The sequence below is a fragment of the Anguilla rostrata genome, chromosome 11 (assembly GCF_018555375.3).
Source record: "Anguilla rostrata isolate EN2019 chromosome 11, ASM1855537v3, whole genome shotgun sequence".
In the NCBI taxonomy this organism is placed as follows: Eukaryota; Metazoa; Chordata; class Actinopteri; order Anguilliformes; family Anguillidae; genus Anguilla; species Anguilla rostrata.
The window spans coordinates 19,527,606-19,669,016 of NC_057943.1; the positions used below are offsets into that span (position 1 = coordinate 19,527,606).

Sequence of the window (141,411 nt, forward strand, 5' to 3'; positions counted from 1 at the left end):
AACAAATGCTTAAGAGATAAACAATTTGTCCACTGGTTTAATAGCTAGTGGTCTTTCTATATTGGTTTCCCAATCTAGACTGGTTTCCCTCTGGAGCAGTGGTTCCCAAACATACTGGTTTTCATTCGGATTATTGATAACTCGAACTGTAACAAGCTGCTAATTGTTCCAAATGAAACACTTCAAATGTCCATTGAGGGATGATTACCCTCAAAAACCCATGCTATATGAGAAATGCCCATGCACATCATGAACAAAAATGTTCCCTATTCATATTCTTTAATATTTCAGTCAGATTAACTAATACCTTCATTTTCTGTCATTTTCAGATAAATTCTGAGAAATGATTCCATTAGAAAGATGTTGGCCATTCCTTTTACTGGAATCTATTACAGACCAACCATGTGAAATAATTTGAGTCCAAAGGGAGACAGACTCTCTTTAAACAATTTCAGGGTTCAAAGACAAAGCAAATGGCAACATAACAGACCTGCATTATGTTAAAATAAGAAAGGGGGGGAATATAGTACAACTTAAACACGTTTTTAAAAACCTTAATTCTTAACTGGTCAATAAATTGGTTGTAAGAAAAACCTGAATACACAATGAACTCACAGGACCAACTTCGAGAGCCACTGGCACTGCTCTAGCGTTTGAAATTTCGTTTTGTCTGTTTGGGGGTGTTTTACAAGAACCATAGTTCCGCCCCCGAGTGCGAGATCGACGTGCTCACTGTAGGAACTGAAACAGCAACGGAGGAACGTGCGGTGGAAGATTCTACAGTTGTAGCACATTTAAACAGAAATTGTTCATTTTCGAGGATTTTCTTTCGTGAAGACGTGTTTGTAAATCAGCGGTGAGTGAGACCAGGTTTCAGCTTTATGCTCACACATTTCTCATACAGATGTGTAAAGAAGGTTAAGACTGTGCGATGACGTTATATTCGCAATACTGCACAGCTAGCGTTCGCTACCTATTGTTGTAATGGCTAGCTAGCTAGCAATATATCCAAACTGCTAGCAGTGTTCTATCAGGTTTATGTATAGCGTTAATATATTTATAACATTTTTTGACCCGTTTTTTCTCGCGGTTCATTCGTTTGGCGTTTAACTGAATGCCTCTACTTTTATATGTGTTCATAAAGACTGTCACGTGTTTTTTTGTTTATTTAAAGGGGTTTAAATCTGACAAATTGTTATATTGCCATGTTGATGAGGCAAATGTTTGTAAGTTGGCGAACGTTACACTCGTTAGTATATTCAATACCGACCCAATTGAACATGCTCTGTGTCATTTTAACTGTAGTGGCGCTAGCAAGAGTTTGTAGCGTGAGCTATTATGTTTAAATGATGAGTGAGTCTTTATTGTGAACCTTCTTAGCTAATGTTATCTAAATTTGCGAAATAGTTTTGTCTTTCGTTTTAAAACATCCAAGTTCAAGAAATCGTAAATTCCTCTCGTGGGTGCATAGCTAGTCTAGCTAACTTGCTGCGCGGTCTCTTGCTGCAACAGAGGCCAAAGCAATTCTTCTATCTAGACTAACGATAACTTGCTGGTTTTATGGTGCGGTTGAACAGATAGTGGACATCTGATGCCAAGCCGAGTTTATTACGTACGTTAGAGCTAGCTAACGTTACTACATTGGCTGGATAGCTAAATTGTAGATAGTTCAAAGTTTTTCTAGTGTCACTTTACTCACATTCAGTTTCATCGATGCTATTTACGTCATCTGGTTAGTCTAGCGATCTGTTTTAAAATAATACAGTGCGTGTTGCCGATTGAACCTGCAGGAAATACTCATGGTGATGTAAAACAAACCCCAATTTTTCTATCCAGCGTTATAGCATAGCGTAACGTTAACTTCAGATAACAACTGTAGCTCGCTTGCTATGCAGCACATTTAACATTTAGCTGGCTGCAGTTCAGGATGTCAAAGCGTGTTTGTAAATTGATGTAACGCTAGCTAGCGTGCTCAGTCACTAATTTTCTTATATAAAAATAGCTAAATATATCAAGTATTGGTATTGTTCAAACTGCACAGTCTCTCATAAATGCAATTCTTTTCTTTGTTCATGCCTGTCGTTTTAGTAGTACGTTAATGTAACAACACGGTGGCTGGGTATTTTATGACATTTCACATGCAGTTGCGAACTTGCGATGGCCTTGGTTCCAACAAGTAACTTGTTGCTATTTCGGCAAGTGCTAGTCGTTGATATGTTGACTACATTTAACTGCGATGAGTGAAGTGTTTCAAAATTATATCATGAACTGATTTACGAACAACATTACGGGATTATTATTCCAAACTAGATTTATGTAACGAACAATCCCATGCTGCTTTCTTGTGTCTTGCTCAAACAACCATGTTTGAAATTGTATTCTTTCATTTTAGCATTCTTTAACAATAAGTGAGAAGGTTCTCATTTATAATAACGACCGGGATACGGATTTTTACATGGGGCATCTCAATTCTAAATAAAAGATAGTACCCGGGACGTGGCAAACTGGGAGCGTATGATTGTGCAGATTCTAACCATCCCGTCGGTAAACGGTGCCTAAAACACTTGACATCCAAGCCCTTTACAGAATTGATTGCAGCCAGTTTGCACTCTTGTGGTTTCTCCTAATGGCTACTTTTCAAGAAAGGGTTTACTTGCAATGATTATGATGTGTTCTTGTGGTACTTACCTTAATTGAATGTGACTACTTCATGTTGTTCTGGTTAAGATTGTGGGCTTTGAAGTTATCATTTTTTGATTCACAATTTTTATGAATGAACACCCCAAAGTAGTATGATTAATGGCAGTGGTTTTGAAGACCTGAAGGTTCCAAGTACCATTATAGCCTTATTTTGGGCTTTTGCCACAGCAGATGTATAACTTGTGCTCAAGCCTACTTTGTGTTTGTGTGCGTGTGTGTGTGGACGCACAGGATTACCTCATGTCTGGCTGGCAGGACTGGACTTGTATTGTCTCATGTCTTAGTGTCAGTTTTTTGTATTACGGAGCCCAGCTGCCCACAGTGCCAGACAAGGAGGCTCGGCCTAATAGCTCTCAGGGCCTTGTCTTTTCTGGGGGTGCTCTCAATTTTGTAAGTATTCTGATATTAGATCCTCAAAGAGTGGCTTAGCAACCAGAGAAGTGTATCATGGTTGATACCAGTCACCAAGCTCATCAGTAACGTGTTGGGGCATTGGTCAGAAAAAGAGCTCGTTTTATGTGCATCTCAATGCCCAATTACTCAGCGCAGTGGTTATCCGTTAGCAGACAGCCTCAGGGCAGAGGTCAGGTTGACCTCCACACAATGATTCTCATTCATCCTCTTTGGACGTCGCCTGCTTCGTATGCTCTAGTCTGCAGCTGCTGGAAGCTGGTAGCACTGGTAGCACTGGAGTCTGGTAAGATGAGTTTATCTCTTGTTTACTTTCCAGTATGTGCTGGAAGCATAGGCTTCAGATTAAAGGGCCAATGAGGCACACATTCAAGACTTCGGGTGGCCTGGAGCTGTCCTCCATGGCTGCATTCTGGGGGCTTTGCAAGGGCACCAGGCAGAGCCAAAGACTAGTCAGCCTGGGGCAAAGTAAAAGAGAACAAGAGACCACTAATAATACCTCATCTTATTATTCATTTGCTGTTTTTATTTTTTTAAACTCTGGATAATGAAAAGGAAAGGAGGAGCGAGAAGAAATAGACAATCAAAGGTGGATGTGGATTGGATCTGAATCTGTCTGTTGCCTCAATGAATGTGTGAACAGCTGTATATGAGTGGCATCACTATGAATTTCTGATAATGCATTCTTGCTGAGTGGACCTGTGCTTCATGCACAAATAGAGCTGGTTGTTACTTAGATTTTAACGATTCCAGTTACTGTTCCGATTCTGCTTATGGAATCCGACTCTTACGAATCCTGGTTCAGGTTCTTGACATTGAGCACAAAAAGAAACCAAAATGTGTTGTATGCAAAACGACCTTTTATTTGCAGCAGATTTAGGCTGCCATAAAATGTAATTGTCATTTTTGTAAACTAAAGTAAAATGGAGACCGTGCATAACCTGTAATGCAAAGGCCACGCCCACGATGGGGCAACACAATATGTTATGCTCCATAGAGTTATTAGCAGGTGGTAGATTATCAATATTATAAAAATGCCTAAATGCCGTTGTGTGGTGGGCTGTACAAAAAACAAAAACAAGAACAAGAAACCAGATTTGAAGTTTTCTGCGCGCTCCTGCAAAAAGCTGCTTTTAACTAACATTATGATAGCTGCTATTAACTAACGTTAACGTAAGTTTGTTTCTTTAGGATGTGATGTGATTTGTGACATTGTTGGCAATGCATGTCACATCACATCCTAAAAAAACAACTTAGAAACACATGCAAATTACCGTTTCTGACATAACTTTCATTAGCTGTAGCTAAGAGGCTGTAAGTACTTACTGGAGACAAAATGGCTAATTTATTACAAATATAGATGTGGCTTGATTCAGGATCCCAGTGTTTCTGGCTTTCCCCGGACATCTAATGGCCTGCTTCTACTCTTCTCCTTATTGGCTCAGTCTTTTTGCACGAGAGGACATAAAACTTAAAATAGGGGTTCTTTGCTTTATTCGTACAGCCCACCAAATGACAATATTTTGGTGTTTTTATAGCCTTGATAATTCACTGACTGCTAATACTGACTAAATAGAGTGCAACTGATTGTTTCCCCCATTGTGGGGCGTGGCCTATTGCAGGCGCGTTGATGCCCACATTACGTAATCAGTGATATAGAAGTAAGCGCAACAGGTCTTGGCAGTTGATTTAAAATTCATTTAATTTCACTCATTGCAAATTCCAATTGAAAATAAATTTTCAGGATTTGATAAGCAGAATCGAAATGCACTTTTAAGGAATTCCGTCTTCTTTCAATTCAGAACCGGCTCTTGGTACCCATCCACAGGCAGAACTGCATTGGGATTGGTGTCGGAGGCTTAGAGTTGCATTAGCCCTCAGTGACAAGGCGCAGTTTTGGGTAAACAAGGTCACCCTGGAGCTTTCATCATTCAAACCACATTCATGAAAGTCAGTCTGTTTACTGGCTAATGATTTTGTAAAATGTTAGATATAAATGCATGGAAGTTTTTTCAATGGCTCCGACGTGGGATTGAGCAGAGAAGCCATCTGGCAAAATCCAAGTGTCTGAACTCATGCATCATTAAATATACATAAACATATGTGTGTCAATGTGCATCTGTGTGATGGAGACGGTGAGAGAGAGCGAGGGATATACATACAAATTTAACTCCCCTGGCTTAGTTCTCCAAGCTCTTTCCATCTCTATGCCAACACTTACCGGGCAACAGCTGTTGTGTATTTACTCCTCCTCCTATTGGTTGTGGGCCTTCCATCCCCGGTTCTATTTCTGTACAGCTTCCCCTCGGGACGGCTGTGCTGTACTGTGCTGTCCGCCGTGCTCGCTGCTGAAACTACGCTGCAGAAGCCAGGGCATGGAGCAGGTCCCTGCCTGCTAGGCCCCTGGCTTTATCCAGGCAGAAAAGCAGAGCAGATTTCAGCAAGCATTTCTGTTGCATCTTGGCAAAAGAATCTGCTGTTTTTCTTGGTAATTATTAATGCACATTTTCCACTGAGCTATGGTGTTGCCTCGTTTGGCAGAAATTTAGCATTGGTGCGGTTCTGTTATTGGAAAAACTTGATGGGTAGTTACGTGGTATCTAGTAGTCCAGTAGTATCACTGTTCATTCAGCACAGATCTCTTGCGTGCATGGATATTGAATTAGCTAACTGTTCACATGCTCTGAAAACGACCCATTCAGCATGCTTCCCGGTCTCCCCTCTCTGGGGCCCATGTCACATCAGATTTGCATCAGAGCACCTTGGATCTGACCTCTTCTGCATGTATTTCTTCTATTTGTGAATTAATGACCTTTCCTGAGTGTCAAGAGAACACTATGATTGATAGTCACATTTTTGAAACTTGAAACTGTATTAATGCTGGTCTACATGTTATGTCTTCTCAGAATGCCTTGGTACCTTTGGTTTTCATGTACGCATTTTTAAACGATGTAGTGTTACATCTGCTTGTAAACAGTGGGCGCCACTAGCTAAGCACTTGAAATATGCATTAAGTGGTGTATGTTTTGGTAAACAACTACTTATTTTTGAAAGAGAAGCCTTTTAAAGGCAGTGGCCTTTCTTAGCAGAAGGGAGTAGCTGTAAAGGGCCCCCTGATTAGTGGTACTTCAGTGCCAGTGAGTAAAAACTTGTTTTTGCTGTGCATACGTGAGTAGACTCTTCAAATGGTGGTTCAGAAGATATCAGTCTCTCCAGTAAGAGACAGTTTCCAGTCTGTAAGTACTGTTAATCAGTAAAGCGAAACAAAGTGAGCGGTAAGCATCAGACGCTCATTGCAGGGCAGCTCTATGAATATTCCGCCTGTGTTTGCGCACAGCTTATTTTCAGTCCCCCTGAGGCCCACATGCTCCAGCACCTCCCCTCTACCCATGATGGAGTGAGGCGGACCTGCTCATTCTTCAGCTCCGCCTGCCATTCCCTTTGTGTCCCATTCTACTGGTTTTAGCCTGGCAGCCTTCTAATTTACTGTCATGCTGAGCGCCTAGCTTGACACCAAGAATAATGGTGACGTTTTAAATGGGAAGATGAAGACTCGTATTGTATACTCTTGCAACACCTTCCTTATGTAGGATCCTCACACGGCTGCTTGTGTGAATAATAACTAGCCTACGTGACGGAGTAGGGGAAGAAGTTCATTTACTTTCCAGAACTCTGTAACCTGTTGGGGGCTTGGATCCCACTAGCACTGTTTCACCACAGTGAGTTGCCTTGGTGTGTTTGACAAGTGTTAGGGCAGCATTTGGTGGATCCAGCCTGGAAATGACAGGCTGTCTCTTCTCTTTGTTGCAGTAATAGCTGCCTGAACATGTCAAGCTGCCAGCTGAAAGAGCCCTGAATACCAATCCAGAATCCGCCTATCCAGCCTGAATCACGAGACCAACCATTGTTCAGAAATGCCGACTGATCTACCATCAGTGCTTAAGACCTGTCCATCGTAGATACCCCCATTTCCTCCAAAGCCTGTGGACCTAGGCTCCAGTTGTGGCTAGTTAGGGGCCACCAAATTTGACACAGTAGAGGGGTGGAGGAAGGAAAGAGGATGGAAATTGTACCCTCCTCTTCCTATACTCCAGATGGCCCTGTTACTGTCATGTAAAGCATAGGCTATGGAGTGAAAAGGGAGCCCATTTGTTGCATCCTCTTTCTGTCTTAGCAGGGCGATCATTTTGGCCCCACTCGCCCTCCTGTGGTCTCCCTGGGGCGGGGGGGTGAGAGGGAGCAGACGTGGCAGCTTGTATAATTCCACCAGCATCAGCCCGTTGAAGGCAGCGGTGCGCTGAGAGGTCTCCAGTGATGGCTCCTTATCGCGTTTCTCCTGTGCAGCATCCATCCCCAGACCTTTTTCATCCATCTTTAATACGCCGTGCCCCGTACGGACTATCTGATGGCATGTCCCCGAGAGTCAATTCTCTTTAGTGGCTTTTGCCGACAGAATGCTAACGTGACCTGAGGTGCAGTGCTGCTTGCAGTCTGCTCATAGCCTGCTCGGGGTGAATAACAGCGCTCTCTCTGGAGCACATTGCATCATGTCTTTTATTATTTGTGTCATGTGATTGGGTGCTTTTCACTGTGCTGTAGAACAATTGCCAATTTAAAGGCCCACTTGTCAAGGCAAAAACAAATCCTCAATGAACAGGCAAAAGTTTATTTTTCTCTGAGAACATAAACAGTTACAGATTATAGGTTACTACTGCGACGTGCAGATGGGATCCGGTATAACCAAGTAAGGAAATGCAAGTCTGTTACAACACCTCGGATGTTGTGAAAGGGCATACTGCTGAAGTACCGATGCCAGCTAATATAATTTTTTCTTAAGAAGCTGAGTGTTTTTGGTGACAGTATGGGTAGAGGCCCTTGAATGCATGGGGGAGGTGGTGCAGCAGTTTGAAAGGTGAACTGTTGAAGTGTGGTTAAACGAGTGAGAGCAACACTGCCGTTAGTGCTTCACAAGCACATTAACGGAGACCCTGTAAAATTCTTGTCAGACACACATGTGCATTGATCATTGGTGTGAGGGCCTATGAGCAGGGCATGGTGATGCTCTGGGGGTTGGTGTGAGGGCTCATCAGCAGGGGATGATGATGCTCTGGGGGTTGGTGTGAGGGCTCCTCAGCAGGGGATGATGATGCTCTGGGGGTTGGTGTGAGGGCTCATCAGCAGGGGATGATGATGCTCTGGGGGTTGGTGTGAGGGCTCCTCAGCAGGGGATGATGATGCTCTAGGAGTTGGTGTGAGGGCTCCTCAGCAGGGGATGATGATGCTCTAGGAGTTGGTGTGAGGGCTCCTCAGCAGGGGATGATGATGCTCTCGGAGTTGGTGTGAGGGCTCCTCAGCAGGGGATAGTGATGCTCTGGGGGTTAGTGTGAGGGCTCCTCAGCAGGGGATGATCATGCTCTAGGAGTTGGTGTGATGGCTCCTCAGCAGGGGATGATGATGCTCTAGGAGTTGGTGTGAGGGCTCCTCAGCAGGGCATGGTGATGCTCTGGGTGTTGAGGTTGAGGGAGTGTATGTTGGTGATGGGTTTCTGAGCTGCGAGGGGTTTAGCAGCTCCAGCTTCTGGTTTCCTCCCTCACCCAGGTGTAATGGCAGGGGGCCCTGTTGCGATGTCTCAGGCTGAGCCTGTCTAAGGTCATGTATGTCATTCCCCTGTCCCCTCCACGCCCTCTTCTACCAGCATCGGTATAAACCCGTGAGAGGTGGGAATGCTATTGTACGTGTGGAGAGTGTCCCTGTGCACATTCTTAATTTTTTAATAAAGGGTATTTTTATTCACTATTGTTTCCCTGTTCAGAAATTAGTTTTGGCCTCTTGCCATCACTCTGATACAAGTCAGTCTTGGTCTCATCTGTCCAGAACTCTGCAGGCTCTTATCGGTACTTCTCGGCAAACCGTAGCCTGGCCATCCTGTTTTTTCTGTAGGCTAGTGGATTGCATATTGTTGTGTAGCCTCTGTAGTTCTGTTTGTGAAGTCTCGTGGAGATTAATCACTAACACATCCACGCCTGCTTCCTGTAGATTGTTTCTTATCTGGCTTTTCTTCACTGTGGTGAGAATTCTTTGGTCGTCAACTGTAGAGATCTTTCTTGGCTTACCAGGCCATTTTCAATTATTGAGCTCACAAGAGCTCTTTTAAAAAATAGCTTTTAGATGATGTTCCAAACAGTTGATTTTGGTAAGCCTAAGGTTTGGCCTATGTCTGCCCCCCCCCCCCACATTTCTCAGCCTCATAATGGCTTTCTTGAATTTCATTTGCACAACTCTGGTCTTCATGTTGACAAATATGTTCACAAATGCCAATAACGGCCTCCAAAGGCATCTAAAGCCTAGAATCAAGACTAGATACTGAAAGCTCTCTTGCACTAAGGAGACAAGTGAACACACCTGACTAAGTGGAAATGTCTGTGAAGCCATTTGTCCCAAACATTATGGTATTCTGAAAAGGAGGGACGGGGGTGTTGTATAAAACAAGCTGTAATTTCTACATGGTGAGATCAAAGTGTACTAAAGCTGAGTATGCACTTAAGCCACGTTTCATTGCAAATATCAAAAGTGTGGAGTAGAGCCAAGTCAAGGGGGGAAGAAAGAAGAAGAAGAAGAAGAAAAAAAAAGGCTTTGTCCCAAACATTATGGACCTCACAGTATGTGCACTCTGCCCTGTGATTTGTCTTAAGCCTAATTAGTGAGGCTTGGGAAGTGTGCCGCACGCTCTTACAAAAAAAGGTCAAGAGGATTTGCAAGCGTGCTTTTCTGTGTGTGTGGGACCTGTGGAGTTCTCTGGCTTGCTCTCTGTTGTAGGCCAGTTAATGCCAAACCCTTGACTCTGGCACATGGGATTATTGTTCCGTGTGTAAGTTCTAGTGCTGCATAGTCTTTGTGAAAAAACCTGAAGGGTTGCACGTTCACCAAGCGGACCTGCAGGCTGGTTGTGTGTGATGTGTGATCCCATCTGTCCAAGTGACCTGAATGTCCAGCTGTAGCAGTTCAAACATCAGGGTTAAACGCCATGACCCATCAACACCATCTTCACCTCCATCCGCACATGAATCAAATTACTCATTCTCCTTGCCTCTGGGCCTAGAGTTCTGAGACAGTCCTTTCAATAATAAAATGTAACAGAACTTCCCTTTTTGATTTTGTAATTGTCTGGAATTTAATTGTACCAATAATTGGACCTTGAATTTCTAACAGCCCCCAGTGTCCCATCATGCATATTTAGTCATTTCTCTAAATAGGCCTATCTTATATGTGATTGCTGTACCATGCACCACAGAATAATTCCCATAGTCTTTCCTTGAGTAAACCAGTGTATGTGTAATGGGTTGCAATGATCTGAAAGTGAGCCGGTCACAGGTCTCCTAAAGGTAATTGCACTCTTCAACAGGTTAAAAATAGGCGAATCATTATAATTATAGCCGGTGGGCTCCACTGAAGGCAGAACATCACTGTTTCCACTGGAAAGGTTTGTGTTAGGCTGCACAGCTGAAATTAATATTCTTTGTGATACGAGTCAAAACTGCTTTTGTGTTTTTTGTTCCTGGCAGCGGAATAGATATTCATGTGAGCTCAGAGGCGGTATTGCACGTTCCTCCTATTTCTCCCCTCCAGCTGCTAACCTGAGAATCGGCGAGCGCGTAATTTGGGATGTCAGTATGCAACCAGGTGAAAGTTGGAAGGGAGAAAGGGGGCTGAAAACTGCTGCTCAGAGTACCGTTTGAGGATGCAGGGGACGACAGGAACGGGCGGGAGACTAACGAGAGTGGCTGGCTGGTAGAACGTGGTGACATTTGTTAAAGGCGAGTGGTGGGTTACGATGACCGAATGGGTAGGTTGTTAAGAGCACTTCAGATGGGCAGTCCAGTGTTTCTTAAGATTTTTCAAAAGGTTGAGATGCATTTAGAGGTAGAATTTAAGACCACAATTCCATAAATTCAGTCTTGCTTAGTGTTGGGCAGTCAAAGTTCCTTTGTTTCCCTTAAGTAGGAAGGCAGTTCGCACCCTTGCATTATCCTCTCCCCGAATAGCCCTGTGCAAAGGGATTTGTAGCTTTGGAATACAAGGGTTTACTGATACTGGCGTGCTTTTCCAAAGTGCTTTCAATCCGTCAACTTCAGCAGACTGGGAGGATATGTGTTGTTGTGTCAAAGGTCACTGGTTTGAATCCAGGCTGGTTGTAGTCACTTTTGATATAAACCATGAGGTTAGAATTCTTAAACCTGTTTCATGGGATTATAATCTGTAATCACTCTCCCAAATCGCCCACTATGGACTGCAGATTCAGGCAACACTTACTGTTCTTGAGTGAATGCTTCAATTTCTGGGCATTTTGATCATGGAATCAAATGCTTTTTTTTTGGTCACTGAAAGTATTTAATCCCAGGAAGTATAGCCTAATGATTGTAGTTTACATACAACACTTCATTTGTTTGCACCTATGATATGGGGGGAGGGGTGGATGGAATGCATATTGATTGCACAGCCTATATGCAGAAATCATGAGTGAAATGACTAACTCCCATAGGATGTGCCTGTGATTGATATGAACTGCATTTGCACAGATGCAATTACTGTGTCTTATGTTGTCTTTGTTAAATGTATGAATTTAATTTTCCAAATGGGTGAGAGCTTGACCATGTTGAGAAGTAGCAGCTGGTTCATCATGAGCTATGATGCCTCATCTTCTAAAAGGGTTTTTAGTGTGCAGTGGAACTGGTCAATGAGAGAGGGGGTGGGGCCAGGGGCTGCAGGAGAGCAGCAGCCTGTAGGGTGGAGTTTGTAGTCACGGTAACACACAATTTAAAATTACATGTCCATTCCAAACCTGGGTCAAATGCTTTTTTTATATACATATACTGTAGCTCTAGACGCTGGTAAAATTTAAAATGCCCCTGGGTATTATCAGTGATATTTATCGCCAAGTAAAATTGTATAAAATAATTTTGTTTCTTTCTTAATATTTTCAGTAATTTGCAGGAATTGCTCTGGTGTCTAAAGCCTTAAAGTGTTTCAGATAGGCTACTTATTTGACCCAGGCCAGGTTTGGTGTTGTTTTCTCAAGGTCGGTTTCCTGGAAATGGAATGATGAAAATGACCCGTTTGTACTGCCTGCCCTCTGTGGTACACAATCATCGCATACTCTGGTTTCCTTCTGCTGTCCAGTTAATCACCTCTAGTGGCCTCCTCCTCTTCAAACCGCCCAGTGTTATTTATATTTAAAAATGAGCTGTCTTTGTGCGTGGCATATGGAGTCAGGTGCTCGTGCGGAGAGCAGTAATGCACTGTGATGGTAGAGCAGCGGGATGAGTGTGGACTGTGTGCGCACCCCATTAACCTGGCGCCGCTCCACCCAGCTCTCGATCCGTACCACTGCGCGGCTGACCTGCACCGCCCCACAGTTACTACCCAACTGGATTTCTGCTCCATTCAGATGCTGATGCCACCCGCTGCTGTTTCTCTATTTTCCTCCCTCACTGTTTTCATTCTCATTTCACTCTTACCTGGACTCTTTTCTCTCTCCTTGTTTTCGGTTTCCTTCCGTTTCACACTCTGAGATCCACTGATTTGATTGGCCACACGTTTAAGGTTGATTTGTTTATATTTTATTAAGCAATCGCAGTCATTTATTATTCCAGCCATTAGAATAATGTTGTGCTTCCTTTCCTTCAGTCCCTCTCTTTGTGGTTTCATATTTTTCCCCAGATTGACAGAATATCGCATGTCATCACTGTTTATCACGCAGTTTATTGATCTCTGTGGAAACTGTAGAACACCCCAGGGAGTGTGTTTGAACAGGCGCTGTGGCTGGCACTAGGATGACATGGAATTAAGTTAGGGATCTAAATTATATGTCCCCCATGAAAACCAATGGATTGCTTTCTCTTTCATTACATGAAGTGATTCATTGCAGTTTTATGTATGTACTCTATTCTTCAGGCCCCTGGAAAGGTCAGTAGTTTGGGGTTGTGCCTTTAGGGCCAGACTGCGACTCCCTCTCATGAACTGTAATTAATACCTGTTGATCTTTGTTCTGTCCTCCCTTGTTTCAGGTTTGTCTGCTGTGTGAAGTTGAGAAGTCAGATTTCTCTCTTCCTACTTTGGCAACAGTGTAGCGTAACGAGGCTTGTGGCTCAGAGCTCGCAGATTCGATTGCCTGGTAGAGCTCTGCTGTTTTGCTCTTGAGCAAGGTACTTAACCCGAACAGCTTCTGTATAGATGGGTACTATGTAATCTGTGCCAGTCACTTTGGATAGGATCGTAATGACAATTGACCAATCAGCAGCGTTGTTAGATACTTGCTGAGAGTGCCCTAAGCAAAGGCTAAGCCTTAAGAGGCAGTGCGCTAACTTGCCACCTGTGTTCCGCTGGCTAGATCTGCATTGGCTGACCCTCCCCTCTCTGCGGGGCCTCGGGGATCACAAGCGAGGCCGCGGACTTCCTGCTGCGTTTGCCCCGGATGCTGTGACACCGAAGGAAGTGTTGGATTGAAGCTCTCTGTAAATCTGTGGAAGCACGCAGAATATTTGTTTTTCTTTTTTTCTCTACTTTGCATGGCTGATCCGGTCTTAAACAAGATCGTAAGCAGATTTCCGGCACCCCCCCCCGCTTACTGAGTACTTCCTCAACACGGTGGCCGCAGTTTTTCGAGTGGCGTGTAATTTGTTTGCGTTTGTGTTTTGGTTAGCACAGCTGCTCTACAGACCTGCTGCTGTTCAGGGCGACAGAGGGAACAACCTGTTTGTCAGTCTGCAGTTACCATCACTGACAGTAAAATTCCCCCCCTCTGCTCAGCAGGCTCTCATGCGTTTCGGGCGATTTTGAAGCAGGGGGGTGTTCAGGGTCGCTTCCACCGCTCGGTCTGTGGGAAACGTACCTGCGGCGGCTGCGAAGCTGCCTTTATTAGTCCAGTCACATCTTTTCCGTTACAGGCATGTGGAACATGGCCGTTTTTCTGCTGAGGCCACAAGGTTAAACTGCGGCTCTTCGACTGCATTATGAGAGCTACGTGTTTTTTGAGGAGCTGCATGGAGGACCAGCACGCCCTCCAAACAGACTGTTGGTTTTCGCTAGCTTGGGTAGGAAAGAGAACTGGGAATAATTCTATTACTTTCAATTTGTGTTTCACGTTTTGGAAACTGTTTACGGTGCTTTTTGTACAGTTTCTACATGTAATGAAAGGTATTCCCTTCAAGCCTTTACTGCTTAAATATCGCCATGTATAATTGCTTGGAACTGCAACCATAATGAGCTTCAGATGAGTAATTTCACACTATCTGATGACTTCTTTCTGTATGAAGAGCTGCTATGAGAGACCTCCAAGCGCTGTTCTTCCGTACACACAACCTCTGTTTAGACCTCATCTTTGGAGGAGGGGTGCTGCACCTGCATGTGGTAATTATGTCAGAAGGACAAATGAGTGTCTGGAGAGTGGTGGTTTGGGGGGCACTAATACGGGCGGATTTGCATACATCTTGCTCTGCTAACGCCGAGGATAAACCGGCAGGCAGTGTGACCTTTCAGAAAGGATGGTTAGAGAAATACCGCCTAATCTACATTCATTATGTGCGACCGACAGCACCCTGTTGCCTCACATCATCGTAAACTCCTGGAAGGGTGCTTCGGAAGGTCGCGGGCCCGGTTCAGCACATTCATTATTCCATTCTGCGCCGCTTGTTAGCATGCGTATCCCATCCCTGCATCTGCAGGAGCGGGCGCTTGGCTCTGAGACGATGCCTGGAGGCTCTTCTATGATTCGGTCCTGTTGCGTCTCTCACTCGCTCTCTCGCTCTGTCCCCCACCCAGGTGAGACTGACAGCCCACAGATCCCATGATGGATGAGCTTCAGGATGTCCAGCTGACCGAGATCAAGCCCCTGCTGACCGACAAGGTGAGGAACGCCCCCCATCCTGTGCGCTAGCGAGCACCTTAGCAGCGCCGCACTGCTCGCATCGCTCAGATTCACCGTCAGAGGAAAAGGGGCTCGGCAGGATGAGCCCGCTTTTCTGTCCCTTCCTCTCCCGCCTGTGATTTATTTCTCCCTTTATTTGCATGCATCCGACCTGAGGTTCCCTGTGCTGTCATTACTTTTCTGGTTACCCTTGGAAACCAATCTGCGGCATTACGCGGCCTGCGCAATAGGAGCTTGAGAAATGGCAGAGGAGATGAGATGTGAAATGTTAAGTGTGACAAACAGCCCAGCCCAGCCAATCAAATTTAGACTCATTTAGACCCTGATCTGGTGTTGTCAGCCTTTTCACTGGAGGTACTGTGCCTATTCCTTGTAAAATGTAACATGTAGAATCATTCTGAAAAGCCGTTTGTGGCAGATTGTCTCTTTTTTGCTTTCAAAGAGCCACATTGGCTCTTTGAAAATGAGAACAATCCCATTTCTTGCAAACACTGATCAATCAATGACCTGTTACATAACTTCACCAGTATGTAACTGAGTAATGTATCATTTGACAATAAGTAGTGAAGTCACACAACCAATTACAGTCACACGAGTGTGTTTGAAGAGAGCAGTCATATCGAGCGTGGGTGCTGTAGAATATTGCTTTCATTTCCCAGTATGCACTAATGTACTTCTAATGTAATGAGAGCTATCGGGCAATACAGTTGACGAAGTAGCCTCCATTTTGTTTACTTTTGTGTAGCTATTACAATTAAATTACCTGAGAGTGCTCATGATTTTATGTCATTCTCTTCCCTATTAGTCTTTTGGAAAATCTTCATTATTCGGTAGTGCAACTGTTATGTTTTCAGATACAAAAAAAAATGATTTGCAGGACAATGAAACTGAAAGGAGTCCATGAAGTGTTGTCAAGGGAACTGGGAGTCTGTCTGGATAAGTGCTGCACCCTCATCAGCTCGCATTAGAGGGCCTGTGACTGCTATTGAAATGCTGGGTTTGCAAAACAGGTCTAATAACCTGAATTCTCTTAAAGTGGCTGAAAGCTCATGACAGAGATGAGATTTTATATGAGAAATCATTACTGATCCTATGTAACAATTTTAACTTCTTGAGAGCATTTACTGTTGATCTAGACCAGAAATAAGGATTATTTTGTCAGTTATTGAGAATCACTACTAATCAAAAATGATAACGTTAATTAAGGAATTAAAATGATGTAGTAGCTGGGTTTTGTTGACTGATGGCTGGCCAGGTGTGTTTGGTTAGCGAATCAGTACACTGCAGTTTAATCAGATTCAATATGTTTAAATAATCCCCCCCCTCCACTCACTTGGCTGGGAGTTGTTCCAATTTTTACTGCAACAGATTTGAAAATTTATTGTCACCTTCTGCCAAAGTTCTTTTTTACATGCAGGACAGTACTTGTTCCAACATTACACTGAACAGTTTGTCCTTTGTTTTTGTTCTTTTCCTTACCCAAGTAAAGATTTAAGATGAAGAGCTGATACGTTCTTCTAGTACTTTTCTTTGCAGCAACATTTATGCTTATTTTGATTACAAATCTCCATAGTGATGTATATAATCTGGTTACTGCTTCATTAATATGGGGATGGAAGATGGTTTTCACCCAGCTGACCAGGTAATGGAGCTCTGTAACAGATAGAAAGGTATGGAGAGTGTTATGTCACAACAAATAAGCTACAAATAAAATGCATCAAGCGCACAGTACTGTGCTGTTTCCAAATGAGTAAATCCAATAATATATTATTGATGCAAACAAATATTATAAAACCCCAGCGTAAATTACTGGTGTGATTGAGAGCATGCATACAGCCCGAGACTGCGTAGAGCGGGAAAGATGAAGGACTGGTCCACTTACGCCACAAATCAAGTGTGAGTCCCAGCCTCAATTAGTTTTATGATGACGGCAGTTTTGAATGGTCTGTATCTGGACTGGTCCAGTCATTTGTCTTGGCTTGGACAGATTCCTTCAACCCTGCTGGGCTATATATGTGCAGTGATGTAGCTCAAGGTACCTCTAGTCAAACAGGGCATTTACATTTCTGATGTAATGGGAAACTCATAGCACATTTTAATTTTGAATGGTTTTAGATGGTTTAAGTGGCCAGAAAGGTAATAAGGTAATTTTATGAATGGCCCAGTACCTTACATGGTTGAACACTGGCTTCCACAAATACCTCAAGGGTCATGACATCGTCCCTTCTGCTCAGAGAATGAGGACACAGACTTCCAGTGGAGCGTGTCTAAAGTCTCCATTGCAATTGAATGGCTCGAGCCATAGCCATGATGCCTGGGACCATATTTTTACATGTGGATTATTATAATTCTTTATGAAGTTATGGATTTGAATGTATTAATTAATGAAGGAATGTGTGAATGAAGTAATGACTGAATGAACGGTACCTTGCTCTCAGTGCCTCAGCTGTTACCTGTGAGTAGAAACATGGTCTTCGCCTAGAAGCATAAAATAGTGATGGTGGCACTGCAGCCATGATATTGGCCTTGTATTCACGAATTGGAGCTCATTTTGTGAGGGGTCGTAAATGCATGCTTTCCATTTGTAATTCAGGTCTTAGTACTGCTGGAGCTTTGGTTGGCTCTTTACTCCACCTAGTGGCTGTTTCATTAAGTGCTGCCAGCAGGGATGTGCTGGTGACTGCAGGAAGGACCACTGAGAAGCAGGGGTGAGGTAGTTTAGGGCTCAGTGCTGAAGCTGGAAGTCCTGCAGTTATTTATTCCCCCCATCTTTGTGCATGGATTTCTCTTTCCCATTTGCTCACTACCTCCCCCTGCTGGAGGTGGTACTGCTGAACCTCAAGAGACTGCTCGTCTGTGTGTGTGCATGTGTGCGTGTGCGCACGCGTGCGTGTGCATGCGTGTGCGTGTCTCTCTCTCTCTCTCTCTCTCTCTCTCTCTCAAAGCTCTTGAGACATTGCATCACCCGTTCTCTATCTCCGGAGAGCTTTCCATTTAATCTGTCCTTAAAGTCTGACTGAGGAATATGTATCCCCCACACATAAGGCAGTGTCCCCTAGTCTTTAAGAAAACTGGTTCAATTTGTCTTATTTTGCTTTTCAGAATGCCCGGAATTTCCAGGACTTCGACTGCCAGGTAAGACCTGCCCCCCCGTTAAGATGGATGCCCTGCATGTTGTAATGGAGAACATAAAGGAGGCGGACTGAAAACCGTGGGATTACTGACCGGAATAAAGAGAGGATGTGCAGGGACCCCTCCCTTTCTCTTCTCAGCTGGAGTGTAATGGCTGCCGCTGGTCCATTTGTCCATCATGCCTGAAACCGGCCCCTGCTCCACCCGTGCATTAGATACACACTACAGAAGTAGCAGTGCTGCTTCTCTTTCAGCTTTGTGCTGTAGAGATTATGCCTGAGCCCCTGTAAGCGGGTATTAGCGTCTGGGCCTGTTTGTTTGTTTATTTGCATGCACCACAATAATGGGAAAAACAACATTGTAAGGCCGTGCTAACGCGCATTAGCCGGAAGTCCTTAACGCCCTCCTTGTTAGCGCCACCTTGCAGAAAATTGGTGGCTTGTAAGCCGTGGAGGATCATTCTGGCTGCTGGAATAAATGACTTTGCTTCTCTCTCAGCAGATGTAGGTTACATTTATGACCTTTCATTTGTTGATCTCCTGACGGAGAATGGATCGATGCTCTGACAATAGTGGATGGAGAAAGTGCGTGCGCAGCTACATTTGCACCAGTGCAAGTGCCTGACTATCTGTTCCCATAAATGTATATCAGTATTCTTGACATGTAGCGAGAATGGTTTTTGGTTTTTGTCTTTTATTGCTTTTGGGTGGGAGGTGAATTTGACTAAGTGAGTAAATCCTCCAGCCAGTGGTTCCATATTCCATTAACAGCCTTACTGAGCTGCGCATTAAAATCAAAAGTGGATCGTTTTAATTTACCAGCAGACACAATTACAGATGCTGTGGAAGCCTGATTAAATCCCAATTCATAGTGGAGCACTTGTTCAGTTGCGTTGATTTTTCTGCAAAACCTACAGTAAAAAAAAACTGTTTGTTTTGTGAGCGGTGGCGTTTTCACCAGGCAAGGGTTAAAAAGCTCTTTCATTTCTGCCAGTCATGTGAATTGCCTGTCTAAGTCTGCAGCTATAAATAGCCGTCGCGATGGCGGCAGCGGACAGGTACCTGCGTCATCGTTGCTGTGCGCGGTCCGGGTCTCTGGGGGCCGGGGGCTCAGGCGGCTTCAGCGCATAGCGGGATGCGTGTTAAGGGATGGGTGCCATAGCATGGATGCAGATTGCCCCGCCCTCCTCACATCTTCCACAGCGGTGATGTCATAAGGGTTACTCTGGTTCAGATTCTCGTTGTGTTTGGCTGTTATTGAAAAGCAGTATCGTATCGGATAACCTGGTGCAAACTGTTTCAAGATCAGTGAGTCTGCACAGCATTGATCATAAAAATAAGAGGATGGAGAAGCGAGGCCAGTATCTCGGGCACTGAGAATAAAAGGTCACATCAGAATGAACGCATTGATGAGAGAGGGAGTGCTGGCAGCAGCCACTTCAGGGCCCCTGGGAACAGTGCAACAGTGACTGAAGAGCTGGGCAGTTAGAGGCGCATTACAGAGCTCCGGTCCTGCTGCCATGGGGACCATGCATGTTTAAATTGGTAATGTAACTGAGGCATTGGATGGTTGCTATGGCAACACAAGTGGATTCTGTTCAACTTTTTACTTGTTTTTAAAAGGAGGTGCTAATTGTTAATTTTTCAAGAACAGAAAAGAACAAAGAATAAATTGCTTTAATATGATTTCATCATTCTAGCACCCACACTCGCATAGGTAGGAATACAGTCACACACAAGCGCCTTATTAATAGTTTCTAAAACGATTCCAAATGTAGAGTATATACAAAGATGTGGCCAAAGTTGTGTTGTGCAGTCCATGAATCCAGTTTTTTTTTTCTATTTAATATATTGGTCAGGTTTTTTATTATTATACAGCCGAGGCCAGATATCCGTCAGCCAGTATTGTTCTAAGGGCAATTTGTCAAAATTTTAGTCTTGGGTGTTCTGGTTCATGTTATTTTCTGGAACGGTTTATTTTGACTGCAGAACTGCTCAACGTTTAGGTTAACCCACTATGCATTTACTAATGTATCAGCGACATTTAAATTTTGATTATACTGATTTTTTTTTTAAACGTGTGGGTTATCTTGGTAGCAAGATCATGTACTTCTGCAAAAAAAAAAAAAAATCCTTCAAGATTGACATAGTTTTGCCTAAATGATAAAAAACAGGTTTTTTTTTGGTTGGAAAGACTGTGTATGATTTGTGTTTCTGTAGAGAGATTCAGACTAGACCATTTTACTCCAAGAGAGGGCATTGTAAGCACACGTGAGTCTTGCAGAGTTTCATAACCAGATGAAGGAACAAAGGGGCCAAATATACCTCCATCCGGTCTCAAATATACCACCACCTATACAGTGTGGAAACGGCACAGTGTGAAAAGAAATGAACTATTGTCACGTGCCTTTTCAGGAACTCAGCTAAATTTAAATATACTACTGTGGTTAAATTACATGTCTTGAGAAAAGCTATTTTGCCTGTAGTTCTGAAGTCTTTTCAGTCAGTAGATCATTCTCATGGACCTATAATTTACTGTGGAGGGGGTGCAGTGACCTGCCATGCTTATGGCTGGGGTTTCGCTGCTGCTTCGTCCCTTCTTCAACCCCCTTTCTCCCTTCCTGCCTCCTCATGTCTGCTGTTTTGCCCCACATATGAGAGCTGATGGATGGGATCGGGCTGACAGATGATCTGCACACACAGCAGGGATGGATTGATTTAACCTGGGGGTGTAATTATCAGCACAGCCCATCATCAGACCGAGCTGAAGGAAAAGGGGCTAACTGTCAGTCCCCTGTGGCATGGGTGCTCAGAGCTAACGCGCCTGACATGAGCTCCATACTGTGGATTTAGGGATTTCATTTGGACCGTTGTGTATAGATGAAACTGACTGTGATAGGTACAGAACAGATCAAATATGTGGAAAATATTGTTGATTCTGTAATCAAGGCCACTGGTAACTTAATTTATGGGAAATTTTATTTATTTGAAATTAACAATTACAAATGTTTACAGGTATTGACATGGGCAAAACTTGAATGTAGAAAGGCACCTATACTCCACGTGTGTTTGCCTGATTTCTTTTTGAATGCCCAGTCTCAGTTGTAAGCTTCCTAATTGCAGTGCCAGTGTCCTTCTTCAGTTTACAGTGTTGCGGACCATTTCATTCTGCCCTGAACCACATGCAGACGGCCGCCGCTTATTGGTCTGCTGCTACCATGCAGGCGAACTGCGTAAATGCTGTAGCTACAGTGAGTGCGTTACAGGCCGGGTACCTGATCGCGATCAGCAGTGAAACGGGTACTGCCCTGCTGAATGAGGCGGGTACTGCCCTGTCTCCCTGGGTGATGCTGTGGCAAATTATTTGTCATCTCGTGGCACGCTCGGCTAATGTCTGCACTGGCACAGTCGTGATTGTGCTGGATGTGTGCCGCCTGGCCTTACTACACTGAAAATATGCATGGCGATGCACTGAATAATGTACCTCCTTGGACCCCTAGGAGTGATTATTTATAAAGGAACATGTCTGTACTCTGTGGAAATGGCTGTGTGCCAGTCGCAGACTTTCTGGCCACATTTAGCTTCGTGGACGCCTCGCTGTTCGCAGTATGCCAGTCTTCACCCTGCAGTATGCTGTCCATCTAAATATTAAACGTCCAGGTTGCTCTCAAGGAATTGTGCATTTGCTGGCCATTAATACAGGTTGTTAAACATAATTTACTATGCACTCACTAGTAAAATTATTTTGAGTAGCAGGGTTAAACAACGTGGAATAAGAGCACATATTTCCGCTGGTCTCACCCAGCCAACCTATTAGCATAGTGTGAGGCTGGCTAGCATGACTGTTGACTGAGGTCAAGTTGGAGTGGAAACGCCTCCAGCTTACCTCCTGGGAAATTTAACTAACTGCTGAGACGGGTCAGTGGAAACGCCTCGTCCATGGCCTGTTACTGCTCTCGCTTTGTCTGCCCGCCTGTTGTTTTCCTAGGAAATGCAAAAGTAATGTGATCCTTAATCATCCAAAGCAATAACTGTCTGTGCCAGCTGAATAAGTGGAACATTTCCAAGGGCAAATGTGTGCCTTGCACCACACATTGGCAAAGTCTGTCTCTCTCTTGTCTGTTTTTCTGTCTCTCACTGTCTCTTTCTCCTCTCTCTCTGTCTGTCTCTCTCTGACTGTGTCTGTGGAGTATGCACATTTGTGTTGCACAGCACCCTTAGTGGTTGTCATGATGAATTGTAGTTTGATACCTACAGTTTAATATTGACATTGTTTCCACCTGCAGTGAAATTTGTACAGCTTTAAAAGAAAGTGTCAGTTGGTAGTCTTTGCATTGTGTAGCTTTGAGCATCTTTGCCCCTGATGGCACTGGATCTCAGAGGTTGTGTGCTCTGGATACTGAAGTGAGGTGTGAATCTGTGGGCAGGGAGGGTTCAGGATGCACCTGGGCCCTGCTGGGTCACTCAGAACCGTGCTCAGAGGAGCAGCGCTTCGTCAGGGCTGCCCTGCTCACACGGCGCGGGCGAGAGGGTTCCCCCGTCCCCGTAACGTCACCCTCAGCCAGGTGCGTCCTGGTTGGGGGTGCTGCCAGCTCGTGGCCTTTTAGGAGCAGAAATGTCACCCTTGCCGTTGGGACGGTGGCACAGTCTTGCCCCGCCAGCTGGGCTCCTCACTCCTCACTCCGCTCCAAGGAGGAGGTGGTCTTCTTACTGTACTCGACCCCCCCCCCCCCTCCACTCCAAAAAAAAAAGTGCATTGTTTGTACAAATGTGCAAATGTTTGTACATTTTTGTTCATTTCCTTGTGCTTAAAGCTCAGATCTAACAGGGAGTTCTGGGTCATGGGTGTGCTTATCTCTGTTGCTGCCTCCTGTTGTTCAGACTGTTGAAGATTACCACAGAATTGCATTAAAGTGAATGGCACATGTACCGTCTTTGCCACTTCCCTCTGCCCCTGTTGGGGATTAGTTCAGGGATGTGTCACAATCAAAGCAAAGCTTTTACAGTTTGTCATTCCTGCTGCTACATCCCATTGTCTAGATTTGAGAAGATTTGTCTGGGATTGATTTATGGATTGAGAGTGCATTATCTTTTGTTGTCACCTCCTATTGTTCAGATTTGGGAGGATTATTCTGGGCATGTGTTTTGGATCGCAGCCGTAACCATTATTCCTTCTGTCAGTGTACCAAACTGACCCGTTTCTTCAGGGAGCGACTTCCAGTTTGTCACAGTGGTGCGTTATCTTGCCACCTAGGTTTGTGTTTGGATGCCCCAGTGTGATTTACTGCAGGGACCTTGACCCATCGAGGGGATTGGGCTTCTTCTGGGCTGAATCAGTAATATGACAGAGCTGAAGCTGACATGTGGAAGTCTGTTTGATTTCGGGGAGTTACCATTTCTGCGTTAATCCACTTTCCAAGTAAAATGCGTTCCATATGGCTGTAGCTGCCAGATCATGGGTTATGGGCGGGGTTGAGATGGGCCATGAGATGACTCATAGGAAGAACAAAAAAAACTGTTATCATAGAAATCCATGGCTGAATGTCTGTCAGGCTGCATTTTAACAAGGAGAGGGTCGCTGAGATGAATTCTCTCCTCATGGGTTACGTCCAGGGGAGCCTCTTCTTCATGGATCAGTGCGATGATTGTGGTTTTTACGTTTTTTCAGCCAAATGTCTTCCTTGTACGCTTCCCCAGAGGGGGCAGGCTGAACCTCGTAGTGATGCCCAGTGCAACAGATAATTGCATATGAAATTCCTAATTACAGCTTGTGCATTTGTGATGGGCTTAACGAGCTGCAGGTGGTTGGAATTGTTTCTGGAGGCTTTATTTAAAACGCTTGTAAGAAAAGCAGGTTGTTATAGCAACCGAACAAAATTATGAGGCAACTCGCCTCAAAATGCGATCACAAGATTGTCTTTCTTGGGTGGAATTCTGATGTCAATCATGTAATACATAATGCATTTATGAGAAGTCCTCAAAGGGTGTATCATTACCGTGGCCCACTAGGCAATTTAGATGACAACTATCAGCATTTAATTTTTTATATATAAATGTCAAACGCAGGTTTTCAGCATCGGATATAATTGGGTGAGCATTATTACTTGGATGTAGCACTGCAGTTGTTTCTTTGTGTGTCTGAATTCTGTTCTCTTTAAAGCATTGTCTGTATGCATACCATGGTGAATATGAAGATATTTTATCACTGCAAGGCAACTTTATTAACATGGATTAACCAGGTTTTGGCTTGTTACAAATGTTGGAATTTCTAGTGTGGGATGGTGAGAACTCCGGTCAGCACAGGGCGGTTCCTCAGCAAACCAGTGTGAACCCTTCTCAAACTACACGGCACCTCTGATCCATGCCGAGCCGTGCGGGTTGGGCTGTTTGTATCTCCTCACGCCTGCTGTCCGTTGGGGGCTGGAATCTGGCAGTACATCTGCGATTGTCTTCTGTTAGCAAGGGGCTAGGCTGGCCAGGCATGAACCAGGGCCGCGTTTGCCACTTGGTTTCAGTGTGGCTGTGGGGGCCTCTTGTGGAGGCAGCGGGATACTATCTAGAACCACCTTAATGAGGATTCATGATCATGGCGATTCATGATGAAAAACAAAATGATTCATTGAAATGGCTCCCAGTGAATTAGTCCGTATTTAAAAGATGTGACACATTTGCTGTGTAACAGCGTTGTACTCTCATTGGAGGTGATAGGTTACAATTAATATAAACTCATCGTTGTCAGTTGCTGGCCTGTCAGTCTTCATTGCTGACCTGGATGTTCACTTAAAATGGAGGAGCGGACAACCTGAATTGCATTGTGAAGACACACAAGCCAAGGATGAGACAAACCACAAAACTTTTAGCCAAACAAGAGTGAATGTCCAAGAGCACTCCAAGCTTTTGTATTCTTAATGTGTTTACACTTTTCTTTTTTCCAAAAATAACAAACCAAACACAGCCCTTATAAAATGAAGCCTGTGTGAATAGGCATCAGGCATTTCTGGAGGTAACCATAACACTCAATCCTAGAGCAGCACAATGAACCACCCCTGGGGTGGATGGGGGAAATGCAGACTGTCGTGCTATGAATCGGATAGGTCCACATGAGGGAACAAGAGAACAAGGAATTTAACTTCTATTTGGCCTTTTGAGGAGTTTTGTCAGACTGACCTGGAGTAAAGATGAATTGCATAACTGCATGTTCGATGTATATTTATTATTCCGTTTTGTTAAAATATTTTAAAGGCTTGTACTTGTATATAATATTTTGCACTTTTGCTTAATGGTTTGAAGTATATAACTGGGGTTTCATTAATCTTTTTCTTTTTTTGGTTGGACTTTTGCAAAAGTCATCAGAAATTTTAAAACTGTTGTTTCTCTAATTAAGTCTATATGCATTTGTTAAGAACAGTTTATGTGAGTCATAGGGATTCAGAATGTCTTAATTCTTCCCTGTAAGTATGCAGGTCATTGTGAGGCTAATGAGCATCTGCTCCTCTGGGCATTAGCACAGTTTCTGTAAAGACCACTCAGAGGCAGCTTGTTGATCTCAATTTGAGCTTGCATTGAAAAGATGTGTATTTTTCAGCTCAGTTTATATCCAGTGGGTGCCACCACCCTTGTCTCCGTCTTCAGGCTTGTCCCGCCCCTTCTCCTCCCAACCCCCCGGACCACCTGACCTCCTTAAATCCAATTATGCGTGGTTACATGTAGCCCAGACAGCCTTGGACGCATTGTGCTTACCAAGCGGGAACTGCACTCGCTCCAGCTCTCCGCACCCCCTCAGTCTCTTTCTCTCTCGCTCTCTCGCACACGCCCAGCTCTCTCTCTCCTCCCCTTCCTCTGTTGGGACCAGCTGCTGCCTACAAAACGCTTCATTCGTTCCCTTTGGCTCGTCGCGTCGCTCGCTCTTCTCGCCACCCCCCTCGCCCCTCCTCAGAAAAGAAAACAAGCGACGCTCCTCTCTCGGCGTGAGAACATGACGGCCGTTATAGACCTTAACCAGATCGCCTGTGCCGTAGTGGGAGTGGTGAGTGTTCTCCGGCCGTTATTTTAACATTCCCGTCACCCTGTCGTGCCTGTCGTCTCCCCGGGTAGCCTGTGATCACGCGTAGGTTTCCAGCGCTCCGGCGATGGGGAGCGCTCGTAATGTCGCGCGCGAGTGACTGAGTGAGCGTGTGCATCTCGCCGTCTTGCCTGTGTGGATGTGAGCTGGTCCGCAGATGGCCAGTGATTTACTCAGGTGTGGGGGGAGTATCGCTCAGCTCCTGCCCTCTTGCTCTCTCCCCCTCCGATGCCTGTTGAGTGAGGCAGCAGGAGGAGAGGGGGCTGTTCATTAGTTTGGGATGGCTGATGTGCTGACAAGAGTGTGTTATCCTATAGACCCCTGAGTATTAGAGGCTCAGTGAGACCGAGAGGGAAGAGCCAGCGTTCTGCTGAAAGGCTGTCGTTTCAGGGGCAGGACCATTCCCTCGCTTGCGGCGATCTGTGCGGAAGTATGGCAGCTGCAACGGTGCCATGCTGTCGGGCTTGTTCATTGCCCCTGCAGCTGGCACAGGTGGAGAACCTGGGGAGATGTGGCGGGGCCCGCTGGGCAGGGTTTGTGCGACAGTAGAAACCAAGTCCTCATCGAGCCGGTGCGACCCTGGACGCTGCCACCAGAGTCCTCACAGAGGGAAGGACATGTCACGTGCACAGTGTTTTCCCTCTGGTTTGTTTATTATACACCGCCTCCCCCAAACACTGTACTATTAGCAGAGATTCCTGAAAAATGGCATGAGAGTAGCTGGTGTGTTTTTTAAGAATGCATCTTCCAGTAAGGTTTCCCAGCCATGCCATTATTTCCTCTCTAGGCCACACCTGTCCTGCCTTCTGACGTGTACCTGTCACGCTGTCGTGTAGACGGGAGAGAGCAGTCTCCTGAGTGCAGTCTGTATGGAAGCACATCCAGAGCTGCGAGTTCCACATCCCCCCCCCCCTCTCTCTCTCTTTCTCTCCTACTCCGGGCCGTCGCTGTCACCCTCCCTGGAATCTGTGCTGTGGAATCTTGTTTGTGCCGTGCCTTTGCACTCTTATCATATGTTGCCAATACCTCTCGTGTCCTTGAACTTGGAGACAAACGTTTCCTTGCACCCGCCACCTCAACAGAGTGAAAGGAACTGAGTGGTGCCAAACAGTTGACAAACTTGGACTGTAGTGACTAATCTATTTTTTTAAAGAATTGCAATATTAATGCAGTTAATCAAACATCATTTTCCACCAACGATACTAAAACTAGTGGTGATAATGCTGATATTGATAAAAACATTTTTCCTAAAGCTGATAACCACTTCACAGACTCTTTTTAGTGAAGTGCAAGGTAGCATATTGTGAATTGCTGTGTTTAACATGAATTAATGCAGGACAGTCTTTTACAGTGATGTGAAAGAGATCATACTACTTCGGTTTCCATTTGAATTCCAATGCATTATCATCCTACTTTCAGACTTGTCCAAGACCACAGTGGGTCTTCAGTGCAACTTCCAAGGTCCCTCAGGTCACTGAGACATATTCAAGGAAAGCATATTTTTACCACAACCACTGTGTGCCAGAACAGAGTGATTTAGCATGATCTACAATCAACACAAGCCTGGAATTGGCTTGTCAAAGCAACACTATACTTCAACCAAACTGTATTCATTGAAAACTATAAAACATGCAGTTGGAAGAGAATGAAACCAAGTCCTAAATAGCTGGATATTTAAGGTGGTTTAATTATTTTTCATCCAAATTATTACATTGCATGATAACCTTTTTAAAATGAACCCTTATTGCAGTTTAACATAGTTTTGATTTAATATGAATCAAATGTGCAAACGCTATTCTGACAAAGCACCTTTGCTCTTGGTTAAAACAGATGTGTACTATCTGGGTTATTTCAGTTTCCTTTGTTTGTATGTTTGTTTGACAATATATCAACCCTTTGTCAAATCACAGATTCACTATTTGGTGTTATAAACGCTGGTGACTTTGGCTTGAATTCACCAATTTGAGAAAATATTCAGGCGCAGTCTGAGGGAGAATAAATCCAGAAATGGAGCACCAGGAGCAGAGAGGCTTGCATTTGTTTTCTGTAATCCTCTTCAAAAGAGTGGTGAAAAACTGAATTCTGTCCAGTACTCAAGGCAGCGTAATAGGTGTTGGGCAATGATACAACTGCTCTTGAAGGAATGCCATAGATCTGTAAAGGGAAGCAGATAAGGACCACACAAGTAAATTCATTCTCAAGCACAATAGCCAGGACTGCAAAGACTACTGGGAGTGCAGTCTCACTGTTCTTGTCCCTTGGGATACCTTGATACACAAACTTGCTCATTAACAGCCTAATAACCCTTTATATGCAGTAGGGTACTTTCTAAATGTTCAGCATATAAGGACTGTGTACATCCTTTCTGAATTTTTTTTTGCGACCATTCACAATCTCCATCCTAAATTCAGTCAAGGATTCGATTGGTAACGTAACTGTTGAAAATCAAACCAATGCAAAGCAGGCAATATTCCAGAAGGCCTCCTTGCATGCGTCATCCAGTCTCATTAATGATGCCGAAGACCTTTTTTCATGCCTTTCTTCCTTGTTTTCATTCCCCACACCCCAGAAACAGGCTGTCATATTCTCAACATTCTAGCTTAAACACAAGCCCAATCATAGCTTTTGTTTCTGTAACATACACTCTGGCGAGAATACAGATGTATTGTTGATGAGCATTCACAAACTGCTGTTTAAATGAGAAGTTTGGAAAGGTTTCACACCTCCTTGTGAGAATGACATAATTTCCTGTTTGAGCTCACCTTGTTTATCAGGGAGTTCGCAGTTCTGTTTATTACTATGCTGCCTTCTTAGGCTTTGTCTAATCTGATCAGTTTTCTTTGTCATTTGAATATGCTTAATTTGGGTTCATTGTCTTCTGTTCCTTGCAGCACCACTGTGGTGCTGTAAAGTTGAAAGCTACCTATTTGCAGCCGGTATGGTGCAGAGGTAATGAAGGGTAGTTCCCAGCCTCTCTTGATCTAGACCATGTGTTGGCGTAGGAATTCAGAATTTGAATGACATTTCACTAAACCCCAGTGGTTGTGTTTAAACAGGGTTACAAGGTCTTCCCTAGCTGGGGAGCCCCACCTGTGGGCGTCTCACCTCAGCATCCCTCTCCCAACTGCCTGCTGCCACACGTTGGTGTTCTATTTTTAGTCCTTGGTGCATTGCCGCCTAAATGCTAACCATGCAGGTGTCAGCTGCTGCAGGCCTCGCTCTGAGACAGTAACATCTCAAACCATAAAATGGGATTCACGTTTAAAATGGCTCTGAGGCCTATTTAGTGTTGGTGTTTATTGCGACGAGAACCAAAATGATCTTGATGCTACTTGGCATTGTGTGCCTGCTCTCCGGGGGTCATTGTTATGGGCATAACACAATAATCAGAAGGGGAATTTTTTAAGTGTACCTTTGAGGTGAACCATTAATTTAAAGTGGGGATCAACCGCCTCTGTTTAACACAACTCGGTACATGCAGTTAAAAAGGAGATGGGACCAGTTAAATTAAAATGTGATAGGAAATGCAACACCTCGCAGTCTAGTGTTAATTGAATATGAGGTGCGTTTTGCAGGTTCATTCAGTGGGGATGGAATCTGCGATCGCAGTTCTCGCTCCGCTCTCCCCCACTGAGCTGCTCTTCTGGTATGCATTTGGGGTGCGAGTGGAGACGCTCACGGGCCCGTGGGGAGAGCACGCTGCTCTGTTTGAACACAGTTAGCCCAGGGTGCCCAAGTAGCACTTGTTGTGCTCGTCGGGCTTGTGGGCTTTGCCTTTGTGTGCGCTTGTGTTTTTGCCTGAGGAGCACTTTTGTCTGCCAGTCGGCATCTGGTCTGATCTGGTTGTGTGCTGTGATGTCCCCCTGTCAGGGGGCGGGGGCCGCTCTGACGCATGCAGGCCTCTTCGCTGTGGTTTGGGTGTCTAAGAGCAGCAGCAGAGAAGAGAAGCTGGGCTGAGCTGAATTACGCACGTCTTGTGGCCAGGCCCAAGGCAGTTTTGATCTCCGTTGTCCAGGAGACGCGCTGGATATAGAAACAGCTCGATTATTTATACACGTGTCTGCAAATAGTCACAATTCGCGTCATACGTGAGGGTTTCTGCTCTTTGTTGACACTGGCATTGCGGAGCTGGACACGATTGTTCAACATGCGAAGAGCATTTATTTGTAATCGGATGTCGATGATGGATATTTCCATCTGCAGGTAAAATGTCTGTGAATCTAGTAAAAGGGCATCTGTGCTAGAGGACCTATAGCTCACCTCTGAGGTAACTGAGTGGACATTGTGTAGGCACAAGGGTCATCAACACAAATAGACTGCCACTTCTAAGAGTGATTAGATCATATGGAATCCTTTCTCAGCCATATGCTCTTGTGAGGAAAACTCCCTTTTGCCAACTGAAGCAAATGCACAGTCGCATCAGTGGATCTGTGCATCATTGGCGGTGGTTGGAAGAGCAAGGAGAGTTGGCAGTGGCTTCGTTAGTATGGTTTTGGGAAGTACGGTGAATGCAGACCCTCGTCCCTTTGATTCAAACTCGACCTCGCGAGGTTAAGCAACATTCCAGGCTCGGGTGCATGCTGAAAGACGAGACTGGGTGAAATGACATATGGGAGAAGACTCATTTAACTTCCACAAAATTCGTAACTACTTCAGTATTTTGTCATTTTCAATGGTACACGGTGTGCTTTGGAGGGAACATTTATTGCTTTGTTTCACTTAAAGTAAATTATATATATCCAGCTTCAGTAAATGGTGACCTATTAAGTCAGCAGTAATTCCCAGCATTTGTGAATCGGTGTGGAGCCTCATTTCTATTTCAGTGATCAATACCTTGACTTTGCAGTATTGCCCCTTTTTGTGTCCTGACCCATGTGATCTTCTCTCTGATTGGTCCCAGGAGCATGACATTGAGACTCCCCATGGTGTCCTCCACGTGACCATGAGGGGGACCCCTAAGGGCAACAGACCCGTTATTCTCACCTACCATGACATCGGCCTCAACCGTAAGTACAGCTCAGCCTCACAACAGGTTGTCCAGACGACGGCAGGCTGACCCCTGTGAGAAGTGAAACTTCGGGACTCACAATAAACACAGAACTTCATAATAACGGGCGTAATCGCCCTTCTGCGGAGAATGGACCGCCTGCTTGCTGAAATCTGATCTCGCCTGATACTGCACTTTTGTGTTTGTCAGTATAGCTTCTTGGCCATTTTGGCTGATGCACTTTCATGCATTATATTTAAATGCTTTTAGATGTTAACAGTGTTAACATGGCTGCTTTCTTGGGGATGAATGAAAATCTTGATGCAGCATGGCTTACACTGAAGGTCTGGTCAGGAGTCTAGCCTATATATAGGTGGACAATCCAGACCAAAGACAAATGAGATCAGAAGTTCATAAACATGATTGTATTAATATATCCATCTCTGGGATGAATGCCTGCGATGAGCACTTGTGCGGTCAAAGTGAGATTAGTAGAGTTCCTGTAAGAAGTGACACAAGAAGTGGCAGAAAATCTCTGCAGGAACAACAATGGACTAGGCTCATCTGTTCTTTTTTTTTTTTGACTGGCTCTGCATCACTGGTGGTCTTTGTGGCTGTTTGTATAATGATACACAGTGAGTCTTTAATTGTGTTGACTCGTGAATCTATTTGAAGTGCTGATCTGGTTGACGTGACTCTGAAGGTTCCCCCATAACTCAGGACTATGTCCTTTCCTTGTGACTTCTGCAGACAAGTCCTGCTTCAACACCCTGTTCAACTTTGAGGACATGCAGGAGATCACGCAGCATTTCGCTGTGGTGCATGTGGACGCCCCAGGCCAGCAGGAGGGGGCCCCCCCATTCCCTGCAGGGTAAGAGACCAGGTGGCGCTCGCCTCCTTTACCATCCTCATAATCGTGATTGACAGGTTGTTGGACTGCCAGGCCAAGTTCATTTAAAAGCAGTCTAATCAGACAGTGGTGCCCAAGGGACTTTTGGTTAGATGTTTTCAGTTGAGAGTTAAATCGTGCACTTCATGTGTGAATGAAACCACTGAGAAATGCAGTGCAGCTTGTCCCCATTTCTGCATATGAATTCTTCATTAAAAGCCATCAAATTGCATATAAAGAAAACAGAACTTTGTATTCCTGTAGATCTCCGCATTTCATTTTGACCCCTGCAGTCACAGAAGGGGTATTTGAGGCAGTATATGCCTGCCACCTGCGTTTTTGTGGAGTGGAACGCTGGTTACGAGCCTGCCTACATGGTGCAGAGGGCTAAATGAGCGTCTTTCAATAAAGAGAGAAGCCCTTTTCATGGCGGGAGATCAGCACAGGCCACCCCGTATAAAGGGCCAGTTGTGCTCTTTGTTCATTCAGTGGAAGGCGTACTCTGCCTTGGGCTCATTCATAAAACAGGCCGGAAAAACCCAGGGACCAGTAACAGAAAAACCACCCTGAGACACCCCCTCCCAATCCCTGGACCTGAAAATGAAGTGCATATCCGGACGGAGCAGTCCCTTGCCCAGAGCGGCCGCCTGTGTTGTGACTGATTTTGTCTGTTGGGATTCTTGGTTTTGGTCTCTTGTAATAGCATTGTAAAGAAATGGCCTCCAGCGCTTCAGCTTGTGCCAACCCGGTGTCACACACTCGTCTCCCTGCAGGTACCAGTACCCCACCATGGACAACCTGGCTGAGATGTTGCCCTCTGTGATGACCCACTTGAAGTAAGTGAAGCCTTGGCTGGCATGCGTGCCTTCGCCCGGTGTAGATACTGCCCCCTGCTGAACAACACGCTGATCTCCCCGTCTGTTTGAGCCAATGGAACAGCCTCGGACATGGCAGCAGTGTGCTCATTTTGGCTGAGTGAGATCTTGGGCCCAGCAGTCTATGGGCATTGGCTCCTGTGCAGGGCCGGTCTATGGGCATTGGCTCCTGTGCAGGGCCGGTCTATGGGCATTGGCTCCTGTGCAGGGCCGGTCTATGGGCATTGGCTCCTGTGCAGGGCCGGTCTATGGGCATTGGCTCCTGTGCAGGGCCGGTCTATGGGCCTTGGCTCCTGTGCAGGGACAGTCCAAGCAGTGGCCGCTGCAGTATGTAATTTGTCTTTATTTCCTGTTGATACAGAGTGAACAGTGTAATTGGGATCGGAGTGGGAGCTGGCGCCTACATCTTGTGCAAACTTGCCGTAAGTCCTTTGAGCCTCCACACAGAGCCCTTTTTAATTATCATAGCAAATCTCAAGACTCGTTCACAAGTGTCTTTTCCTGTAGGCGGTATATTTGTTTAAAATGTAGCTCAGTCTGAACATCTCAGCCTGCAATGAATTGAAATACAACCCAGCTATCTGTTCTGTCTTCAGTCTTCAATAAACAAGGTATCTTCCCCTCCCCCCACCCCAGCTCAGCTAGATAATCTTAGTGCAGGTGTACTGACAGGTCTCGCCAGCTTGCCGCTTCATATTTCCAGTTTCCTTTAATCTGCCTCTGAAAAGATGAGGAGTCTCGCTGCTGGTCTTTAAAAGCTCAAGTGTCCCATCTCTGTCTACAGTTGAACCAGCCCAGTCTTGTGGAGGGACTGGTTCTGATCAACGTGGACCCGTGTGCAAAGGGCTGGATGGACTGGGCCGCTTCTAAGGTGAGTTCTGAAACTGGGCCTCCCTGGACTTCTATTTGTGCACAGTCTCCATGGGAACATCAGACTCTGGTCTCATTTGTTAGCATGTTGCTTGAAGGGATAGTCCAACTTTTTGGGTAATTCACTTTTTGGCTCAACTTTTTACCCATAGTTAGACAATAAGACTGATACCAATTTCATCCCTGTACATCCAGTGCAAAAGGGAAATGTCTACAGGCTGTGTGCTAAGTGTGCTATTTCTATGAATGGCTGCAGGCAGAAGTGACGTTAGCTCTGCTAATTAATGATGGAAACACACCTTCCAGTATCTGTGAAAGAGTTATTTACACTTGCATCTTGCACCTTTATCATGAGTGTAAAATAAAAACCGAAATCGTGATCTGTATTGTTTTAGAGGCAGCTAAATTCAGAACTATAATTGAAAAATGGCCATGCATCCATGCACTGGCCGCAGTAATTATTAGCTGTGCAGTGTTGCTTGAAGCGTGACTTTGGGATTGCCAGGTATGCAATACTGTTGGCTGCAGTGGGAGTGGCACTGAGAGGGCAAGTTTTCAGTCACACACGAACACGACCCCCAACTCGCTTGTTTCCGTCCCTTCACTTAGCTTTGCTAACGTTGCTTCCATCTGCAACCATTCATCAAAGTAGCTCACTTAGCACGCAGCCCTTAGATGGCATCTAATATTTTTATACTGGCCACACAGGGATGATATTGGTATCAATATTATCGTTGAACTATGGGTAAAGATAGCCAAAAAGCAACTTTCCTAAAAAGGTGGACTATTCCTGTGTGCAGTCATGGCTCTGTGTGTGTTCATGTGCATAACATGACCCTGTGTTTGGTCTGAATGCAAATTTCTGGTTGCGTTTTAGTCCTGTAGTATCTTAATATTTTATTTTCCTAACTTCTTGTTTTTTTAATCACTGCTTGCTCTTCAATCACATTTTGTTGAGAATAACTACTGTTTTTCCAGCTCACTGGATGGACCAGCAACCTGGTGGATATAGTGATGGGTCATCACTTCAGCACTGTGAGTGCAAGCCGTCAGTAGTCATGGGATTACTCTTGTGGGCTGATCCCTGTGCCCCAGCCCTACTAATCTCTTCTGATGATGTACCTCTGGTGTTCTTGGAAAAGTTCTTAACATCCCTTTCTGTCAGAACGAGACCCCTGCCCCCTACAGTCTGAATATCTAATGCCCAAAAAGAGGCTTCCTGTCATGTGAATGTTTAGTGCTCTGCACACTGCCCCCTGTAGTACCAACTGTGTTGATCTTGACTCTGAAAATCACCTGAGGAATCCAAAGGATCACACCATTCACAAAGAACTTAATGCAGTTATTTCCCCTGCTGACCAGGGCGCAGAGCACATAATTCTGAAATGATAGGTGAGGTGTCACGTCAAGGTGTCGTGTCATGTGTCAAGTTTATTTATTTTTTACTCTTTTTCTTCTTCCCTCCCCCACTGTGGTCTCCAGGATGAGCTAACCGAGAATCAGGAGATTATCCAGACATACCGACTGCACATTGCCCAGGATATCAACCAGGAAAACCTGGCCCTGTTCTGCACCTCCTACAACAGGTATGCCTGCATGGGCACCGCTCAGTTGTGCTGGCACTAGGGGGGATGAAGGAAAGGTGTAATTATGAAAGACTTCCCAGTAATTATGATTGTGTGACTATTGCTAAGAGTTAGATTATGTTTAATGCTACTTCAATGCTTGCTTCCTATAAAACATGCCCTTGATGGTCCCGTCAGTCATTCTGAATGGGAATGTCTGCTTATTCGTTGTATACTAATGTATTGATGTAATAATTGATGAGCTGATCAATGCGTTGGTTGGTTTTGTTTGGCAGCCGTCATGACCTGGAGATTGAGAGGCCCATCCCAGGTCTGAATGAGGAGACCGTGAAAACGCTGAAGTGAGCAGACCTGTGTGTGTGTGTGTGTTTGTGTGGTTTTGCGCACAAGTGTGTATGTACAAGTGCATGTTCATGTTTGTGGTGCATTTTTGTGCACACGGGTTCACGTGATTGGGTGTTTATTAACACTGCATGTTTGACCCTCCTCTCACCCCCTCCAGGTGCCCTGCTCTGCTGGTGGTTGGAGACACGTCCCCAGCTGTGGAGGCGGTGGTGGGTTTCATATTTCTCTTGTTTTTGTAACTGCTGAAATTCAGATGGGACAGGCATCAGAGTAATGCTGATATCTCCACGTGAAAGCTATCTGTAGGAAAACATAGGCCTAACCTCAGTACAAAGCACAGTCGCCAGAACAACTTGTTTTTTCTTCAGGGAGCATGAGATTGCATTGCCTGTTGTAGGATGAAGAAATCAAGCAGAACCCTGATCCTCTGCAGTATTAAAAAAGCTCAGTGCAATTAGCATGACTATCAGAATGAGTTGTACATGTTTGTGTAATGTCCTCTGCAGGTTGAATGCAACTCCAGGTTAAACCCAACAAAAACCACTTTGCTGAAGGTGAGTACTTAGACGTTATTCCCAAAAGGGGAAAAAACACCCGTAAACTTTAAAATGTTACTTTTGTCTTGTGTTCTCTGCTACGTGATGGAAGTTTTTAAGGGATTCACGAAAAAAAGACGTTCCATTGGACACAACCTTCCTTCCTATAGAAAACTTGCATAACTTTCAAGGCCGCTAACACAATGCAAGCGCAAATCTTTCATTAATCTCAGTGTGAGCGTGGACTCTGGGTCAGGTCTTGGTCAGAAGTGGGAGGGTTATTCTCCAGTTTCTCGCACTGCTCTTCGCCCTTAACTCTTCACTCCATGTTTCTCTGCAGATGGCCGACTGCGGTGGGCTGCCCCAAGTTGTCCAAGTGAGTGATGCAGCTTAGTTGTAATGGAGGAGATGGAGCTACTGTGGGGAAATATTACATGGGTGATGAAGAGGCTTGCATTAGGTGATTGGGCATTTGGAGTTGCCTGGATCAGTCTTTAGTGGCATAGGTGTGTGTGATTGGTGAAAGAAGAATGTGTTTGTGCTGCACGCATTGCAAAAGTAAAAGCCTGCATATAGTTGGTTACCTATGAGATGGTTTAAAAATGACCCCTCTGGTTGCTGGGTTGCTCACTCTGTAAAAGTGCTGTGAATGAGTGAGCACCACGGACTCTGATTAAATCCAGCCCATGCCAGTACTGACTGTGGCCGGCAGCCCTGCTGGGGTGGTGCACAATTGGCTTTGCTTTCCCCAGGGGGGGCAGGGATAGCAATGTTCATTGCTCAAGCTACCTTCCAGGCCCCCGTGGCTTGCTCTTTGTATAGGCACATGATTAGGTATCCTCCACCCCTGCTCAACGCGTGTGTGGTTTGTGGCTGCAGTGTGAAAAGAAACATCTGACTGGCACTGCGTGATTCAGAGGAGAACTGTGAGTTATCTTCACTGTCCCAAGCCTGGGGCATGGGGCATATACAGTATGAGTATGCTTGTACATAGTTCATGAACTGGGAGAAAACGGCATCTCTGAGAGGACTCATAAGTTTAGTTTCAAAGTCAAATGTGAAATATAATGCCCATCATAAAAGGTGTCCCCCAGGGCTTGGTCTTTGGCCCTTCTATTTACTATTTACATAAATGATGTTGGAAGATATTTATTCAGTGCTGGTTTTTTGTTTTGTTTATCATTGTACTGTGCACTGTGTGTAGTTGGCTTTCAGCATTGTACAGTCCCAGTTCTATCAGTTAAAACTTGCGCTGGATGCAAATAAAGCTTAACTGATAGTATTCCGTAGTAGTCCCAAGAAATTTACATCTTTAACTTTCATTGCAACAGCAAGGCAAAATGTCATGTTTTAAATACAGGAGTCTTCATTCTCTGACAATTCTCATGCTTTTCCACTCAATATTGAATTGCTAGTCGAAAAGCAAAGGCTGAAGTAGGGATTCTATTTCAGAAATGTATCTTGTTTTTTTTATGAAACTAGAAAGAGACTTGTTTCCTGCCTGTATCAGATAGTGGAGACATGTCACGTATGATTTCTTTCACCTCTTCACTGCAGCTAATTGCCGCTGTCTATCATGGAGTGCTAAAGTTTATTTCAAACTCTAAAATTTAATCATGAATGTTTGTGTCTTCGTTGCAGCCGGGGAAACTTGCTGAAGCCTTCAAATACTTTGTCCAAGGCATGGGATACAGTGAGTACAGCTTCTCGGCTTTTAATCCTTTCAGTTTTTTTTCAGTCTCTCCTTCGGTCACTTTTTCCAGAGTCTTTTTAAATGTCAGACATACTGTTGCGTCAGTTTTTTCTTGGTTGAATTGCTTTTATTCTCTGTCTATGTAACGAGTGCAACTGTTCGTTTCTCAAAGTGTCTCATCTTCAGAGGTCTTGTGTCTTCAGTAACCTGTCCCACATGCAAAATAAGTATGTATATATAGAAGTAATTCTCAGGCTATACCCCTACCTTAATCCCTTTTTCAGCCTCCCTCCCATCCTTACACATAGGCAAATTCAAAGTGTCCTTCCCAATAACGCTGCTCTCCTGCAAAGCTTTTTTCTTGCTTTTGTTTTTATTGGGAAAGTTCTTTATGAAAATACCTTTTTAGCATCTAATCTCCTTTTGTTTTTTCCACGCACAAAGCAGATACTGTTACTGAAAGTCTCCAAGCCTAACCAGGAAGTGGCGTAGTGTTATTTCATTAAACAGGCACATTTCAGTGCATGAAAGGAGTGGTTTTAGTGATAATGTATGGATTACAGTCTTACCCTTTCAGCCTCTCACCTCTCTGCATGATGTATGAAGTCTGAGGTGTCTGTGACTAACTGATTCTCAAGGTGGGCGAAATAACCGATGCAGAGCAGGTACTGAAAGCCGTGTTGTTCCCGGCAGTGTTTGGCAGCCTCGCACCACTGCTGCGGTAAATCGGCGTCTTTGTCATGCTGATCATGGGAGAGAGGGGCATCCAGCACCCAGACTAACTATTTACTGTGTCTCGTTTGCAGTGTTGCATAACCACGATTGTAAGTAGTAGTTTGGCATTCAGCGAATGACGTGTGGCATGACCTGCACTGATGAGTTTCTGCGTGGGAAATGTCTGTTTTTCCCTCAGATTTTCAGTTTAAAATGCAGTGCCCCCAATAGCCAGTCTGCATATTTGAGCATGTTGCCCTCCCTCTACAGTGGTACCACTCCTGTTTTCACACATCCAGCTCATTCCACCTTAGTTAAAATGTGCGCGTGTGTACAATACGGGGCACTGTATTCCTAAACTGTGTCAAATACATTACTTTGGCCTATCTGAGAATATTTCTCACTTACAAATGTTTATATGTATGAATATAAACATTTAAGAAAATATTAAGGGGCAAACAAAATGGGTTTACAAATCTATATACGTACTGTAAATTTTCTTCCTTTTGCAATCACATGAAATATTAGGTGGAATCAGGGTTGCTAATATCTATATGGAATATTGGTGGCAGTGTAGTATGAGGAGCTGGTCTTGCAACCTACAGGTTTGTAGGTTCGATTCCCAGGTTCGATCGCCATGGTACCCTTGAGAAAGGAACTTAACGTGCATTGCTTCAGTATATAAATGAATGCAATGTAATTGCTATGCTATGTAAGTCACTGGATAAAATCGTCTGCTAAATGCCTGTAGTGCCTATAGCTGCGTATTTTGATCTGTGCTTTAATGGCTCTTGTAGCCCATTATTCAGACGTCTTGGATGCTAATGGGAAGTTTGGCTCCGTGAAATCCAGGAGAGCAGCTCCCTGAATGGAATTGGGATCCCCTTAACACTATAAAACTTTGATTTACACATTTTATCAAGGGAATCGGGATTTGATGACCCTTTTACACAGACAGTGTTCCCCAAATCACCTGTCCCTCACTCTTTAAGAGAATGGGTGTGAGCGCAGTCCTTGAGGCTGAGGGTCCCACACAGTCTCCCACCATCTTCCCACCACTTTTTCCCTCTTCCCTGGGTTCCCCCATGGTTTTTACACACCCCATGCCTGTGCTTCAGTGCGCTGGTGGAAAACAACCCCCCCCCCCACTAAGCTGGCTCGCTGCCCCCCCTCAGATCAGCACAGTGCTGCTGCAGGTATTTTAATCCCAGGGCACGATTAGTGTTGATTAAAGGCTTTTCCCTCGGCAGCTCAAGAAAAGGCCACAGCAGGGCATTGGGATAAAGCTCTTTAGATGGTGTTGGAATGTGCTTCTGGCCAGCTACAGAGCCTAGATGTTTTTATGGGACTGAGGTACGAAACTGGGTTCATGAGTAATGTGTGATCTGGAGAGGAAGGTGCTTTTCTGTTTGTCATATGGCCCCAGAACTTTTCATCAGCTGAATAAGACTACAGATTTGTTTTGTATGTCTGTACCTTAAAAACAGTTAAATGCAGGCTTCCCATGTTTTGTCATAATTACTGATAATGCTTCAATTTAGTAAAATTAAGAAAGGACTTAAAATTGTATTGTAAAAGTATTCTCTCACAGTGGTGGAATTCTTTGCTGAGGAAAAAGCCTGATTATTATCTTGAAAAGCTTCACTTGCACTACGTACATTTTGTCCTTAGAAATGAAGCCTGGATGAGAATCTACATTTTCCCTTAGGTGGTTGCAGCTTGCACTTTTAGTTGACAGTTGATCTTGGGTTTTTGTCCATTTTCAGGAATATTGATTGGTCGCTCAAATAAGTTGTGATGCCAGTGATACATCCCTAATGTTAAGGTATTGGAGAGGAGAATGGGATCTCGAAAGGACTTGAATTTGTGGCATTACTTGTGTAAATGTCCCGTACATGGTTTCTTTACTCTGTCTGCATTGGCTCGTTTGGATAGAGCACTGTGATAATTTCATTTGATACTTTTCTCCTCTTCGTCTGTTCCTCTTTGAAGCAGTGAGTAACGGATGAACTCAGGCCTTCCACTTTGTTTGGTTCTTTTGATGAAAGGCAGCTCTTGCTCAGCAGGCGATTGGGTCGGGGGTGGAGGTGGGAGGTGAAGGGGCCCCTCTTGCGTCATTTCCCTGGCACCGCCTCAAACGAGCGACTCGCCCAACAGGAAGCCCACCCACCACAGAAAAAATGAGCTTTCTCATGCGCATGCCTCGGTCACGCCGATTTGGGGGATGGAAGAGAATGTTATGATTGAAGTATTTGTTGAATGTATCCAGTTGGTTTATTTTGGCTTGCCCTCTTGTAAATAAGCCTGGATATATTTTTTTTAATGTGAGGACGTACTTCGCAGCATGCACAGCTGATCAGGTTCTTATGCAGGATGTGTTTTTGAAAGCGAAAGTGGACTCAAAAGGACACAGAAAATTAAACATCCAAATACCAGTATCCTTGAATAAGGATTTTTTTTTAATTGAATAAACAGAATTTTATCATTGCTGTTAACAGATTTTTAAAAGTGTCAAGTTATAGGTTATCAGAGCAAAGTAAAATTCAGTTATTTCATGCACAATCGATCTCAACCATAATTGTATGGGAAAGCAACAACGTTGTCAGCACTGGTGTACTTCACCATCTCATTTACCATTAAGAAATGGAAGATAGGTTTAGCTGGCTAGATGATTAAAGCTGAAGCTAGACATTGCGGTCATTTAGTAGGCCTAAGGTTTGTAGCTTTTTTTTTTAGCCAACAAATATATGGGTGGAGCAGCTTGTTTCCTGGTTGATCATATGAGTTGACTTGCCAGGAGGGCAAATGGCACAGACTGAAGGAAAGTGGACCCTCCTGAATACAGATTCAGGATCTTTGCTTAATATGGAATAGCACCAGGCAAAAAGGAGTTTCAGGATGTGGGCTTTTTCTTTATTTATTTTTTTGGGGCTAGCCTTTTTTTCTTAAGACAAACCAATAACTTGAACATATTTCCATGTCCCCCCTTATTTTTCTTCCTTTCCTCTTTCCTGCCCCATCGTCAATGCTAACAGTCCCTTATGTTCAGCTCAGCCACCTGAACAGCGAATCAGGTACCAGGACTTTTTACCCAGCAGCCTCGGCTGTGCCGGCCTGTCATCTCTGCCCAAAGCGCTCTGTCCTCTTCACCTGTTCTTCACCTGTATGCCCATTGCTGGTTGCTGCCCTGTAAATGATCTATTTCAATTTGTGTCATGAATTTCAAAGCATGATTTGTGGTCACACTTATGTTTTGTTTTTAATTTATAAATGTGTATTGTGTGTGTGAGAGAGAGAGAGAGGATGATTGTGCACACCTTGTATTTTTCATTTCCAGATGCTCCAGTTATGTTCACTGTGTTTTTGTTTGAATAAAAAATGACTGACTCAGTCGTGCATGCTACATCCCAGCACTGTTTATTCATTTTTCCTCAAACAGCAAAAATGAATTGAAACTTGACTTGATCCAGTGTTTTCTTTTGGGAGAATAATGACCAAATCTATAGTGCTACAAACATTTGGGTGGCAGTAATGCTGCAATAGTGAATAGAATGGTAGTTTTAACATCTTCTTAAGATTAAGACTTTGTTTGGTTTAGCTATGCCACAAATAAAAGCATTCTGAGAAAGCTCTAAGATGTCATTAATCCTTAAGGATAGCATGCACTTAGTGTTGTTTTTTTGCTGGTGGTGTTGATTAAAGGAGGAGTGTACGACTAGGAGACATCATTATTCTCCCTGGGCTGCAGGCCAACACATTTCGATGGTTAGCGGTCATGTCCTCACTCACCCGACTCCCCTCCCGCACCTCCACACCCCATTCCTCTCCCTGACCTGTGATCCCGCTGGACATGCCTCATTCGCTCTCTCTCCCTCCGCAGTGCCCACTGCCAGCATGACACGGCTGGTCCGCTCCCGCACCCACTCCTCCTCCAGCATGGGCTCCGGTGAGGGCAGCCGCAGCCGCACGCACACCAACAACCAGCTGGAGGGCGCCACCAATGCCGCCGCCGCCGCCGCCGCCCACGACAACCAGGCCAGGCCCCAGACCATGGAGGTTTCCTGCTAAACATGCCCAAGTCTGTCCTCCCGTATGCCAGCTAGGGATTCCTCCCAGCCCTCCTCTTTCCTTGTGTGTACCAAACTTTATTCAAGGCCAGAGGGCCCTATAAGGAACCATGAGGGGACAACATTTTTAATAAATGTAAGCCTTACATTAGAAAACTCAATAGCTTATTTTCTTTACATTCACCCAGTTGTGTGCATGCCTGTCATGGCACGACAGTTAAGGTAAATTTAGTTACAAGTACATTAGTTGATCTTGTTTTGGTTTGGACCTTCATTTGTGAAGGAAGTTTTTCAGTCATATGTTTGGTTTCTTTTATGGTACTAGTCTTGCTCCTAATGAACTTAAGTTACTGGAGGAATGATGAAAACATCTCACTGTGTGAAGATGAACAATATTCCCCTCTCCAAGGTCTTCCTCATCTATTTACCGGCCTGGCCAATTACCAACTCCTTCTCTTACCTCTTCTCCCCTTTTGTTCCCTCCTTTCAATCTTCCATTCCTAGACTGAACACTTAAACAAATGCACTTGCATAAATGCATCTATTCACTAATCTTCTTTATTGGTATTTTTTAAATTGTTTTTGTGATTTGTGAAGATACTCTGCTTACATTAATTGCAAAATAGTATGACATACTTGTTCTCGTTCTGTACATTTATACCTTATTTACAGCATGACTCTGTTGTACATGAAAATAAATAGAAGTGTATTTAAAAGAAAAGGCTTGCTTGTCTAGATGTATCTAGAGCTAGAGCTGCAATTTTTAGTGTTTGTGTTTGTTTTTTTTTTTTTGTTCGTTTTTTTTGTCTTTCTCTTTTCTAAAATCAAGGATCCGGTCCTGGTGGTTGGCTCATTTTCGGTAAAAACGACTAGGATATAAAATGGCGGACAACTGAAATGAACCATGAAGCCTTTGTTGACTTGCATACAAAAACCTGACAGAGTTTATGTGCATACATGCTAGTGTATGTACTTGATATACCGTCTTCCCTTTTAACCTTAAGCTTGAGGGAAAAACACACTCCTAGTCACATCAACAAACAAAAAAATCATTTTTTCCCCTATTTCAAGGTAGCCATGATAAAATGCATACAACTTCACTCAGGCCACTACCTTCTTTTTCTATCCATTTGAACATAAATATCAGGTAAAAGTCATGTTTGTGCAAGAGGACATGGTTTCCAGGTGTACCGGTGCATGGGATGACACCAGTTCTACACAGATGAGTACAGTGTCTAGACTGTACTCAGCAGATGCCAGCAGTAGCAGAATGACGTGAACAGAGAGCCTGGGAGAGCTCCACCACACCACAACTTTATGGTGCTCACTAAACCAGTAAAGACCACAGGCCGAAACTGATCCTGCCATTTTTGCATTGCACACCGTAACACTGGAAACCTGAAACCTTGCATTGTACTGGCCCTGGTCAATGAAATAAAATGGTGTACTGATCCGTTCCACATGGTATAAAATGCATTGTTAGGAGAGCTAGATTAACAGCAACAGTAGAAGTATCAAGAATGATGATTTGTTTTGACTTCTGTCCTCAATGTAAAATGCAGATTTTTTTTTCTTCTTTCCTTCTTTCCTTCAGATGACCCATTTCATTTATTTAGGCCAGTGGTGGGCAAACGTATTGGGACACAGAAGTGGTCTTCGGCTCCCAGTCATGCGATTTCCAGGAAATGTAGCTAATATGTCAGCTGGTGTAAATGTTTGGGCTAATTAAGTAATTAAGATCAGAAGTTGGCATGAAACCCTGAAACCGATTTAGCCCTCGTTGCCCACCTCTGATTTATGGTATTTGACGTTGGTTTGTTTTTGCCTATTATTATCATTAATGTTTCTTTATTATTAATGTTTCTTTATTGGTGGATATTGTCTGCTGCTCCTGATTGGATAACCATGACTGAACTTGTTTTGATGCTGAAATGTTCTTACTCCCTGACAGGGAACACATTCTCACTGTCTGCTGATTATATGGATTTGTACTGATTGTTAAATAAAGTTAGAAGCTGTATATTGCCCCTGGCTCTGTTCTGTTTTGTTGCGCATTCATGGTCTTGACGTGTTTTTTGCGTGCCAAAAGAGGATGTTGGTCATGTTGCACCAGGTTTTTTGTCAGTTCCAGAATATCAGGAGAATTCTTGTCAATGGTTGTTAACTGAAAAGGCTTTGATAACTGATTGCTAATTGGTTGCATATACCTACAGTTATTGAAAGATTGTTTCTTTGCGTTCATTCTTCATACACATTTAATTTGAAGATGTTTTCTTTCTGAAATTGGCTTTTCTTATACAACTGGTGGATAATATTTGATGGTCAATTCATGAAATTCATTGTGCTTCTAAAATGATTTAGTCAGTCACTCCTACATTCCTAGTTAAAAGTCCAAAATTCTGTGCCAGTTGATGTTGTGAAAACAACTAGATTATGAAAATAACATTGCTGTCAGTAAAGGACTTCAATGGCTTTAATCATAGATTTTTTTAGTTTCAGTGTATTTTTTGCACGAGTGAAGAGGTTTTGTAGATGAGCGGTCTGAAAATAGCAGAGAATCACATTTTAGCTGTACAGAATCCTATTGAGATCTGTGGTGCGAGAGCTTTTTTGCAGCAGAATGAATTCTGAAGTGAGTGTACAGAAGTATCTTTTTAAGTTCAACCAAATGCCTCTAAACTTATTGCACGGTGTTTCATCACACAGCAAGACAATGATCCCAGACATACTCCAAAGAAAAACAACATACAACGAAGGAGTTTTTCAAAGTCAAAAACTGGACATTTTTTGATTGGCTAAGTCATTCACCAGATTTGAATTCAACTGAACAAGTGTTGCATATGCCTAAGAGAAAAAATAAGGCAACTAGCCCCTGGAAGGAGCAGAAGCGCAGAGCATCACCAAGAAGATGCTGAGTACCTGGTGATGTCTATTGGCCACAGACTTCATGCAGTCATTGCATGCAAAAGATATAGCACAAAGTACTAAACATGATTACTTTTGTTTACATAATATTAATATGTCCCAAACATTATGGTGCCCAGAAATTAGGCATACTGTGTATAAAAACAGCTGTCATTTCTGCATGGTGAAACCAAAACCATGGTGTATAAAAATACCCTTAAATAAAAGCTGATAATGTTCACTTTAACCACTTCTGAATGTTTGATTACAAATCTAAAATAGTGGAGTACAGAGCCAAATACATTTTTTAATGGCTTCCTTGTCTTGTCTAGCATAACTGGAATTGTCTTTATGCTGACAAATACCAATAACAGACTCCAATGGCAATCAAAAGCTTAGAATCAAAACTAGATACTGAAAGGTGTCTTATACCTGCTCTAAAGAAGCAACTGAACACACCTGACTAATCAGAAACATCTGTGAAACCATTTGTCCTAAAAATTATGTCTCTGAAATGGGGGGGGGGGTCTGTATAAAAAAGGGCTATAACTTTCTACGGTGAAACCAAAATGTATTATATCCTTTCATAAAAGCTGAGAACCTGCACTTTAACCTTTAACCACTTTAACATATTATACACAGCCAATATGTGTGTGTGTATATACTGTATATTATACACAGTATGGTTTGACTCTGATGGTTCGGTTTCCATGGCAGTCATTGTCACGGAAATCCTTTCATTAATAACTTCATAGCTCTAATTGGAATCTTCTGAAAAACAAATGCTTAAAATCTGACCTTTCACTTGAAATACGTAAGTAGCATTGCTGTGTTTACCCTCAAGACAAAACCACAGTTAGGAAGTAAATAATTGCTTCATTGCATATCTCTCTCTCTCTCTCTCTCTCTGAAAAAGAGGCTGTTCATCAGGCGTTACAGGCCTTAACGTCACAGGAAACCGCCTGAACGTAAGGCACATAAAAGTCCCTCTTTACCTGCTGTCTGTCTTATTGCATCTCACACGCCACCTGCTTAGGTCCCTCATCAAAGCACAACACGGAGGTGGAGTGCCTCACTTTCTCTACCAGACGTTGTGGAATAACCCGCGTGTACTCACGTATGCGTATGCTCATGCACTCCTAACTCACTGGAGAAACATAGATATACTGCTGTTCCACAGCATACAGCACAGCAGTGTGTCACCTCTTTCTCACCAGCTATCAGCTCCAGAAGAACAGGGCTACTGAGGACAAATTGTTGAAACACAATGCAGTAAGTATGATTCCTGTTTTATTACCTCTAATGAGATACCAGCTATTCATATTCCTCATGCATCGCACACACAACATCATCTCCTTCCAGGTGATTAAATGTACCATGGAATGCGAATTGATTAGAGGATAATGTTGACTTCTTCTCTGCTTGTGTGCTGTCTGTTGTCGGATTGGGAATAATATTGTATTACATTTTATTGAATAAGGGTCAGGAGAAGGTGTGTAAATGATCTTCACAATAAATAAATGTATAATTTGGGGATATATCATGAGATAACAGAATGAAATGAAATGGAACAGTAAGACAGCTCACTAGTAATACAGTAATAAATGGTAAATCACACTAGAAAAATGAATAGGGGAGCACTTTCACACTTAATGATTTAAAAATGGCAGGCTTTATGTTATATTGGATTCAAACTGGATTCAGTTCAAATCCAGGCTCTGCCCCAACACTTTTATGGAGTTCTGTTGTAGCAGTAAAGTATAATAAATCAATTGGTAGGTTCAGACTAATAGTCATCTCCAGTAGGATTAAACAAGATATTTAAAAACATTTCCAGAAATCAGTGATTGGATAGATCATCTTCAAAACAAATAACAAAGAGACCCAGGAATCACATGGAACATACATTGCATAATTTATCATACATCTTTTTTTAAATGATAAAGTGCAAATGTGCTTAATCTGAAAGGGATGAAGTATTACTGTGCAATGCTACAAAGCATGTGCGGAAAGCCGCTTCTCACAAAAGGATTTTATGCAAATACATAGTTTAATTGAACAAAAAAGAATGTTTTGGCTGTGAGATTTCTGAACGCATTAGATGCATTACCTTGGGGCCTTTGTTTATTTTCTTTAAACGCAGGTGTTCAGCATTGTGCATGCCCTTGTGGTTTCTTTGCTGTGGGGCTTCTGGAGCTATGAAAAAGTGCATATCAGATAAACAAAGCAATTTATGAGATGCCACAGCTTCAACTGTAAAGTGCAGAATGTGATGAAACATTGAGACTGAACACAGTCTGTTGTGCTGTATGATGCCATGCAACACAATCACTGGTCACTCTTTCTATTCTGGCTATGATGATCAATTAAGACTGAAATCACAGAGACATTATTAGTATGATCTTCTTTTCATTTTTTTTAAAGAAATGAAAAGAAAACAAATAGACACTACAGTAACAATAACATGACCCTGAAATTCAAACCACTTGCTTGATCAACCTAATTTGCATTAGAGAAATCTTGGATGAAAAGAGGGTTTTTAACTTTTTGTCACTTCCATCCATGTCAAATGTAATTGCGATTGTTTGTGATTTTAATCGTGTTTAGACTGAGGGTGTCACCAGGTTTCCTGTAAATGCAGCTGAAATGAACAGCTGGGAATTATATCAGTCCTAAATCTAAACACGGATACCATGGAGAGGGGGCTGTCAACACATCCTGCTCCCCTTTTCCATGGCTGTGTCGATGTTAAGCACATGGCATGCTCAGCTTGTATGTTAATGCCTATGCATTTTCTGCTGAGTCCTTTGAGGTGGATATTAATCAGTGTCACTGGAGGCTATATTTTTTTGTGCTATTCAAAGGGTGAGAGTTATTTTTGTCTTTGACATGAGGTGACCAAATATTTGTAATGCTGATCCAGATACCCTTGTGAGTACCATCTGTGTGGCACAGGTGGCCATTTTCTCATTAATGGTAGAGGAAGAAAATTATATTGAGGGGAAAAATACACAAATGTTATAACATTTGTTTTCTTCTTTTCAATGACAAGTATGTCCTAGGCTATTTGCGATTTTATCTAATTATAAGAATACTTAAATCAGAATTTGCGTTTGAATGAGAACACGTTGCAGTTTGCAAATAAAATTATCTGATTGTTGTTCCTCATTACTAAATTATTATTATTATCAATCAGTGTACTGAAATGTACAAATGTATGCATATCACATGTTAGTAGTGATGCATATAAATAATGTATTGCAATGTAATCAAAATATGAAATACTTGGCGTGCATTAATGTCACACATGCAGTCAGCAGTAACCTTAACCTACAGTATCTGCAGATTCTTAATGTTTGGGCATGCAAAAATCACTTAGTGAATGGTAACAAAACTGCCACAGAATATCAAGTCCTGTTGAAAATTTCCACTGGCAGAACCAAGATACTGAAAGTAGGGGAAGGAGACCAATTAGAAATGAGAAAGTTAATTTTTTTTTAACTAGAGGACTCTGGTTACTGTTTACAAAAGTGTCCAGTGGCTTTGTATTGATGATGTTTGTCTTCTTTGCCCCACACCTCCACCCGGATGTTAACAAACGGCCACATTTCAAGAGAAACGTGTGGTCGGAAAATTTTGGTTTTTCTATGTTCTCTTCTAGAGCTCTTTATGAGTAAGAAGAGGGTGGGGGGCAGTTATTTAACCAGGTATTTTATATCAGATTTTGCAGGATTGCCTTACTGTTAAAACATTTGTGCTTAACATATAGGCATTGCATCTCATCAGGTTAATTACATAATTATAATGTGAGTGTGTGTGTGTGTGTGTGTGTGTGTGTGTGTAAGTGTGAGTGTCAGGGGTTTTTATAAACAAGGAAATGAAGGTGCATCATTCTCATATGTCAATGTCTAAGAAAAATTACACAGTAAGCAATTACATCAGCAAGGAGAATTAGTTTTTCATATTGGTAATCCATTTTATATTGTACTTTTATTTCAGATTAATCATTTTAAATGAAGATTTTTTTAAAAGTGTTCTCGAAGATACATTTAAGTTAAACAACAACATCAGTAAGCGTGGCAGAATGCCCACTGGTTCATAGATGAGAATAGGCTTGTGGATGAATTTACACAGTCCTTTTCTTCAGCCCACAGAGCCTCCCCATCGCAGGAGTGTAAGAGCCCCGATCCAACATGGGGAGTCGTTCCAGCAAAGATCGCCGGAGCTCCAACTCGCAGGCTTCTCTTCTGAGCCAGGAAGTGAATGCTGAGCCCGCCGCAGTGGGTACGTTGTGTCTGCTCCAGCCCCAGCCCAGGCCTCTGTGGGCTCTGCCAATGCCAGGACAGATTTCTAACATTACACCCTCAGAGGGTTCCTGAAGACACACTTTCATCCTGAGACAGGCACAGACTAACAAGTTCTCATACTTTCAAATATTCTAAGAGAAACTTTTGTTTAGCAGGATGACTTGCACCATGGAAAACAGATAATTTCATTTGAAAATGTATTTCATTCAGTCAGCTTTTCAGAATTATGGATGTGATGTATGGATACAAATACATAGATATAGAGATACAGAGGACTGCAGTTTTCCTTACTTCCATCCTTGCTTGACATGCCCTGATACGTCCTCTATTGTGGTGATGGTTGTGTCTGTGACATCCCCACCCTATCTTTACATGCATAAACCTACACACAAACGCATCCACACAAACACAAACACATCCTGCGATGCAGTGGCACTGGAGGAGCTTTTAAAGGGAACTGAGCATCTTACAAACTCAAATCATCTCTGCCAGTTGAGGCCACTCCCCCCTGATGGGCAGACAGCCCTTCAGGGGATGAATTCCAGTCCACTCCATATCTATGTATTCTGAGCTTCACACCAATACCCCGCCTGGACTCTGGCTCCTAATTGGCCAAGGTTCCAGCTCCCACTGACATGGCCTTCAGTTGATCTACTGGGATAGAACCCAGTGCTCTGTAGCCTACCGGGAACCATAAACTTTGTTAAGAGCCAACTTTCATAAGCCACATTTACATGACATGCATTGTGACGGAAGGCCTCTGATGCTGAGCACCTAAGATGCATCATTAATGCTGGTCTAGTGGAAAAAAAGAGAAAGAGAAATGAAGCAGTGTGAAGTCAGGCAGCAGTGATGGGCTATTTTTAGACACGGTGTGATCAGGGTCAGGTTATGAATTTAACCTTCCTTTGAGCTCTCGCTCAAGGTGTTGATTTGTGTTCTTATTTCAAATAACTAATTTAGTGTCACTTGATGGCCCTGTTCCTGAAATTGTCCTGCTGAAAAGATATTATTTTTTGAGGAAATAGGTGTATGCTTGTTTAATAAATTAAATTTCCTCTACTTTTCAGAGCAGAATCGTTCTAACAGTTTCAATCTAATCTATTCTCAGATGATAACAGACATGTCGTGGTGTCTCTGTACAACTATCCCTCTGAAGAACTAACGGACTGCCTCATTCGTGTGGGAGAGAAGCTCAACATCCTATCAGAGTAAGAGTGAACCAATACTAACTAAAGGGAAATAGCAACGAGGTGAATGAGCTCAATGAAATGGTCTGGCAAGTTACTTTTCTCTGCATGCAGTGTACAGGCTGCCCTATGCATTGCCAAACAAATAACAGATGGTGTTGTTTCATGCATGAGCAGAAAAGAATCCCTACCTCATTGGTATTCAGCCCATGTTAATTCTCAAGTTTCCTGAAGTTTACTATGCACCATGAAAACCCAATGGAAGGTGTGCTTGAAACACTATGTCACAGTCTGAATGGTATTCACTGACCAAAGTGTCTGTCTGTGCGTCTGTCTTGCAGAGAAGGTGATTGGTGGCGGGTGAGTTCCTCAGCAACAGGCAAGGAAAGCTACATCCCTAGCAACTATACTGCCAAAGTGTTCCACAGGTGAGTCTTACAATGGACTGCTATCATATTATTGTCACAGTAGCTGTGTCCAGGCCCCTGATCATGTTAACCCAGATGCAGTCAGTGTGCACTGTGCGCAGGCAGTACCAGAGAAAAGGAATCACGCAGGCAGGGATGTGGGTGTGGGCTACTTTCTGTTTTTATGAGACCTCAGCTGAGCCCTGTTTTACCAGTGATGTCACCCCGCCTCCAGTAGGAGAGTTAGGGGCTGGAAGGTGTATTAGTTTCCTATTGTGGGATAGTCTCTAACATGTTACTTCAGAAAGAGAGAAGGTGACGGCAGGGGGTTCGAGCTGTGGAAATTGTGCTGCTATTTCCATCTGTTGGAGGCTTGGAGGTTAATGGGACATTACTTGCTGTCTCTGTCATCTGTATAGAGGCTATATCTTCTCTCTGATCTCTGTACAGTCTCTGTAGATCACATGTCTCCTCTGTGGCTGTGCAGGTGGCAATTTAAGGGCATCAGTAGAGAGAAGGCAGAGGAGCTGCTGCTGCTCCCTTACAACCAGGCTGGGTCCTTCTTGATCCGGGAGAGCCAGACCTGCATTGGTGAGTTTTCACACACACACACACACTCATCCCTGCCATCCCTCTGCCCCATAATTTTGTGCTCTGACATTTTTCTGCTTATACCTTCACCCCATTCCATACCTAACTATCACCAAAACTGGTGTATATTTAATAGCAAATGTTTTACGTTGCTTATGTGGTCTATATGAAAAAACAACAGGAAGACCTTTTAAACGCATACTATTGAATACCAAGAAAACCGCAAAGCAGTCATGTGATCTGTAACGTTGCGTATACCTGAAAAGTAATTATGAGCCTCAGAAAAGCAATCAACAGGTTTTGGCAGAAAACATACAATTATACAAATGCAGTAGGGAGAAAAAAGCACAAAATAAATTTTCACACAGATTCCAAAACCAGTCAAGGTGATGTTTTGAATTAGGCCACCACTGTCTTCTGATATAATATTTAACCCCAGTGTAAAAGTGGTTTGGGAACTTGTTCTTTTCAGACAGAGAGCTGAGCAGTGTCTCCTGCTGTGTTACAGGTACCCACTCCCTGTCTATAAAAAGGAGCATAGGCTCTGGCAGAGCCTCTGTGAAACATTATCGCATACACCAGCTGCAAAACGGCTGGTACTACATCTCGCCCAGGCTCACTTTCTCCTCTCTGACCCAGCTGGTGGACCACTACTCTGGTGAGTGTAGAATGCATGCGAGAACACACACAAGAGAATGCTTGTGAATTATTTGATAAAACCTAGTTCTATAGTTTCAACTGGCAATGCAACTGCCAGACAATAAAATACAAAGCTCATTAAAGACATCATTTATGTACTTTTTTTCAAACCTGCCTAGTTACCATGCAAATTTAGAGAAACTCACATATTTCATGCCACTTTTGCAAAAGCTGCATTAAGCATCCATGACTGCACTTACTCTGCAGAGGTGGCTGATGGACTCTGCTGTTTGCTGGGAGAACCATGCTTCATCTTTGGATCTAACAATGTCCCCGTGACCACCAGCGCACCACCAATGGCCGTAAGGAAGGCCACCCTCAACTGGAAGGATGTGGACAGGTGAGGCCCTTCCCACTGCTGGAATATGTTTCATGAGGGTGAATATGAGGAACACTTCTTCTGCCTATTTGTGTGGCTGGCTCAGATTTACCTAATGTCTGCCTGTCTGTCTGCAGCTCCATGATTTTCAGCAAGGACAAAGTGGACACAGAAGAATCCCTGGTCAGTGAGGGGCTAAGGGAAGCCATCAACTCATATTTGTTCATGACAAATGAAGGGAACTGTGAGGACTGTGAGCTCAGCTGGAATACCTGAAAATGAAGACCAGTTTCACTCCTCAAGGAGAGTTCACTAGTGACAACAAAGATAATGGCAGGAGCAGGCTTGTGCACAGAGACCAAGCTACAAGACCTTCTGCCTGTTTACAAGAGGGCATACAGACGCTCCCTTTTTCAGTAGACAACATGTTTCTGAAGGTAGACTTTTTCAATTCCAAGACCCAGCCTCTACAAGGCTCTAAAATGGAGGCTACTTTTGCATAATTGCCATTTTGAATGGGTTTTAACAAAGGGGAAAAGTACTACAGAACAAAAGAGCATACCGGAGCTGCTGTATGCATCATCCAACACTCTGAAGAGGTGAATGGAAGATCGGTTTCTACTACATTATCTTTTTGGTCAAACGGAGGACTGATCATAGAGCTAAATAACTGTACACCTCAGATTGCACCAATGATTTGAATGGACACTAGACCCAAAGTGACAGTACAAGACATTTTGTGTAAATGAAGAGAGCACATTGTATAGTGAGTAAAATGGTGTGAATGGTCTGTTTGGGGAACATCAGATGCGTGACAATTCCACTTTGAACATTCTGGAACATTATCAGCTGGGTGGAGTACCTCAATCACTTCCTGGAAAGAGCACTCTGCTGATGCAGGTTTATCTCAATGCTTTTCATCATGTTAACATTACTGGCCAGCTGGATTGCTGCCTATCACTCAAACTGACTGTCAAAGAAGAATGTGGTCATGATTCCATGCTTATTCAATTCATGGTAATCACACTGCACCTGTGGTGATTTTTTTTTTCTCATAAATGTTTATTTTTTATCATCAAACCTAATTTTTCCATTCAATAACCAATGTCTGATTACCGCTGATACAATGTTCCAGTGAGCTAGGTTCTCAGATGATTAGATTAAACCTAAAAGTGCTTTCACATTTTCAGTTGAAGCTGATACTTTTTCAGATTGAGTCTGTAGAGCTGTGCAAGATAACTGAAATAAATTAATTGATAGAACAAAGAAAACAATGCATCTGTTGGCAGGTCTTATTTGTGCAGACACAAACTAAATAACAATGTTGCTTCTTGGCAACAGATAACAGGTTTGGTCTTGACACCTTTACAATTTTTTTTTTTCTCTCTCAAAGACGAACCGCAGCTCAGCATCGGCACAGGAAATGGTCAAGGCTGCGTGTATTGCAACCTTGGAGTGGAAAATATAGCCACAGAAGAATGTGCCAGTTATATATTTTGTCATAGTTACTGCAATCACCAAAAGTAAAAATACATTTTTAACATTTCAAACATTCATTATATGTTGAATGTAATCCAGCAGCTGGCTTAAAATCAAGAATTATTTTTGTTTCAAAGATCAGCCATGCTGTATATCTCAGAATTGTCTCCACAAATAATCGGAGGGCAACTCATGTGGCTGCAATATCTAGTGCAAATAAACGTGACATTTTGTCATGAATTAAAAGTGAGGATAAATGTGATATGAAGTGAGCCAAAAAAAGTATGTTTATGCAATAAAATACAATAAGACAGCACAATCATATTAGACTTAATGCACATTATCTGGATGTTATATTTAATCCTATTTTATTAAAACATTAAAATAAATAAATAAAATAAAAATGTTTATGTCAATACTGTTTGTGTCAATATAAAATATAATCACACAAATTTGGAGTTTCCTCTTGAAATAATGAAACTCAATGTTAGATTAAAATTTAATTTTTTTGTTGTACTTTGCACAAATATCTCCACCCCTATAAAGACTATAGGAAAACCATGAATGTCTTTGTAGTTTGTATGTATGTATAGACATTTTAAGTCAGTTCATTTGTGAATGGTATTCTGCAAAAATAGGAATGTAACAATTCAAGCCCACAACTTACAAAAATGTTGCACAATTTATGAAAAGAAACCCACATGCTACAGTATTCAACAATTTCTGCAACATATCTGTAAACTGTAATCCTTTTGCTATGCACTTACTCTGCTTGCTATTAAGCAAGAGGTAATATTCCTCTGGATGTCCTGCACTGAGAGTATGAACTAAATGTAATGAACTAATTTGACACCAGATGCAAGGCATGCTGTTGAAGATAATCCAACGCTCTAGTATTTTCACACTTCAGTTCACACACCTGCCTAAAGTTTCCATGGTAATGCAAAACTTCCATTTCCTCAGTCTGACAGCCTCCATTTTCATTCACAGGCAACATGCCACAAGCAAGCTACACAAAATTTGACTGATACACTGTAACAACATAACATTTAAAAAAGAAATATTCAAAAAAGGAAGAAACAATTTTTTTCAAAAATGTTGCCTACATATAAGAGTATGTCACATTGCAATGCTGCTTGAACAAATTTCTTGAAATATTATATTTTCAAAACATTTCAAACACATTTTAAATACAATCCTGAAAACTCATACTTCACATCTGTCTTATGTGGCAAAACAGTTCACCATTTATGATGTTGACTGTCTTTTTTAACAGGTCCTCCTTGTAAAATAGATTTTGATCTCAATAAGGTCTCATTTTACTGCTACAAACCTTAGTTTACATTAATGACTAAGCATAAAACAAGGAGTAATCAGTATCCCTTTAGCACATTTTTTATACTGGCTATCCACATCTCCTTTTTCATGGCCCACTGTCTTTGACCTATTTTGCAAAGTGTTTGATTCTAATCAGACCCTTTTCTTTATATGTAACACATTTTCCTACTTTATATTGTTCAGAATAGTTTTGGTTGCATAACCACCAGTCAGTCTAGAACCCTTCGGTTCAGATCTTTCAGTTTCTACGGAACTTCAAAATTATTTTATTTAAAGTTGTTTAACGTAACACTACTGTTTAGATTAAAACCACCAGCATGCTGGGTAATGATGGACACTTGTTGATTTTGCTGACTGATTTCCTGTTAGACTTTTCCAATTTCCTTTTGAAATCTAGCTTGCATAGAGACATTGTGCAGGTGTTACTCATAAGAACCATAACACTGTCTCAAGGTCTCTGGGATATAGAGACTTGGGATATAAATTTGTTGTGGTTTTATCCAACAAAAATCGCACAACAGTGACTAAGAGGCTGCCACAAAAATTTAAGACAGGACAACCACCCTGAATGCTAAGAATGTAGACACAATGTTGGCTTTGATGCCAATTGTACAGCAAATAAACCAGCTTTATACAGTTTGTAGCAACAAGCTTTCTAGTTTTTACAAAACGATAAGCTTGCTATTTACTCAATGCATAAAATCATGGTATCGTGGCTCAGTTATTCCACTTATTAAATGAAAAGAAAACTGTTAACACCAATCTTAGCTTTATTCTCGAACAGTTTAGCTAGCAAAACCAGAAACACCAGGGGTAACATTTTGTAAGACAGTTGTTTCAAAAATATTACACAACAGTCATTCACGAAAAAGACTTTATTGTGCACGAGATACATAATTCAGGAGCCACAACGAATCCCGCGAATTCTTCTCCGCAGTGTAAAGATGTTCATACCGGGCAAAAGGTGGATAAAGAACGTGTGTGGGAATTGATCATCACTAATTCTACCCCAGATCTGCTACAGCATTTTAACCCGGCTCGGCAGTGTAAAGACAGTTTAAGTTAGCCTAATGTTAGACAATGAATGAGTATGTACATAACATTACTTTTATAACAACCATTTTTAATTCAGTAAATAACTGTTATAGTTGGCGTGGCCCAGGTGCCAGCTGACTGACGTCACACAGGCGACAATGGTTGGATCGGGTTGGATCTATGGGAAGTGAGGTCCATAAACGCACCTGCAATTACCGCTTCTCGCCATTGGCACCGCCATAGAGAACGAAACTGAAATCTTCGAGATTGTAACTTTAATGATAATAGATAAGAGCACTCTGTGGAATATTTCAAATTAATTTGATCGATCTATGAGCACTTGAAGCACAACCGTTTTTGCAATTTCCTTCTTCAGAATATCCATCCTGCGTAATTAGGTATGGAGGACCGAAACGTAGTATGTCCTTGCGTCTCAGACAAGCGTCAGCATACGAGTTTGCGCATGCGTGGTGAATTCACTTCCTCATTCGAGTAGACTTGAGTTTGTTTTGATGTTGCCTAAATAAAATTAGCTGTTTGCAAGTCTCTCGCCTCTTCATGCTCGCTTATCTCATTACGACGATCTTATGCGTTATTCACGTCTCGCCAGTCATCAATCATGCCAAAGGAGAAGAGGGTACAGATCAAGAACTGGCTCACTACAGGTAGGAACCTAATGGACACTTTACAAACAAACCATAGCCTACTTTCACTACAGATTTCGAGGAGAACACGTTGCATTTGTATTCATCCTTATAGTTAGAAATAGTCTGCACAACAAGGCACGGTAGTACTATTTAATCACAGTAGCTAGGTAATGAAGACGTTTGCAGGTTAGACATGAATGTCTGATTCACTCTCAGATTCACTGCTTTACCTACGTATTCGTACTGCTTGCTGTAACTTTGACTTTCTCTCTCCGTTCAACTGCTCTGTATTGTCGTAATAATGCGCACAACTACAGAACATATAGCCCACACCAGTGTCACAGGCTACAGTGAGTGCAGAAAACAGCTGCGATGTTAATTCTCCTAACTAACCACGTATTGTTGCTTTTCGCTACAGAGAAAGGATAAAATCGATGTTTTATCACGCATATAACAGTTATTTGGAGAATGCTTTTCCATATGATGAGCTGCGACCCTTGACTTGTGATGGGCAGGACACATGGGGCAGGTAATGTCCCCTCAATCCCCTAATCTAAACCCAGTTTTTTTGTTTTTGTTTTTTTTTTTTGCGTGAAAATAACATCTTTCTCTTTGTTTATTGCAGCTTTTCCCTGACTTTAATAGATGCACTGGATACTCTGTTGGTATGCTCATCCTCATTTAAATTTTTACAATTTTATTGTATTGATTTGATGTGTATGTAATAAAAGTGAGTAGATTATAGTGATTGTGATAACGACTTGCATTTTCATAGATCAATCGGTCTAGCTTTACAGCGCTCGTCAGATATGTATAATTTGACAGGTCATGTTTATTTATTTGTGTAACATTTTCCCTGGACTGTGCTCTAATTCAGATTTTAGGAAATCATACCGAATTTCAGCGTGTAGCATCTTTGCTGCAGGACACTGTGGACTTTGACATTGATGTGAATGCCTCTGTCTTTGAAACAAACATTCGGGGTGAGTCTTGAAGCAATATGAGCATTTGGTCTGATGGAAAAAGAAAGCTTAAGGTAGACTGTTGTATTCTTAGGACAGACTTGATTATAGCTTCAGGGACTTTATATATGACTTGAGTAAAGTTATTAATCTAAAGCTCTTGCACCGCAATAGGTCTTTAAAAAAAAAAAAAAACAATAACAATAAAAAAGTAAAAATCTCACCAAATGTGGGTATAGGTTTTATAGCTATGGCCTGGTTTGGAGATGCACTGTGATTGAGTTGTCTGAGCACAGGAGAAGACCAACTGAACTCTTGTTGTTTGTATCCTCAGTGGTGGGGGGGTTACTCTCAGCTCACTTGCTCTCAAAACGGGCAGGGATGGAGGTAGAGGTGGGGTGGCCCTGTTCTGGACCTCTTCTCCGCATGGCAGAGGAAGCTGCTCGTAAGCTCCTTCCAGGTGAGTAAAATGTAGCACCGACAGTCGGACATGACTTAAACTGGTAATTTGTTCACAGTTCTTTTTTTTGCAACCAGTTTTTATTTGAGAGAATGGTACATAAAATATAACCCATTTGTGCGCACAATAACCCTGACATTATTTTCTCTTCAGTTTTCTTTTCCAAAGCAACGTCATAACCCCTCTCCATCAACACAGTGACATGCCAACCCACTCACTCCCTCCCATCCAACCACCCCCCAAACATCTCCTGATCTGCCTCAAGATGTGAATTTCATTATGAATTATTACATTGCCCTTCTAATAGACTACTGGTTCTGAACATAAGAACATAAGAATGTACACAGTTACAGCCCGATGATAACACTTGAAGTCAGAGAGGGTTAATCTCCCTTTACTTTTGGCTTGCAGGGGTGTTTTTGTTGATCCTGTGGAACTTGGAGCATCAGAGAAATTGATTCACAAAGGAATCTAAATACTAAAACAGGAGATGGGTAAAAACATGGGGACAGTCTGAAACAGATAAATATTTGAAGTAGAAGTTCATTTTAATTGCATTTATCCTCCCACTCAGTGACAGAGGAAGCATCTGCCAATATCAAATGTTTGCTTTCAGTCTTGTTGGGAGAGGGAGGCAATTTGCTGCAAATGGTTGTTTATGGTTCCTTGTGATTTTAATACCAAGATATGTAAAGTGATTGTTAGTTACTCTGAATGGGTGTTTATGTAACTGAAGACTACTACACATTCTAATTGGCATTAATTCACTTTTATTCCTATTTATTTTGTATCCTGAAAAACTGCCAAATAAGTTAATCGAGTCTAAAAGTGCTGGCAGACTGGGTTTGGTGAAGTACAACAAAACATCATCTGCATACAAGGATATTTTCTTGTGGATGTATTCGTGATATGAACTCTGTCTAATCAGGGTGAATGAGTTTTTCAATCAATTTATTCAGGTGCTTTGCAAGTATTTTGCCAAAATCTTTGCGTCTATGTTTAGGAGTGCTGTAGGACAAAAAGATGCCACCTCCTCTGGCTCCTTTCCTTTTTAATATATAACTATAATGACTGCCTCTGAAGGGTATACTCGCCCTCGATTGAGTGGTTGTACTTAACTAATAGGTACTGGGAAATAGTGTCACTGAACTTTCTATAATACTGAGATGACAAGCTATCTGGTCCCTCCACAGTGTTCTTTAATGAGGCTTTCAGTATGAAAGTTTGACATGGGAAATCGCTGAGCTTACGGAAAGGAAGCAGTAGATTTTATCTGTACAGTTTGTTCATATAGTACTACCTCTGTATTCCATTTGTCATTGCAAAAAATATTTCCCACATTTAACTTAGCTGTCTCAGCAATTTGTTTTGTAGTTTGTAGCAGACTACTTCAAAGTATTGATAATAATATATTAGAACCTCCTTTCTAGAATTAAATAAGTAAATCAGTCTGTAATGCATATGATGACACTTGGAAAGGGTCATTTTGGCAGAAAATACTTTCCTATTTTAGCCACATCTTCCTCTTCATCCCTCAAAGAATAGTATCCATGTATGTATTGATCTCCTCCCATGAGGAGTTTGTATTGCAAGGTTTTTTTTAAAAACATAATCCAAATTACTTAGGGTTTTCTTAAGACAAACAATGATGATGAATCTGTTAGTTCATCCAAGTGATTTACACATAAATTCCTGCATTCCTAACTACATTCATTTGATACATTTTGTTGCTATTTTTGCACATGGTGTGAATGTGATCTGCCACTGAATTTTCTTTAAAAAAAGTGAGAATAGCAATGAGTTGACTGTATTTTTAGGTTTATCAGACATTACCTCTGGCTGCAGAAGAATCCTGACCTACTATGGTCCTACTGTCATCTCTTGCTCCTTCAGCATTCCAGACTCCCACGGGCATGCCATATGGCACAGTGAACCTGCTGATGGGGGTGAACCCCACGGAGACCCCCGTCACCTGCACGGCCGGGGTTGGCACCTTCATTCTGGAGTTTGCCACCTTGAGCCGGCTCACAGGTGACCCGGTCTTCGAAGATGTGGCTCGCAAGGCACTGAGGTCATTGTGGAAAACACGGTCTGACATTGGACTGGTGAGTGAGACACGTGCTGCCAGCAGGCATGTCAAGAATCAATCTCCTGTTTAGACAGATATGGGGAATTTGATTAGAAAGAGACTGCTGTGGTCAACAAGCCGGCAAATTCTGCAGCACTGATCGCTGACCTGTCTATCTATGTCCCTCAGGTGGGAAACCACATCGATGTCATCACCTCCAAATGGGTAGCTCAGGATGCTGGGATAGGAGCTGGAGTGGACTCCTACTTTGAGTACCTGGTAAAGGGCGCCATCATGCTACAAGATGAGGAATTGCTTTCTATGTTCTCAGGTAAGTAAATAAGTTCTTACTTGATTTTCCTGGTGCCTCTTGAATTGAATTTAAGGACTGTCACTTGTATCTTGGCATTTTGTGTGCCTAGTTACTGGCTGCTAGTAGTGATGCTCTTGATAACTTTGAAAATGAGATAAAGGTACAGGTGGGGAAAGTTACCAAGAGCCAGAATGCCATTCCAGTCATTTAGAATGGGCTGCCACCTTTTTCAGAGTATATGCAGTACATTACCAGTGGAAGAACAGAAACACACTTGCACAGTGCTTATAATGATATATATGATTGAGAGACCAAGAATATCTTGGTCTCTCAAGGTCTGGCCATCTGGGTTTCGAAACTATGATAGAATAAACACTTCATTCTGAGTTTCTGTGGTATCTTGGAAGGTAAAGCTGAAGGCATGGTTCATGATGTAACTATGCTTTTTTATTTTTACTATATTTAATGGGAGAGGGAACAACTGTTTATTTTGAGGTATCAGTCACCTACCTAGCCTCATTTAATGAGAGAGGACAATGCCTTCTTAAATGTTTGTGTATTGCTATGTGTCTGCAGAGTATGACAAGTCGATTAAGAACTACACAAAGTTTGATGACTGGTACCTCTGGGTGCAGATGCACAAAGGAACTGTTTCCATGCCAGTCTTTCAGTCCCTTGAGGCCTTCTGGCCAGGGCTGCAGGTGAGAGATGACACACCACAAACAACGTCAAGGTTAACTGACATCCCACATTGTGGTCTCCCCGTTTCCTCTTCTGGTTTACTGGCACAGTATGCTTTGAATTTTTAGATCAGCGGTATTCAATTTAATAGATCTTTACAGTTCCCTGAGGGGTAATTTGTTCAGTGTTGTGTTACAAATAGATGCACAGATACATCAGCTAAAACAACAACAGACATGGGGAAGAGTGAATTAATTGAAAATATCATATTTGAAAGCCATTTAAGTTATTCCCTGAAATATAAATATTGGATTCTCTTGAAATCATGTGGAATGTACAAATATGATGCATTATGAAATGCCAATAAGACTAAATGATTCCCATTCGCTTAGATTGATGCCAATTTCTGCAATTCCTCTATGAATAAAAGTAATCTGTGCTCTTGCACCTTCTAAATTTGTCATGCTGACCTCTTTTACTGGAATAGGCAGTAAGAACAGAAGTATTGTAATCTGTACGCAAATGCAGAGTCATGGTTGTATGTGTGTCAGAGCCTGCTTGGTGACCTGGAAAACGCTATGAGGACCTTCCACAACTACTACACTGTGTGGCGGCAGTTTGGGGGCCTGCCAGAGTTCTACAGCATTCCTCAGGGATACACAGTGGACAAGAGAGAGGGCTACCCACTGCGGCCAGGTACCCTAATCCCACTCAGAGCCATTGCACTTTAATAACTTTGGAACAGCTGTTTGTAAATGACCATCCAAACAACTTTTTCAGAAGGTATTAAATTATACTATAGTATGTGTTTGCATTTATGCTGAAACCATAGGAACAAAGGATACTCTTTCTCAAAAGTACTAAGTTTCTCATTTCAGACTGTAAACCACATTTTCAATTCAGAATCTATTGCTCTAACCAGTGTGCCATACATTGCCCTGGCAAAGGTTCCAGTTTTGTTTGATTTGGAATGTAATTTGGAAAGAAATACTCTGCACTGGAGCATGTTACAACATTTCATGATTCAAAACCATTCTTGTTATGATGTATTCCATAGACATTCAATAGAAATACAGACATACATCATAAGCTACTTGCAAAGCATGGAATAGTGAATGCCAGTAATATTACATTCAGCACAATATGTGGAGCTGACCTCTATATGATGTGATGTGGAAATATGGTCTTGTGGAAATGCATAAAAGTCAATGCCCACAATCACTGAGGCAGACTTAACCAGCCCTATTAGTTACACGCTTTCATCATGTATCTTTCTTCATTTTCCAAATTTTCAATATTCCACCTGTTATATTTTTTGAATAGTGTTCTACCTGACATGTTTTGAACAGGAGACTGCCAGTTGTCCCACTGCTCATCAGGTGTATGTGTGTGTGTGCACATGTGTATGTGTGTGCATGCGTTTGTGTTGCTACAGAGTTGATAGAGAGCGCCATGTACCTGTATCGGGCCACTGGTGACCCCACCGTGTTGCAGCTGGGGCGTGATGCTGTGGAGTCCATCGAGAAGATCACCCGAGTCAACTGTGGTTTCGCTAGTGTGAGCACCTCTACATTACATACCTGGGGACTTAAAAACTAAAAAACTCATGGAAATACTGATATCCGAACACACTGGGCAGCAATGTTCCCTCTAATTTTTCATGTATCTGGGCATACACACAAGCTCCCTGAGCAAACTGAGGACTACTGTGAGCAACATTAGATATGCACGCTTTATTTTTAAATAAGTAATTTGGTCCACTTAAAAAAAGACAAAAATCTGAAAAATGGGATGTGTAGATGTTATACAGTATGTGAGAGTCCTGCTTTGGCCATGGGAAGAGTCCTGCTTTGCCTGGCTGAGGGTCCTGTTCTGGAAGATATGAGACATATACACCTTTCAGACATAACATTTTGCTTACATTAAAACATTCACATTTTGCACAATGACTTGTGCTGTAGCTTGTGATACAGTGCAAATTCCTGTAACACTTTGTCTGTAAAATATCTAATTACACAGTTTTTCTTGGCATTTCTACTACCCATAAATGATCTAATAGTAACAACATTTAATGATTAATATCCATAAAGACAAAATCTTAATAACCGTCACTAGAATATGCACAAATCTGACTTAAATTTTACCTTATTTTTCACGTCTGTCCTTCTCACTTCTCCAAGTAAAATATTGTCAATGAGAACTTTAACTTGTTCAGGGTCCGATTTTGTTTTGTGTGACAGCTCGTTCCTTTTCTCTCGCTCTTTTGCGCTCTCCCGCAATAATGTACCAATCCCCTGTCCCATCTTGAGTCTTCGTACAGTTTCGACAGCTTTTAAATGACTTTTATGCTGAACGTGACGCTTGAGATAGTCCAGCTTCCATTCAGTCCACATTTTTCCCTCTGAAAACTCACTTGCTACTTTGGCATCGCTGCATGTTTTGCAGAGTAGACCTTTCTCACTTGAAAAAGAAAAAATCTCACCCAATTTCACCGCTTTTTCTTCAATTTGCACATACTCCGACAGCCATTCCATCTTAAAAGAACTGCATTTCTTTTTTACTGTGGCTTGCTGAGTGGATGTGTCGCTGCCTGTTCGTTTCGCCATGATGCGGGGTTTGTATTAGCATCTATTAACCTGCTAGCTAACCTGCACGGCGCATATAGGCAGGGCCCAGACGCAAGCACCGTCAATGCCATGATTGGCTTCGTACCGTAAGTGAACCGTATCGTATCATTGGCTGGACACCTGTCACTCACTGAGTGAGAAACAAAAAAACAATATTATTGGGCGAATTAATTAGATTAGATTAGGTCTAATATTAGATATGAATTAATACGTTATGTTGATGTTGTTTATGCGCTGGATAGATTTTCTTGTGCGCTGAGAATGTGCGGGCAGTGCGCGATTGCGCACGCGCGCAGCTTAGAGGGAACATTGCTGGGCAGTATATATTCATTGTGGTCATATTTTTCACAGTTAGCTGATTACACCAGGTTTATTCATGTGTATTCAGAAATGCAAGTGCCAGGAAGGCAAGAGTGAGAAAAAATTCATCCTCCCTGCATAGGTAAAGGATCTGCGAGATCACAAGCTGGACAATCGCATGGAGTCCTTCTTCCTGGCTGAGACGGTCAAGTACCTCTACCTCCTCTTTGATCCGGACAACTTCCTGCACAACAGTGGCTCTATGTTCCACACAGGCAGTGGCCCCCAGGGGGACTGCGTCCTGGGCGCTGGGGGCTACATCTTCAACACGGAGGCGCATCCTCTGGACCCTGCCGCCCTGCACTGCTGCAGCAGGGCGCAGGAGGAGAGGCGGGAGCTTCAGGACATCCTGCTCAGCTTTTCGGAGACAGCCGGTCCGCCCCCAGCCCAAGCGGGAGAGGAGGGGGACCCTGCAGACGGTGCACAGCACCGCCCCCTCGACTCCTCAGAGAGCATCGCCCTAAAGCCGGGGGCCAGGAGGAAAGCTCGGGCGCTGTCCTGCCCAATGCAGCCCTTCAGCTCCAGACTCGCCGTTCTAGGGCAGGTCTTCACCGACAGCACGTGATTGCATTTGTTGTTTAAAAAATAAAAAATACGTTTTTTATTTATTACAAGGTATGCGGTGTATCGCCTTTATTTTAAATTGTGTTGCCATCGGTTTTTTGTGTCTTAAAGTGTGTAAACAGGTAAGATTCTTCAGAGGAAAGTCACTTTGTTACATGAAAATCAGGTCAAAATCAGAAGAACAAGGGCCTGTGTTAATTCAAAGGTCATTTTTGCACTGATAGTCAGGAGTACTTTTCAGCTATTAACATCATTGCATTGAATAGCTTACCAGGATGTGCCGTTGAGATCAGGCTTTATACAATGCTGCACGGAAAGTGTGAGCCTAAAAGGTCTGAATGGCCTTTTCGTATATTCTTATATTTTTGCGTCAATAAAATATTTTTCCATATCTTTCCCAAGCAGTTCCAAATCCATAAATACAAAATGAAAACTAGAGGCCTTGTTTGGACAGATGCCCAATCATGTCAATACTTTTTTAAATTTTTAACAGGCCTACAAGAGCTGCACCTAATTCACCAACTGCAATCTTGTCCATTTCATGGTAGTGAAATGCTATAGTTCAGTGTCTTATTAATATATTATCCGCAGAGATAGAGGGGAGGGCAGTGGAGGAGGATGTATAATGTTTTTAAAGCAAGGAATACAATATATATTTTTGGGGAAAGGAACAGAGTTGGCATATTTAGTAATTGAAATTTGGACAAGAAAAGGAAATATCAAAATTGTTAGCTTTTACAATCCATGTAAGAGGCTTTCAATAGAGTTAATGGGTGAACTTGCTGTACATTTAGGAGGGAAAGTGATATGTTGTGGAGATTTTAATGCCCATAGCATGTTATGGGGTCACTGTAATGATGACAATGGAATGGTGATTGAAGGAAACCAGGAAAAGATTGCACAAACCCAGGGAATTGTTTTAACAATTGTTTTAACATCCAACATCTGCAAAATAATGGAGAAAATGGTGAATGAAAAGTTAACATATATAGAAAATAAAGGATATATATCCAAATACCAGAGTGGCTTTAGGAGAGGAAGAAATACCATGGATCCAGCTGTATGTTTAGAACAATTAGAAAAGCACAGATAAACAGAGAATGTGTAATGGCTGTCTTTTTTGTTATAGAAAAGGCATACGATATGATGTGGGGAGAAGGATTATTGATCAGACTTTGTAAAAAAAAAATTCCAAAATTTCGTGTCAAAGTAGGGAAAAGGATCAGTGAGGAAGTATCAGTTTACATAGGGGAAATGCTTGCAATATTGTTAGCAGTGCAGTGGATAGAGGATATAAGACCATTGAGAGCAATCTGTTCAGATTCAAGTTCATCATTAGCCAGTTTACAGTACAGTCATTCAGACAGCAGACCAGATAGTTTGATTGAAGTACAACAAACATTATACAGAATTCATATGATGGGTCTTAGAGTAATATTTTTATTGGCACCGGCACATATTGGTATCAAAGGAAATGAGATGGCAGATAAGGTTGCAAAGGAGGCCACAAAAAATAATCACATTGATTTGATAGTTAGCTTAAGCAAGACAGAAACCAAGGGCATTATTAAGCAGAGATTGAAGGGAAGGTGGCAAAAGCAATGGGCGGAAGAGAGGAAAGGACGATGGTTTTACAGAGTTCAAAGGAAAGTGGGAGAAATGAGAGGTGTAGGAAGGAACAGAAGAGATGAGACAATAATACCAAGACTCAGATTTGGACATACTGGTCTAAACAGTACACTACTGTGGGCAGGAGGAAACAGTAGAACATGTTATGCTACACTGTCAGAAATATGAGGCAGAAAGAAGGCATCTGATTCAAAACCTTAGAAAGATAAAAGTACAATTCGATATAATAGATATTCTACAAAAGAGCTCAGGAAGTGAGTGTTATCTTAGAGTTACTCATTTGATTGAGAGGATATGAGTTGACATTCTGCTCCACACTCCATACCAGATGGTGGCGGTAATGCACCAATTCGTTGTTTACCAACCACCAATAAACCCCAAAGAAAACGAAGAAGAGCTTCCTGTTTAGAACAGTTCAGGAAGAAGAAGTAATGGCGACGTCGGTGGGTGCCGAGTCCTCTCGGACTGGGTTATCCCGAAAAAGCCGAAGTAGGAATATCCTGTCCAGGATTAGACATGGTCAAATTACTGGTTGTGGACTGAGCCGGGGGACACAGGTAATACAGACAGTGAATTGTCGCTATGTTACCTGTAAAATTGAGAATAGAAGCGAAGGCCGTCGCTGTCCGGGAACTAGAGTTCGTCTCTGCCCAGATTAAAATGTTCGCTATGGCCGCTGAGGGGGTATTCAGTGAACGCCTGGAATCGAGTTACCCCAAACATGAGTTTCCGGTTATGTAAGCTTACTGAACAATTTACTGACATAAAGTGACCTCTTAGAAATTCAACTTACGTTATTTGGTTTTAGTAAGCCATCTAACCAGCTTTCCAAGATGATGACGTGAATTGCAATTTTATGGTCTTTTGTTGAAGTGACCTAGCTACATAGCGAATTTAGCATGCGATGGGGCAAACTACCCGATAGCTAGCTACCAAATTAGCATATCACATAGTCATACGCGATTATTTAAAGCTTGAGGTGCATATTTAACAAACTACTATATTTTAATTACAGATACGACAGCCAGTTATTTAACTAGATAACTAGGTCTACCTTCTTTGCTCGCAGTCCAGGAACGATGTTGTTCGGTTTAGTTGACGAACTAGCTAGCTATCATTACCTAATGTTATCTATCTAGATTAGTGTATCTGACGTTAGCTAGTCTACTGCAACTAATCGTCATTCGTAACATAACAGAGAGAAAAATTGGCATCAAACTACGTTAGCTTCTGTTCTTTATTTCCGATTATCCATCGACAGCAACGACGTTTATATGTATTTATTTAATCTTAACTAGTTAGTACTTGTCAGTTAACAGTCGTCTATCAAACTACATAGCTACCGTGCTAAATGATAGTAAACGATTAAAATGAATAGACGTTACGTTGTAACTGAGCTAGCGTTAGCTAATCAGCTGGGAAAAGTGGAATGTGGCGGACTTCCAGATTGCTGCCTAATTGCTACCCATCTTCATTATGTCATCACATTAATTGTAGTTGGATAATGTTTCCTAGCTGTCCAGCTAGGCACTCGGCCTCAGCCTGTGTTTATACTCCGTGCTCTAACTTGACTATCTTCGCTGTTATGTCGACTGGCTAAGTTTGCTACCTAATTGTTATGCCACGTTTCTCGACAAGTGCGCAAATTTATTCGTAGCTGATGTTTGAGGCCACATTACACCTATTGAGAATTTTAGATGGGCAATCGTAGGGTAATTTAAGGTTTATATGTGCCTTTGTTATGTGGTTATTAGCCAGGCTGTAACTGGGTGCTGCTTTAACGTTTTCAGTGGATACTCAATCTGTTTTTCAGAAATGCTGTCTATGAATACCATTTTGATTTACTGCTCGTGTGGAAGTATTCGCCTTAAAACCGACGCAACGTGATGGCTGTTAACCTAATTGTCCGAGACTGTACACAAATTTACTGTACTTGGTTAACATTTGTGTGTTAACGAGCTTACCGATATCAGCACCCATATACGATTAGATGTACAACATTGCTAGACACGCATAAAACGGTATAATGTGTACATGAAAACTTATAATTCTTTCCTAATGAGCTGTTGAAATGCAAGTCAATTGGAAAATAACTCTTATGCAAAAGTAATATGTAAAATAAAGTATGTGTTGTCCACGTGACAATTCATGGTGAAAATGATACCGTCAAGCTGGGGGAAAAAGAAAAACATTCATGTTGTGTTACTTGGCGTGATAACACTCATCATGCAAACCTGTAGATGTTTCGCATTGTATACATTTTTGCGCAAATTATTTTTTATAATCCCAATTTGGCTGCCTCATTTTGAGGTCCTTCTCATCACTGCAAAATCCTGTCAATTCAAGAGAGTCTTTTTAGGCGCAGTGACAATTAGAATTTTAACCAGTGAGTGGTGAGTCATTTTAATTGGCTGCCTATTAGAAATGGAAGTGCATATCCCTTCTAGGATTTACACACCCCAAACTTCTTAAAAATGAAGTATTAATGTATACATTTTATGATTTGAAGATCATTTGAAATGTAAGATTTACACAACATGGGGCGACATAGCTCAGGAGGTAAGACCGATTGTCTGGCAGTCGGAGGGTTGCCGGTTCAAACCCCGCCCTGGGCATGTCGAAGTGTCCTTGAGCAAGACACCTAACCCCTAACTCCTAACTGCTCTGGCGAATGAGAGGCATCAATTGTAAAGCGCTTTGGATAAAAGCGCTATATAAATGCAGTCCATTTACACAAGGTTTTTAATCGGTGAGGGTGCTCTGTCCTTGTCAAGCCTTCCATTCGTGTTGGTTAAGTAATGCCCTAGCTCGGGGGGGGGATTTCTGGGATTCATAATATGAATTGCATGCGTTGGCTACCGTCAGTATAGGCTTTGATGTGTCTGACTCTGAAATGAAGCATAACATTAGTCTCCCAGTTGGAACAGAAGTGCATGTACCCTGGGTGCGAGTCCAGAGAAGGATTTTCTGTCTTCTGAAAACACAGTGAGAATGTGGCGTTCGTTTCTTTGTGGGCTCTTTCCTTTCCTACGTTGGCGACTGCCATTGCGTCTGTGCTGCTTTTCCAGTTACCCGAGGCTCTGCTCAAAGAGAGGGACAAGCGCGCCAGATGGCAAGGGATCCCCATACTGCTGCAGAGGCTGTATGAAAGCAGCCACCCCAATAGCGATCTCTCTCAGACCCATGGAGTGGTGAAGGTACTGCTGGCATTCATTCATATACTACTGGTCTTTCTTCTCTCAGCTGTGGCTTCAGAGATTATGAAATGTGTATTTGCATCCAGTAGTTTAGTGTGTGCACATTCATGGTGTTTGTGCTTGTGAATTCTTTTGGATGTGTGCACTATATTGACAGTTGAATGTGTTTGGTGAGCTATCAGCAGGGTCATTCGTGCATGGCATTTTGTCCACATTTTAGGAACTGTCATCCTTGCTTTCCATGGAAGCCATGTCGTTTGTGACAGAGGACAGGAAGACGGCTCAGGAGTCGACCTTTCCCAACACGTACACGTTTGATCTCTTTGGAGGTGTTGATGTGAGTTCCCGCAGGTTTTCCTTTCGTTTTCAGGGCCATGCCCATTTACTTTCAAACATTTCAGAATGCATGATGTGACCTGAGCAGTTTTGGTTGTTCACTTGCTGGATGTTCACTCATTATAACTTCCTTGCAGTTACTGGTGGAAATCTTAATGAGACCCACACTCACAACGCAGAAGAACAGCTCCAAAAGTAAGCTATTGGAAAAAATGTTCAATAATAGACATTTAAACTCCAGCTGTTAATTTCCTCTAGATTAGCCTCCTTGTCTTCCGTTACTTAATGGGAGAATTGACTATATTTGAGCATAGTTTGAAATTTAGCATTTATTTTAACTGTAATAATGTGCTTTGTAAACTTTCTCTTTACCAACTGCATTATGAACGCTTTGTTCTCTCTACAGTGAGTGACGATCTGGTCAAAGACTGTTTGAGTGTTCTGTACAACTGCTGTATATGTGTAAGTACTTGCATTGATTATGCAAATTGTTACAGATTTATAACTATAGAAAGGATGGATATTATGGACTCTTTTGCAGTTAAGCACGCAAAGATGATGTTATTGATGAATTCAGCTGAAAAGCCATTGCTGCTGTTCTTCTTTTCTCAGTTGTTTTCCATCATTATGTGTACTTTGTTGAATGTAACATAGCTGCAGTACTCTGATCTTATTCACCCATGACCAGACTACTGCATGCTGATGCTGGCTGGGAATTGACTTCCTCGTGTCTGTTTCAGACGGAAGGGGTCACGAAAAGCCTTGCATCTAGGAACGACTTCGTTTTGTTTCTGTTCACCCTGATGACAAATAAGAAGACCTTTCTGCAGACGGCCACGCTAATCGAAGACATCCTAGGGGTCAAAAAGGTGACCAGTGCTGGTTCTTAAAATCTGAAAAAGCTGCTTTGTACTTTTAGTGAACCACCATAATGGGATTCTTGTTGTAATTATTGACATGGACCTCTGGGATAACTTTCAAGATTGGTTTGAATGTGACCAGTGGGAATATTTATGCGCTCACTGTGGTGTCTGCTGCGTTGACCATGGTGCGCCTGCTTCCTCTCCACATCACAGGAGATGATTCAGCTGGAGGACATCCACAACCTGCCCACTCTGGTCCAGAGCTTCGACCAGCAGCAGCTCGCCAACTTCTGCCGCATCCTGTCCGTCACCATCTCCGAGCCCGATGTGGGCAACGACGACAAGCACACCCTCCTGGCAAAGAACGCCCAGCAGAAGAAGAACGCCAGCCCCTCCCGCGCAGAAGTCAACCAAGGTACGGCAACAACTATAAGCAAAGCTGGAAATATGACCTTCATACCAGCCAGAGTGCCAGCTCATATTAGGTATGTAGACTGGGAATAATAGTATATGAACTCCACATTCTAGCGAACTCAATTTTATATGAACTCCACGGGAGAAAGTAGAGTTGGACGATTGAATCTTTATTCCAGTGAAAGATATGTTTTGAACTTTGACATCTCCTCTCGTGTCTCAGTGACTCTCCTCAACATACCCGGGTTTATTGAGAGACTGTGCAAGCTGGCCACTCGGAAGGTGTCTGAAGCCACGGGCACCTCCAACTTCCTGCAGGAGCTGGAGGACTGGTACACCTGGCTGGACAATGCTCTGGTGCTGGACGCGCTCATGCAGATGGCCACGGAGGAGGCGGAGCACAGCAGCACAGGTGAGTCGTACCTTCTGCTGCTACCTCCCTACAGCCCACTGCCTGTGCAGTTGCATAGTAAAAGCATAGTCTTTCCAGAGATATTTAACTGTTTTGATCAGTATTAGATGGCTGTTGAAACCTTCAGCAGTTCTAATGTTCAGCTGTTTTTTTACCAGATATTTCTCAGATTAACTACAAGTGAAAACTTGTTTGCAGGACCACTGACTGATTGCCAGCCCATACCAGAATTGGAATATGGAGCATTTATTCTGACTGTGCTAAATTGTGATTCATTTTGTGGTGGACTGTTGACGTGGCCTGGTAGGGTTAGCGATGCGTGATTAAGCATGAATATGGAGCTATACTTAAACCCCAAGCTTGAGTTTCCATTTGCTACTGCGGTTTTGTCCTTGAACAACCTCAGACACCCTTGGTTTTATTTGAGAAATGGAAGCAGGATCTGTTGCAGCCTGTTTGACAGAGGAGCGTGCTTTTCACAATGCTTTCAGAATCCTCTGACGAGAGCAGCCTGGCCACGAGCCCACTGAGACACCGGCTCCCGCAGTCCATGAAGATTGTGCACGAGATCATGTACAAGGTGGAGGTGCTGTACGTCCTCTGCGTGCTGCTCATGGGTCGCCAAAGAAACCAGGTGAGGAGCTGGGGCCTTTAATGTTCCGGAACCACTGGTGCAGTTCAACGTAATTGATCTGGCAGCTGTTCCCTGGCTGTAGAGGTGGTTAAATGGCAAATCGCTGACAAACGTGTGAGTTAAAACAGGTTTAGTGGCATTACTGGAATCTATGCATGTGCCTTCATTTTCCCTGGAACCCCCGGGTAAATGGATTGATCATGCCCAAACAGACCCAGCATGTGCACGCAGTCTACAGCCATTATTTAAGCCATGACCCAACACAGATTGGAAGTAGACTTAGTGCTTGAAGTCACAGCGTTTAGTCTTTCTTATCCACCGCTGCTTGTGACACTGATCTACATTTTTGCATTAGTCAGCCCTGCATTATACGCGCAGTGGTAAAGGACATGTGACCTGAGCCTGCAGCGCAGTGGTCACCAACCCTGTTCCTGGAAATCTATCATCCTGCAGGTTTTCATTTCAACCCTAGCTGTTGAATGAGGTGGGCTTTGTTAGGGTTGGAGTGAAAGCCTACAGGACGGTAGATCTCCAGGAGCAGGGTTGATTGCCACTGCTATAGAGAATAAACCCTTCTGTGTGTACACCCCCGCAGGTGCACAAAATGTTGGCCGAGTTCCGGCTGATCCCAGGACTCAACAACCTCTTCGACAAGCTCATCTGGAGGAAGCAGACGTCCAACCATGTGCTGCACGGGCAGAACCAGAACTGCGACTGCAGCCCGGTAAGCATGTGGGCACAGCCTGCAGCTCTGTGTGTCATGCCATCGCATGTGCTCTTTGCACGGTTGGTCATTTTCCTTTGTTTCGGTCACTTTGACAGGAAATTTCCTTCAAAATCCAGTTCTTGAGGCTGCTTCAGAGCTTCAGTGACCACCACGAGTGAGTATTTACCAGATGGCGGGAGGCTGCTTGGTACGGTGGCCCGTTGGTCTCACTGGTGCAAATCTGAATCTTTCCTCCTTTCAGGAACAAATACCTGCTTCTGAACAGCCAGGAGCTGAATGAGCTGAGCTGCATCTCTCTGAAAGCCAACATCCCGGAGGTGGAAGCTCTGGTCAAAACTGACAGGTAGGGAGCACAGCTCACAGGTATTCCTTCTCCAGCACACAGACAGAAGCTGGCTTTCTCATTGGCTCTCACTCTCCCCCTCTTTCTATTTCATGACTTTCTCTCTCCTCCTCTCTGTAGGAGTCTGGTTTGTGACGGTAAGAAGGGTCTCCTGACTCGGTTGCTCGCGGTGATGAAGCGGGAACCAGCGGACTCCTCCTTCAGGTAAACGGGCCTGTCCTGGCTGTTTGGCCCTGTCAGGGCCCGTGTGAGCCATGTGCTGTGCTGGTGCTCACCTGTCCTCCCCCATGCTCACCCCCCACCCCAGGTTCTGGCAGGCCAGGGCAGTGGAGAGCTTCCTCAGAGGGGCCACCTCCTACGCCGACCAGATGTTCCTCCTGAAGAGGGGCCTGCTGGAGGTGAGCGTGCCGCAGAGCTGAGCGCGGACCCGGTCGCTATGGCAACCTCTCGCACTTGCGTCATTTTTTCCCCCTCTCGCTCTTTTCCTCCCTCCAGCATATCCTGTTCTGCATCATTGACAGCGGCTGCAAGTCCAGGGACGTGCTCCAGAGCTACTTCGACCTCCTGGGGGAGCTCATGAAGTTCAACAGTGATGCCTTCTGCAGGTTCAACAAATACGTCAACACAGACGAAAAGGTGGATAGTGTGCAGGGTCCTGGGGCCCCACCGTGTGACTGTGCTGCACGACCTTGCATAGGTTTATCTGTTCTGTGTATGTGGTTCACCTTTGGTAATGTCACCACGTCTTCGTTTTTCTCTTCCAGTTTCAGATCTTCTTGAATCAGATCAACAGCTCCTTGGTGGACTCCAACATGCTGGTGCGATGCATCGTCTTGTCCCTGGACCGATTCGAGAACCAAACGGAAGATGTGAAAGGTGATGTGAGCCAACCTGTGTCAGACTGTGCTCAGTGCAGCTGAAAGTAAAAGCTAAAAGTGTCCTAGAGAAGCAGTGTACAGTGTGCTCTGCTGGAATGGTAAGAGGAACAGGTGGGTGGGACTGAAACCTGCTGCTGCTGTCTGTTCTCCACAGTGGTGGAAGTGCTGTCGGAGTGCTGTCTGCTGTCGTACATGTCGCGTGTGGAGAACAGGCTCTCCTTCCTCTTCCGGCTTGTCAACATCATTAATGTGCAAACGCTCACACAGGTAAGCTCTCATTCTCCATTATTCAGTTATTCTTTGTCACTTTAATGGGCAGACAGGAATCTCTTATCTAGATTATACCTCAAAGTCACCTGAAAGTATTTCTCATAAGCTGAAACATTGATGAAACTCTGGAAACTCTGAAGGTCAGTGGCACAGAAATTAAATTAAACCTGTAGCGGTCACAGTATGGTGATCTGGCCCACTGCAGTCAGCCTCACATTAGACCAGGGCTTTGCCTGACGCCTCTCTCTGTGGACACAGGAGAACGTGAGCTGCCTGAACACCAGCCTGGTGGTTCTGATGCTGGCGCGAAAGAAAGACAAGCTGCCATTCTACCTGAAAGCCCTGAGGGAGAAGGAGTACTCGGAGAAGTACCCGGGCTGCCTGCTCAACAACTTCCACAACCTGCTGCGCTTCTGGCAGCGCCATTACCTCAACAAGGACAAGGACAGCACCTGTCTGGAGAACGTGAGTGCGGCGCTGCTCGCGGCTCAGGGACACGCTGGGCTCCAACTGTGTGCTCTGCCTGCGGCCTTCTCACTTTTCATGAATGAGAGTCCCTTTTGTGTCTTTTTCTTTTCTTTTTTAAAAATAAATATTGTTCCTTCCGAGCAGCCATAGTAATATTTCACGTAGTGCACCAGGATGCATGGTTGAAGCAGTGTCCACTAAGTCGTTTGTGCCCTGATGATGTTCAGATGTGTCAAAGGAACAGCATTTCCTGATTTTGAAAACTAGTTTGTGCTACTAATTTCATTTTTCAAGGCATTGTGTTTTAAACGTGTAGAAGAAACATTCATGCTATTAATTCAAGTTTTCTAGCTTCAGTTGGTACAAACCTCCCCCAGCAGCACATATGTTTAGCAGTCTAACCATGCAAATGTGACCTGCCTGCCTTCGTAGCACAAAAGCCCATTAGGAAAGCACACTGCCAGTGCGCACATGCCGTGTCATCGAGTCCAGGCCCCAGAAACATGACTTTAGTGTTTCACCCGCCCCCCCGTGTGCCCCCTCGCAGAGCTCCTGCATCCCCTTCAGCTACTGGAAGGAGACAGTGTCCGTCCTGCTGAGCCCGGACCGGACTTCGCTGTGTGCCATAGCAAGCTACATCGAAGAGGCGTACATGGACCTGGACAGAGACGCGCTGGAGGTTTAACCGCGGCACTCGGACGGAGGGAGGCGAGGGGTGAGGAGGGGTGCCGACACCGACAGTCTACACCGCAGAGGGCGTGTCCTAAGGGACGCTCGTTCAGGGATCCGTACTGTACAGTGCTGTGTGTGTGTGTGACTCTGGACCAGCCGAATGTTGTCAGATCATTGCGGGTGTGCGGGGAAACTCCAGCAGTCATTAACTGAAGGGTCTGTTTATTTTATTTTATTTCTCCCCCTCCCCCCCTCTCTGACTGCGGGGGACACCACACAAGTGCAGGAAAGAAAACCTGGTGTAAACCCCCCATCCTCCCTTAAGACAAAATCTTTCAGGGATAAGCAATAGTTCCACATATTTTTGAGATTAAGTCAAATAATACATATATGAAATATATATAGCTAACCTGTATGTTTTTGAAAGACATTGCATTTAGTCTCTCAAGAACCAGATATTTTGCTTTGATACACACTTTAAATGGAGACATCAGTTAAGATGGGATATGACTGCAGTTTTTAAAGGTGTGGGCCGCTATCAAACCTGAAATCACTCAAGTTTGCCATTACCTAGATCACATGCATCCTGCTCATGCTTGATCTGAATGCTGTTACACATCTTGCAGCCTTTACTGTTAGCATTAGTGTCCATTGTATACAGACAGAGTAGGGGGTGGGGTTTTGGGGGTGTGCTGGTCTAAGGAAGAGCTCTGTTTGCTTGGCGAAAAGGTCACCTGAGCTGTCCCTTTGAAGGAGCATTTCTACATGTCTGATCACGTGAACAGTGTTGATGGGGATGCTGGTTTCCACTGGCATTCCTCCCCACATCCAGCCCTTCATCCTTCCTCAGTACTAGTAGACCTACACCTTAAATCTGCTAGGACATCGGGGGGAGACACCTTTCTTCTCCCATTTTTATTTTTTTGTTCTGTGATACTGTATGTTGGCTCTCAATTCTTAATTATTTTAAAAATACACAGCATGGCATTTGCAAATATAGGTCTTACATTATTGTTAATGATCACTGTTTTTAATGCTGAGAAAAGAGGCCTCTGTAAAGTCCAAGGCAGTGTGAGAAAGTAGAAAATAAACTATGCAGGTCGTGGCATTTATCTCACTTGTATTTGTACTCCTAACCTTTCCAGTGCTCTGCAACTGGAAGTGATTTGTCAGTTGTGACTGTTTTCCAGCTGTCCACTTATCTCCCTTCTACCATGATCTTTCCCCTCCTCACAGCAGTACCTCATACCTCTTCTATCTGATTGGATGGAGCAGGGAGGAGGAGTCTCACTGCAGGGCCTGTTGCTTTGCCTGCTTTTGCCAGAATGTGTAGACGTTGCCAGGGAAACGGATGTCCAATTGAGCAGTCTGCTCCCGAAGCACGTCTTTGATCTATATCACTCAGTTGTGCTGGAGTTCCCTAGATGGCCTGAGTAATCCTTTGGAGAGATTCAACGACAAAAACTATGGTTTGAGCTACCTCATTTTTTCAACCCAGCACCATCCACCTTGTACTGCCATTCTCATACATAGGGTTGCAATAAATCAAGCTTTTCAACCATGATCAAGTAATGTTGTCAAATCCCTTTTTACACACCCGGGGCTGGTTGTACCAACTGGACGTGCACGTGTGGCTGAAAGTTGCATCTGACCTGGAACAGAGTCACAGTTCTGGCTTAATTTATACATCAGTTAGACCAGTTGGACATGCTTTTTGTTACACCTGGACACAAACTTAATATTCATCAATAGAAGCCCAATGCCATGTGGCAATATTAGTGGCCAGGGTAGGTGAAATATAAAATCACCAAATTGCAGGTCTTGGTGCATTAGTAAAAATCGGCAGGGTCTTTTTTTTTTTGACTGAGGTGTGTAAACTATTAACACTATTGGATCATGTGCATGTATCTGTCCACAGCCTACATCATCTGTAAGTGATTTCTAAAATGTCCAAGCTTCCAGGCAGGATTGTCCGTGACATGCTGTATGCAGTTGCCTTCTTGATAGTAAGAGGGGTGGATAAATGCAAACAGGCACGTTATTTTCCTTTTGAAGAGGTAAATGCCAGTCAAGTGGTATTTACTATGTCTTGGCTTATGAAAATTATTGGCTTGATGACAGCATAAGCTTTCTGGCATCAAAACTTCTGGCCTTTCTCTGCCGAGCAGCTTTCACATCAACTTTTTCGTGTGACCAGTGGCAGATTTATCATCATGAATTACCTGTGGGGCAAAATTTCTAATTAAACCGGCAAACATTTACTTCAGTAACTATTTTGTTCTGGTTAGCCATAATTCTGATACAATATTGTACTGTATATGCTCTTTTAAAAACTTCTAATTTGAAAAATATCCTGAAAGAACAATGCCAGCGCCTGTTGGATGACTTTTTGCCAAATATGTTTTCAGTAAATCCACTGTTGCTATATGTTCTGTTTTTGCTCATTTATGAAATGTTAATTCGCTATGTAGCTGGTTAAGGCACAGGGCACAGTTTACGTAGTTCACTTAGACGTTCTAGGGTTACTTGGTTTGTGTCAGTTTCGTTGTGTGTTTATGCACATGAATATGTATTACTTATGCTAGATATACAATGTTTACGCTGGACTTAAGTGTCTCGACATACTGTTAGCAACAGGTTTTAAAATGAGATCAGTCAGACATACCATTTCCTAACTTGGCACTTACGACCAACCTTTTTTATTTTAATTTTTTATTTTTATTAAATGCCCAGTTAGTGCAACCAGCCCTAGGAGCCCCAAACGTATGTTTCAAATCCATAAAAATCACCCTGCACATTGAAAAGTGGAACTGTATTTTCTCTCAAGTCTATTAATATTTCCCAGACCTCAAGGGGTCTTAAGTGAACTGAAATGTTGTCTTATTGCTGCTGCTTGTTTTCTTTTTCCCCAGTCTTTTCACTATGCATGCAACAGTCTGGTTTGTGAAGGTGATGTGACTTCTTTGCGGAGTTTGTTGGAGTTTACAGTTGGGGAAGCTGGGCTTGTTTGGCCACACAGGAGTCTGTGTGTCCAAGTGATCTCTGCAAACCAGGCCAGCAGTATCTTCGTCACAACGAGCACCAAACATCACCATGAATGTTGCATTCTGTTTCCCTTGGGCTCCAAGCGCGATCTGTTTAAAGACTATTTTGTGACAAAGGTGGTTTAAAAGGGCATCTATGATTATTCTCTGGGAGGGGCAATCTGACCCAGAGCCTGTTTGGTTGAAGTGTACCAAGCCTTTATTATTCATTGTTGTAAAGGCCATTTATTTGGTGGAAGCACGGTACACTTTCCTTGGATTTCTCTTCTAGAAATCAATTATTGTTCTGGTCAGCTTTCAAAAAAACAATTCTTAGCAATCTATATATGTAAAATAATAATAGGATGCACTCATTACAATGAAGATAAATGCCTAAGGTGCGTTCTGCTTTTAAACAGATCTCCTGATTTGGGAATTAACTTTTAAATTAATTTTTTTTTCTTTCTCCTTGTTGTTTGAATGCTTAGTCAGTTTATACACTACATATTTTAAAATATGTGGTACTAGGCTAACTTTCAGACTTGCTTAGTGAGTCTTATTTAGGTATGCAGAATAACATGTTCCTATAGCCATCACCCAGACTATTCAAAAATATTTTAATGATTTTATTCCTTGGATTTGGAAACATTTTGAGTTGTATTATGCAGTGATCACCTGACAACAAAAGTATCAATTTGGATGTTATTTTTGCATCTGTCTTGTCTAGGCTTAAAAGTTAACAAATTTTTAATATATTCAGCTTCAAACTAGCAAGCTTTTAACCATTGCTACAAATTGTACTATATTGACCCACACTGTCATTTGTAGTATACCTATCGAATGGTATATTTTAGTCCAGATAGTTCAACAGTGAATTGTCAATGCAGTTGTTTATGCTCAAATCATATTGTTCATATTGTACATTGGCAATGATCTAAATATTGAATCAGATGAGTCTCTATCCTCGTACCCATTTAAAATCTTATATCTGAACATAGCTATTATTAGCAATCACCCTGAAACCTGGGCAATGCTGGTGCTAAACGCTTTGCATTTGATTGTAACTGACTTTTCCCTCTCAATAGGTACTTGACAATAGATGGATGGAGATTCGGTATCTCTTTTGTGGGTTATAATTAGCAGATAATTATGGCAGAAAAAAAAATGCCACATTGGGTGGTTTTTTTTTCAATTTCCTTTGTACAGCTATGTCCGATTGTGCATTGATTATGATTTAGTGATTTTAATTGAGTTTGTGAATATGGCACAAACTAGAATATAGCTACTGCACCTGAAAAGTGTCTTATATATGCAGTAATCACCAGCCAGTAGTTTTCCCAAGCACCAGTGTGTTTCTGGTGAGCAGCACACACTCGTCTGTGTATACCAAACTCAGAATACCACTCTTAATCACCCACGCCCTGCTAGTGAACTGTTTTAATGCACATCCACAATTTTTGTTGTTATTTTCCCCCTCTGTATTTGGGTTTGGATTTAATTTACTATTTAACTGTTATTGTTTGTAAATTGAAAAAATAAATGGTCACAACTTTAATCCAGACTTGTGTTCCTCTGTGTGAACATGGACATCTGTCACCACTTTTCTTTGTTTCTGGGCCCTACCCTGAAGTAAGATCAAAGAGGAACCTTTGGGACTTTAGTTAAAACAATATCAACCAGTGGCAGTAAAGTTTTTTAAAATTATTATTCAGTAATTTTGTTGTAAAATTGTCTTTCCAGTGGTCCAGTACCACAACCACTGCACCCACAAGCTTTTCTGCAAAGGAACTGAATTAACATTAATGTTAAAATAGCAACAAGTAAACAAGCATATTTGGTCAATGAGTTGTGTTAAAATGAATTTGGCCCCCTTAATCTCAACTGTAGATTTGCAAAGTCGGTACTGTACAGGGCATGAATAAAGAATTGTGTTCAATTTTCTTTATTGCATCTACTGTCCAAGGCGATCGCATCATCTGTGGTGTGGGCCCCCAGAGTCTCTTCTCATTCATTCTGCAAGCTGAAATAGTGGAAATGCAAGTTGCACTGAAATGACATCCTACTGTGAGGTTTTAAAAAAGCTCCATGACAATAATAATCTCTCTCTCTGCGGGGAATGTTATGTCAGGACTCACCTTCACCCCCTGGTCCCGGGTACGAACGCGGAGCTTATTGACCTGCGTCTCTGCCATGTCAGCGCGTTCCTCAGCGGCGTCAAGCTCGTGCTGGAGCTTCCTGTTCTTGGTCTGGTTGGAGTTTACGTGCTCCTCCTGGTAAAGAGAAAAAGAGGGGGAGGAATGCTCAGCAGCTGGCAGGGATACTAGCTTTCATTTTAATAGACTTGTCAAATGTATAAAATGTATGACCTAAAATTTATTTATTTATGACTCCAACTTACTGCTTCCTCAGCCTGCCTCTTGTAACTCTTCACCTTGGCCTGCAGCTTGTTAATGAGCTCCTGCAAGCGTAACAGGTTCTTCCGGTCCTCTTCTGCCTGCAAGGCCGAGAGAAGAAAGAGCTTACACTTGGACCACTTTTTTTTTTTTTTTTTTTTTTTAAGTTAAAGGTTGCTGATGCACCAGAGAGCTACAAGCTTGATTTGGTGTAACCGTTGTACAGTGAGGCGAGACGCCTAAGGGTGCTCTGCAGGAGAAAGGAGCTGTACCTGATAGGTGAGCTCTTTGATACGCCGCTCGTACTTGCGCACTCCCTTCTGTAGCTCATTGGTGGTCTTCTGCTCACATTCCAGCTCATTCTCCAGCTCTCTCACCTGAGGGTCAAAGCATTCAGTCATGTAATAATTCTCCCACCAAAATTAAGGCTTTGAACCAGGTTTAGAGTACCGGATGCAAGTCGGTCTGCACTGACATGCTTTGCGTCATTCTCTGAGAACTGGAAAGAGCAGAAAATGATCTCCGCCAGTATGGTGCTATTGTCCTCACCCGGTTCTCCAGTTTCTGTATCTGCTTCTTTCCTCCTTTGAGAGCAATCTGCTCAGCCTCATCCAGACGCATCTGCAGGTCCTTGATCGTCTGATCCATATTCTTCTTCATGCGCTCGAGGTGGGTGCTGGTGTCCTGCTCTTTCTTAAGCTCCTCTGCCATCATAGCTGCCTGCACAGGGTGAGAAATCTCAAGTAAGTTCCCTTTTAACTGCTCATTTATCTTACAATAATCTCATATACCACAGAGTTGTGTGCATTGCAAAGCCCGGTGGGACACAGATGGAGAAAGCAGTGTCACTCACATCAGTGATGGCCCTCTTGGCCTTCTCCTCAGCATTGCGGCACTCCTGAAAAGCTTCTTCCACCTCACTGGCCAATATGGAAAGATCGTGCTCAAGCTTCTTCTTCTGATTTATCAGCCCTGCGTTCTGGAGAGCAACAGACAGGAGGGTATTACGGTACTCAGGAAGGAGATTACTGTGCATCCATCATATAACTGCTGATCCGGCGCTTCTCAGAAACAGGACTGTAAACTGAGATAAGGAATTAGTCGAGCACACAGATCTTAAGCTTTTATTGCAAACAGACTAATGTTATGACACAGTGTCTTCAGCGTTAAACCAAAACATTACAGTATATGTTCGCAATAAAAGCTCAAAATCTGTTCTCCAGACGGATTGCTTAACTGGGTTTTATTGTACTTCTGTGAATAATGGGCACCACTCACTGTCTACATTTGTGTAACTATAAATCAGTTTACGGTTTTATTTTGTGTTCACAGACTCAACAAAGCCATGTCTTGTGCCTTGTGTATGTCAGTAGTACTGAACTGTGCCTAACCTCCTGTGTGCTGTCTGCTGGTGGGATGAGATGTTGTCCGTGTTCCCTCATTTGACTTGGCCAAACAGTGTGTTTGATTTTTATGTCTTTGGTGTTAAATTAATTCTTCCACATTGTTTGGATGTGTATGTATTGTGCGAAGTGGGGATTGATTGATAGAGGCAAGAAATGATTCTAAAGGAAATAAAATTGACTTTACAAATACAAATGGTCTTTTCAGATGGGATGATATTATGTTTGACAGTTATTTATATTACTATTGAATATAAGAGATGTATTACTGTGCATTTTAAGATTGTATACTAGCTTTTACATTGCAGTTATTAGTCTTGCTTTATCAGCTAGATCTTTTTACCTAAATGAACTAATTGCTTGGATCACAGAACCAAATGATCTGTGAATTATTTGGTTCTGTGTACTGATGGCCATACTCCTCTTGCTCTGTTCTGTTCTCTACATGATTTTGCCTATTTATATATTGTGATTAACTTGATTGATTTATTGATATTTTTCTTTACCAATGACCTTTTATGAAACAATTAATGTACTTACCTGAATTTTACTGGTTTAAAGTACCTTGGATGTCCACTAATGATGGTACTAATGAAATCTGGTTGCTGAAATGTTTGCCTTGAGATTTTTTCAATAGTCATTAACATCAGCACTATGTGCACCTTAGCTGATAAAGTATTTTTGATAGTTTGCTCTGTGTCTCATCTGTTCCAGTGTGTGGACAGCATTTCAGTATTGAGTTGTGTTGTTTACGTCTCTTTAATCCAATGCATCAAGGTTTGCTGTGGTTCCCACCCACCTGGGAATGCAACAAGTTGACCCTCTCTGTGGACTCCAGCAGCTCGTGCTCTGCCAGCTTGCGGCCACGATCTGTCTGCTCCAGCACACTACGCAGCTCCTCTACCTCTGATGAGAGCAAGGTGTTCCGCCTATCTGTGACCGCAGTCTGCTCCTTGAGCTCCTCGTTCTGGTGCACTGTCTCATCCAGCTCTATGTGCAGTTCCTGAAGATGCATCAGAGAGAGCATGCTCAGAACCTCCAATGACATCCTTGTAAGTTGGTTCGCTCTGCATTTCATTCCGTGTGTGCTTTTCTGTGAAAGTGATTGTTGATGCCCTGTGATGCTAACAAATCAGCAAAAAAAGAAACAGACCTTGATCTGAGCCTGCAGGTGCTGCACCAGCTTCTGGGATTCAACAGCGTGGCGGTTGGCATGGTTCAGCTGGATCTCCATCTCGTTCATGTCACCCTCCATCTTCTTCTTCAGCCTTATGGCCTCATTGCGGGACTTTGCTTCTGCATCCAGGGTGGTCTGCATGGATTCCACGATGCGCTGATGGTTCCGGCTGGCGAAGGGAAACAAAGTGGAGAGCACACTTGAAACACAGGTAATTAGCTCACTGCATACTTCACATTAATTCCTTCTGGTCAACGACTGTCGAAAAACAATCAAGCAAAAGGAGGGATGCAAAATATTTGTATTAATTGATATAACTAGCCAAAGTAAGTGTCACTGAAAATGATTTGTGTGGTTTGAATTTACGAAGGTGTTTATCTAAAGTCTAAAGCACTCTCAAACTAGCTACATAATAATAATAGTAATCCTTTAGTTTATTTATTATAAAGCAAACAAGTGCAAATCTACCAGAGGTTATTGATTTCCTCGTCCTTCTCTGCAGTCTTCCTGTCGACCTCAGCCTTGATCTGGGTGAGCTCAAGGTGGACACGTAGGGTCTTGCTTTCCTCATGCTCCAGTGTGCCCTGAGAGATTACGGGTGTACAGTGTCACATTTTTGTGTACTCAATTATCCTTAATACTTTTATGATACCATTTACCTCTAAATAGGAATTACACCATTTCATTGCAATGGATAACACTACCACAGTTCAGCAGCTGTCAGCTACTCTATGTTAGGACACATAAGTCTGAACCCTCTATAATTCACCACACTGATCTGTCAGGATTTGAACACATTTTTATAAATTCCAATAGTCACTTTAATTTATGTCTGGATAGAGATACTACAGTGGTGTATTATACCTCAACCTCCTCCAGAGCAGCCTGGATCTCACTTTTCTCTGCATCCAGGGCCTTCTTCAACTTCTCAAGCTCATGGACAGTCTTCCTGCCTTCGCTGACCTGATCTAACAGATCAGCAATCTCCTCTGGAGAAAGACAAGACATTTTAGATGGAAAGTGAAAAGAAGGTTGTTAAGTATGGACTGTAATTTGCGAAACTGTCAATTCACAGCGAGTTAGTCATACCCTGGAGGTTCTTGTTCTCCCGTTTGGCAGTCTCCAGGTGGTCAAGTGTCTCCTCGTACGCATTCTTCAGCTTGAAGAGCTCTGTGCTCAGGCTGCGTGACTCTTTCTGTGAGGACTCTAGCTCTGACTGGGTCCCCTCATATTTCTGCTTCCATTCAGACAGCACCTTGTCAAAGTTCCGCTGCCTCTTGTCCAGGGCAGCAGCGGCAGCGTTTGACCGCTCCAAGTCCGCCAGCAGGTCCTCGATCTCAGTCTGCAGCCGATACTTGCTCTTCTCCAGTGAGGAACACTTGGCATTCGAGGCCTCTACAGCTTCCTCTGCACCCTGCAGACGTGTCGCCAACTTCTTCCTGTTTATGCATTCATCTTTCTTATTTTATATCTATCTGCTATGTCTCTCACCCTCTAGAGTTTAGGGCATACATATTGCTCTGTTAAATGTTTAAATGAAAATATTACATTCATTATTTTTTAATCCAGGATCGACAAACAACCTCAAGGTCTTACAGCTGGGTCATTTCACAACCTTTTCAGTGTATTCTGTGAAGGACAGAAAAGTGAAAAGAAGCAGACGTGTGCCAGCTTACTTTGCCTCTTCCAGCTCCTCAGTCCTCTGGATGGCATCGGTCTCATACTTGGCCCTCCACTGGGACACTTCTGCATTGGCCTTGGACAGGGCACGCTGGAGCTCTGACTTGGCTTCCTGCTCCTCCTCATACTGCTCCCTCAGCAGGTCACAGTCATGTCTGGAGGACTGCAGGGCATGGGCTAGGGCATTCTTTGCCTGCAATCCAAAAAATGTGTCATTTGTAATACTGGACACAAAACTGAGCCTTATCATCCTCAGACATTCTGCACTCTTCAAACCTGAGCACCAAAGCAAGTATTACAACTTTATATTCAGGCAGATATATGCATTTTCAAATTTTGGATGAAGGTTTACAAAATCACCTTGTTCTCCTCTTCCAGCTGCTTCTTGAGCTCCTCTGCATTCTGGCAAAATGAATTCTTGGTGCGTTGGAGCTGAGTCACCAGTGTCTCACGTTCTTCTAGCCTCCTGCTCAGTTCAGCTGAAAATGGAGAGAGCAATAATGTCTATGAAAAATGACATGATGAGATTATAGATACGTGTACCTGAAGTATTGTCTCCCAGCAAGTGAATTTCTTTCCTAACAAAAATAGCTTAAGTTCATTGCAAGCAGGTAATTGAACAGGGGTCCATAATCATAAAGCATCTCAGAGTGCTGATCTAGGATCAGGTTAGCCTTCAGCTCGTAATGGGTTCGAGTAGAATATGTACCAAGGGATCCTCGGTAAAATATGCACTCCTACTCCGCTTTTGGAATATGAGCCCAGTTGGTATCACTTTCAGACCACAGTGATCATAATGAACATTCCATCCATCCATGCCATACTACAGCCCCAGATACTTGCCACTCTCACTCTGGGCCCGGGCTCGCTGTGAGGTGGCATCATTGAGATGTTTCTGGAGCTCCTCTACTTTAGCCCTGCTCTCGCTCAGTTGATCCTCATATGCCCTGCACATCTTCTCAACTGTAGCCTAAGGAAGGAGGTTAAGGATTCCAGATGTGAGCATGCAATACTCAGACATAAAATATGCATTTGGTATCTATATGCATTTTTATCCAGCATCAAGATAGTCACATAGACTAAAGAGTGGCATTAAAGGATGGATGCAGTATTTGTGCTTAAACCAGCCATCCACAGGTTCCCATTCTTACCTTGCCCTTAGAGATGTGCTCCAGGTTGGAAGCCAGATCATCTGCCTCCATTTTGGCCTCACACTTCTCCTTCTCCAGCTTCTGCTTGACCCTCTGCAGGTTGTCAATCTGCTCTCCCAGCTCGGCAACGCTGTCAGCGTGCTTCCTCCTCAGGACAGCAGCTGTGGCCTCATGGTGGAACATGGCCTCCTCCAGGTCCCGCCGCAGCTTCAGGAAGTCCGCCTCCCTCTTCTTGTTCATCTCGATCTGGAGGGAGGTGGCCCCACCCGCATCTTCGAGGCGCTCGGTCAGCTCCTCCAGCTCCCTCGTGATGTCACACAGCTGCTTCTCTGCCTTTGCCCGGCATGCCCGCTCCGCCTCCAGTTCTTCCTCCAGCTCTTCTATACGTGCCTGGCAGAACAGCCACTTAGTGCTATGAGTGCATTTTTTCTCATCTGTCTCAATTTTGTATGGATGAATACATCAAGATATTCAAAAACACAGTGAAGTGGATTCTATAGAATTGGCACACTTCTTGTAGTCATTTTGAAGGCCACTGTACATAATCTAAATCAATTCTGTTACTGAGTAGTAGAAAAGAACAGTTATTCTACCTGTAATTCCTTAATTTTCTTATGTAGCTGAATCCCCAAAGCTTGTTCATCTTCCATTTGGGAGTTCACCTGATTCACTTCAAGGTCTTTCCTAATCACAAGTAGAGTACCAGTATGATAAGGACAGGAGGGAATATAGCAACATGAATGTTATAGGATGGAAAAGTTCCAGCAGTGTTATTCACACCACACTTCTCACTTTTTTAGCTTCTCCTCAAGCTGCTGCTTGTCATTCTCCAGGTCCATGACAGACTCATGGGAGATCTTGAGATCCCCTTCCAGCTTGCGTTTGGCTCGCTCCAGGTCCATACGCACCTTCTTCTCCTGCTCCAAAGAACCCTCCAGCTATGGTGGGGGGATAGACAGTGGAGGGAGGTGCAGATACATTGAAATACCATGATGGATGCGGCTTACTCTGGAATAATTAGATTTAGTATACAATAGTGTACTCTTTTTATTATTGCCATTGTGAAGATATAGTTATGTACTATACATAATATGTACATTGTACTCTTAAATAATACTGAAATTTAAAGATGTATTGTACAGTAATTGTAGAGTTTTCAGTCACTTGATTTGGACCATTAAATCTGTAGATGTGTATAAAGGTATTTCCTATTTACGGTGGAAAATAGGTCCTTAGGCACTGATTGCGTGGTATGTGTAACAGGAGCTTGTGCTGGCTTGAACTCACATCATCCACTTGCTGTTCCAGCTTGGCCTTCGCCTTGGTCAGCATGTTGACTTTGTCCTCTTCGGCCTGCAGGTCATCCAGGGTCTGCTGGTGCACCTCCTGAAGGGCCTTCTTCTCTTTGGTCAGCTTCAGAATGGACTCATCCAGAGCTGCCATCTCTTCGATCATGTTCTTCACCTGGTAAGGGGCATAGTTCAGAGGGAGGTGAACACAGGCTTGTGATACCTGTATAGCACATCCACAGCTGCCATGCACCTGCCCGTGGTCTGTGTTAATAATAATAATCTCATCATCTTCATAAGCATAATAATGCACATTAAATGCTACTTGGCAGCCATCCTTACCTTATTCTCAATGGAATGTTTATCTTTCTCCACCTTGGCCAGGGTGATCTCAAGGTCATCAATGTCCTTCTTCAGCTCAGCGCACTCATCCTCCAGCTTGCGTTTCTTGGCGACGATACTGGCATTTACCTCCTCCTCGTCCTCAAGTTGCTCTGTCATTTCCTTCATCTTAGCCTCCAGTTGGATCTTAGTCTTGATCAACAGGTCGCAGCGGTCCTCTGCATCTGCCAAATTGTCCTGTTCCTGGAGACACAAAGAGAGCATGCAGCAAAAACATTTAGTTGGGACATGACCACAATCTTTAACCTCATCCTTTCATCTCTAGAGCTCTTTGCTCATCATATTGTCCTTAGACACTCACGGCCTGGAGCTGTAGAGAGAGGTCATTCTTTTCTTGAGTCAGGGTGACCTGCTTCTCTTCCAGGTCCTTGCGTTTGGTCTCAGACCTTTCCAGGGCCTCCTTCAGCTTGAGGAACTCCTCCCTCAGGCTAGCCAGCTCCTTTTCAGTGGCAGCACTCTTCAGGAGAGGCTTGATCTTGAAGAAGAGCCTCATCCAGGGCCAGTTCTTTACTGCATTGAAGGCACGGATGTTCCATTGGATCACCATGAGGGCCTCCCTGCATGGCGGGTAAGGTTTCATTAGTGCATGGAGAGGTGGATGGATGGAGTGCAGAGTGCAATGGAAGCTCAACTAAGAAACTCAACCATATAGAAAGGATGCCAAGGGATGAATACATTTCTTCATTTGATTAATGATTCCCTATTGGTGTTTGTGAAGCATGGTTCCCAATTACCTCCCACTATTGTTCTAAATTAGAACTGTATCTCACTCACCAAATTTGGCTTGGGACATTTCAATGTATCAGGTGTCATATTAGTGTTTGCTTTCTGACAGCTAGCATACTAGAATGAATCGAACCAGATCCCTGAAGTACCTCTGAGCTCAAGGCTTGACAGAGGTGAGGTAAAGGCGGTTTGTTATTTAAAACTAAAGCCCTCTGTGAAATAGGAGGATTTAATCCCTTGTCACCCATGCAGAAATTCCATCTACGTGGTCACTTCAAGTTATGGCCTCTGTGGACAAAGGGGCCTGTGGGATTTAGGAGTTATTTTTAAGAGGGTCTGAACAGCTGCTGTCAGTCCTCTTAAGAGACACATGTCACCACCTGCCTCAGTGGACTCTGTTTGTATTCAGTTTAAAATTGGCTATTTCCAGAGGGACCACACGCATGTGCGCATGCCACGTGTGCAGGCACACGCCTCACACACGCCACGCACAAGGCCCTCGCAGTCCCCGAACATATGTCACATGCCACAACTTCTAACAGACCCGGTTGCTACAATAAGTTTTGGTACGCAGAATTTTTTTCTTCAACTGAGCCATAATTATGGGCCTCATAAATTTCTCCTCAATCTGGAAAAGAGAGGTGCTGTTGCAGCTCTATTTATGTTCGCTCGGATAGATTCAACTCGGCCGCTAAGAACGTTCATCTTACTTTCTCTCCAGCAGCATCTGGCGTTCCGTCCTCATGATCTTTCCACGGCAAATGGCCTGCAGCATGGTGACGATCTTAGCCAGTCGCTCATCTCGCATCTCCTCCAGATGGCCCAGCAGCCCAGCCTTAAAGAAGACCTGGCGGCCCAGTCCAGAAAAATACGAGCACACCTTCAGTGTTTCTCTCAGATGAACACCTCAATCCACATGACTTGTTCTATGCACATCATCCATAGTTCATATTAAAGGCTAGGAGTCTTGTTTCTTTGTTTCTATTTCAACAAGCACACTGATGGTGTTCTTTTTATCTTCTAATTATTCCTGTCTCTAATTTGGAATGGCCAATCTCAACTGTAGGTCCATCCCATTATCGCAACATTCTCAGTTAATTCAGGTGGGTCATATATTTTCCACTCTGCAAACTGTAAGCAGCCCCTCCTACTGTGCACAGATTGTGTGGGCAGATTGTAGGTGGCCGATTGATCAGAGGAGTTGCTAGAGAGCAACGAGACGGGGGTTGGCAGTTCTCTGAAAGTATACTGTGAACTCCATTTCTGAAATTTATTAACTGCTGTCCTATGTCTTATCTGATGCTTGTGTGAGGAAACAGCATGCAGTGACAGCCATGCACACCTTGGTATGCCCAAACTTGTACTGGCCGTGATCAATATCCAGGGAGCCCAGAAGCTTCTCTGCTGCTTTCCTGCTGTCCACAAACTTATCATCCGGAATGGCATGGGGATTCAGAAGTCGGTAGCTGCAGCAAATGTTTTTAATTAAAATCTGGTCTAAAGAGCTTGAAGACTTTCAAGCCTAGAGATAACCCACATTACTGAATATTTGTTGAGAGAGAAAGAGAGAGTGAGTGTGTGTGGATATTTGTGATCATTAAAAAAGGCGTAGCTCACCGCTTTTTTAAGTCTGCATAGAGGATACGGTTGGGAAAGCCCTTTCTGCAGATGCGAATTCCCTCCAGCACACCGTTACAGCGCAGCTGGTGTAGCACCAGGAAAGGGTCCATAGTCCCTGCAGAGGGGGGTGGGTGAATGAAAGGTGCTCAGATATATAGGCAACCAAGAGGAGGTCAAGACTACCCAAGAGTACGAGCCATTATAATGATCAGAGGCGGGTGTTAAACTGCATGTATTTGGGTCATACTGGAGGACACTGTGGTGGTCATGTTGTACCTGGAGTCTTGGCCTCATTTGGAATGATGCAGCGCACAAAGTGGGGCTGGGTACTGCGCAGGTTTGTCATCAGCTTGTTCAGATTTTCCTACGGACAGAGCATCAGATGTGAGACAAAACCGTGGGAGCGGCTAACACAGGCAAGGTCCTGTCTGAGAATCACTGAGCAAGCACTGTGTGGATGCTCTTTCAATAACTAATACCCCCTGGTGTTTTCAAAAAATTACTTTTAATTAGTTGCTCTGAGGAAAGGCAACCTGAGATTGAGAATGTCCTCTTTCTCCTCATTGATTCTCCTGTGCTTCCCAGTAGCAGCCAGCATGACCTACCTGGGATCCTTGAGGTTGAGTGAAGCTATGGAGTGTGGAGCTAGCACAGACTTAAAGTGATGTTCATGTGTCAAGTTCTCTAAACATCACTGCAAGTCTTAACTGCCTCCTCCTCAGGAACAGGACCCACGGTTCACACGTGCAAAAATGCCCCCCACAAACTCTTAATTGCTCTGTACATTCTGAGCTCTGCAGCTCACTGCCATAGACCAAATGTGCCAGTTTCACAGTTACCGAGAGACGTAAATATAACCAGCAGGGGAAGGACGAGGCAAATCAGTGAAAAAGCAGTTTGATGCGCTGAAGACTCCTGTGCTTTAACTCCAGTTAATATAAGGTCAACTAGGTTGAGTGCATATTCCTCAAATTCTGTCTTTGTTTTTTTGTCTTTGTAAACTATGCAAATAAAAATAAATATTGTGCTTTAATAAATGTTTAACTTCCTATTTTGAGCTGGAACAGTAAGAAATCTGAGGCAGTATGGTTATATAGAATGAGAATAAATAGTATTACCCATATAATGCTAGCGTTTGTTTTTTTATAACTTAAATATTGTCTCTATCTTGCAGCAAAAGAAAAATCTCACCTTGTGCAGCTGAGACACAGTCTGGAAGGATGCTGCTTTTCTCCTCTTCTCCTTGGTTCCTGGCTTGGGCTCTGCAAAAATAATTACCAACAGCTCAGCTCATCTCCCATTCACGAGGCCTTCATTTCAGGTGAGTTAAATTAACTGTAGGGGCCATGTGTCTTCTCTGATTGGAGCAGAGATGGAGGTGGAGAATGTGCCTTGCCTAACAGGACACTGACAGCTGTCATTGACATGGTTCACCAACATACACTGTTAAGTACCTGTGTCAGCACTGACATAGTTCTCAAACAGGGAGGCCAACAGCTTGTTAGCTGACTTCTGGAAACAGCCCACCACTGTCTCATTCAGAGGGTCTTTATTTTTGTCTAGCCAGCCACAGATGTTATATGGTACCTGGGGGGAAAATAAGACAATAAAGTATGAACATGTGTCTGAAACCGTGATATCTCCATAAATAACACATAATATTCTTGAATACAAATATCCTTTCTGAATTTTCATATAGGCATAATAAAAATAGTTGATTCCAGGTTGCTATACTGTCCAAAGTTGTATCATATATAGATTTTGGTCAGAGCCACCCAGTTCCTGTTTCTCTTGAGCCCCCTCTCTGCTAGTACACACTCACTCACCACACCAGCATAGTGCACCAGCTCAAAGTGGGCCTCGAACTTGCGCTTCTTGTCAGGCCGAGGCTTTTGGAAGATGGCCGACTTCCCGTGGTGATTGTCATAAAGCTTTGCCTTGAAGCTGCTGTCGGTTGCCTTGGGAAACATACATTCTTCCTCCATAATAGACAGGATTCCCATCGGCTGCAGTGATAAGCAAACACACACGCCTGTGTGTCACATGCTAAGCACATTGTTCTCCTTTTCAGCATCCTTTTAATTTCTTGTTTTAAAATTAAACTATGGTATGGAAAGCAGACCTGGGTCAAATATGTATTTGATAGATTTTAAGTACTTTATTGTATTTTACAAGAATATTTTGTATTTAATATTTTGTCATTTAAACTCTTTCTAAATACCAATACTTAAATACTCCTTTATTTGATTTAAGTCTGATACAAATCATTGTTCAATTCCTAATTTACTGCACTGCTTAACTTGCATAAATTTTACCCAACCAGTGAATTGGTAAAAGAATATCCTTCTCTCACAGATAGCTGCCATCAACCACATGACCACCCCCTGCCCCTACACACCTTCTCAATAAGGTCGATGCAGGCCTGCAAGTCCAGGCCAAAGTCAATGAAAGTCCATTCAATGCCCTCTCGCCTGTACTCCTCTTGTTCCAGGATGAACATGTGGTGGTTGAAAAACTGCTGCAGTTTTTCATTGGTGAAGTTGATACACAACTGCTCAAAGTTGTTGAACTGGAATTAAAAGGGGAGCGAGAAGAGAATCAAACTCAATTCTGAAATAATGCTGGGAGTGATGCAAAAGCAAAATAATAGCCAACGATTATGAAACTTCTAAAATTGCTCTGTGGAAAACTCACTTCGAAAATCTCGAACCCTGCAATGTCCAGGACTCCGATGAAGTACTGGCGCGGCAGTGCAGTGTACAGCGTCCTGTTAATGCGGCCCACTAGCCAATTGAACATGCGGTCATATGTGGCTTTGGCCAGAGCACCCACAGCATAGTTCACCTGCACCAGGAACATACAGACATGAGCACACAGGTCACGTATTTCTCACTCTCATGGTTTCAGAAAATTGCTATGTCACGTCTACAGAGTGGTGTTTTAAAGGACAACTGGCAATTAAGCTGCTTTAACACTAACAATGTATTACTCACATTTTACGCCTCAGAAAAGTGTCAAATCCAGCAGTGATACCCAAATACATGTCAGACACTGTCAGCACCATTTGGAAGGAGGGGACAGGCTTATTTTCAACATTGGAAAAAGTGAGCTCACCTGCGCCACGGTCTGTCCCTTGACAATGTACTCATTTCCCACCTTGACACGGGGGTGCAGGAGCCCCTTAATCAGGTCCGCTGAACTGATCCCCATCAAGTAGGAAGCTTTGTCAGCACCTGTAGGATCAACACACCACAGCCATCATCTGTTACAGGCAGACCAAACATTTACCTACAGGAAGTGAGAGGGTGATGCGTTCTTCAGGTCAGATAATCATTTGAGATACTATATCTCTTAAAATGCAAGTAAAATTTATTTAGAAAAAAACCTGCACTGCAACCCTGAGAATTTAAGTAAACATTCTAATAAAGAGCTACAAAGGGTACAACCATATGAAATTTTGTTTTGAAAATCAGGAAAATGCATGTGTTCCTTTTAAAATGTTCAGTAACCCGCAGGACTTTCACTGGTGTCTATCTGGTTGAAGTATGTCAAATAATTATTTGACCCAGATCTGATATATTCTGGTTGGACAGCTGCAGCTCTAGCAGATGGTGTATGAATTTTGGGAGGGGGGAGGGGTGCGGGGCTTACTCTCTGTGCCGTCAGTCTCCGCCTGCTCCTCACGCTGCCTCTGCTTGAACTTCATGTTTCCAAAGTGCATGATGCCACCGACTATTTTATAGCAGCCATACTTTTCCTCTGCACTGAAGCCCAGGGTGTCCATGGCATGCTTGAATAAAGAACGCCAGGGCAAGGTCAGATTACGGGTCTGGACTGAGCGTGTGCAGTGTTCCTAAGGTTAGGGGAGAGGATCTGACTCTTACGTCTGTGGCTAAAAGTTCCTGCCCGTCGTCCATGTTGTCCACTGTGGTCACTCCCTGGGAGCACAAGTGGAAGTCGTAAGGATTTGATGAGACCAGCAGCATGTCTATGGCATTAATGAGAAAGGACATTTTTGTAATTGTCAAGGGAAAAAAAATACTTGATGAACTGGCAAGTATCTGATAACATTCAGACCCCATACCTATAAGCTCTGGCTTCTTCTGGGACATGATCTGATAATAGATGTGGTAGCTTCTTTCCCCAGGTTGCTGAAAGATCACTCTGGATTTTTCTAGAAGATCTAAAAGGGGAAATTAATTACTGTCTTGTGTATAAAGCCTTTTAAAAATGTTAATAAATTGTAATATGGGTTGATGAGCTACACACAGATGTCGATGTCAGCAGAAGCCACTTTGCCCGTGGGTCCAAAATGGATCCTGATAAACTTGCCCTGCGGAGAGAGGCAGAGAATGAGCAGACGCCGAGAGGGTTAAGCTATAATTATGTTTGCCAGCAATATAAAACTATGTAGCTCTCATGCTTACACATTAACAAAATAAACTTTTAAAGGTCAAACCTTCTAAGATTATATGCACGTATAGCACATATAAGGCTAATAATAATGCCAATAACGCCAATAATAATGGTGTACTGGTTAATGATTCATGATTCTTATTTGGTCACTCTTTTTTTATATAATTTTGACTGTGAGCCATCATAGAGTGCATGCATTGTATTTACATAGTGATATGTCTGTAATGTCTTTGATTTAATAAAAGGCCTTTGAGAGTTCTGTAAACAGTAGAGAACAGAAATGAGGATATGTGAACTCTCAGGTGGCCTGCCCGGCTAAAACTCTGGCTTTTATTGCAGTTATGTGACCTGTGGTACAACACTGAATCATCAGTCCCAGTGCAAAAGAGGACCTCATTGTACCAGCTGTTCATGAACTGTAATCCTCCAGTAAAATGACTACACAGTGAAGTTTGAAATGACTACAGAGTGAAGAGTGAAATAAGTGGTAGGGTAGCAACATTTATAAGGTTTACTTTTGGTCTCATATCCCTCTGTAAAGCATTTATATATGAAGCTGTCATTTACCATTACCCTTTAAGGATGTCTGAGCTTGTCTGACACTCACAAATCGGGAGGAGTTGTCGTTCCTCAGTGTTTTGGCATTGCCGAAAGCCTCCATAGCTGGGTTAGCCTCAATTATCTGGTCTTCAAGGGTTCCCTAGCACAGTAAAATATTAGAGGAGAATTTACAGAACTGAATGGTGAACTGACAGTGCATCTGAATAGTGTCATATGGCCCTCTTGCTCAACAACTATTCAACTCCACTGGTGGACTACAATGTAAAAAGTGATAGCTGGTGACCCATACTTATGTGGACACACAAGGTAGACTACAGTCTCCTGAATTAAAATAGAATTTTGGAGCAATGTGATTGGCCTTCAAATATGGTTGTGCATTAAAAATGGGATAAAAATACTTTTTTTATCCATATATCATTTGGTTGTGCAAAAATAAAAAATGTGCAGCACTTGTACCTACCCCTGTTTTAGTGGTAGGTCCCTGCAGAAAAAAGTTAACACACCATGTCAAATACTCACACCATAGAAATGATTAAACAGTTTATAATGACCTTTTATACTGCAATCTTATATACTGACTTCACTTGTTACCACCCAATGATTAGTGGGAAAGCAATACACATGCACTATAATTCCTGACATAAGAATTCAACTGAAAATATCAAAATTTACCAAAAGTATTCAGCTCCCTTAAATTGATAAATCCTCATTTGAAACCGTTTTGTTAGTTCAGGAGCATTAATGACTCTTTTGGTAACATACCTCTATCAACCTTTTAAGTCTTATGCACACTGCTTGACATAAAAATGATTGGGCATGGAAAAGAAGGTTTTCTTTCAGGGTGAAAGATGGATACAAGACTGGGATGAAAAACAAAAAGAGGTGGCTCCAAATGTTAAAGGCAAAACATGTTTTCAAAAAACTGGGAAGAGGACAAGGAGAGAAACATGGGTAGAAAAAGGGGGCTCAAAAATGCAGGAAACAAGGCCGCAAAACAGGGTTCCAAATAATTGGACATTGGTCTAGTCTTGCACTTTTAATGCAAAACAAAATCCCAAAGGTGTTGAAATATTAAATGAACACGAAAAAGACAAAATTAGACAAGCTCTTTGAAAAATACATAAAAATGAAAAAGATGAAAAAATGAAGGGGTAAAACCCACAAATGGGAACCATTTGGCCTTACTCCTGTTTTGTTGACAGCTTCCCCCAGGGCTGCTACAATGGCAAAATACTGAATTACACGTTTCGTGTTGACAGTTTTGCCAGCACCGGATTCTCCGCTAGGTGTGGTAAACAAAAAAATAATAAGAAAACGCACAAAACAAAAAATTAACACAACAAAAAGACATCACTGTAAAGATTCTGAAAAGCGAAAAAATGAGATGAAAAGTGTGTGAAAAAGTTTCCCTTTTTGTATGTTTAATTGGGAATAAACATGAAAAACTAAATAAATATTTAATAAAAAGTAAAATAATAATTCTATAACCTGAAATCTGAGTATGTTTGACCAAAGACATGAATGCTTCAAGCAAAACTGGTGTGTTGCTTTTCACACTCTCCCAAGACATGTATTTGATCTATGATTCCTCCATAAATGGTGCATGGGACATCCAGAACAATGAGTGGAGAATGCAAATTACAGTATATGCAGTGAGAAAAGCTACATGTCATAAATTACAATGTGTCTCCCATGCACATCTTATTAATGAGCTGTTTCGCTCAATGGCATGCCAACTAAACTTCTCATAGAAAGAAGAAAACATTCCAAAAACCAACTCCTCAAAGGGTTAATGCGGATTGGGTTGTGTATGGGATTCAATCATTCCATAAAAATGAGGGAGGGACTTACGTAATGAGCATTGATTGGTTCTCACGATCTGTAAAGGCACACCAACATGGGGAAGAATTAGAAATTATTCATATCTGCAGCAGCTGGTTTGCTAATTACCAAATCTGGCATTAGTCTTTCATCTGGAAAAATCCTTGTTTTAAATTTCCAGAAATGCAAAGAGAAAGGGACGGACTTACTGCGCAACATGTCATTGTAGGCGTTGTCAGCGATGGAGAAGATGTGGGGAGGAGCCTCTGAGCGCCGCTTGCCTTTGTAGGCAGCAACCAAAGGAGCAGTGTAGATGGGCAGCCACTTATAAGGGTTCACCGTGACACAGAACAGCCCGGAATAGGTCTGCATGCACAAGAAGTGGTTGTCACAAGAGGTCACCGAATCTGGGTGTGCCTTGGCCTCGGTGGTCCTTATTTCAGTTCCAGTGTATTGTTTACATGTACTGTTTGTTTCGCTTCAAATCTGAATCATGCCTGAATCCTGATCCAGAACAAACTTAAATTTGTTCAATGTATTTCAATGATTTTGATTAAGAGTTATACTTAACAGTGTCTGGAGTACTGCTTGAAAATTAATTTTAAAAGATCATTTTTGAATTTGTCATTTATGCAGAACTTTGAAATGGTATTGCAGGAGGAAATTCCAGCTTGGGTCCAGCTGGTTTTAAGTTGGTCCAGCTGGTTTGAAGCTGGTTTGAAAACGGTCAAGCTGGAAGCAAGATAGTTGAGATGACAACCATGCTGGCAAGACCATGTCCAGCTGGTGGACCAGCTTGGTACAGACAATAGACCATCATTAAATTCCAGATGGTATTCAGCTGGAGCAGAAGCTGGTTCCTGTTAGATTCCATGTTAGGCTGGTAGCAGGAATTTCCAACAGGGATTCAAAGAATTATCTTAATCATCTAACCATTTAATTAAAATATTGAACATAATTTTCCCCCCTGAAATAGTTCCAAAATATTATTTAATGTTTTAATTTGTTTATTTATAAGTCTTCAAATCTACAGTACTGATGTTAGCCGGGATGGACTGACTCACATATATCATCCAGCTGCTGTAACGCCGTTGCAGGTTAAACAGCACAGAGGCCTCGTTCAGGTTGGTGAGCATAGCCATGTCCTCAATCATGTCAAATTTTGGAGGGTTCATCTGTTGGATGTCATCCTCCTTCACAATCAGGGTCTGAGAGGAAAGAAAGTTGTAGCATTTCCTTTTGAAAAGTAGTCATATGGAGTAATTAATATCCATGTAAGCTAACAAAAAAGGATAAGACAGTAAAATACATTATTTGTGGCTTTTTTTCCTGGATGCGGGCCAATGTGTACCGAACATGAATGTATTCCTTATATTTATTATACGTATTTTCAAACAAATGTTCATGATAGATTAATCATACTAGATGCACGACATGCACATGTCAGCCACTTAAAACACAAAGCACACACCTTTCCATCCCTTGTCTCCGCAGTGATTTTGCCATCTGTGATTTCTTTTATTTCCACGTCGATGTAAGCTTGCTTCTCATCCGGGACCCACACTCTCTTCTTACCTGTGCAACAACCAAGACATGAAACCGTCACTGGCTTAGCTCAGATTCGTATTGCATCTTCGCATTATTAGATTCGGGCTTCTGATCTAATTCAGTGAATCCTGCTGCCGATCCTACATAGAATTTGGGCGCAGACTATTTTAACTGGTTTCAGAATTCGCGTATTTGACGGAATATCTTGATGCTCGGCAACGTCCTGTTCAACGTTTTTTTTATTTATTATTATTTTTATTTTTTAATTATTATTATTTTTATATAAAGTTCCCAGAGCTAGAAAGTAATCATAATAGCCTATCTGCTTCACCACGCGGCCTGTACGACATCGGGGCGCCCAGACTTTGTAAAGTAGCCTGGAAATAGCAAGTGACAGTGCACTCCATCTAAAAGGTCTGCATAAGAAGACAACAAAAGTCAGGGCACATTTTCTGTACCGTCGAACGCCAGGGTCTGAGCAGCCAAGAGTTCCAGCTCTGTCTTGCGGAGGAAAGGGGCAGCCTCTCCGAACTCTTTCAGATCCCTGAAGTGTGACATGGTGACAGCTCCGCAGCACTACGCACCGACGTTTTCAACTGCACCGACGCACTGGCAATGATGAACTTTTTCCAAAATTCCTGAATAAAAAATATAATGCATATAGTTAACTTTTCAACCTTTACATTTTTTTTTACCTTCACAGTTATCATTAATTCTTTCTTGAACGACGTCATAATATTAACATCACTGTAGCTAAAATGTAACTATATACGAGTAACTACATATAAGTAACCTAAATTAGAGATCCATATCTAAAGTTCATTGCATGATCGAAAGAAAAATTATACATACAACTGCTGACCATTTGTAGTTTTTTTTTTTTTTTTTTCCTTTTTCTGAATTTTGGAATTAGAGAAATTACGGTCAAATTAAATGTATTTATTTTGATAAAATGATATATGGTCACGCACACACTACTTTTTGAAAGGTATTTTACTATTTTAGTTCTAATTCTAGCAATCAATGGAATAAAAAGTCTTAGTAGCTCGAGCATTGTGGACGTTCATGCAGGTGAAGCATACTAACCTTAGAAGGCACACAAAAGATTAGGTCGACGGACTGGAATGCCCTCTTTTATTGTCTCCCTCAAGGTCAGGGTTGAGGGAGATATGTCAGCAATCCCCATGTGTCACCTCCTCAACAGCCTATTGGTGGTGACCGTCTGCCTGAACTGACACAAAAGGCAAGCTGCATTTTTATCTATGCCGGTTATTTTTATAACGACATTGCATTAAACTTGGATAACGGCAACTAAAAGCAAATTGTCTTTGCAATAATGTTCCAAGTATTTTAATCTGCAACTGTTATCGACTTCTCTTACTGTACAAGCAGGGCGTGTGTTGTGTGCGTGTGCACAGTAAAATTACGCACAAGTACACCAACTTTCCCAAAAAAGGTCTAGTAAATGCCTTTAATTCGGAATATTTTAGAACGTGTTAAATGCAGAAGTAATGTGATGTCATACGTTGCTCTTCTCGGAATGGATGCATATAAATTAAGATGGATGTAATTTGCAGAGATTTGCTAGAAAGAGGTACTATGGAGCTAGAATTTAATTGAGAATCTCTGGTGCAATCAACATTACGCAAACAGCCAGATATGATTTCTCTGTACGTATTAAATAGTATTGTTGAGGGTTTTTGGATGGACCGGCTAATGCTATTACTTTTATGATATAGAACTATGTTTACTATTAATATTAAGAGACAATTCAGAAAACTTTTAGGGAGAGGTAGATGACTGTTGTGCATAGCATAAAGATGGGGTAAATGTTTGGTCCAGTAGTCTTGGCCATTTATATGAGTCTGTTTTATTTCATATAGGAGTGGGCTTCAAGTGGTGCAACAATACTGAACAGGATATCTCTAAGTGTGATGTTGTACGGTGTGAGTACTGGAGTTTGAAAATAGATCAAGGGACACTGAGGGGGCTGGGCTTTAGTCCAACAAAGTCTGACTATCAGCATTGGAAAAACCTGTTAGAATCATCCTGCACTCAAGTAGCAAACTGAAAAAAGATTCTGCAGATGGCCTTCTATGTGCTATAGTAATTAAATAATTGTCAACACTGCGAATGTAATTGAACCCATAGTGAAATTTTAAATGGCCATTCGATTGGTGACTGCATTTGGGAGTTGCAGTTTGCATCCATTTGATTTGGAATACACTACAGCATAGGAAGACATGGCAGGTAACGTGAAAACCGGTTGCTGCATGTTCCCCAGCATATGTTTTTCTGCCATATATGCTGAAATGACAAGCATTCGTTGACCAGGTCTAATATCTTCAGGTTATTCACATGATGCCATCAGTGCAGCAGTATTGTATATGCATGCACCAGCAGCATTATTACTGTCAGGGCCTCTTTAAATGTGCAGCTCTGACCTTGAGAACAAAAGAGGAGATAAGTGTCCTTGTATCTGGACTGCAGGGTCCCAGAATAGACAAGAATACAACTCCCCTCCAATAGCCAACATTCCAGATGGAGGCAGACAAGCTGTCGCGGTGAGCGCCACTGTTAAAGAGGTAGAACACTAGTCTGGAGCACTGAGGAACAGTGGACTCCACAGAGACCAAACACATTGCCTGGAAGAGCTGAACTCGGTTACAAATCTGTCATATAGGTTTCTCTTTGAGCTTATATCATCTTGTGCATTTTAGCAGAAATTATTTCTCACTGTAAAGCTTTGATTTGCTGTGATATATTACATGGCCAAAGAGGGGAAGGATCCTAATACAAAATACAAATTACGAAACAGTTCTCAACCCTCTGGGACTATATTGTGCCAATGTGTAGAAAAATAGACATTTTGAGGTTTGGCAGAAAACAACTTTAGTAAGTGTCATAGAGAGACTTTATCCTGGTAGACTGACTTATCTTCCTGGGAGGTGGGGGGTGCGGGGTTGACGTTTGGGCAAAAGTGTTGCGTTTGATAACTGGAGCCTCCTCAAACATAGATTAGATATTGAGTCAGTGCAGTGACATTCTGGACTGGCTCTTCAGGGAAGGGACTGTGTTGTGTATTGCCTCACAGGCAATGTAGTTTGCCTGATAAAGAGCTTGTATAAGAGTTACACTAAAGTAGGACTGTTCAGGAAGTGCATGAATGTACTGAGAAATGTTAATCACTACTTCATTTTAAAGCTAAATTTGCCTTTTACATTCCCGGAAATTTTCAATGGTTGATTCATTCATCATATCATTAAAGCAACACACAATATTGTGTTTACATAAGAATAATTTATCAGTGTTTGGGTTTTGAATGTATTATAATTGCATTTTATCCTCTGATGTGGTAATATTATCACACAAATGTACAAAAGATGCTAGAAATAATTCCACAAATGGGGATTCTGGGAATAGGAGCTGGAATCTCCGAAAGCAGTGCAGTTGTTTTGGATATCCATGCAGCAGATACCAGCAGGCTTAGTTACTGAGACAGGGCTAAGTTCTGCTTACTGGCACATAGTGAAAAACCACCGTGCTCATACCTCCCAATGAAATCTTTCCTAATGCCAGTGAAAAAGGCAACGCATTTATTATGTTAACTTTATCTTTTTTATACTTTGTGGCTTATTCATCCCCTGAGATTTAATTTGTTTTATTTTAATATGTCTATAATCTTCCAATGACAGCATATAAGACATTTTGACCTCAGCAGATGACAATCAATCAACAGTTCTGTGCTGTAATGACGCAAATATGCAAGGCACAGATTCTGGCTAATACCGGAGCCATTCCTTGCCAGGACAACAACTTTAGTAATCTCCCTCTATGCTGCCCCCAGAAGCTGTAATAACACAAGCTAATCAGTCTTTTAGCAACTCGTTTGGGAGAGATACTGACGCCAGTGTCCCAGCCATTCCAGACAATGGCCTATCTGCATTGTGTTAGTCTCAGTAACCACCCCTGATGTGGGCACCTTCAGCTGTCTTTCTATTTGGAGCTCACAGAGGCATACCTCTGTCTTGCTGCACAGTCCAGAACAATGGACACACATGCTCATAAATGCTTCAAACTTAGAAACCAGTCAGACTGCAGAATACCACAACAATCCCTCTGTTGCCACTCATTAAGCTTATGGAAGATGGACAGTGTTAAATAGCCTTTGACAGCACAAGCTAAATAAACAATAAAAAAGTTTGTTATTCTTTCAGGCTAATTAATTAGGCTGCAACATGATTCCTTGATTTTTAATGTGTAGTGGGCATTCTCTGATATTCTGGCCTCCAACTCTGTTTGGACATTTCAATGTGTACAATATCAGCTGCTTTAAATGGCTGCCGTGTACCTACAAACAACATGAAGTTGACAAATTACAATCTGTCTTTGGGCTTTTTTAAGTGCATTGCTTATCATTTAGTGGCCATATGAATGCAGTGGTCATGACTCATGGCTGAGTCATTTTATGTTTATTTAAAATATCCCATCGGTCATCACAGACATAGAAAAGTGTGTTTGCAGTTGGAGCTTGTATACTTCTGGGGTCTTTATAAGAAAGCCACAAGAGTGCAATGTGTACAGTTGTAGACAGTAGTTCTGTGAGGCTCATGGCAGTGATGTGCCTCCCTCGATATTTAGATATTAAAGCTTTCCATAACAATGACAGGCATTCCATAGGCACGGCCAGTGTCTGGCTTCAAAGCACCAGAGAATTTGAAGTGTGTGTGAGCACCTCTTTGCGGCTTATGCAGTAGGCCTTGCGAGGCAACTGCACCTGTCTCCCACCATGACAACTGTTCAAACACACGCGCGCGCACTCACCCACACACACGATGCAGACATGAAGTTCTGCCTCGCATCTGTGCCAACAAACAGGCAAAGGCCCCCGCGAGAATGAGTCCAATAAGCAATGACAGCTATCAGGCCATGTTTTCGCTAACTACAATCTTTAGGCACTAAGCCTGTTTATGTGTATTATTGATACTTTGACTTCTGAATAAATGTGATGAGAATATGCGTAAATCTGAAAACAAGGATTATCCTGTGAAAAATTAAGGCACTCCTGGCGTGACTTTATTTGATAATTGAACAAGTTTGATGACCCTGGTGGGGGAGGGGGGGGGGGGAGGTTCTTAATTTACTATCAGAATAATGTGTTGTATTATACCATACTTTGAGCTACTTGGCATTGGTCACAGTAATTGCAGTTTAACAAGAAAGAACATTCCTGTTGGATGATGTCTATATTTTGAATCATTTATTTTGTGAAATCTTATCTGGAATAGTGGCAGAAATGTATCCCTGGTGAAAGAGCTAAGTGTGTGCATGTGGGCCTATCTCCAGCAGGGCAAGTGTCTCTGAAATCAGATTCCCCCCCCCCCCCCCCCCATCCCTGTCCTCCCATTTGTAAAGCCTTCTCTTTCAGTTGAGCCATGGTGGTAAGTGCAAGTGGCCTTGCAGCTCAGTAGTAAAGTCCAAGAATCCTGAGAAGTGCTTCCCGGCAGCAGACCAGACACTCGAACAGCCATGTGTCCCAGGCTCCTGTCACTGGACCCCACTGTGGGATCACTGCATGGTCCATGGTGACACATTCCATTCAACAGGGGGACCGCATGGCCAAGTGCTTAGCAGCTCATTGGGATATATAGGATACAAACTGTCAATGAAGCTTTTGTTGAGCAGAAAGTTCTGCAGCGCTATTCAGTTTTACATATATTCATTGGTTTGTTTTTCTGTTTACACCTTGGATGACTTGGCATGCCCGCCTCAAGAGCTCAATATTTTCGGTCATTAAATGCAGTTTTTTAGTCATTAGTAATGAGCAAGATCATCAAAAGCACAAACAAATAATGATGATAGCTGTGTGAGAACTTTTGGAACTATCTGTTTATTTAAATACCTTTAGTTATTAGGACTGGACAGGCAGGGTGCAGAAATTAAGTGTCAGATATTTGAGGTTTATACAATCACAGGGATCGTGTTCTTTGACCAAGAGCAACTGTTTTGGTTTAATTCTAATTTATACCGTGGCCACATTGTGGTGTGTTAAATTTCACACTTTCGTCTACAGCTTTTTTGATTATAGATTTCTTTTTTAATCCTTTACATTTTTTGAAAATTGTTTTATACTTGGCTAACTTTATACCTTATATATGTGTGTGTGTGAGCGTGTGTGAGGATGGACATAATTGAGAATTTAAAAAAAGCCTTTCTTGTTCTCTTGTGAATGGTCTGTGTTCCCTCACAAAACTGCAAATTTTAGGAAAATAATTTTGCTTGTTTCCTCGGGGAGTTTGTACTGTACGTCATAACCTCAAATATATTCTTAGTTTTCACGGTTTGTTTCTTTCCTTGTCTTAGCGACAGTGCATGAATAGCACTTCCGTGATATAGGACACACTCTTACGATGCTTGTAGAGAAAGAAATATTTAATGGCATCCAGTAATGGTCGTTACATGTCTATTTATGAGTAATAATAGATGGAAATTATGAGCCACGATTTCACTCTATCACATTTTTGTTCACTATCAGTGTATTACAAGGTGTTGTAACGTCATATTTTATATAGCTGAATAAACCAAATCATTGTATATCACAATTAATGAACTACCTTGTTTCGTTACGTGTTTCTCTGTTTTGTAAACTGCGTTAGCGTCGTTTACTTTCAGAAATTGTGTCATCAGTCTAATATCTTAAATGATTTCCCAGTGTTAACACTGGGCGGTGCTATTTCCTTCCCTTTAATAAATTAAGGACGCAGTCACGTATGTGGAATATTTCAGGGACACAGTTCTGAAATTGCTGATTCCACAACTGCAATTTGAATTTATTGCATTAAGAACACCAACATTTACTACATTGTCGATTGAGGCATCGGGCATTTACTATCTAGCAAAACAACTACCTGTCCAATTGTATAACGTTGCATAGGGTTAAACGTTAGATTGGCACATCACTGGCGATGTGGGTTTATTCATTTAACAAAACGTTCTGTTGCGCTTCGAATGTTCCGACTATTACAGGAAGCTCATTCTGAAAAGTTTGCTACTTTAACGTTACGTTTCGACGTGGGGACGAAAATGTTGACTTCGCCAAGTCGCTGGTGTAATAACAAATTTAATGTTAAACGATATTACGTTACATACATTTAGCAAACGCTGTTATACACAGAATAACTGACAATAAGTGAACATAAGTGCAGGATTGATAGTGTCATACCTCAGTTAAAGGAATTGGGTACAGTTTAAAGGCCTAACACAATTGCAACGTTTTATGTACAGTTCAACCAGAGATTGTAATCAAAGTATTTCCGGTTTAGCGTTGTTTCTGTTTTGCGTTTGGCTGCTCTTTCTAGCGGATCAGTTTTGACCAATGACATCCTGAGCCAATGGGAATTTGGAGCGGAAAAGGCGACGCGAGAGTATAATCTCGAGCAATTTTCTGCCTCCGATAACTAGAACAGGAACCAGTATCTACCAGTATTAAAACAAGATCAAATACCATAGACCAGACATGGGCAAACTACGGCCCGCGGGCCACGTACGGCCCGTTAGGCTTTTTAATCCGGCCCGCCGAACTTGTCCAAATTATAGTAAAAACCTTCTTTTTTCCCCTTTCCCTGCAATGCCCACCTTTCCCCAATAGATGGCGCACTCGAAACACATTGACCGTTGTTGGAGTGGCGCGTATTTCTCTTTATTTCACTTTAATTTTCACTTCGTTTCACGTCACCATTAAGCCCTTCTGTAAAAATGAGCGGACCAAAGAGAAGGAAAGTGGACAGCGAATGCCGAGTGTTTAATAAGGAGTGGACAACAAAATACTTCTTCACTGAAGTCCGATCAAAGGCTGTATGTCTGATATGCCAAGAAGCTGTTGCGGTTTTCAAAGAGTACAATATCAGCCGTCACTTTGCCACGAAACATGCAAACTATGCTAGCAAGCAGTCAACACAAGAACGGGCGGCTACTGCTCAGAGGTTGGCAGCTAATTTACAGAATCAACAGAACTTTTTTCACCGACAAACTGCAATTCAAGAGTCAAGTACCAAGGCAAGTTATTTGCTGGCATTCAAATTAGCAAAGGCTAGCAAGCCTTTCTCCGAAGGCGAGTTTTTGAAAGAGTGCATGGTAGAGACAGCAGGTCTCTTGTGTCCGGAGAGCAAAGCCAAGTTTGAAAAAATTTGCGTGTGTTATTTGAATCTATTTACATTTCCTCATCCCAGTATCTGCGAAATAGTATGTAAATGTCATATCTTGCATATTCCTTGAGACAAATTTATTAATTGATAAGGGCTATTTTTCACATTTGAAAGACAGTTAATAAATTGGGTTGTAGTGTTCTTACTGTGCTATGAGGTTTGCACACACTACATTTAATGCTTTAGTATATCCGGCCCAAACACTCCCTCCAAATGCACCTGGCCCGGCCCCTCTGTCAAATTTGAAAACCCATTGTGGCCCGCGAGTCAAAAAGTTTGCCCACCCCTGCCATAGACTGTAGAAAAGATTAAAAACCTGGAACCCTTACAGAATATGGAACATGGACCGAGATAAGATAATAAGCGCACGACAAGGGCTAATCCATTTCAGGATTTTGTGTGAACATTTGCCAACATTTATCTGGATAGCTACAGGGTCTGCTGGTTTTTGTTTTCACCTTAAAATCAGCACCCAATTGAGACCCAAGGCACCAAGAGAGTTGAGTTAACTGTGTAATCAACTGCTCTAATTGATTCACGAAGTGCAGAGTCACTGTGAAAACCAGCAGACCCTGTAGCTCTCCAGGACCAGGGTTGGAGACCACTGAATTAGCCCAATCATATCTTGATCTGGCGTGTATAAGCACCAGCTACAGCCGCAGACTGCAAGTGTATCCTAGAGATTTTATTGAGCTCAAATACAGGAGTGAAGCAGCATAGTTTATAGAGCTGTCGGAAAACTATATCTATGGTAATCGGTTGGAACAAAAACCAGCACGCAGATCGACTCTTCAGGACCGGAGTTGTGCACCCCTGCTTTAGGCTCTCAAGACCGCTATTATTTTTAACGCCCGCGTGTTTCTTGAATATCCATTCATATTTTAAGCATCAGCGGAAAATTCTCAGGACTGTCATTAGATTGTAGAATTCATTTAGTTGTAGAATAAACCTACCAATCTCCAGACACTATTCTCCATTACATTGCTTTATAACATGTTTATCTTACAATTTGTGTACCATCTTGGCTTCAGCTTCAGAGGTGGGTCATTCATGGCCATGACCCAGCCGTTTGGCCTGCATAAACTCGTGTTTCTATAAACGTTTTTGACATAAACTGACTTTGAACAATCACATTTGAACCACTGAGTCTTTAAGCGTGGAGTGAAGCCATCGATATGACGAAATAATTTTCTTCTGCTATGTGGCTGCCGGCGTGAATGGAAATTAGTCGTGATTGCACAGATTGCGTGTGTTCCTGCATCCGTGTTTTCTTACGTACTGGCACTCTACGTACATTTTTCATTAACTTGTGTGGATACCGGAAAACGAGTTTAGGTTGAAGCTGAGGTGCTGCACTTGACATAAGTGAACCTGTTTATCCTGGAAATATCCGTTTGTCGTAAGGATAGACCGAAGAAGAAGCAATTCACCTTACTGAAACGCATCCCACCACGTGTGCCAATAATATAAGCACGGTGTGTTCGTGTTAATATCTACCCAACGTTACTTAATTAACTTTAGTTAGCGCTAGTCAACCTTAAGTGTTATCTGCCGTTGTATGTCGTTTAACTTAGCTAATGCTTGCAAGACAACAGCTAAATGGCTTTGCTCGTAATGTAGTTTTGATGTGTAAAATCTTGATGGTGTATTCCTGAGCTTTTCTGTCGTCTATAATGTTGTTTTGATCGCTAGCGGCTAGACATCCATTTAATTTGCACCAGTCACAAACTGCGTGGTTAAACGGGATGTGCAAATCATGATGAGTATGCAATTTATCAAATTCTAAAGCAATGGGCGTACTTTGTCTAATTGATGTTCTTTTAGCACAGGTTATTGTTTCTATGATTGTTATTTTGATCTTTACGGAAGTACTTCTTCATCGCGGTTTAAGTTGCGAAGGTTTTCAGAATTTTTAAATGCTATGCTATTACAGATGGTTTCAAAGGCAGTGCCAGAGGACGTGTTAATGAATGGAGCGCTGATCAGGGATTTAGAAGCTGTGGCCAAAGACACGGCCCTTCTGCATGGAGTTTTAATGAGGACAAAGGAGTCTCCAAATTCGTCAGAGGTGAACTTTTCTTTGGCTTTAATTTAATAAGCATGTACGACAGAAATTGCCTGTATTATTATGATTCTACTACTGTTCCCCTAGAAAAGCTGAAATCAGGTTAGCACAGGAGAGGAATGACTGGGGCTCAGTCAGGCGAATAGGCAGTGCTCTACACAGCCTGGAATGCTGTTTATTTTGTAATGTTTTGTCTGCAGATTTGGAAACGAATTGTTATAAAATTGCACAGTGAGCTGGAATTAACTGATACAGAAAGGCAGATGCTTGGAATAACAGTTTGGCATCTATTTAAGTTCTGTTTATTAGGTTATTGCAAAATTGTATTAAATCGGTTTTAGGGGAAGACACACTGCTATATACAGTAGGTCTATGTAGCGTTTATCAATGGGGGGGGGAAAGTGGAAACTTTTGGGCTGGCCAAGTCAGTCCCCTGATTAAATCATATATATCATTATATATATATATATATATATATATATATATTTTACAGACACATTTTTGTATTTTGTTAAATAAAGTAATATTTTAAGTAATAGACTACTTTTCAGGTGGTAACTTGATCAAGGGTCTCTGGGATTACCTGGAGAGCCAGAAGTAAGCGAAACAGCCAAAATCTGCAGAAGAACTGTGGCAAGTTCTCCAAAATGCTTGGAACAACCTACCAGCCGATTTTCTTATAAAACTGCCGGGCAGTGTACATAAGAGAATTGATGTAGTTTTAAAGGCGAAGGGTGGTCACACCAAACATTGATTTTATTTTGTTTTTAACTATTTACTGCTCTTTATATAATTTTTTCGATATTTATAACCGTTCATTTCATTATTTTTGAAAGCATCTTAGCTGTACAGCATTTTTTTTTACAGGTGCCTTTTGCACAGTACTGTATATAATGATTTACATCTATTTGAGAATGCATTTCACTTGTTGAAGAGAACACTGAAGACAGAACACCCTAAAACAAAGATCAACTGAAAGTGGCTGCAGTGAAGGCCTGGAAAGGCATTTACAAAGAAGATTTCAAACATTTGGTGATGTCAGTAGGTCATAGAGCTGATGCATTTATTGTATTTAAGGGCTACGTAACCAAATATCAGACTTTATTGCTTTTGTTTACTTTCAAGTATATCTGTGAAATTAGGCTACTTATGCACCGCTGAAAATGGGGGGACAACAATTCCAAATGCCTTAAGTATATACATATATATATATATATATATATCTCAAAAGTAATCAATTTCTCTCTACCTTTACCTTACCTTTGGAGGGCACTGTATCTTCTGTTCTGATTGCAGGTGGTGAGCTATGCCCCAATCACGCTCTTTCCTTCCCCATTACCAAAAGTGCTCTTCGACCAGGGGATTGCTGTGCAGACACATTTCAACCGGCTGGTGGACAAGATCAGCCAGGATTCCAAATTCCTCCAAGAGGCCCTGGCCAGGTAACATCAAAATTCAGTCTTGCGTGCTTGCTGTTGTATGGAAGGAATGTGGTCTCCATGTAAATAAGGTGTTAATTTCTTTAAATTTTCTGCTAATCCAGCTGCTGATTGTGTGAGTATATGAGAATATGCTACTAAAGGTGACCCCCCTCTTGAGTCACAACAAGGTTATGATTGGTAGTGGGCCCTGGATTTAGTTATATGCCCTGCATAGGTAAAAGCAGCAGTCAGAAACCTGTAGCAGATTTGAAATGCTTCTTTATACTGAGTATTGGAATAAGGGAAGCTGATATTAATTATGTCACAGTGGAGAAATATGATGTTCAATTTAATTATTTCATTTCCCCAGCACCATCAAAGTGGATGATTTCACTGCAAGGTTGTTCGATATATACATGCACATTCTTCAAGAAGGGTGTTCCCAGGTAGGCAGACAGACATTTCTTACAAATCTTTGAAAATCATTTTAATTATGTTTCACAGCTATTGTTTTTCAAATTTGAAATTGGCAGTAGCTTGTACAGCGGAGTAGTCCTTCACAGCTCAATCCTGACGTCCGTTGACGTATGCTATGCATCATTTCCTGTTACTAGGAAACACTTAGTACGGTAATTTAATGCTTTCATTTACTTTCAAGTTCATCTTTGAATTTGGAGTACTTTTGCAACATTAATCCCTTGTAGCATTTCTACTACATTCCATTCTACTGCTACTTTACACCAGGCTGGCCAGTGGAGGATGGGCTGCCCCCTCCATAGCCAGGTTCCTCTCGAAATTTCTTCCCAGTGGGGAGTTTACCCTATGTACTTGCTATTTGGGGGTTCAGGCCTGGTGTTTTGCTCTGTTTGCTCTGTTTCTTGCTTTGCTACTCTGTAAAACGTCTTTGTGACAGTTCTCTGTAGAAAGCGCTATACAAATAAAATTTAATTGAATTAATTTCTTACAAACTGCCAAATTATGTACTATATTAGTACAGTACACTATATATTTTATTGCATTAGTATATAGTATGCATTTGGCACACAGCATTGGGCTTAACGGAATCAACTGTTTGGAACATCATTAATAAGGAGGAGTACTCAGTGATTGCAAAGAGCCTGGTAGGCCAAGGAAGACCTCTACAATTGATGGCCAAAGAATTCTCAACAAAATGAAGAAAAACCCCCAAACACCTCTTCTACAGCGGCCACAGTGCTAGATGCAAAACAGTGTGCAAACTGCCAAAAACCGGATGGCCAGGTTACCGTATGCTAAGAAAAGAGCCTGCAGAGTTCTGGAAAAAGGTCTTGTGGACAGAAGAGACCAATATTAACTTGTATCAGAGTGATGGCAAGAGCAAAGTGTGGAGGCCAAAAGGAACTCTCCAAGACTGATCAGAAAAGTCTGTTTAATATGGGGAGCGGGGGCATGTATAAAAAATGCTGTAATTTCTACATGGTGAAAGGTTTGGCCAATGTCTTTTTTTCTTATTTCTCAGCCTCATAAGAGCATCCTTTACTTTCTTTGGCACAACTCTGTTCATGTTGACAAATACCAATATCAGACTTTAAAGGTAATCAAAAGCCTAGAATCAAGACTAGATCAAGAAAACTTGTATAAATGCACTAAGGAAGCAATTGAACACCTGACTAATCATAAACAGCTGTGAAGCCATTTGCCCAAATATTATGGTGCCCTGAAATGGAGGAGTGTGTATACAAAGTGCTGCAATTTCTACATGGTGAAATGCAAAATGTACCCTTTTATAAAAGCTTAGTGAACATTTTAACCACATGTGAATTTTTTAATTATAAATGAAACATTTCAGAGTACACAGCCAAATAAAGAAAAAATGTCTTTGTCCCAAACATAATGGAGCTCGCTGTTAATCTAGTATATAACAATTTGATTGGTTGACATGTAATACAAATTAACTGTATATTTCAAATTCACAGCCAATAAAGTCAACTACAACAATTCTTTGTAATGTGAGTTATAACTAGTGCAGTTTTACAAGTTTAATTGTTCAGAGTTTTGTTTTTGTTGCGATTTTCAGCCAATAGCTGTGGGCCTGAATCGATCTGACTACATGCTGGACCGAGGGACAGATGGAAACACAACCTTGAAGCAGATTGAGATCAATACCATTGCAGCCAGTTTTGGAGGGCTTGCTTCACGGACTCCAGCTGTTCACAGGTACCGCATGCCCTAATAGAAGATAACTTGAGGGCAAGATATGTGGTGCAAGGTAACTGACTCATGTGATAAGAGCAGTAGTCTCCAACCATGGTCCTGAGAGCTACAGGGTCTGCTGGCTTTCATAGTGATTCTGCAGTCTGCAGTTCATGAATCAATTAGAGCAGTTGATTACACAGTTAACTCAACTCACCTTGTGTCTTGGGTCTCAGTTGGGTGCTGATTTTAAGGTGAAAACAAAAACCAGCAGACCCTGTAGCTCTCCAGAACTAGGGTTGGAGACCACTGGATTAGAGCAAAAGACTCCTTACCTGGACACTTAACGGGGACTGGCCCAAAATAAGGAACACTGGAGCATATGTTGCTCAGGGCAAAATACACTTCATTTAAACAGTGTATTTTGCCCTCAGAAACCTGTGCTCCAGTGTTCCTTATTTTAGGCACCATGAGGTGTCCAAGTTAGGAGTTTTTTAACTGGCTCTTCTCCAGTCCTCTTAATTCGCAGGCTTGAAGCACATTGGGCTTCTTTATCATATGACTCATGTGATGTTGGAATCTTCTTGCTAGCACGGGAGTTTGATTCCTGTCATGGCACCTTTTCAGCTGTCAACCTGTCTGTTACCCGTTACCTTCTCTGCTTTCTTTGTTTGAATGAAGCAAAAAATGAGAAATGAGGCATATCTGCACTCCTTTTTTTAAAAAGATGGCGTGGGCTCTCAGAACTCTTGAGGTGAAGTCAGTTGAACCAGCTCCAAGATGAACACTGTTATTTGCATGAAGTAATTTGCTGACCTGGCATACTAGTTAATTTCACTTGTAAGGAGGCACCTTTTCGTTTCTGAGCATAGCTGAATTCTTGATATTGACCTAGCATTCACCAGATGTGAAATAAAGATGTACATTCTAACTAATTTTGATGTTCAAATATTCGTAAGTTTTAATGATGGGTGGGTGTTTGTTTAACCGTGAAAATAGATTAATTAGACTTTGGACGGTATCGACGTCTCCCGAGCTGAAAACAAATTTTCCCACTGCAATTACAGTTTTCTCCACCAGTCGGCGCAAACCTATTTTGTGGGTTCAGGCCTGTTTTTTGCCCAATTTTCTATTATATTTCCATTGTAAAGCCTCTTTGTGTTTGTATCTATTTAAAAAGTGCTATGGAAATAAAAATTTAATTAAATATTATTCAGAAATGCACAGTGGAATTGCATGCCATGGGCTGACTTGCTGGTTTCCCCAATATGTTTTTATCAATTTAAGAAATGTAATATAAAGAAATAATGCAGCGTAAAATATGATGTAAATCAATCAAAGGCTTTATTGAATGTCAAAATAAACATAACCTTGTTATAGGCAACATGTACTTCTTACTCATAACATACAAAACATAAGTAAACTGGCATTTGTACTGTTTCAATGAATAGTAGGCCTACTTTTGCAAATATGTAAAATGTGTAGATAATGCTATTTGCTAAAACCTGGTAGAAATGCCTTCCAAAGCAAAAACAGTAGGGTTAGCCTATTATACTGAAGGCCCTTTTGATCTTTTACATTGTTAAAGGAAAATGTAGCAGAAGCCTGTAACGTTGTTTGCTTTATGTAAGCAAAACAGCCACCAGTAGGCCTATTATAAACAAAGCAGTCACTTGTTGTTTGGAACTTGGCTTTTGTGGCTGTCTCTTATGTTTCCTATTGCCATTCTACCCTGGCAGTGTTTGTTTTGCGGGAAGGGACTTGATAATCTGGTTCACCATATTTCATAAGTTCTCTGAAGCCCTTACCTTCAACAAAGCTGAGTAGCAGTATTTCTTTGCTGACACTTTAGCGATCAGTTCTGATATTTTTTCTGCTCGAACTGAGTCTCATTTATGAGCCAGGCTAGTAAATGAAGTTATAGGAACTTCCTTGCATTCTGCTGTTTGGTCAAGACTAGTCTTTTCTGGATGCTTCAGCGACATTATTCAGCATTGCACTGATTGAACTATTACTCAGTTTGGCATTACATATCTCACACACAAAGGTAGTCTTACTTTCAGCATCAAAATATTGCCGGACATGACACTTCTTTTTTTACGTCATACTAAATCGCGACTTGTTCTCCCTGACATCCTGTGGTACAGTGCACATCTATTAGAGTACTTGAATACTGTGTCCGAATACTGGCACCTCCCACGGTTAACTGTATTCGACTACTCGTGCGCACTTATAATATGAACATGAGTTTGAAAGATGCAGCTATGTTTTGGTGTCAAGGTTGGCTATGTTCTGCCGGGGCTTCCCCAGGTTACGGCTGCCTTATCTCTTCTCCTGATCATACTGGGCTCCCACAGGTTACTATTTTTCATTAGTCATTCTGCACTCGCTCTCCTATAGTACTGTGTAAGCTGTAGAAAATAGTCATTGGCTCTCAGGTGAGTGCATTGGAGTGTTCATGCTTCACCATATTGGCAGTATTAATGGTTGCTATGTAACTCCCAAGCATTAGATAAGTTCAGAAGTGAGACGAATGTACTTTCTTTACTGTCTTTCATTTAGTTTGAATATACATCAATAAAGTAAACAAAGCAGTGATTTCAATACATTCTCATCAAGCTTGATTATAGTTTTGTTGAAGCATCACCTGGTCCAGTGTGAAGAATTCTTTGCTGGTAAAGTACTGAATCTTTGCTGAGGTGTCATCATTGACTAGTGGGCAATTCTGTCATGTTACAACCTGCAAATTACTTGAATTTGTTTCTGATAATGTCATCTTTCCCTTGTGGCCCACCAGGCACATTCTGAAGGTTGCTAGTCGATTAGAGGAGCAGAAAAGGATCCTGGACAATAACCCAGCGGCAGGGCTCGCCAAGGCCCTGGCTTTGGCCTGGAAGTTGTATGGCTCTGAGAGGTGTGTTATGTTTTTGGCTAGTAAGGGGTCCACTATTTTGTATAGAGTGCATTGGAAGCTCCCCTGACAATTATTGTCTATTAGCTTTGCAGTTATCTCAAAGATTCTTTGGTAAATAGAATTCTGAGAGTAATTTGTTGCCTTATAGATGTAGCACTGATGCAGTATGATATAGTTTTGAATGACTGTTATTTTCAAGTTCATGTAGAGTCATTTTTCTCAGATTTTCTCTTCCATACGCAACTTGAATCAAGAACAGAATGAATGTTTTTATGGCAAATGTGTCCTGTTTTAGTTCACAGGCATTCAAAATAAATCCATTGTAATGTCTTCAACAATGTTTTGTGTATTTCTTAGATAACTTTTGTTAGATTGTTGACATTCTTGTAACCTTGCAGTTGAGCCTGTTTTATTAGTAATGTAAGATTCTGTTACTTTCAAACTTAGCTGGCTCTTGCATTGACCCGCTGAAAACCTGTGGTTTTGCATGTCCTTATGATTTGTAAAAGCACTTTTTTCTTATATTTCCTTTTGGGATAATGATGCTATTTGAATAACTGTAACTGAAATAGGTTAGCTCTATAATGGTATTTACTTAAGTTTCCAGTCTTAATTGTAGGTTTTATTCACTTAACTTTTACACTTATTGATTATAAATTGATTTTCTGTGCCTTCTTGGTGTGATCACATTTTTATATTCCTTAAACAACACAGATGTTCTCTACTTTTATGAGACACTCTGGAAGAGAGTGTCTGCTAAGTGATTGTCATGTAATGGCTTGAAATTGTGAACATTTGGGGATACAGTAGGACCTTGAAATTAATTCCATGTATTCCCTTTATACTCCAGGCAATATAGAATGTTTCATAGCTTCCGAATGTGGCTGAGATTAACACTTCTGAAACTACGATGTAGTCTGTCCCTAAATGTGGTCGTACTTTATTAACTAAAGGAAAAAAGTTCCTGGTGAACGTTTGGAATGAATACAGTCTCAGTAATAGCAGAAAGATTTAACAGCACTTCCTGTTTTCTGCAGGGCTGTGGTCATGTTTCTGGTGGAGGATGTCCAAATGAATATCTATGACCATCGATATGTTGAGAATGAACTGTGGAACAGGTAAGTTGATACAGTCCAACAGAGAGTGGTTAATGATTCGTTTATCTTAAGTCTTCTTGCGAAAGCACAAGCTTCTTCATTTGCATCCATGGTTTCAAAGGGATTCCTGGCACCAAGTTACTCTGGTTACCGTGTAGGACAATACGGTTGTTTAAGTTCTGTGAATTTTTCCCCACTGGCTTCTAAGTGCCTTTTTTCTGTCTACAGAAATATTCCAGTCATAAGAAGGCGGTTTGAAGATGTAAGTAAGACTGGATTGCTGGACCAGGACAAGAGGCTGTTTATGTAGGTTTACGTTACTTATCTCTTCTTTACTCTTTAAACGTGCTCTTGTTGTGGCCATATTTAAATGGCTAAAAGTGCGGTACTGTTATTTATTTATTTTTTTACTATATTTAAAAAACATACAAGAAAGGCTTAGTTAAAAGATTGACCTGAATGAATTGTTTGTTTTTGTCTTTGTAGAGATGGTCAAGAGGTTGCAATAGTGTACTTCCGCAATGGATACATGCCTCAGAACTACACGGAACAGGTCTGTACACAGTTACTGTTATTTTTAGGGTCTTCTATTTTTCACCAAATCTGTGAGTTTAATTTTTCTCCTGTATAAAAAGAACCCACTTTGCCCATTGCTGTTAATCAATACAATAAATAGAATTTGTAATTAAACTGCACGGCTTACAGTTGAAATTCTACAGTCTCAGGTTCTCTATACTATAGTTTTATTGCCTTTGAGAATTTTGACCTGAAAATGGAGTAAATCCTGGAATGTGAAGCAAGCTTATTGTATTTAAACAAATTTCATTATTCCTGCCCAAGAAGCCGATGCTTAGTTCGAGTTGATGAAAGGTTCAACTTGATATTCATGGCAATGGATAACTGCTACTTCATGAGAGAATATTATTTTATCTGATCTGTGTTTGTATTTGTTCTATCGATCTTCGGTATGCACTTATTGTACATCATTTTAGATAAAAATGTCGAAAAATGTAATGTAATACAAAATGGTGAGTAGCTTTGAAGAGAAGCAAAAGTGGAGCGCACTGTGTACTTTATAGGAGGCAAAAACTATTTTTATTGCAGAAATGATGCTCTAAAAAGCCCCACAGAATAGATATCTGTCTTGTTTTAAGCTGCCGATGAATCACCTTGAAATCACCATGGATATCTTGATTGACGATCAATTGAACTGATGGATGATGTCCAATAGCAACCTATCCTTCATTGGCCCAACCCTACCTGATTTACTTGAGTAAATCTGTTGTTGTATAAAAATATAATTTGCTCTGAATAAGGGTATCTGATAAATAAAAAGGTAATACTGATCCTGAGTAACGTGTTTGTACAGAGTTGGGAGGCAAGGCTTCTGATGGAGCGGTCTCTGGCAGTCAAGTGTCCCGACATCGGCACCCACTTGGCTGGAACTAAGAAAGTGCAGCAGGAGCTAGCCCGACCTGGGGTCCTGGAGAAGTTCTTTCCGGATGACCCGGAGGCTGTGGCTCAGATCCGAGCAACTTTTGCTGGACTTTATTCCCTGGACATGGTGAGAGGAAAATGGCTGGTTTCAAAAGCTCAAGTTGAACAACATTGTGATAATAATAAAATGATTTTTGTAATAATGATCATTTAAAAGAGGAAAGGTTTTCGTTTGCTAGGCGTGCTAAATGTTTGCGGTGCTCATGACCTGATAAATCATTAAAGATGACTGGAAAAATCAACAACATAAAAAGGAAGCACAAAAAATATTCACTCATGTCTTATCTGACTATTCAGGAAATGCCACCTGAGAATAAATCAGATGCCCCAACATGGAAAAATATTTTTATGTTTTTACATGTTAATAACTTTAAAAGATGAATGCAAGAACCTTACCTTGTGTTAGTTACCTTGGATACTTTTGTATCCCTCAGCATGCTGCTTGAAAATGAATATCTAATAGCATGTTGGGGCAAGTCAGTGGTGTTATCACATAGTCTCCGTCCACTGAACAGACCAGTTTAATGTGAATGAGGAATGGTTTTAATGAGAAACCTGAGCCTACTTTTCCTGTCTGGTACAATCACAGGTCTTTTGTGCTGCTATCTGAAGTGTATGGATATTGTTCCTGTTGTGTAGGGAGAGGAGGGAGACAAGAATGTGGCTATGGCCTTGGCAAACCCAGACCGGTATGTCCTGAAACCCCAGAGGGAGGGAGGGGGTAAGGCAGCCCTGCTTTTTATATTCCAGCATTCCTTTATTTCGGAGGCCATCCTCAACATTTCCTTGGTTGTATGACTCACCTGCTGATGCTCAGTTCTGTTTTGGCAGGTAACAATATCTACGGTGCAGACATCTGCCAGGTGCTGTCAGGAGTGAAGTGCAGCTCAGAAAGGACAGCCTACATTCTGATGGACAAGGTCCAGCCCCAGCCTGTCCACAACTATCTGCTGAGGAGCGGCTGTCCTCTGAAACTCAACACATGTCTGAGTGAGCTTGGCATCTTCGGAGCCTATGTGAGGTACACACTGCACTAAATGAAGAGATTAGTGCTTACAATATTGGGATGGCAGGTATGCCATCCTGCCATGTTACGGCTAGATGGGGCGACATGCCTCTACACCACCAAGAGTTTGGAACTTTGCTGGAACATTTTTCTACAGAAATAACCACAATGACCACAGACACTCTGCCCTTAAAAACCTTAACTTCTATACCTTATGACCTCATGTAAACAGACAGAATTCACAAACAACTTCACATGTCCATGCAATAGAATGTTACATGTGATGATGTCTTTTTGTAGGCCAACACGTACGTTTCTTCATGGGTTCCCTCAGCAGATTTCCAATCCTTTTTTCCCATAGAGATTTTGTTTTCTGCCGAAAATAAGGTCTGTAGTTAATGTACGCCTAAGAGAGTTCTGAGTTTTGTTCTACGAGATAAAGCTCAACTGTGAATTTCAAAGCCGTTGTGTGCTTTAAAAAAGTAAGTTGCTGACAAGTCGCTATATTGAAACTACAACAACGCTCACATTTCTGGCTACTGCTGTGCAAATTTCCATACTAGCCCACGACAGTTGTGGCCAAATTTTGATATCAATACTTTTAATGGCAGGCTTAGATTTAGGAGGTTTTTATTAATGACTTTTGACACAGCTTTGTATGCATGAGTGACTTAGCATTTTTGGTATGGTGAAAACATGTTTTTGTTGATCTTTTACCCTGGTGTATATTCATTTCACCAGGCACTTGTGGAAATGTAAGCATCTTTTGCATTTTAACATCAATTGGAAATTAAAGCTCACTGAAATTCACAAAAAATTGCATGCAATAATAGAATACAGCTTCAGTATTGAGTGCAAAAGTAACATTCTAGTTATACTGACTGCACAGACATATTGAGGGTCTGTGAAAATACTGTTTTGTATTGATTGGTTGGACACATTTTAATTTTTAATGCGTAATGTAGTTCAGTTGTTTCAGCATTGTCACTGTGTTAAAATCTGTGAGCCGTATGCCATGCTTTTTCAATTTTCCACACAGACAGGGGACAAATATGCTGCTCAATGAGTGTGCCGGACATCTTCTTAGAACCAAAAGTGCAGAATATTCCGATGGAGGTGTGGCAGCAGGAGTGGCAGTCCTGGATAACCCACTTCTCCTCTGACCTACCTGGTGGACCCAACCACCAGGTGGAACAGTGACGGACCAGAAATACCTCAAATGGCCTTCCTTTTCCCCCAAGGGTGCTGCTCTATGCTACAAATAACAAAAAATTGTAAATGCATATTTTTTGATGTGCTGCTGGATGTATGCATTTCAAAAGACAGTTTTGGTCTTGGGGGTGGGTGGGGGGTGTGTGGAGTTCATAGAAACCACATTGGTTCAGATATTGACATTTACTGATGAGCAGCCTTGATGTAGAGATTGTATGAAAAATTGTATGGAAAAATGATTTTTGAACACCTGACAAGTGATTCACAAATGGTTGTGTGGGAGTAGAAAACCATGAAATTTCATAGTCCGCTAACTCCTACTAACTGTCAGAGCAGATTTCCCATTTATGTTCAAATGTACTGTAGGTGTAACCTTTGCAAGAGTATATGTTTTGAAAATATATATTCTTTAGCAGTAGGTCTTCGTTAGTGATGTGCTTCATGGCCCTACTGAGGCAAATTATTTCACAATAAAATAAGCATGTGCCCAACTTCAAAGTTAAGCTGTGGTTTTAGCAGGAAAGTCTTAAGTTTTATTGTTTTAAGACTGGGGCTGCGTCCAAATGACTCACTTGTTCACTCATTCACTATTCCCTATATAGTGGAAAATACGTAGCACATTACATAGGGAGTGAGCGGCAGAACGAGCGTTTGCTTTGGGACACTGTTGTCATCACCCTGCGCCGCTACTATCTTTTGAATATCAGTCGCACAATAACGGAACTTGTATTCGTTATTGACAGGCACATATACAAGGTTATTGATTTTGATAGCTTTGTCCGTTTCGCTGGTGTGTTTCATTCGGGACTTAGATTGCAGCACACACGGAACAGAAGGAACGTGGGGGGGAGAGAGGGAGAATCCATAGAACCGGCACACTGAGATAAGCCGCGTTTCCACCGCAGGAACTATACCCCGGAACTAGGAACCTTTTGAGGAACTCAGTGCGTTTCCACCGCAGGAACTAGGGTCTAAATTTAGTTCCGGCTTTGTTTTACCCCCCAAAAGGTTCCTGCTCGGGGGGTAGTACTTTCCGAAAGTACAGGAACCTTTTGGGTGGAGCTTGCAGCGCTGAACATTTCTGATTGGTCGAGTAGGCTACTCGTAGAATTTTTTTGTGTCTATTTTCAGGCGCCATGTTTAAAAATATGCAGGCACAAACCTATTTATTTTCATAATAACTTAAAATCAAACTTGTATTAGGCTATGCGGCGCAGTAGCCTACTTTTGGTTATAGCCTGCCAACGTCTTGGAATTATAACGTGTGCTCTTCTGTTCTTTTCTTGCTTTAGTATTCGTTTTATAAAATGCTAAGCATTCGTGCTGGGACAGCATATTACGTACTAAAACATTCAAACGGATTAATTCGGTTGTTGAATATTTTCTTCCGGATTTTCTTTGTTAGCCCGTTGTAAATGACTCAAAACCTTTGATACAGTTATGTGAGGTATGCGGTATTTCTGCGTAATTCACATTGGTGATATAGTAAAAGCAAACTGGAAATCACCTTCCGCACTTTTTGTCATGGTAAAATAACAGGTTAATTCTAGTAATCGTACCTTTAGCTTTTTCAGACTGCCGTAATTTTACTCTGCCATTCTTCAATTCCACAAAAAGACCAGGAAGACTATGGACTAATTTATGGTGCATGGTTCGCATCTGGAGGGCACACTTCGCTGCTCGGCTAGCAGTAACTTCGAAGGAAAACAAACGGTGGCTGCACCACTACTAATTTAAATTTTCACGCAAATCCGAGTTTTCGTTCTATTCTTGTCATTTTGCGATTAGCCTATATAGAATTGACGATGAGAATGTAATCAAACAGCAAATTGTTTACAACGTGTGCATGTTTTCTTCTGTTGTTGCCAGTTATATTGGAAATGTGAATGCATTCTGTCGCTTCGGATGTCAAGACATGAAAGCGAATGTTCGCATAAAAACACAATGAATGTGTTTGAGAGGATATATAAAACAGTTACAATGTGACTATTGGTCTGTTATATCCTATTTGTTGCATAACGGTCCAAGTTCAACTACCAACGACAGTTTTGCTTGACAACGGTAAAATATGCCCAAACGGCTGCAGAAGAATATTTCAATTCCATGTGATTAAATCGATAAAAATCAATAAATACAAAAGTAACCATATATAGTCATTGTTGGTAACCCGTTGTATATAAGTGGAATAAACCCCTCCGGGCTGTCCCGGTTATTAGAAAATAATGTAGGCTACTTCGGTGGTAGTATGGGGTTACAGAAGAAGAAATATGACAGATGGACCGACGACAACGTCGCTTTTTCATACGTCAGTGGGCTAATTTGCCTAATCTTCGCGGGACTTTAGACCCCGGTGGAAACGCAGACAACCATTGGCTGAAGGAACCTTTTAGTTCCTGGTAAAGTAGTTCCTGGGACTGAAAGTTCCGGGTAATTTTGGTGGAAACCCGGCTATTGACAGTTCGATTAACCAATAGGGAAGCCGCCGCTGGCTCCCAGTGCCAGGCGGTGACTCCTTTTTGCCCCGGAAAGTACATGCGTTCGTCCAGATTACAGCCTCCATTGTGGGTAGCCACAAGTAGGAAGGCAGATTACGGGCGCTCGTTGAACAGCCGGTGGAAAGTCTTTAGATTAGGTAACCACCGACGAAGTTATAGTTCTGAATGTGAACTGGCTAGTTACATTATTCATCCCTTGGCAATCGACAATCTAAATGGAAAATCGAAAACGTCCAAGAGAAGAAAATGGGGCTGTCAACTTTCGAACCCCGGAGAAGCGGGTGTCGGACGTTGTCTGGCGAAACGTTGACTACAGAAAATGGGACGTTGAAGCTACTTGCAGTTACCTTCGAAGAGCGGGATTCGGTCAATGGGAGGACAAGTTCCGAGGTACAGTTTTCTTCATCATAGGGGAAATGCATAGTTAGCTCCTCAAAAGTGAGCAGTGCATAAGAAAATAAAAACGAACAAAATGAAAACCACGATTTGTCTGGTAAATTTGCGACATGCATTTAAAAGTTCGAAAAAGGTTTTCAAAAAGCTGTTCTCATGTCATTTGATTATGGGACAGTGACTATTTTTATACGGTCTATGGGCAGTGACAACTCTAATTAAACCTGAGTTGGACAATTAACCTCGTCTTAAAAATGTTTATTAATATGACGAACCCATGAATTGTTTACATTCTGGACAGATGTGACTGCAAGAGAAATTTATCGCCATTGCCCGTGCAGGACTTTAAGCTCAAACAATGCCGGAAACGCAGTCCAAATATGTCTTCTTACCGTGAAGAGTGCCTGACCTGCAAGCATGTAGCATGTAAAAATGTACCATCTTTTGGGGAAAAGGCTACAAGCTGTCACTGCGTTGATTGGATAAAATACACACACTCGTCTATCAATCGCTCACCCTGGTTATAATGGCACCATAGCGCGGACCGTTTAAAAGCACATAGCTAGCGCTGCATCCATCGGTTGCACTCCTTGCCAAGTTCATCTTAAAACAGGTCATTCAAGTAGTAGGCCTGTCATACAATATCACGAAAGACATACCAACGCCACTTTATCATGAAATTCTGGGGACAATCGATAGTTCTCTGAAGTGAGCCTCAGCCATGTTTTTGGGTTAATGAAAAGATGTTATTATTGAGAAATCATTGAAAATGCATTGAAATAGGACAGCGATGTTTCTCTATATAGATAATTATGCCGCCGTGGAAACACATTTCTACGCTTGCGAGCGTGGTAATCTTCACGTAAGAAGAAATTTTAGGATGGCGCTTCTGGCATTGCTGGTGTCGAAAGTTTTCCAAGGGTAACGGCGATAGAACATTTACTGGTTATGACAATCAAAGCTCTCTTGTCTGCCTCAGGAGAGATTTAACTGTGTTCTGATTTGCTCTACCTCCATAGCGGAACAGATCACAGGAGTGGGATTGCCATACCTTGCGGAATTGCATCTGGAAAAAATGGGCATAGGGTAAGTAGGTTTACAGTCAAGACTGCTGCCTGCCTGCTGGAACATGCCAGGAGGATTGGGGTGGGATGTTTTAAGAGTTGCGGTAAAAACACAGGCCTGAAAAAAGCCTAACTTCTGTTCCCTGCTTGGTTACTTTGCTTGTGTTTTCCCGTGGTTTTGATAGATTTTTATTTCTTTTTATTCTTTCCTTAGCCCATTGGGGATAAGACTACAGATTCTTCATTGCTTGAGGAAACTGTGGCAGATCTCAGCTGACATTTTGAAGGTAACGCTTTTGCACTTTCTATGCCAATTAGCAGACATTTAATAGATAAGAGAGAGGAGAGATGTTCGTTTATAATGTTTAAAATGGTTCAAATGTACACTTGACCTACAGCACTACTTGTGTGTTACCCTTTCTCAATATTTACTGTATGCATTTCATGCCAATAAACCATATCGAGTTAAACTCAATATGGATTGGTCTTCAGCATTTTCTGCTGCTTTGATGAAAGTCCTTCTTGCCCTTGTAGGTTTTCAATGACCCTATTCACGGCCACATTGAACTGCACCCTTTGCTGGTGAGCATTATTGACACACCTCAGTTCCAGCGTCTGCGTCACATTAAGCAGCTGGGGGCCACTTACTTGGTCTTTCCTGGTGCCTGTCACAACCGCTTTGAACACTCTCTTGGGTACGTCCTCTTTGGGAATTTCCCAAATGATTTTGGGTGTCATTGGTCTTGCAAGGTTATTCACCAAAGCTTAAGCAATTTTTTAAAAAATCTTTCTTTAAAATTATTTGATTTTTGTGCTTGATTCACTTAATACAGTCTGCTGAAAATTATGCTTTAAAAATCTAAACAGGTTGTGATTTGGTAGCTGATAATAGTGTCACAGTAAAGAGATTTGTGAGTGTGAGTCAAGAGTTTACAGCACATAGTAGCAGTGTGTGATCATCCAGAAAATGGGGTTGTAAGCCAAAGATTTGATTCCCAGGTATGCCTCTACAATTGTATTTTTGAAAATGAGTAATGTACTGTAAATAATGTTGTCTCTGACAGGGTGGGCTACCTGGCTGGCCAGCTGGTCCAGTCTCTGAACAAGCGCCAGCCTGATCTTCTCATTAGTCAGAGGGACATACTGTGTGTCCAGATTGCAGGACTGTGCCATGACCTTGGTGAGTTTTAATGTCTCATCATCAGTATGTCTTCCTCATACCCCAAATGGCTGGTGTTGGTGTTTAGTCAGTTCTCCTCACCAGTACAGGGGAACAGTCTCAACAATAACATAAGTCCTACACCTGAACTACACTCATATTAGCCTGCACCGTCTGCAGGTTATTTGCATCTCTTTTCTTATTGAAGTTGGAAGATAATGTCGAGCCATTTATTTTTATGCCTCCGCGACGGCACAGCCATGGCCGAAGGCATTATGTTTTCGGGTTGACCGTCTGTTCGTCCGTTTTTCCGTCCGTCCCATTCTCATGAACGCGATATCTCAGGAATGCCTTGAGGGAATACAACCACGAGGCGGTATTTGTAGTTTATTATTCTTTGGGTTTTATTTGTCCAAATTTTTATCTATATTTTTATTTTCAATGACACTCCTTATCCCCTCTTTTCATCCATCTTTCTGTGTTCAGGACATGGCCCTTTCTCCCATATGTTTGATGGAATGTTTATCCCAAAAACACGGCCTGGTTACAAATGGAAGGTATTGTTCAACATCTGCTTGATTAGTTCTGCCATGTCCCTCTTCGCTACTGGAAAAAAACAAGAAAAATGTCATGGCTGTGTGCATGTGTTAAAGAATTATGTAATTAATTTTATGTCATGTTCTTTTCTAGCCTGTATATTTGGTTTAACATAACTCTGGCCAAACATTGCATATTGGTTTATGCTGGTGCCTATGCCTTATTGATTCTGTCTGTCTGTCTGACTGTCTTACTGTGCGTGCTCCAGCACGAAATTGCGTCCGTGGAGATGTTCGATCACCTGATCAAGGTAAACGATCTAGAGCCAGTGATGAAGCAGCACGGGCTGGAGCTGCCAGAGGACCTGCTGTTCATCAAGGAGCAGATAGCCGGGCCCCCGGAGACCTCCGTCCCACTCAGCCAGGAGCAGAGACCAGTGCGTCACCACAACAACCCAAACACATGAGCCATACCTCTACTCTCACATCTCTCCTCTCTTCTTCTTTAAGGTTTTACATAGCAAATGTTTTTCGTTCTCATTTCTGCAGTGGCCGTATCAAGGAAGACCAGAAGCGAAATCCTTCTTGTACGAGATTGTGGCAAACAAAAGAACTGGAATTGATGTGGACAAATGGGATTATTTTGCCAGGTGAGTGATTTGCGTTGGAGAGGCACGTTATGGAAATTCTGGGGCCAATAGCTGGTATTTGGGGCCGTCTGGGTAGTGTAGAGGTATAAGCACTCGCCTACCACCGCAGATACCCGGGTTCAATCCCCGGCAGCGGTACTTCCGGCTTGGTCAGACGTTCCTCTCTCAGAAACTCCTCGCTGTCAGGTGAAAAGAAGCGGCTGGCGGCTCCACCTGTATCGAAGGAGGCATGTGGTAGTGTACACCCTCCCCAGACTGACAGAGGATAGCGCATCGACCAGGACTGTGTGATACACACAGGGAATTGGTATAACGACTAAATTGGGGAGAAAATGGGAGAGAAATGGCGAAAAAAACTGGCTTTATTGTCTGATGTCAGTACCTGATACCCCATGCTTCCCAGTTTTATTGTATCACAAAAAATGCAAACTGCAACCAAGTTACACATGCATGCATGCATGATGTTGAAGAGCACAGATGTGGACGAATATAAAATTCTACCTTTATAAAAAAATATCTCAATTTGCACACTTTATGCTGAGAGCTTGAGCCTTGTGTTGCTTGTGAGTTTCAAATTACAATAATTATGCTACTTTTTGAGCATCACATTTTCACATAATTTGCAGCATCAACGGTGTATCAAGTGCATCAGCTCTCTGGCACATGTGTGTTACCATCTCATCAGGCCATCATGTCGGCTATAATCTACATGAGTTTTCAGCTGTTATTAGTTCCTACCGATACCACCCTGGTATTGTTGTTCATGCCTAATTTGGATTCATTTTTATTGAAGTTTAATTAGTGGATTTTGGGTTATATATCTGACATTGACCCATAAAGTATAAGCTATGGCTCTGTCCACTTCAGAATAATCAACTTATGACCACTTTAGTACTCGCTTAATTATTTTTAAAATCTGTTCTTTGCCATTTACAGATTTTTACCAATATCCCGTTTTAAGAACTGTCATCTTTATAAATGAATTTTGCTTGGCCACATCTCTCTGTCATTAGAGACTGCTACCACCTGGGCATCCGAAATAACTTTGACCATCGACGCTTCCTGAAGTTTGCGCGCGTGTGCGAGGTGAACGGAAAGAAGCACATCTGCACTAGAGACAAGGTACTGGTGTCGCCGAGCAGAGGCCTGAGCCATGCACACAGCATTGTGAAATGGGGCCTCATTTACTTAACTTTATATTTTAGAATCAGATGAGTCTTTGCCATGTATCACACGGATCATAGTTGCACAAAACATCCCTGTTGCTGATGTTAATCGTTTTAATGAATTCAGTTTACACAGTTGCTTTCTGAGGTCAGTGCGGATAAATAGTGTTAAATTGTTGATTTGGCATTGTGACGTGTAATCGTACGGCTTTCGTAAGTACTTTGCATTTTCCGTTGGTTTCAGGAAGTGGGGAACTTGTATGACTTGTTTCACACGCGCAACTGCCTTCATCGCCACGCCTACCAGCACAAAGTGGGAAACATCATTGAAACAATGTGAGCGCTTCCACTCTTTTTTCCAATGGACTCCAACTCTCACTGGAAACCACATCCGGTCCTGTGTAGGATTGTTTGCCATAATGATGTGAATGTAAAGTTCGGTAAAGCAGAAATGCTTTTTCCATGAATGTGTGGCAGTAACTGTGTGACACATATTGATCAACGAATTGGTAATGAACTGTGTCATTAACACAAATTAGGAGTGAAACATGAATTTGGGTATCATTTTGCTGACAGTGACAGCCTCTTCTTGTCTTCAGGATAACAGAGGCTTTTGTGAAGGCTGACAAGCACATCCAGATTACTGGCTCCAATGACAATAAGTTCAGCATCTCCACTGCTATAGATGATATGGAGGCCTACACCAAACTCACCGGTAAGGCATTTCTCATATCTGTGTCCTAGTGATGGAAGTCTCTGATTTTATGCCACCCAAAATGGATAGTTAATTGTTGTGGAGCTTTTGAGCATGCTCAGGCTTGAGTTCAGGTATGGGATGAGTCACATGCAGGTGATAACAATTGGGTAAGACTGCCTCAGAGGCTTATGATTAAAGGTATAATGTAATTCCCCACCCCCTCCTCCTCCCCCCATTCCCTTTTCAGACCACATCTTCCTGCAGATCCTGTACTCCTCATCTCCAGAGCTGGCAGAGGCTCGCGCCATCCTGCAGAACATCAATCGTCGCCAGCTCTACAAATACGTGGGCCAGACCCAGCCCAAGACACCTGTGCTGGTCACGCAGGTGAGATGGCATGGATCAGACTGTTGTGAAAGTAGAGAGTTTCTAGCCAAATCTGTGCCTTTATACCACTGTCTACTTTGTGTCAGTGTCATGTTGGAGATTTTTCAACACTCTGACTGGGGCGGCGTTTTGTCCGTTGTTCTTCAGGATAAGCTGCTTGAAATGGCAGTCAGCGTTGCGGAAGCCACGCCTGCCGGCGGCACGGAAGTGACTCTTCAGGCTGAAGATTTTATCATCAGTGTGAGTCGAATGTCTCATTAACAGCGTATTATGGCGGGTTTCTTAGCCTGTGTTTACAAGCAAGAAAGTCTCCTCTTCCATCTTCAACCCCACCCACTCACGCCAACTAATTTACTCTAACGTAGCTAGCTGGATAGCTAGAGGTCATGTTAGTACAATGAAATGAGCAACAGTAAGAAGGAAGATTTGATTTTAGCTTAATTCCATTAATCACGTAATTGTGATTTTATCGTTGGAACTTTGAAAAGTTACAAAAGTCCTTATTGTTGCCGGCTTCATACTGCCAGTAACGTTACTTACAGTTCCAACAGAACACAAGCCAAATTCATGACATTTTCTGAACCCCTTGGCAAACTTCAGTGAGGAAAGACAATTCCAATGTTTACTCTGGCTCTTCAATGAGACCTGTTTGGCTTGTCTATTTATTTGCATCCGCTTGCATCTTAATCCACATTACTTTGTTTTTCAAGGTCTAGGGTCTGATGCACGTGAAGTGTTCGGTTTTGAATAATCGTGAAAACTTGCCAGTTTTTACATTCTAAATATTACTGTGGAAAAAATCTAAAGGTGCTCAAGAGGCTAATATGAAATTGTGATGAAATGGCTTGACACAAGAGAACTCAAAAAACCCAGGCTGACCCAGGTGGTCTTTAGATGGCAGGGTATTCAACAATACCAATGTAACTGAAAACAATTACAGCATTAAGGAATGTTGTGAAAAAGTGTATTGTTATACTTTTGCTACCACATCAACATGAATAGGAGGCATGCCAGGTGCTTTCTATTCTTTTTGACATTGGAGCAAAATTCTAATTCTCCAGTGTCAGAACAGGATTGATGCAGTACTTAGGGTTTTTGAAACCTAGATCAACAAATTAATATAGTCCCTTAAATTTAAATTCCTTCAATTTTCCTCCAGATTTTCACCTATTGTTGGTCTTTGTTCTTTGCAGTGTTATTGTCAGTTTAAGTCTTATACAGAGCTATTTGATTATCCATCTTCAGGTTTTTATTATTATTATTTATTTTTAATATCATTTGTTCACATTGCAGCTAGAGCCAGCCTTGGTATAATAATCAGTTTCTTGCTAAACACACACATATTTTCACTCTGGAGGCTAGAGACACCTAGTGGTGTAAGAAAGGAATGTGCGGCTCCAAAATAGGTTGTGTGAAACTCACAGACCAAATTCTGTGGAATATGCTTTATGCTTGTGCCCTATTGTTCTGCTATTTTTTTACTCACATAGATTATTACCATGGACTACGGGATGAAAGAGAAGAACCCGATCAATAGTGTGTATTTTTACTGCAAGAATGACCCCACAATAGCCATTAAGATCCGCAAAAACCAGGTAGGCTGTTTTTTGGGCCTCTGCTATAATTCCTGTTTTAAAAACAGATCATGTGCAGTTAAGGTTTTCCTTGGGCAGTGTAGACTTTTAGCAGTTGAAACAAATTGCTTCAACTGCACATGATTTGTTGAATTGAAGCTATTTTGTTTTGCTCTCTTCACTTCATAAGCTGATTTAGGTACTGTGAATATAAATCTCATTTTTCTTGAACCACTTGTCATCCACCATTTGTGTGTTAACTAATGCCTGGCAGCGGACTGCCTTCCCCACAGGTGTCCCAGCTCCTGCCGGAGAAGTTTGCCGAACAGATGATCCGGGTCTACTGCAAGAGGACTGATGAGAAGAGCTTGGAGGCAGCCCGGAAGCACTTTGTGCAGTGGTGTTTCAACGAAGATTTCAGCAAGCCACAGGTAAACATCCCCTTTGGCGCAGCCCTTTGTCCCACCAGTATGGTGCCTTGCCCATGGACTGTCATTGGAAAATAATAGGCCTGAGTCCAAGATTATGGTATGTATTCCTTTGGTGGGAGGGGCTGTTTTTTAGTTTCTTATACAAGCTGGAATTGTCGATGTGCTAGTTTCAGATCAGGCAACTGTACAGCTTTAACCAGTGGCTGAGTAGGCTGGCCTTGTTCGTTCTCTTGAAGATGTGACATCAGTCTTATGAATGGCCTGTGCTTGAAATCCAGTCCCTTTGGTGAATGAAATTATTGGGAGCCTTACCTGTTTCACTTGTAGTATCTGTGTGCAAACCGATGAATGCATCTATGTGAACTCTTTGAAGATCAGTTAATTTTTGAAGCAGTCTTAATTGGGCAACATACATTATTGGTAGATGCTTGATGAGGCAGTGATGGAAAAATGTTTGCATTAGGGATGTGAATCGCATAGCAGTCATTTAATTTAATACAGTAGGATAGTTGCATCCCTCTCTGATATTTTTTCACTCATTTAGGATGGAGATGTGATTGCCCCTGAACTGACCCCTCTGAAGCCGAGCTGGACCAATCAAGATGATGAGGAAGAGGATGAAGGTAGTCGTGTGAGGTCTGGTTCCTGCACTTCTAGCTCGACTGTAAAGACAAAACTAAACTTCTAGGTAGGAGAGGGTTGGGTTGAGAGGCAAAAGGGTGTTCTTCAACTAAATGGAAGATTTTAAAGAAAAAAGAACATTTTTCAGTAGGTACAACAGAAGAGTTAACAGGATGCAGTAAATTTCCGCAGAGTTTGTATGATGGAACAGCAGTCTGTATCGTTTTCTCTGTCTTTTCGGTATTGATTACTGAACTGTTCTTGAACATCTTATTGCTTTATTTTTATATCTTTAATTAGTTATTCTATTTAATTTTGATTTTAAAGTAGCCTGCACACTTTGCAGTGTGTAGCACGTTACCATTATTCATGCTGTCGTGGATTCAGAATTGCAGGGTTGATCAACATCTTGTGGATCAGGAGAAATATCTCAGGTGCTCAATCTGTCATTGCTCTTATCAAAGCAATATGGAGAGAGAATGTCTACGTCCAAACGCTCCCAAATGTGAAATTGCTCTCTTGGTTCTCTTAATGTCTGCTAATCTGTCTGAAGTAGAACACTTGGAGAGAAATTCTTTAGATCCACATAGTACCTCTGGAACGACAGTGTTGCATGGCTTTTATTGTAGTCATTTCATAGAGTATTATATATCATGTTTACATCTTATTTCTTGAATGTATATTTATTTTTCTTTGTCTTGGTTTTAAACACATACTCAGGTGTACTTTATAAAGGCTTATGTAAAAAATTGTTTTAAAAAAAAAAGTATATTGCTATTTTTCTGAATTACATTTAACTCTCACCTTCATAGCAAGCTTTGGGCATCCAAGCTGGCAAGAATCTGGACTTCAGAATGTAGGCTACTAAAAAGGTGATGGTTCTTTTCTAGATTTGATTTTAAACTCTTGAGGTAATGGATAAGTAACCATTCCTTTGAGCTGCTGTGCAAATTAAGTGTGCACCTTGAGAGAAGAATGACTTAATTGGTTTGGGCTAAGGTTTGGTTTACATTTTGTTTTGCTGTGATCATAAGGTGGTGTTTGTGTGTATGTGTGTGTGTGTGGATTTTTGCATTTTTTTCCTCATCTCCTGGCTTTGAGGTCTTGATCATTCTCTCATGGTGCTCACTTGTGTGACCTGGTCAGTGGTGTTCAGAAATGACCTTCTGTACCTGTGCGGCAAAAAAGTAGTCGATGCAGACATCCCTCAGGATGTGGTCTGAATGCGATTTCCATGCGTGAAATCACACCTCCTTTAACTTTGTTTTTATGCCCCCGGCCTCCGTAGGCAGGGGGGGCATTATGTCGAGGCCCCATCCGTTGTTCGTCGTCCATCCATTGTCCGTCAACAATTTGGTTTCTGCTCATTCCGCCATGGCTGCCATTTTGAATTGGACGTCTGTTCATTTAAAAGAAAACACCTTTGTCGATCAGGGAGATTTTTTGCTGGTGAATTGGACTTGACCATACGAAGGCTGGTTTCAATTGGTGATTAATATTAAACTTATTTTCTCTTCTACTGTTCTGCTGTTACATTTTAGTATATTAACAATAAAAACATATTACTTAATACTTCAATCATTGTGTGGCTCTTTGATTTTAGGGGAAGGGGAGCGGAGGGGAAGGAGGTCGTGTCATACAGCGGCGGGGCGGGGGGGGGGGGGTACCTCCATGTGGTTCACAACATACGGTCGGGGGCATATGCCACGCTTTGCGATGGCCTGGTTACTTTTAGCAGTTGTTCACCTTTCCCAGTTTTCATTGTTTGTTTGCCATATTTTTGTACCACACAAAAAACTAAAATGCATGATGCATATATGAAAGAAAAGCAGACCTGAAATCAATGTTGCATGCCAGTTGTTTCTTCAAAAATAAACAGCCTTTTGTTGATGGCACTGATGTGTTTTAACAGTAAGATTTCAGCTACTTCATTTCAAGCTCATGAGCCTTGGCTGCTATTGACAAAACACTTTGGGTGTGTCTCTACGTGACAGCAGTCTGGGTGGGTGGAATGGGGAAGGAACAGATGCCAGACAGGAGGTAGGATAGAACAGTTGGCTTACTCAGACTTTTCTTTTTGTCATTGGAATTGAGTCACCCCCCAAAAAAATCAGTATTAAAATATAAAATGGGTGTAGAAGAAGGGGAGGAAATGAGGCCTATAAAGAAATGTATTTTGGCTATAGGTAAGGAGAATTCCCTAAAGCCAAATGCTAGGGTGGATGCTTTCCATATTTAGTGTGTTAGTTGTTTATGACCAATTGTAAGTATGAAGGTGAACTTGTTAAAAACAGTGCATTTGCCATATTTTAAATACACTGTTGACAGGACACATGAGTATGAAGAAATAAACAAATGGGTCAAAATGAACTTAATTTATAACTGGCCCTTACTTTTCTGTAATTGCAATGTAAGCTTGGGTCATTTCCTTCCAATCCTTAACCAAATGATTAATTCCTGCCAATCTTTGTCAGCTGCCATATGCCAGTAATTCTGCCAGAATTTTAAACGGCAAACATGGAACACAAAAATGTAATGCTTCAAGCAGTGCTAGAATTGGGGGTTAAAATGTTCACAAGAATGACATTGACATATTTTACATTGACATCTTTATTGCTACAAAATTTCATAAAGTTGTCAGCCTGAAAAACCTCAGTAAACAATCCTTTCAAGTCTTGATTATGTATGTCCCTCCGTATGCTGAGTTGTCGTACTTTGGCTTTGCCTTGACATTCCAATGCTTAGATGTTTGAGTTTTCTTTCATTGTTTTCTGCATTAGTGTGTCAGTAGAAAAGAGCAAATTTGAGATTTCCAAACATGAATTTTCCAAAAAATGACATTTTACAGACACATTTTTGTATTTTGTTAAATAAAGTAATATTTTAAGTAATAGACTACTTTTCAGATAAAAATTTGATCAAGGGTCTTTTGGATTACCTGGACAGCCAGAAGCAAGCGAAACAGCCAAAATCTGCAGAAAAACTGGCAAGTTCTCCAAAATGCTTGGAACAACCTACCAGCCGATTTTATTATAAAACTGCCGGACAGTGTACCTAAGAGAATTGATGTAGTTTTAAAGGCGAAGGGTGGTCACACCAAACATTGATTTTTTTCATTTTTAACTATTTACTGCTCTTTATATAATTTTTTTTATATTTATAACCGTTCATTTCATTATTTTTGAAAGCATCTTAGCTGTACAGCATTTTTTTTACAGGTGCCTTTTGCACAGTACTGTATATACACACACACACACACACACACACATATATATATATATATATATATATATATATATAATGATTTACATCCATTTGAGAAAGCATTTCACTTGTTGAAGAGGACACTGAAGACAGAACACCCTAAAACAAAGATCAACTGAAAGCGGCTGCAGTGAAGGCCTGGAAAGGCATTTACAAAGAAGATTTCAAACATTTGGTGATGTCAGTAGGTCATAGAGTTGATGCATATATTGCATTTAAGGGCTACGTAACCAAATATCAGACTTTATTGCTTTTGTTTACTTTCAAGTATATCCGTGAAATTAGGCTACTTATGCATCGCTGAAAAGGGGGGAACAACACACAAATCGCTGTTTCTGTAGAACAGTATAACATATGCATGTAAACCCAATTCCCTGTACTTTTGTCTCATTCATCTTTTGATCTCAATTCCAAATGCCTTAGGTATGTATGTATATATATATATATATGTATATATATCAAAAGTAATCAATTTCTCTCTACCTTTACCTTACCATTGGAGGGCACTGTATCTTCTGTTCTGATTGCAGGTGGTGAGCTATGCCCCAATCACGCTCTTTCCTTCCCCATTACCAAAAGTGCTCTTCAACCAGGGGATTGCAGTGCAGACACATTTCAACCGGCTGGTGGACAAGATCAGCCAGGATTCCAAATTCCTCCAAGAGGCCCTGGCCAGGTAACATCAAAATTCAGTCTTGCGTGCTTGCTGTTGTATGGAAGGAATGTGGTCTCTTCATGTAAATAAGGTGCTAATTTCTTAAATTTTTCTGCTAATCCTAATGGTTGTGTGAGTTTATGAGAATATGCTACTAAAGGTGACCCCACTCTTGAGTCACAATAAGGTTATGATTGGTAGTGGGCCCTGGATTTAGTTATATGCCCTGCATAGGCAAAAGCAGCAGTCAGAAACCTGTAGCTGATTTGAAACGCTTCTTTATACTGAGTACAGGAATAAGGGAAGCTGATATTAATTATGTCACAGTGGAGAAATATGATGTTCAATTTATAGTTATTTCGTTTCGTCAGCACCATCAAAGTGGATGATTTCACTGCAAGGTTGTTCAATATATACATGGACATTCTTCAAGAAGGCTGTTCCCAGGTAGGCAGACAGACATTTCTTACAAATCTTTGAAAAATCAATTTAATTATGTTTCACAACTATTGTTTTTCAAATTTGAAATTTGCGGTAGCTTGTACAGCGGAGTGGTCGTTCACAGCTCGATCCTGACGTCCGTCGACATATGCTATGCATCATTTCCTCTTAATAGGAAACGCTTAGTACAGTAATTTATTGCTTTCATTTACTTTCAAGTTCGTCTTTGAATTTGGAGTACTTTTGCAACATTAATCCCTTGTAGCATTTCTGCTACATCCATTCTACTGCTACTTTACACCAGGCTGGCCAGTGGAGGATGGGCTGTCCCCTCCATAGCCGGGTTCCTCTCGAGATTTCTTCCCATTGGGGAGTTTTTCGTGCCACTGTTTGAGGGCTTTCTCCCCACTGGGTGTTTTTACCCTATGTACTTGATATGTGGGGGTTCAGGCCTGGTGTTTTGCTCTGTTTGCTCTGTTTCATTATTCAGAAATGCACAGTGGAATTGCATGCCATGGGCTAACTTGCTGGTTTCCCCAATATGTTTTTATCAATTTGAGAAATGTAATATAAAGAAATAATGCAGCATAAAATATGATGTAAATCAATCAAAGGCTTTACTGAATGTTAAAATAAACATAACCTTGTCATAGGCAACATGTACTTCTTACTCATAACATACAAAACATAAGTAAACTGGCACTTATACTGTTTCAATGAATAGTAGGCCTACTTTTGCAAATATGTAAAATATGCAGATAATGCTATTTGCTAAAACCTGGCAGAAATGCCTTCCAAAGCAAAAACAGTAGGGTTAGCCTATTATACGGAAGGCCCTTTTGATCTTTTACATTGTTAAAGGAAAATGTAGCAGAAGCCTGTAACGTTGTTCGCTTTATGTAAGCAAAACAGCCACTAGTAGGCCTATTATAAACAAAGCAGTCACTTGTTGTTTGGAACTTGGCTTTTGTGGCTGTCTCTTATGTTTCCTATTGCCATTCTACCCTGGCAGTGTTTGTTTTGCTGGAAGGGACCTGATAATCTGGTTCAACATATTTCATAAGTTCTCTGAAGCCCTTACCTTCAACAAAGCTGAGTAGCAGTATTTCTTTGCTGACATTTTAGTGATAAGTTCTGATATTTTTTCTGCTCGAACTGAGTCTAATTTATGAGCCGGGCTAGTAAATGAAGTTATAGGAAATTCCTTGCATTCTGCTGTTTGGTCAAGACTAGTGTTTTCTGGATGCTTCAGCGACATTATTCAGCATTGCACTGATTGAACTATTACTCAGTTTGGCATTACATATCTCACACACAAAGGTAGTCTTACTTTCAGCATCAAAATATTGCCGGACATGACGCTTCTTTTTTTATGTCATACTAAATCACGACTTATCTGCCTGACATCTTGTGGTACAGTGCACATCTATTAGAGTACTTGAATACTGTGTCCGAATACTGGGACCTCCCACGGTTAACTGTGTATTCGATTACCCGTGCGCACTTATATTATGAACATGAGTTTGAAAGATGCAGCTATGCTTATGGTGTCAAGGTTGGCTATGTTCTGCCGGGGCTTCCCCAGATTACGGCTGGCTTATCTCTTCTCCTGATCATACTGGGCTCCCACAGGTTACTATTTTTCATTAGTCATTCTGCACTCACTCTCCTATAGTACTGTGTAAGCTGTAGAAAATAGTCATTGGCTCTCAGGTGAGTGCATTGGAGTGTTCATGCTTCACCATATTGGCAATATTAATGGTTGCTATGTAACACCCAAGCATTAGATAAGTTCAGAAGTGAGACTACTGTACTTTCTTTACTGTCTTTCATTTAGTTTGAATATACAGCAATAAAGTAAACAAAGCAGTGATTTCAATACATTCTCATCAAGCTTGATTATGGTTTTGTTGAAGCATCACCTGGTCCAGTGTGAAGAATTATTTGCTGGTAAAGTACTGAATCTTTGCTGAGGTGTCATCATTGACTAGTGGGCAATTCTGTCATGTTACAACCTGCAAATTACTTGAATTTGTTTCTGATAATGTCATCTTTCCCTTGTGTCCCACCAGGCACATTCTGAAGGTTGCTAGTCGATTAGAGGAGCAGAAAAGGACCCTGGACAATAACCCAGCGGCAGGGCTCGCCAAGGCCCTGGCTTTGGCCTGGAAGTTGTATGGCTCTGAGAGGTGCGTTATATATTCGGCGAGTAAGGGGTCCACTATTTTGTATAGAGTGCTTTGGAAGCTCCCCTGACAATTATTGTCTATTAGCCTTGCAGTTCTCAAAGATTCTTTGGTAAATAGAATTATGAGAGTAATTTGTTGCCTTATGGATGTAGCACTGATGCAGTGTGTTATAGTTGTGAAAGACTGTTATTTTCAATTTCATGTAGAGTCATTTTTCTCAGATTTTCTCTTCCATACACAACTTGAATCAAGAACAGAACAGTTTTTATGGCAAATGTGTCCTGTTTTAGTTCACATGCATTCAAAATAAATCCATTGTAATGTCTTCAGCAATGTTTTGTGTATTTCTTAGATAACTTATGTCAGATTGTTGACATTCTCGTAACCTTGCAGTTGAGCCTGTTTTATTAGTAATGTAAGATTCTGTTACTTTCAAACTTAGCTGGCTCTTGCATTGACCCCTCTTGCATTGACCCCCTTGCATGTCCTTATGAGTTGTAAAAGCACTTTTTTCTTATTTCCTTTTGGGATAATAATGCTATTGGAATAACTAACTGAAATAGGTTAGCTCTATAGTGGTATTTACTTAAAGTAATAATCTTGAAGATTTTCATTAAAATAAATTTCTGTTAAGTTACTATCTATCGCCGAATTAGGTAACACAATGGTGATTGAGCCTATTATTATATTAATTTATATTATTATTAATATAATAATTTATGATTGAAGAACTGGGTGTCTGTGGCGACATTCCCAGGAAAAAACCACAAGCGGCGCATAGTTAGTGACGCGTTTTCCATCACCCATCAGTGGTTGGTCCGCCAGAGAGGGTAGACGGAGCTAACGCAACAGGCTCGCTCTTCAACTCACTCGTTGAAGAGCGGTGTACTGTTTTTTTCCGGTGTCTGCTAGCGTTACAATAACAGAGAAAGGGGGAGGGGGGTTATGGAACCCAGAAAGTTTTTGTGTAACATGAGAGGTCATATTATTTGTTGATGTAGATTTCGTATGACATTTGATGACAATGTAACGTTACTAAATTACATAGCCTAGCTATTTGCACAGCTAACGCTAGCTACCGGACCATGTCAAGAAAGGCAACATTAGTTTAGACAACGTAGCGCATAGTATCCATCTCTCATATCAGGCAACGTTGCGTTAGCTAGCTAGCTAATGTAATTAACACAATTTAATGTCAGCTAACAATTAGAAAAAACGCTAGCTAATGCTACCGACTGGTACCGACCTCGCAGAACGTCTCTCGAATGCAATGCTACGTTGTTGCAACGTTGCAATGTAGCTAACTAAAGGTCAGTTCAGATCAATGATTCGCAACGAGACTGGATGCAACTTGCAAAATTCCAAGACGTCTGATTGTAAACGTTCTAACAAGGTGGGTCTTTTGAGACCCCAGGCAATGGCTTCAGACGCTCATCTGCAACTAACCAGTTCACACCGCTGCAATTTTCTCTGCAACATTCTAAAACAGTTTCGTCTCGTTTCGAATCATTGATCTGAATTGGCCTTAACGTTATCGTTATTTACATTGCCATCAAGTTCATCAATATATTATAATGATCGGAATAAAGCCGTCTTTACACAGAGCATTAACCAGGGGTATAGGTGGAGCAGAGCCAGGTCTGATTTCAGTGTAAAAATGTCAAACCGGAGAAAACTAAATAAAAGAATACAGCAGTATGGATTAGCGTTATTATTTTATTACGCTTCCTCATATGGTCCACTTCTGAAACTACGATGTAGTCTGTCCCTAAATGTGGTCGTACTTTATTAACTAAAGGAAAAAAGTTCCTGGTGAACATTTGGAATTAACACAGTCTCAGTAATAGCAGAAAGATTTAACAGCACTTATCCTGTTTTCTGCAGGGCTGTGGTCATGTTTCTGGTGGAGGATGTCCAAATGAATATCTATGACCATTGATATGTTGAGAATGAACTGTGGAACAGGTAAGTTGATACAGTCCAACAGAGAGTGGTTAATGGTTCGTTTAGCTTAAGTCTTCTTGCGAAAGCACAAGCTTCTTCATTTGCATCCATGGTTTCAAAGGGATTCCTGGCACCAAGTTACTCTGGTTACTGTGTAGGACGGTGTACGGTTGTTTAAGTTCTGTGAATTTTCCCCCACTTGCTTCTAAGTGCCTTTTTTCTGTCTACGGAAATATTCCAGTCATAAGAAGGTGGTTTGAAGATGTAAGTAAGACTGGATTGCTGGACCAGAACAAGAGGCTGTTTATGTAGGTTTACGCTACTTATCTCTTCTTTACTCTTTAAATGTTGTGGCCATATTTAA

The 141,411-nt window shown here is 42.0% G+C and overlaps 8 protein-coding genes and 1 long non-coding RNA gene across 18 annotated transcripts in view; 7 read left to right on the top strand and 2 right to left on the bottom strand.

Annotated features, from left to right (window-relative positions):
- Positions 1–481: 481 nt before the first annotated feature.
- Positions 482–44,814, top strand: LOC135234206 (protein NDRG3-like). 3 transcript variants are annotated; one of them, XM_064298569.1, is made up of 17 exons: positions 482–856; positions 14,929–15,013; positions 18,137–18,169; positions 31,128–31,233; positions 31,965–32,085; positions 32,877–32,939; positions 33,340–33,400; positions 33,763–33,849; positions 34,827–34,883; positions 35,331–35,434; positions 35,710–35,775; positions 35,937–35,988; positions 36,286–36,333; positions 36,656–36,691; positions 37,957–38,008; positions 41,758–41,796; positions 42,603–44,814. In XM_064298569.1, the coding sequence occupies exons 2-17, from the start codon at positions 14,954–14,956 to the stop codon at positions 42,788–42,790; spliced, it is 1,173 nt and encodes a 390-aa protein (XP_064154639.1). In that variant the 5' UTR covers positions 482–856; positions 14,929–14,953; the 3' UTR covers positions 42,791–44,814. The 3 variants fall into 3 exon arrangements, with proteins under 3 accessions (XP_064154639.1, XP_064154640.1, XP_064154641.1); XM_064298570.1 differs by lacking the exon at positions 41,758–41,796 and having other exon boundaries at positions 485–856; XM_064298571.1 differs by lacking the exons at positions 482–856; positions 14,929–15,013; positions 18,137–18,169 and adding an exon at positions 25,916–26,191.
- Positions 44,815–46,692: 1,878 nt separating this feature from the next.
- Positions 46,693–54,480, top strand: LOC135234207 (src-like-adapter 2). Its single transcript, XM_064298572.1, has 8 exons — positions 46,693–46,965; positions 49,841–49,977; positions 51,112–51,211; positions 51,532–51,618; positions 52,085–52,188; positions 52,697–52,846; positions 53,095–53,227; positions 53,344–54,480. Exons 2-8 carry the CDS (start codon positions 49,887–49,889, stop codon positions 53,480–53,482), a joined length of 804 nt encoding a protein of 267 aa, XP_064154642.1. The 5' UTR covers positions 46,693–46,965; positions 49,841–49,886; the 3' UTR covers positions 53,483–54,480.
- A 3,022-nt stretch (positions 54,481–57,502) lies between these two features.
- edem2 (ER degradation enhancer, mannosidase alpha-like 2) lies at positions 57,503–65,794 on the top strand. Its single transcript, XM_064298577.1, has 11 exons — positions 57,503–57,723; positions 58,124–58,234; positions 58,331–58,370; positions 58,583–58,688; positions 59,002–59,127; positions 61,021–61,232; positions 61,385–61,526; positions 62,085–62,209; positions 62,741–62,885; positions 63,625–63,746; positions 65,259–65,794. The coding sequence occupies exons 1-11, from the start codon at positions 57,617–57,619 to the stop codon at positions 65,739–65,741; spliced, it is 1,719 nt and encodes a 572-aa protein (XP_064154647.1). The 5' UTR covers positions 57,503–57,616; the 3' UTR covers positions 65,742–65,794.
- On the bottom strand, positions 63,903–64,367 carry LOC135234211 (uncharacterized). The gene is made up of 2 exons (XR_010324034.1): positions 64,334–64,367; positions 63,903–64,061 (listed from the first exon to the last, which is right to left on the bottom strand). It is a non-coding gene; the product is annotated as an uncharacterized LOC135234211 (long non-coding RNA).
- A 1,970-nt stretch (positions 65,795–67,764) lies between the features above and the next one.
- Positions 67,765–81,161, top strand: LOC135234209 (short transient receptor potential channel 4-associated protein-like). Of its 3 annotated transcripts, XR_010324033.1 has the most exons (21): positions 67,765–67,926; positions 70,438–70,566; positions 70,787–70,903; positions 71,040–71,097; positions 71,309–71,364; positions 71,643–71,771; positions 71,979–72,180; positions 72,403–72,591; positions 73,083–73,225; positions 73,821–73,949; positions 74,048–74,106; positions 74,194–74,295; positions 74,416–74,499; positions 74,603–74,693; positions 74,791–74,931; positions 75,060–75,171; positions 75,328–75,440; positions 75,702–75,908; positions 76,459–76,626; positions 77,820–78,052; positions 79,496–81,161. XR_010324033.1 is itself a non-coding variant. In XM_064298574.1 (20 exons), exons 1-19 carry the CDS (start codon positions 67,801–67,803, stop codon positions 76,594–76,596), a joined length of 2,325 nt encoding a protein of 774 aa, XP_064154644.1. In that variant the 5' UTR covers positions 67,765–67,800; the 3' UTR covers positions 76,597–76,626; positions 77,820–81,161. The 3 variants fall into 3 exon arrangements, 2 of the variants coding, with proteins under 2 accessions (XP_064154644.1, XP_064154645.1); XM_064298574.1 differs by having other exon boundaries at positions 77,820–81,161; XM_064298575.1 differs by having other exon boundaries at positions 77,823–81,161.
- Positions 78,431–100,449, bottom strand: LOC135234208 (myosin-7-like). The gene is made up of 42 exons (XM_064298573.1): positions 100,252–100,449; positions 99,717–99,820; positions 99,310–99,453; positions 98,455–98,611; positions 98,276–98,303; positions 97,610–97,706; positions 96,885–96,905; positions 96,471–96,563; positions 95,717–95,780; positions 95,532–95,630; positions 95,332–95,435; positions 95,099–95,237; positions 94,562–94,680; positions 94,142–94,291; positions 93,846–94,016; positions 93,274–93,453; positions 92,902–93,034; positions 92,639–92,709; positions 91,724–91,811; positions 91,445–91,562; positions 91,170–91,293; positions 90,538–90,674; positions 89,403–89,658; positions 89,042–89,284; positions 88,698–88,874; positions 88,203–88,348; positions 88,004–88,094; positions 87,411–87,800; positions 87,103–87,229; positions 86,620–86,738; positions 86,256–86,452; positions 85,669–86,018; positions 85,444–85,568; positions 85,048–85,163; positions 84,556–84,748; positions 84,202–84,405; positions 82,853–82,978; positions 82,549–82,719; positions 82,272–82,376; positions 82,005–82,100; positions 81,742–81,876; positions 78,431–81,626 (listed from the first exon to the last, which is right to left on the bottom strand). The coding sequence occupies exons 1-42, from the start codon at positions 100,349–100,351 to the stop codon at positions 81,615–81,617; spliced, it is 5,820 nt and encodes a 1,939-aa protein (XP_064154643.1). The 5' UTR covers positions 100,352–100,449; the 3' UTR covers positions 78,431–81,614.
- Positions 100,450–109,048: 8,599 nt separating this feature from the next.
- gss (glutathione synthetase) lies at positions 109,049–121,879 on the top strand. Of its 3 annotated transcripts, none has more exons than XM_064298584.1 (13): positions 109,049–109,396; positions 109,931–110,065; positions 111,359–111,504; positions 111,854–111,929; positions 113,540–113,679; positions 116,453–116,569; positions 117,607–117,687; positions 117,895–117,972; positions 118,153–118,219; positions 119,036–119,230; positions 119,803–119,884; positions 119,995–120,184; positions 121,209–121,879. In XM_064298584.1, the coding sequence occupies exons 2-13, from the start codon at positions 109,931–109,933 to the stop codon at positions 121,330–121,332; spliced, it is 1,431 nt and encodes a 476-aa protein (XP_064154654.1). In that variant the 5' UTR covers positions 109,049–109,396; the 3' UTR covers positions 121,333–121,879. The 3 variants fall into 3 exon arrangements, with proteins under 3 accessions (XP_064154654.1, XP_064154653.1, XP_064154655.1); XM_064298583.1 differs by having other exon boundaries at positions 109,050–109,472; XM_064298585.1 differs by lacking the exon at positions 109,049–109,396 and adding an exon at positions 109,532–109,760.
- Positions 121,880–123,884: 2,005 nt separating this feature from the next.
- LOC135234212 (deoxynucleoside triphosphate triphosphohydrolase SAMHD1-like) lies at positions 123,885–134,132 on the top strand. 4 transcript variants are annotated; one of them, XM_064298578.1, is made up of 16 exons: positions 123,889–124,266; positions 125,289–125,355; positions 125,548–125,620; positions 125,868–126,028; positions 126,398–126,513; positions 126,979–127,049; positions 127,298–127,465; positions 127,578–127,678; positions 128,692–128,800; positions 129,089–129,180; positions 129,444–129,559; positions 129,789–129,928; positions 130,076–130,168; positions 131,419–131,523; positions 131,796–131,933; positions 132,478–134,132. In XM_064298578.1, exons 1-16 carry the CDS (start codon positions 124,092–124,094, stop codon positions 132,619–132,621), a joined length of 1,869 nt encoding a protein of 622 aa, XP_064154648.1. In that variant the 5' UTR covers positions 123,889–124,091; the 3' UTR covers positions 132,622–134,132. The 4 variants fall into 4 exon arrangements, with proteins under 4 accessions (XP_064154649.1, XP_064154648.1, XP_064154650.1 ...); XM_064298580.1 differs by lacking the exon at positions 123,889–124,266 and adding an exon at positions 124,616–124,977; XM_064298582.1 differs by lacking the exon at positions 123,889–124,266 and adding an exon at positions 125,047–125,190.
- A 7,068-nt stretch (positions 134,133–141,200) lies between these two features.
- Positions 141,201–141,411, top strand: part of LOC135234215 (glutathione synthetase-like) — a 9,346-nt gene continuing 9,135 nt past the window's right edge. Inside the window, exon 1 of the mRNA XM_064298586.1 lies at positions 141,201–141,355. The gene's annotated coding sequence lies outside the window, so the exon portion shown is untranslated. The remainder of the gene's footprint in view (positions 141,356–141,411) is intronic.

Coding starts and splice junctions, on each gene's coding strand:
- LOC135234206 (XM_064298569.1), top strand. CDS start 14,954: ATGATGGATGAGCTTCAGGATGTCCAGCTGACCGAGATCAAGCCCCTG. Junction 36,692..37,956: donor GGCTGCCCCAAGTTGTCCAA/GTGAGTGATGCA, acceptor TCTTCGTTGCAG/CCGGGGAAACTTGCTGAAGC. Junction 38,009..41,757: donor TGTCCAAGGCATGGGATACA/GTGAGTACAGCT, acceptor CAATGCTAACAG/TCCCTTATGTTCAGCTCAGC.
- LOC135234207 (XM_064298572.1), top strand. CDS start 49,887: ATGGGGAGTCGTTCCAGCAAAGATCGCCGGAGCTCCAACTCGCAGGCT. Junction 51,619..52,084: donor ACTGCCAAAGTGTTCCACAG/GTGAGTCTTACA, acceptor GTGGCTGTGCAG/GTGGCAATTTAAGGGCATCA. Junction 52,847..53,094: donor GCTGGTGGACCACTACTCTG/GTGAGTGTAGAA, acceptor CTTACTCTGCAG/AGGTGGCTGATGGACTCTGC.
- edem2 (XM_064298577.1), top strand. CDS start 57,617: ATGCTCGCTTATCTCATTACGACGATCTTATGCGTTATTCACGTCTCG. Junction 58,235..58,330: donor GGGCAGGACACATGGGGCAG/GTAATGTCCCCT, acceptor TGTTTATTGCAG/CTTTTCCCTGACTTTAATAG. Junction 61,527..62,084: donor ATTGCTTTCTATGTTCTCAG/GTAAGTAAATAA, acceptor ATGTGTCTGCAG/AGTATGACAAGTCGATTAAG.
- LOC135234209 (XM_064298574.1), top strand. CDS start 67,801: ATGGCGACGTCGGTGGGTGCCGAGTCCTCTCGGACTGGGTTATCCCGA. Junction 72,592..73,082: donor GGCGGAGCACAGCAGCACAG/GTGAGTCGTACC, acceptor CAATGCTTTCAG/AATCCTCTGACGAGAGCAGC. Junction 75,172..75,327: donor CCAAACGGAAGATGTGAAAG/GTGATGTGAGCC, acceptor TGTTCTCCACAG/TGGTGGAAGTGCTGTCGGAG.
- LOC135234208 (XM_064298573.1), bottom strand. CDS start 100,351: ATGTCACACTTCAGGGATCTGAAAGAGTTCGGAGAGGCTGCCCCTTTC. Junction 95,631..95,716: donor TTCTGCTGACATCGACATCT/GTGTGTAGCTCA, acceptor TTCCCCTTTTAG/ATCTTCTAGAAAAATCCAGA. Junction 95,436..95,531: donor GAAGAAGCCAGAGCTTATAG/GTATGGGGTCTG, acceptor TTAATGCCATAG/ACATGCTGCTGGTCTCATCA.
- gss (XM_064298584.1), top strand. CDS start 109,931: ATGGTTTCAAAGGCAGTGCCAGAGGACGTGTTAATGAATGGAGCGCTG. Junction 118,220..119,035: donor CTCAGAACTACACGGAACAG/GTCTGTACACAG, acceptor GTGTTTGTACAG/AGTTGGGAGGCAAGGCTTCT. Junction 120,185..121,208: donor ATCTTCGGAGCCTATGTGAG/GTACACACTGCA, acceptor TTTTCCACACAG/ACAGGGGACAAATATGCTGC.
- LOC135234212 (XM_064298578.1), top strand. CDS start 124,092: ATGGAAAATCGAAAACGTCCAAGAGAAGAAAATGGGGCTGTCAACTTT. Junction 125,356..125,547: donor CTGGAAAAAATGGGCATAGG/GTAAGTAGGTTT, acceptor TTCTTTCCTTAG/CCCATTGGGGATAAGACTAC. Junction 131,934..132,477: donor AAGATTTCAGCAAGCCACAG/GTAAACATCCCC, acceptor TCACTCATTTAG/GATGGAGATGTGATTGCCCC.